Genomic DNA, 144,179 nt, shown 5'->3' with positions numbered 1-144,179 from the left:
CGTATATACCTTTAAAGTACTCTGGCATCCAATCCCTACATGGTAAGCATGTTGATTGCTCAGCCAACAAGTGCTTAGCTTGGGGAGCTTGTTTGCTACCACCAATGCTGCAGATTTGCATATGTTAAGTGGAGAAAGCATTGGATGATAAGTCTGATTAACTTTTAACACACAGTGAACAGTGTGTTGTATAGAGTGAGCAACATACAATAGCAAACAGCAGTGTGCAGATTTGATTTTCAGTAGTAACACTAGGGATCTTTTGATGCTCTGATGTGGCGACAATATAGGTCAATTGCCGGTGCTAAGCTAAATCACATATGGGAAATTTTGATAACCAAAGTATTGTACAATACGACTTTGGGCAACACCTAGGCTATGTACCTTTTCATGAGGGTGGATCATACTCCAATTGTTGAGATGACAAGCTCAACACATAGGGACATTGATGATGGACCGCCTGGTTAGATGGGTCCACACATCTACACTTAGCACGTCGGTGGTCATTATGACTCTCACATGGCCACTGACTCATTACTTATTATATTCAGGTTGTTACACCTATTATTATATTCAGGTTGTTACACCTATTTACAGCTGGCATAGTTATAGCGCCAGTCGGCTAATGTAGTCGATTATGCATTGTTTGACTTAGTAGGCCACTTTCCTTTATGTTGTATCTTATCTATACTTTGTGTACATTGTAAAAGAGTGTGTAAGAAGAAGAAGAAAACAGCAAGAAAACGTTTTGGTCTCCATCTCTCTTCTTGTCTCTTGAGTGAGCTTCTCCTTGTGCATTCAGTGTGTATTCGGCGCAGCATCTTGAGCAAGTCCCCCAACCATGCGATTCTTGACATTGTATCAGAGCCATGCTACTGAGAGAGGCTGATTTCGAAGGCTGAAGTGAAGGAGAAGAAGCAAGGTTCGAGCAAGCAAGCCACGGGTAAGAAGCTCTCCCATCCTTCCACTCTTTCTCTTGGATAGTGCTTGTGGAGGCACCGGAAGCAGGGCAGAGCAAAAATCTCAGATTGCAGTGAGATTTGGTGTGCACGAAGAGCGCTATGTATTCTGCAGATGAGCCATTTAGGGCTTTCTCGCAGTTATTTTGGGCATCTGAGGCCGTTTCAGGCCCCGTTTTAGAGCACCAAGGTTGCGGACAGCAGTTTCAGGGTACACTGTGATTTCAACTGTTTTGACCGAAAGTGGGTGCACAGGTTACAGATTGTGAATCTGTAATTCTTAAGGTGTTTGCAATAAGTAAACATAAGGTTTTTCTGCAAACAAGTTGCAGATTGCATGTATTGTTGAGCAGACAGTGAAAAAGGATGTCTCGTGTATTGCTGTGCACTATAGGTCGAGGATTGTAGAAGATTTGCTTGTTGTTTGGTATTAGTTTTGTGATAATGGCAGAGAACAGTGAAAGCCCCATCATTGAGAAGCTCGACAAGAACAACTACCCTTCATGGAAGTTCTGCGTCACGAACTTCCTTATTGGAAAAGGCCTCTACGAGTTTGTTTCAAGTGAAGAAAAGGAGCCGGAGGTGAGTGATCCTCCAACTGCAGAAGAGACAAAGGCACGGAAGGAATGGAATGCAAAAGACAAGAAGGTCATGTATTGGCTGTCTACAGTAATTGACAATAATATGCTGGGACATATTAGAAATGCAGAGAATTCATATGCAGCTTGGACCATACTTAAAAGTATGTTTTCCGTAAATACAAAGCCACGAAAGATTCAACTCAAGCAAGAGTTGAATACATTGAAGAAAGGGAAGATATCTATCAATGAGTATGCACTGAAGATAAGGAGCATTGCAGATGCATTGGCGGTGATTGATGCAATGCCCGATGATGATGATTTGATGTCGTCTACCTTGGGTGGACTTAACAATGAAAAGGCTTGGAAGTCTTTCGTAACTTCCGTATATGTCAGAAAGCCATTTTCAGATTTTGATGAGTTGGTCTCCATTATGATCACTCAAGAGATCAACATGCAGAGTGAGACATCTGAAAGAAGTGGTGAACAGGTCCAAGCTTTCTACTCTAGTTTAGGAAGGGGACATGGCAGGTTCTCTTCAAGAGGCCGTGGTACAGGACGTGGTAGTGACAATCAACAAAACAGAATGAATCAGCAATTTGGCGATATGCAGGTTTCAGGAGATCATGGTCACTTTAGAGGAAGGGGGAGCTTTAAAGGAAGAGGTGGATGGTAGAACAAAGGTTCTAACAACTCTGGTATTGTGTGCCACTACTGTGGCATAACAGGTCATATCGCAGCCCAATGTTATGCTAAGAAAGATGATATCCGCAGTGGTAAGTTGCAGCAAGGAAACTATGCATCGTCTTCACGACAGAATGAAGATAAAAATGAACGTCTGTTTGTTATGCAGCATATGCTGAATGCTGTTACAGGAAAGGGAACACATGATGATGTTTGGTGTGTTGATTCAGGTGCATCCAATCATATGACCAGCCATGCAGAATGGTTTGGAGAGATGCACGATTTGCAAAATGCAGGTTATGTGCAGATGGGTGATGATTCATGCCACCCGATTTCACACATTGGAAAAGCTCCCTTGTCCTTGCATGATGGTAAGACAAAGAGTCTTCTTTCAGATGTATTACATGTGCCATCTATTACAAAGAACTTGGTGTCAGTCGGTCAAATGGTAGAGCAAGGGCTGCAAGTCAGATTTAATGCAAAGGGCTGCTTTGTAGAAGACTTCAATGACAAGTGTAGGTTAGTTGCAAAGGGAAGTAGAGTTGGATGTATGTTTACTCTGGATGCTGGAATTCCTACTATGAATGATGCTATGTATGCTAAAAGAAAAGGTGTTGTTGCAGATATTGAAATTTGGCACAAACACATTGGACATGCAACTGTACAAAGGCTGAAATTAATGCAGTCCAAAGGGTTGGTTACAGGTTTGCCTACATTTAGAGTTGCACAATTTCATAAGGTATACGAAGCATGTCAGTTTGGTAAGCATGCAAGACAACCCTTTTCACATGACAGAGATGTAAGCAGAAATATCCTTGATGTTGTGCATACAGACATTTGGGGGCCTACACAAAATGTATCTCTTGGAGGCCGTTCATACTTTGTCACATTCATTGATGATTGTTCTAGAAAGTTGTGGGTATATTTTATGAAGGAAAAGAGTGAAGCATTTGAGCACTTTAGAACTTTCAAGGCTGCAGTTGAAAGAGAAATAGGCTTGAAAGTAAAGTGCTGGAGGTCAGATGGAGGGGGAGAGTACCTCTCGAATGAGTTCCGTGATTTTTTGAGGTCTCATGGGATAAAGAGACAATTCACATGTAGATATATCCCACAGCAAAATGGTGTTGCAGAAAGGTAAAACATGCATATTGCAGAAGTTGCACGTGCCTTGATAGCTGAAAAGAATATGCCTAAGCATTTTTTGTCTGACGTTGTTCATACTGTTGTATATATTATGAACAGAACTCCCACAGCTGCAGTTCATGGGATGGCTCCCGAAGAATGTTTTACAGGTAAGAACCCTGATGTCTCACACTTGAAACTGTTTGGCTACATTGCATATGTTCATGTGCCAGATGAGCTACAGAAAAAGCTTGATCCAAAGGCAGAAAAATGTGTCTTTATTGGATACTCTTTAGAGTAGAAAGGGTATCGCTATTATAACCCTGTCACATGTAAGTTCAGAGTGAGCAGGGATGTCATCTTTGATGAAATGAGCAGTTGGTATGCATCAAGTGGTGATGCATTAGATGATGATGATGATCATGACACTCATGTGCAAGCTAAAAAGCAAGAATCACGGACTCTTAGTGGACTAGAGACATCATCTGGTAGTCCATGGTCTGGGAGACTAAGGAGTAGCTCTACATCTTCAGGTGCATCTAGTAGCACTATAGGTAAAGACAAAGGAAAGAATAAAGTGTCAGATGGAATTGATGAAGTTCTTGATGGAGACTCCAACGGCTCAGAGATCTTGGATAATGAGCTTGGCATTCCTTCTATCAGGACACCAGGTGTACAGAGAGCTCATAGTAATGTAAAGGCTCCATTGAGTGATCCGGTGGTACGCAGATTTAGCAGGGTCAAATACCCTGTTAAAAGATTTGGTTTTGAAGGTTATGTAGCTCACCATTATGCTTATATGGTGAAACTAGTTGAGGATGTTAAGCCCACATGTTTTGAGGATGCTGTTGGTCATACTCATTGGGATGCAACAATGGATGAGCAGATGGCTGCATTAGAGGCCAATAAGACTTGGGATCTAGTATCATTGCCAAAGGGTAAGAAAGCTATTGGATGTAAGTGGGTTTATAAGATTAAGCACAATGCAGATGGTTCTATTAGTAGGTACAAAGCTAGGTTGGTTGCAAAAGGCTATGCCCAGACATATGGCATAGATTATGAAGAAACCTTAGTCTAGTTGCTAGGATGGCAACTGTGAGATGTGTGATTTCTTTGGCAATAGCCAAGGTTGGAGGTTGCAGCAAATGGATGTGAAGAATGCCTTCTTGCATGGTGATTTGCAGGAAGAAGTGTATATGGATCAACCAGCAGGTTATGAAGATTTAGAGCATCCCACGTATGTGTGCAAGTTGAAGAAGGCGCTCTATGGGCTCAAGCAAGCACCTAGAGCATGGTCTGCCAAGATCAAAGAGTATCTTGTCAATATTGGCTTTTATGTTTCTGATGCTGATCACTCACTTTATGTGAGAAAGGGAGATGCAGGTTTAGTCATCATAGTCATCTATGTGGATGACTTGATTATTACAGGTGATAGTGATAGTGGGATTGCTGAAGTCAAGGATTTTTTGAAGAAGAAGTTTGAGATGAAGGATTTAGGTGAGCTAAGGTACTTCCTTGGCATTGAGGTGATTAGATGTAATGATGGTATATGGCTGTCCCAAAGACAGTATGCTTGGTTATATTGTCCAAGTATGGTATGACAGCATGCAAACCACTTTCAGTCCCATTGGAGCAGAATGTAAAGTTGAGTGCTGATGTTGGGGATGAGATAGAAGACCCTACTATGTTCACGAGGATAGTGGGGAGTTTGATCTACATGACCATTACAAGGCCAGACTTGAGCTACGCTGTTGGTCTTGTGAGTCAGTTTATGCAAGTACCTAGAAAGCCACATTTGGATGCAGTTAGACGCATATTGAGATATGTGAAGTCCACACTACATGATGGACTTTTCTATGAGGCAGGTACAGATGTACAGGTGTTTGGATACACAAATGCAGATTGGGCTGGTAGTATGTCTGATAGAAGATCTACCAGCGGATACATGTTCTCTCTTGGTAGTGCAACAGTTGCTTGGAGCAGTAAAAAGCAATCTACAGTTGCTTTGTTAAGTACAGAGGCTGCGTATAGAGGTGCTACTGTTGCAGCATGTGAGATAGTATGGCTGCAAAAGTTATTGGTTGATTTAGATATGCAGGTGGAAGGTCCAGTTGTCATTTATTGTGACAACATGAGCAGTATACAGCTGGCTAGGAACCCTGTGTTCCATGCCAGGACAAAACATATTGAGGTACACTACCACTTTATGAGAGAGAATGTACTAGCTGGTGAGATTGACTTGGTGTATGTCAGCACATAGGATCAGATAGCTGACATCTTCACGAAGGCATTGGGTACAGAGAAGCTTCAAAAGTTTCGAAGCTTACTTGGAGTTGCAGAGATGCAGTTGAGCTTGAGGGGGAGTGTTGAGATAACAAGCTCAACACATGCGGACATTGATGATGGACCGCCTGGTTAGATGGGTCCACACATCTACACTTAGCACGTCGGTGGTCATTATGACTCTCACATGGCCACTGACTCATTACTTATTATATTCAGGTTGTTACACCTATTTACAACTGGCATAGTTATAGCGCCAGTCGACTAGTGTAGTCGATTATGCATTGTTTAACTTAGTAGGCCACTTTCCTTTATGTTGTATCTTATCTATACTTTGTGTACATTGTAAAAGGGTGTGTAAGAAGAAGAAGAAAACAGCAAGAAAACGTTTTGGCCTCCATCTCTCTTCTTGTCTCTTGAGTGAGCTTCTCCTTGTGCATTCTGTGTGTGTTCGGCGCAACATCTTGAGCAAGTCCCCCCACCATGCGATTCTTGACAGCAATGGATTTGATCAGTAGTATGGCTATCATGGGCTGCATGATTATGGCCATTATGGACAGCGTGATTACGCTTACAAGCACTCCTTTATGCAGCAACATAGTTCTTATGCAAGTCATGATCATGGACATGTATATGATAGCTCATACAGCATTGGTTAGCAACATGCATATGGAGATTCTTATGGAATGCAGGAGTAGCAAGCCAGTGATTATGACCAGCATCATGTCGATACCTATGCTCATGGACTTGCCACTCATCATATTTATGGTCAGCCTAGGATGCAAGGACACCATTGTAGTCATGTTGGACAGTCATCATGCAATCTTGGGCAGCATGTTTATGGGCAACAATATGGCCAAAGTTTTGGTAATAGTCAGCAGCAAATAGATGTATACATGAGCAGCAGGGCTATTATCACCATATGCAATTTGGACAGCATGAGTATCATTATGAGAAGCAGCCACATTGGTATGCCCCTCCATATGGACAACATGAGCATTATGGTTATGGGCCGCCATCTGTTGTACATGAGTAGCAAGATGACTATGAGCAGCATGTCAGAACTATTAGTGAGCTGACCCATGGTGATGAGCATGTGTGTAGATTGCTATCTGAGGCTAAACGCATTAGACACCTTACTAGTGATACGATACAGGGACTGCATGTTGCAGGCTTAAACTATCGATATGCTAAGCCGATATCTTGTGATCATCAAGACAAATGTAAAGCACAGAATACAAAACTCCTATTTGTATTCGAGTATCATTATGCTAAGGATAGGGCAGATCTTGCTGAAGACCATTTTGATGTGGGTCCAAAGCAAGACAAACTTTCATTCAAGAAAGAAGATCATGTAGATCTTAAAGATCATGCTCATATTACGGATCAAGAAAACATGTCCTTTCAGGAGACCCTTCATTCTATACACATGTCACATATAAGGGTTGATGCAGTACACTTTTCAACTTATGCAACCCCATGTGTTATTGACAATATCCAAGCACATATCGAGCTTAATCATATGATGCTTATGGCAGACTCGATGCAACAACTAGTGGTACTAACCATTCTAGCTTTACTTGTGGATGGTAACCCAATGCATGGAAAGGATAACCACTTTTCATTTGACCCTGATGGTAGTGCAAAGACACACGCTTGCATGGATGTCATGTATGCTAGTGATGATTACCATGCAGGTTATCCATTTGATCCCAAGGGTTGAAAAAAGCTCTATCTACATCAACACTCCCTCGGTGCAGTCCCCTCACCTTGAGGCAGCAACCTTGGCTGAAGAACAACTCAATTTGGGCATGTTTTGTAGTAGACAGCCATCTGTTTTTGAACAATTTTGGGCCTGCCTTAATTGCACCTATGCATGACCTACCTAGGCTGAAAGTACGCTCAACGAACTCTATTTTAACATGTGAAACATCTCGTGTGCAGTTGCCCATGGCAAGTTATGATCAGTTTTCCACTGTAGGCCTGTTTGGGACAGCATGTTGTCCAGTGTTGTCTAGTCCTTCTTGTTTGGAATTGGTGCCTATCCTTGTACTGAGTTACCTTCTTCCCTCATGCTCACACTACATACATGCTCATAGGCCACCATTCCACAAGATTTCACCCCCCTCCCCCCACCCAGCCATACCAATAACGTCCTCTTTTTATTTTTTAGGGCAAAAACCTTCCGGGTCGAGATGGAATGTAAAGAATGGGATTAGAGGGTCTTACACTGGGTTAACACAAGGTTAGCACATGCAAATACCCGGTTACACTGATGGGGTATTTAAGGTGTACAAGGACCTGATTAGGGTACCATTTGATAAATACAAATCTATCTCCTCACCTTCAACTTCAGCTCCCATGTGTTAACAGGTAGAGGAACAAGGTGGAAAATCTGGAAAAGCTAAAGCAAAAGACAAAGGCCAAGGCAAAGTGAAACTGAAGACAAAAGCACACAAGGAAAATCTAGAAACACAAGAAGCGCAGAAAAGTCCTAAATCAGGGAGAAAGGCACACAAGGAAAAGCACAAGTCAATACTTTTGTAAAAGAGCGCAAGCGCATCATGTTTTAATTTAAGGAGCGCAGGGCTCTCACCCATGCAATTTGTAAAGGTAGATGGGCGGTAGGAAGGAAGCTAGGAAGATAGGAGGACAATGGGAAAAAGGGCCTAGGCCATGGCCGGCCATGTAAAAAAGGGGATAAGGGGATGACCGCCCAAAAGGGATTTAGGGTTTTGTATATAAAGTTGAAAAGTGAATGAGAAGCTCATTCTTGTGTGTGGCCAAAGCTTCTTCTTCTTCTTCTCTTGTTTCTTGCCTTCTTGCTTGTGCTTGAGTGAGGGATTGAGGGAGTGTGAGGGAGTGAGGGAGTGAGTGTGTGAGAGTGAGGGATCGTGGAGAAGAAGCTCCCCATCTTCTCTCTTCATCTTCTCTTCTCCTCTCTTTTCTCGCGCGGCTATGGAGGATGGAGCTTGATGGAGAGGGCTTGAGGTTGCTTGAGCTTGCCGCAAGGATCGTGGAGCTACCGGAGTGCAAGAGAGAGGAGGGAACTCGATCGAGCATCAAGGTAAGCTCACTACACCTGTAAGGTAGGCATTGCACATCAGCTATGTGAGAGGTAGCCATGGCCCCTCGGCTTGAAACGCTTGATCAATCAGCGGTCCATAGGTCTCGGGGTAGAGCTCCGTAGCTTCCCTTCATTTTGGTTCCGTTGCCGAGACTGATGGAATCGAGCCTCGAACGCCGGCGCATCGAATCGAGCATAGAAGTATGGTTTGTAGCCCGAACTGGTGCTCGAGATAGTTAGGAGATTTAGGAGGTTTTAATCCTTGGAGCAAATAAGTATTTTGATTTGTTGTTGAATATTAGAGTAGGACCATCCATCTCCATCTTTGTTTTTTATTTTTGTTGCATTAGGTTTTAATCCTTGGTTTGATTTTGGGACTCGGACCACCCTATTTCTAGAGTTGGACCGTCCGACTACAAGAATCGGACCGCTCCATCCGATCCGATTCCAGCAGTCGGACCCAGTGCCAAAATCGGACCAGCCTGTTCGAGTCCCTGAATCAGACCAGCCCGTCCGAGTCCCAAAATCGGACCACCCTGTCTGAATCCCAGAATCAAACCAGCCCGTCCGAGTCTCAAAATCGGACCACCCTGTTTGAGTCTCAAAATCGGACCAGCCCGTCCGATTCTCAGAATCGGACCACTTCACCAGAACTTAAAATAGAGGGTTTTTGAACCTGCCTGACAATCCTGGCCACCCTGTTCACATCTCTAACCCCCCTAGAAACCCAATTTAGAACTTGACTTGACTTTCAGTAACCAACCAACCAATCCTGAAGCAGAATAGAGAATGCAACATGGACTTTCAATAAGACCTTAGATTAGCCAGAACCTGCGCTTAGAGCCATATCAGGCTACGAACGTCAGGGGAAGAGTGGAGTTTGCATTGAGTATTTCCTGCATCCGCACCTCAGTTTTGTCTTTATCACCAAAGGTGCACTACAAGAAAAGAAAAAGCCTATTTTCGCACTGAGCACTAGAAAGCACGAAGCACAACTTGTGAATAAGATTGACAACTGCTTTCAATAACAAGGAACTCATTAGGAGATATAATAACATCAAGGAACCCATTATTAGGAGAAGATCCCAAAACATAGTTGGGTGCATGAGAGCCCCATCAGTAGGACCTTAAGAGGACACGAAGATCCAGAAGGCGACAACATAGAGGATCCGACGCTGCCGGAGCTACTCAAATTGATCGACAACCTTGTGGAGCCGAAAGGGGGAGCAATGTCAGGATCACAAGGCGGACAAGGAGAGGACCGACTGGACTTGGGAGAATTCCTAATCTTAGTGCAGGATTTAGTCAATGAGTACGACTTGTTGACTAGGACAGTAGTTCAGGGTAGACCAGTAGAGGAAGTGGTAGCAAGCCTAGAAGTGGAAAGAAAGGCGATTAGACAGGCTATAGAGAGCATAATTGCCTATAACCATGAGCAGAAGGCTAGGAAACTCCAACAAGATGTAGACATGTACGAGCCCCGGCGTGTGCTAGCCTTGGCTGGTGCAGCCAAAGCAGGGCCAAATGCAAAGAGAGAACGAGCAGCAGACGCTGACTTATCGTTGAGTGAACTCGTAGCCAAGCGGCTCATGGACAATACGTCCATTGAGCAAAGCACAACAGCCTTAGCCACCGCATTACTCTCAGGATTAGGGGTCATGTCAAGATTGTGGGAGAGAAAGAAGGAGTCTCACTTGAAGCTTTCTTGCTTGCACAATGGGGGAATACACGCAAGGGTGGAGGCTGAAAACAGTTTTCCTCTTCTTAGTTGTGTAAGCCAAAAAACTCAAGTACAAAGAAATAGAAGAACCCTATATATGGGTTTCAAACCAAACTCAACTAACTAAGGTGGCATACTAACTGAGCCACGAACTAGAGTAGATAAGGATAGCTATCATGTAGCTATTATTCATGGGCGGTGTACCAACCGCCCAACTGACAAGTCGGTGACATAAATACACAACGGTCACCCTGGCGTATCACGAGTGGAGCTCGATATCTCAACACTCCCCCTCGAGCTCAATCCCAATTCCTGCACACCAAGCAGGTCTCTGAACTTGCGCAGCTTCTCTACGCCCAATGCCTTCGTGAATATGTCAGCTACCTGATCCTCTGTGCTGACATAAACTAGATCAATAGACCTAGTAAAACCCTCTCTCACACATAGTGATAATGCAGGTCAATGTGCTTTGTTCTAGCATGATAGACTGGGTTATTTGCCAAGTGTATACTACTCATGTTGTCACAATAAATGACAACTGGCCCATCTTAGACTGATGCATATCATAAAGTAGCTTATGCAACCAAGCTACCTCACATGCAGCCATTGCTGCACCCCTGTACTCAGCCTCTGTGCTCGACAAGGCAACTGTAGGCTGTTTCTTGCTGCTCCAAGTGACTGCAGCACTCCCAAAATAAAATACATATCCATTGGTAGATCGTCTATCAGAAATACTACCAGCCCAATCAGCATCAGTGTATCCATGCAACTGTATCTGAACCCCAGTCTCATAAAATAGTCCATACTGCAATGTGGACTTCACATACCTGAGTATGCGTCTAGCCGCATCCAAATGTGGTTTTCTTGGAGCCTGCATAAACTGACTTACCAATCCAACAGCATAGCTCAAATCTAGCCTGGTAATAGTCATATAAATCAAACTTCCTACTATGCGTCTGTACATAGTAGGGTCTTCTAGAAGCTCACCTGCATCTGTGCTCAGCTTCACATTCTGCTCCAAAGGAACTGAAATAGGCTTACAGCTTGTCATCCCATATTTGGACAGTGTGTCCAATCCATACTGCCTCTGCAAGAGCTGTATCCCACTTGGTGATCTAATCACCTCAATGCCCAAGAAATAACGCAGCTCTCCCAAATCCTTCATCTCAAACTTCTGCTTCAATAGCATTTTCACATGAAGGATATCTTCATCACTGTCACCTGTCATAATCAAATCATCAACATAAATGACAAGTAGCATAATACCTTTCTCTGTTTTTCTCACATAAAGTGAGAAATCTGCCTTGGAAATCTCAAGGCTTTCTTCAACCTGCAAACAAACTCAGGATAAATAGCATGCACATAACCTGGTGGCTGCTCCATATAGACCTCTTCTTGCAAATCACCATGCAAGAAGGCATTCTTTATATCCATCTGATGTAAAGACCATCCCTTTGATGCAGCCATAGCAATGACTGCTCTTACGATTGCCATCCTTGCAACCCGACTGAATGTTTCTTCATAGTCAATGCCATATGTTTGTGCATATCCCTTGACTACTAATCTTGCCTTGTATCTGTTCACAGAACCATCTGCATTGTGCTTCACCTTATAAACCCACTTACAGCTAATTGCATTTTTACCTTTAGGCAAAGGTACCAATTCCCATGTAGCATTTGCTTCCAAGGCATCCATTTCTTCATCCATGGCTTTCTCCCATTTTTTTTTTCCCATGGCTTGCTCAAAAGAAGTGGGTTCTGGTTCCTGTATCACTTTGACCATATATGCATAGTGAATGGCTGTAAATCCATCATATTTCAGTCTATCCACAGGATACCTAGCTCTCGTAGACCTGCGCAAAGTAGGTTCACTCCCAGGTGCTCTCAAAACATCCCTGGTCTTCCTTACTCCAGGTGTAACAATAGAAGGAATACCCAACCCATCATCAATGCTCTGTTCTGAGCCACTGGATTCACCATCCACATAAGAGTGACCTGCATTCACATCAAACATGGGCTGATCAACCTTCTCTTTTCCTTTTCGTGATACCTGCATACCACTATCTGCATTCCTTTGAGAAGATTCTCCTGATCTCAATCTGCCTGTCCATGGCGAAGAATGTGAACCACTGCTAGAGGATGCTCCAGGTCCACTAATATTTTGTGACTGCTGCTGTGAATTCTGTGCAGCATTACCATTTTGTGCATCTACATCATCAATCACATTTACTGGTTTATACCAGCTACTCGTCTCATCAAAAACAACATCTCTACTTACTGTAAACTTACGAGTAGAAGGGTTATAGCATCTATACCCTTTTTGCTGCAGAGAGTAACCAATAAAGATGCACTTCTCAGCTTTTGGATCCAACTTGGATCTCAACTCATCTGGCACATGTACATAGGCAATGCAACCAAAAATTTTCAAATGAGAAATATCTGGTTTCCTACCAGTATACCTCTCCTCTGGAGTCATTCCATGTATTGCTGCAGTGGGAGTCCTGTTCATTATGTAGACTGCTGTAGCAACTGCTTCAGCCCAATAAAAATCTGGCAAGTCTTTTTCATTGAGCATGGCATGAGATACCTCTCCAATATGCCTGTTTTTCCTTTCTGCAATTCCATTTTGTTGTGGGGTATGACTGCATGAATATTGCTGCTTTATGCCATGCTCCTGCAGGAACCTTGCAAACTCATTTGAGAGGTACTCTCCCCCTCCATCTGACCTTAGGCATTTTATTTGCAGGCCTGTTTCTTTTTCAACCATAGCTTTAAGGGTTTTGAAATGCCCAAAAACTTCACTTTTCTTTTTCATAAAATACACCCAAAATTTTTTGCTATAGTCATCAATAAAAGTGACAAAATAATGACAGCCTCCAAGAGATGCAGCTTTTGTAGTCCACACATCAGAGTGGATTAATTCCAATGGCTTCTCACTCTCTTGAACATGTCTAGGAAATGGTTTCCTTGCCTGTTTTCCAAACTGACAGGCTTCACACACCTTATGCATTTCTGCAACCTTGAATTTAGGCAAACCTGCAACAATATTTTGGGCCTGCATTGATTTAAGTCGCTGTACATTAACATGACCAATGCGTTTATGCCAGATATCAATATCTGCAACTACACCGGTCCCATGTGCAAACATTGCTGCACTCAATTCAGACATGTCTGCATCCAATGTAAACATTCTGCCCTTCTTCTTTCCTTTTGCTATCAAGCGACCTTTATTTTTCATATCCTCAACAAAGCATCCATGAGGATTAAATCTGACCTGCAAGCCCTGCTCAACCATTTGACCAACAGAAACCAGATTCTTGGTGATATTTGGGACATGAAATACATCGGACAGGTATTTTTTTTCCCCATCCTGCATAGACAAAGAAATTTTTCCAATCTGCACAATAGGATGTGCAGTATCATCACCAGTCTCCACAAATCCTGGTTTTTCCATTTTTCTTGCATCCTCCATCCATTCTGCATGACCTGTCATGTGGTTTGATGCACCTAAGTCAACATACCATACATCATTGCTTTCTTCTGCACTTGTCACAGAATTGTTCATGTGCTGCACCATAAAAAGATGCTCATTTCTGTCATCACCCTGTCTACTAGAAGATGCATAATTCCCTTGTTGCAATTTCCCATTCATGATGTCATTCTGCTATTTATAGCAGTCTTTAGCCATATGACCCATTTTACCACAGTAGTAGCATTCAACATTACTGTTTGCATTTTGGCCTCTTTGCCATCCACCACAACCTCTTTGGCTCCCCCTGCCTCTAGAGTTACCACGTCCTCCTCCATAGGACTGGATTTCTTGAGTTTGCTGCATATTTTGATTTCTACCACGGCCTCCAAATCGGCCTCCTCTACCTCTGCCTCTACCTCTTCCAGCATTTGAGTAGAAGACAGCTTCTTTTGAAGTTTCTCCTGAAGAAGATGCACCACCATTTCTTTGCTCCTCAGAAATTAGAAGAGCAATCAGCTCCTCAAAATCAGGAAATCTTTCACGAACTGAAATGGATGTCCGAAACTGTGCATAATCCTTTCCTAGACCATTCAAGGTCACAGAAACTAAATCATCATCTTCCACTGGCGACCCGATGAAAGCAAGTGCATCTGCAATCTTCTTCACCTTCATGTGGTAGTCATTGATGCTCATATTTTCTCTTTGCACATTATGCAACTCTTGCTTGAGCTGCATTTTCTTGGCTTGCGTATTTGTACTATACATTTTTGACAAAGTATCCCATGCCTCCTTTGGCGTACTTGCATCCTGAATATGCACAATCATAGAGTCTGAAATGCTGATAGACAGCCAGTACATAACTTTCCTGGCTCTCTCATGCCATGCTTTAAATGCCTGCATTTGCTTTTGATTGGGAACATCAGGAAGAACTGGTTCTTCTTCCTTTCCTGCAACAAATTCCCAATATCCTTTTCCCATAAGGAAATTCGTCATTCTAAAATTCCATGCTTGAAAGTTGTTCTTGTCAAGCTTTTCAGTGACAATCTGTGAAAGAGAATCAGACGCCATTACAGAACACTGCAAAAAATTCTGTCACTGCAAAAAACACAACTTCACCCTCACAAGGGCAAATCTGCAAAACTGGCGAAAGTGGTATTTGACCACACAGTCACTTCCTAGTGACGATTTTGCATAAACACAAACCAAGGATGATTCTGTAACTCCCAATGTCTCTGCAAATAAGCATACGATGCAATTTCTGTGGTAACTTTTCACTGACCTGTAGAACAGTGGTCGCACAGCATAAAACTGGGCCTTTTCCTGAGTGCGTGCAGAAAACTTCCGCCTCCAAAACAAGCCCCGAAATGGCCTCAAATCAAAAAAACAGGGTCGCCAAGGCCTAAAGCCCTTACCCGCAGCATATACTGCCCTCTTGCTTCATCGCGAAGGGCGTCTCAACCTGAGACAATGCACTCTTGCAATTTTCGGTTGTGCTACCTGCAGAGATCTGCTCCCAAAACAGAAAATGAAAGCAACACTACTCCTCTTACCAGAACACCGCGAGCTTGGCTTGCTTTCTTGAGCTCCTTACCACGAACAAGGCTCTGATACCATGTCAAGATTGTGGGAGAGAAAGAAGGAGTCTCACTTGAAGCTTTCTTGCTTGCACAATGGGGGAATACACACAAGGGTGGAGGCTGAAAACAGTTTTCCTCTTCTTAGTTGTGTAAGCCAAAAAACTCAAGTACAAAGAAATAGAAGAACCCTATATATGGGTCTCAAACCAAACTCAACTAACTAAGGTGGCATACTAACTGAGCCACGAACTAGAGTAGATAAGGATAGCTATCATGTAGCTATTATTCATGGGCGGTGTACCAACCGCGTCTGCAACTGACAAGTCGGTGACATAAATACACAACGGTCACCCTGGCGTATCACGAGTGGAGCTCGATATCTCAATAGGTCACGCAAGGGGCAAAGGGGCAATCTAGAATCCCTGTTGTAGCAAAGCAGCTAGACAAGTATGAACCTAGCAATGACCCATATAGCTTTATGGAGCAATTTGAACAAGTTTGCGAAGTAAACGGTCTCACGGACCTTGCACAACGCTCTCAAGCTTTCGGTCTATGCTTAGGTGATAAGGGGAGAATTTGGTACACTAGTCTAGATGCAGCTGAGCGCACAAACTTTGCCCGTCTTAAGGACCTCTTTATCAAGAGATTCTCTGAGGCAGGGTACTCTGACAATCTCACCGTCCGGTTGATGAATGTCAGTCAGAGGGAAAAGGAAGACATAAGGGACTATGTCACTCATGTGCATAGCCTCTTCAAGAGGATCCCTGCAAATGAGTGACCTAACGAGAAGGCTATGTCTATCGTATTTATAAATGGAATTCGAAGCGTGGAGCTCTACAAGGCTTTGGCTAGTAACTCCACTCTACATCGAGACATGTTAGCTAGAGTCTTTGAAGAGGCAATAAGGGTGGACGATCAGCTTAGGGAGCGAAGCATGAGGAACTCCAATCGGGAAAGTACAAGTCAAAGAGCTCCAGAGCGGTCAACAGTTTCAGGAGAGAGAGAGAACTCTAGCATATAGGATAAGGGAAAGAGTGTTGACCAAGGCCAGGAGCTGGCTGAGGTGAGAATGGAGCTTGCATGATTGCAAGACCAAATGAGGAAACATGTGAGGTCGTATGTGCAATATATACACTGTGGCGGTAACCACCTCTCAGTCAAGTGCCAAGATCCTAGATCTAGGCCATGCTTGAACTGTGGTAGGTTCAGTCATGACGCATTACATTGCAAACTACCAAGGAGATTCCCATATGCACAGCAGTACAACCCTCCATACTTAGGCAACAGGCCACCTAACCTCTTTGGCAGGGGAGCCCAGTTGACGCTTCCATCGAAGAACCTAGTGAAGAGGAGACCTACGTGAACCCATACATATCCTATGATGAGGAAGGCAATCCAATCCTAATGGACTACCGACCAGTATCGGTGATGGTGCTAGGTAGAGGAAGAGGCAAAGGCTTTGGAGGACCAAGCTAAGATCCAATGTCATGTTGGACTTGCAGTCATCCAGGCCATATTTCATCACACTACCCGGAAAGGGAACATGCAAACAAGGACAAAGCTGACCGTCCGATACACCAAGTGTGGAATCACACACCTATTTCCTGACTGTCCTAGATGGAAGCCATCAACTAGTTCTGCCAATGTGCCCTCAGTACCCTTGGGGTTGTTCGGTGTGGAGACCTTTGACAGTGAGGATACGCCCATCCCACTACATGTCATGATGCGAGCACAGACAAAACAAGCAGTCATCTCATTGCTTGGGCCAAGTAACCTGGATGCAGCCTCGTTGGGAAAGAAAAGCCAGAGGAGAAGGAGAAAGAGAACAGACGCAAAGATTACCCTTAAGACTGAGGAAGCTATAATGCTACTGACAGGAAAGAGGGTCACTAATGCAGAGACAAAGACCTCAGCTCCTAAGACAGCAGAACTAGGGAGTGCCAAGGTAGGGGAATACCCACACCCCAAACGGCAACTCGAGGCTGTAGCCAAAGTCAAGGAGTGGGTCAAGGATGCCCAGGAACACCTTAAGGACGTAGAGCCCATACTGGAAGACCAAATTGAAGACCTCTCTAGTGTGAGTACACCCGTTTCACCGTCGCAACCTCAATTGGGGAATGCACCCACACCACATGAGATGCCACAGAGGCAAGACCAGGAAGAAGCATGTTAGCAAGCTAATCAAGACATATGGCCAAAGAGTGCTGACCAAGGAGGAAGGCAACCACCTAGCAACCTCCTCACTACTTTAGTAACCACGCCAGTAACCTTGAGCCTAGGAGATCTGCTTCGGTAGCACCCTTCCTTATGGCAAGAATTAAAGCACTGGGTGGAGGGAAAAGAGGAGCACACTGCCGCTGACTTGCAAGAGTAGAACGTAGTCACGCAGATTCCAAGCCTAACGCTACACTCAGTTCCAAGGTCACTGCACGTCAATGCTTTCTGGGAAGACACTGAAATGCATGCAGTCTTACCTATCTTAGCCTTGGGGGATGTAACACGAAAAGGAATCGTAGACACAGGCACCAGCATCAGTGTCTTGAGCCACACAGTTCTATAGGCCTGGGGAAACCCACCCGTGGAAACGGCTAGGTTCAATGTCACATTGGCCAATGGAATGAAGGTCAGACCATTCGAGGTCCTAAAGAGCTGGCCAGTGAAGGTCACAGGGGTGCAGTTTTTCGTGAACAACATTGTCATGAAGGGAGTGGACTATGACATACTGCTAGGCCGACCCTGGATGAGGAACGCTCGAGTTATTGAAGATTGGGATAACAATTTCATCTTCTTGGGGAATAGAACAGAAGCGGTAAGGGTTGAGATAGATACTTAGAAGACTACCCCAGCCGACCTTGATGCTATCTCAACCATGCTAAAAGGTGATGCACAGGCAAGCAAACCCTATGGTTCATTCACCAAGTGCATCCCTTGCCCTGAGGACGAGCGGGATTGGATGCACGTCTTGACCTACCATTCTCAAATGAGAAAGAGCTATATAGGCAAGCTGCTAGATCCCCAAGCATGCCAGCAAGGAAGCCCATCGTGCCACTCTGCATGATGGTAGGAAGCTCACGTAACCCAAGGAAACCGGTCTCACTCCATATCCCCACCAACAAGCTCGAGCTTCAGGAAATCATAGAGTACCTGACTAATAAACTGAAGGGCAACATGGCTGCCAATCTAAAACCCCTAAGTGATCTTTTGGCTAAGCCTGAGTGGAAATGGACCAAAATTCATGATCTGAATCTATTATACAATTGGGCTTTAGTCACTGAAAAAAACGAGATTGGAGAGGAAAGCCTGGGGGATGATGAGAGCAGCCAGAGGGGCAAGACTCTGATGATGAGGAGTACAAGGACCACCGCTCTATTGGAGACGAGAGTGAATAAGAGTTAGGCACGATAGAATATGACACTGAAGGGAGAACGATCGAACAGATCAAGGCAGAATCTAGGCCTAAAAGGGAAAGGACAGGCTGGAATGAAAGAGGAGTCATGCGGATGGAGTGTGATAGATCTTGGTTGGAGCACATAGGAGCCATGGATTACGAGCAGGCAGGAATGGCACAACCATTGGTAGTTCCAGTGCTTAAGACGGATACACCTACTGAATTACAGCCCCCTAGCAAAACTCCTTCCTCAAGTGAGGAATGTGAGTTTAACTCGAATTCAGAAGTCAATACGGAGAGTGATCCTGAAATACCCCAACCCTCTAAGATCAGATGCACCAAAGGGAACTTGCCAGTCCACCTAAGGTGTAGACGGCTAAAGGAGAGGCCAGGAAGCGAACTAAGGACTTAGAAGCAGAGAGGAAAAAGAAGCCGTAGGATCTCCCCAAACGCTTCATAAAGTTTAAGAAGGGTGATAAAGTGGTGATTCTGCTAGGAGCAAAGAGACAAGGGCAAACCAGTGAGCCAATTGGGGGACCCGCCAAGGTCAAGGAAGTCAAGTTGGCAGGGGAAGGTGAGAAGCCTCGACCTGTGTTCATTGCTGACGACTTGACCAAGGATGAGGAGGCTAAACTTGTTGCTCTCCTATGAGAGTATGTCGACGTGTTTTCCTAGTCCTTGGAGGAACTTAAAGGAGTCCATCCTAGGGTTGTGACCCATAATATCCCAATGGTTCCAGATGCGGTGCCAACAAAGCAACGACCTTACCCTATGAATCCTAAACACGCCTATGCAGTGAAGGAGGAAATCGATAAGCTCTTGAAGGCAGAATTTATATATGAGATTGAGCACACGGATTGGTTATCACCTATAGTGATCATTATGAAAAAGAATGGTTAAATTCGAGTGTGCATGAATTACAAGAAAGTTAATGCCGCTACGAAGAGGGACAACTACCCCTTACCGTATACCGAGCACATGTTGGAGAGGGTAGCAAGCAAAGAAGCCCAAAGCTTCCTAGATGGCTTCTCTGGCTATAATCAAGTGCAACTGCACCCTAATGATAGGCACAAGATTGCCTTTGCCATGGAGTGGGGTGTATTGGCCTACATCATTATGCCCTTTGGGCTAATGAATGAGCCTGCGACCTTTCAATGATTAATGTGCACCATCTTCAAGGATATGCTTAGACGCAAGCTAAAGGTGTTCATAGACAACTTATGCATACACTCTAGTTGGGCCGAACACTTAGAAAAGTTGAGATTTGTCTTTGAACGGCGTCAGTTATAAAACCTCTCGTTAAACCCCTTAAAGTGCCAGTTCTGGGTGAAGCACGGATGTATCCTAGGGCATGTAGTGTCAAGGAACGGCATTGCCACTGACTTCTCAAAAGTCAGGGTCATTATCGACCTACCACCACCCATTAACTACAAGGGCGTTCAGTGTTTCTTAGGCTATACGGGATACTATCCACGCTTTGTACTGAAATCCTGCGGCATAGTACTCCCAGGCACACTACATCATTGTGGCAATTGATTACCTGACAAAGTGGGCAAAGGCAAGAGCCACTAGAAAGAACGACGCTAGAACCACTGCGAAGTTCTTGTGGGAGCAGGTCCTTTCATGTTTTGGTTGTCCAATTGAACTAGTAAGTGATCAGGGCACGCACTTCATTAATGAAATGATATCCTACCTGCTCTCGAACTTCCTAATCATTCATAGAAGGTCCTCGCCCTACTACCCTCAAGCAAATGGCCAAGCAGAATCCACGAATAAAATCCTAGTCAATGTGCTTATGAAGGTGGTATCCACATCACGAAGTGACTGGGATAACAAATTAATGGCGACCTTGTGGGCCTATCGTACAGCTTATAAGACGGTTGTAGGGCAAACGCCCTTTAGGCTAACTTATGGAACGGAGGCCATTCTACCCTTAGAGTTCTTTGTCCCTAGCTTAAGGATAGCAGCCCAGGAGCATTGGGAGGGAAGAGAGGCTTGGACCAACCGCTTAGTGGAGTTAGAGTGTCTCACGGAGACTCTCTGATTTGTGAGAAGGCACGAAGAAAGATGTGGTTTGACAAGCATGTCAAACAGTGCAACTTTGATCAGGGAGACCTTGTTCTACTATACTCTATGAAGGGTCACAAATAGAAAATGAAATTTCGAGGACTAGGACCTTTCCGAGTACGTACAATTAGTAGAACAGGCAATGTTAAATTGGAGACGCTTGAAGGTGAAGAAATAGGCTTTTTCAATGGCAGTCACATGAAAAAGTACTATCCTCCTTCCCATCAGTTGCACGAGCCACCTATGCTTGAAGCCCCCTGTCTCAACGTCTGGGTGGCCACTATTACCGAACTGACAGATCAAGAAATAAGAAGCAGTGGCACCCGCCTACCTACGAATCACGGTCACTGCAAAACGGACGTATTCTTTTGATGCCTTGATCGACAAAGGTGCTGACTATAATATCTTGACGCATGACCATTGGACACGCATTGGTCAACCTAAATTACAGCCCACAAATGCTAAACTCGGTCCATTTGGGGGCAACACTTACTCACTCTTAGGAAAATGCAAAGTGGTTGTCTCTATCGAGCCTGAAAGTATACCAGTCTTCTTTTATGTGTTGCCAAACACTAAAGGGGCCGGTAATAAGTCACTACTAGGTCACACTTTTGAAAAACAGATGAACTGCAATGTGGACTATAACCTAGATCGCATCCATCTTGCTATAGGCAATGTGCGCATAGTGACTACTTTTAGCAAGGGTTATCTTGATCCTTCTACAATTGCAAAGCCACCGATAGAGACCCCTACGACCACACCTATGAGCAAGCCTAGGGAGAAGGGCTGTGATATCTCACCCCACACTCAAATTGCTAGAACCAAGCCCACCAAGGCAATTCACAAGGCCAAGGATTCCATGCTCATATGGGTGCCAAAACGACAAGGGCCACCACCTTGTAAACCACAGAAACGTGCTTCTAAATGCAAAAACTATCAGTCACAGCCTAAGAGGCAGCTCAGACGCTATCGACCTAGGCGCATGACCATGCTGCAATGGATCCCCAAAGATCTATTGCAAGCACAAGGATACTATGAGGGAAACCCCTGGATATGGTTGCCTAAGAGTGGACATTCAAGAGGCCCAACTCTAAGCAACCTCACTCCAACTAGAGAGCCTTGCATATATAGAGCCCAGGCTGTGAAGCAAGCTGGACCAGCACTGGTTGTGATTAATGAATCCCGACACATTTATTGTCCAAAGCTAGATGCCCCAGAATTATCCAAGTCAGAGGAGCTGAGCATCCCCATGCCAGCTCAAATAGAATGCAACACACCTCCTATGCCATTGGAGCCCCCTGCAGCATCTCAAAGTGCTTCTGAGTGCAAAGTCCCATCTGTGATGCCATCAATGGAGTCACCACTATCCAGCCCAATTGCGCCATCACCACCAGCAGGTCTCAGGCCTTCGTATGAAAGACGATCTTTTCTTTCAGTGGCCAAGGATCTTGCTGAGACCTTGAGAGATGACGTACTGACATGCATCGTGTTAGATAACACCTTCACCACATTCGCTAGGAGCTATGAGAGGCTTGACCTAGGACTTCTTGATGAACCCCTTGCTTCTGAGGTTCGTGCATTGACATGCACTTGGGAAGACTACAAATTTATGACCGTCAAATTCCCTAAAATTACCACCGAATTAATCGCTAATGGAGAAATCTCAAAGGAGCAAGCCATTCTCAGAAGACTAATTACCTCATACCGCAAGCATGCTCTCTCTGCACTTGAACAAGAACTGGAGGAGCTCACGCAGCTTGCCAGCTCTGATTCTTCGTTCTTACAACTATGGTATGCCTTGCGACTCCAATGGGAGAAAAAAGTTACCGCATCATGACCAATGCCAAGCAAAGAATGGCAATCAAAACAATTGAACACGACCCTACTTATGTGACACCTCTTTCGTTTAGGGTTTTGGACATTACACGCAACATACACTTAGATGACCCTGCGTTAGCCCACCCTTGCATTGACAAATTCCTTACGGAAGAGGAACTGCACGTTGCTAGCCGCCTCAACTCTGGGAACATCTTTCATGATGTCTTGACCTATATCACCCAAGCTTCCATACGACCATGTGAACTTGATCGTCATGCCCAGCTTGAATATAACCCTAACCTCTATACTTGGTTGTTGGCCAAGTAACTCGCCCCACAAAGTCCATGTGAGTCCTCCTTCTTCCCTTGCTAATCCTAGGAAGGATTCCTTTAAAACTTAAGAAGGGGGGGAGGAGCAAAGTGAGAGCCAAGTGATGTAGCAAGGTGTAGTGATGGATGAAAATGATCAACTAAATTCAAATAGGAAAGAATGGAGGAAATAAATGTTGCTTTTGAATTATTTCCAAGTTTCATACCTCTGAAGCAGCACGGCAAATTGTCACACGCATTCTTTCTTGGGTTTTTGTTAGTGATGAGTCAATTCATAACGCTAATATTGGCATGGTGTAATGACAGGCACCTACCATGGTAGGACAAGAAAAGGGGGGTAAACTTCCATTCACTGAAGAGGAGCTGACAAAGTATGGGATCAGTGTTGAGACACATGGATTTAGCCAGTTCACGTTCAAACATACCCTGAATTTAGACGATGCCATCCTGGAAGAGCCAGCAGTGAAGGAGTTAGTGGATAAATGCAACCTCCAAAAGTATGTGGAAAAGGTCGGGACAGGCTGTAGATTACAACATGTGCACTGACTTTTTAAGAAGCTTTGATGAAGGTAGGAGATGTGGCACAGTCACAGTAAGGACTGGTGACCAGGAAAGAAGGGTGCAAGTGCCCCTTAACGCAGCTATCGTCAAGAAAGCCTTGGGACTTGTGTCCAAGAAGGAGAGGCATCCAAGAAGAGATGTATATACCATGATGGGAGTCAAAAAAGACGATGTGCACACAATGGATGGAATCAGTTTGGCTGATATTCCAGACCCCGCAACAAAGATGCAAGCTAAAATGGTCCACGCCCTTTTCTCAGGACAGAGATACAACACTTTAATGAACAGAATCCGGGTGCCATTACTAGAGAGCATCGCTGCAGGAGTTCTAGAGGAGGTGGATTGGAACGGTTTTGTGCAGAAAACTATCAAGAGTTCAGCCACACTCCTTGCTCCAACCGTAGCACCAGCTGCTACTGGTGGGGAGTCTCCTGCTTCTATTGCATGATCCGCAAGGAAAAAGCCTACCTCGAAAGCCTCCACAATCAGATATGGCGATGTCCTGATGGCAATCATCCATGAGGCTATCAAGGATGCTGGTGTAGATGAAGAGCAAGCTGTGCATCAAAGCTCACCTCACCGCGAGAAAGAAGGCTCGAGTGAAAGGATAATAAGCGACAAAGGAGAGCCAGAGGTACCACCTACTCAAGCGGCTAAACCATGGGAGGAAAAGAAGTGTGACAAGAGCCAGAAGGAGAAGAAAGAAAGACTGAGAAAAGAAGAGCGAGCCAAGATGAAGAGGGCTCAAAGTGAGTCAAGAAGGGTGGAGGAGGAACGAAGGAAATAAGAAGAGGAAGAACTTGAAAATTTTAGAGAAGAATCAAAGAGGGCAGAAGAAGAGAGGCAAAGAAGGGCAGAGGAGGAAGCCGAAGAACTAAGAATGAAAGAACTTGCTGAGTTGGCAGAGGCCACTCATAGATCTGTCGAAGAAACCCATGGGGGAGGAGAGATCGATCCTTTGAGTCCCCGCCATGAAGCTAAAGCAAGTGGCAGTGTGGAAACGGCCCCAGTAGTTGTAGGCAAGGGCAAGTCCCTGCTGCACCCCTTGCCTTCCTCCTTTGTGCCAATACCAACCGACACCACAACCACAACTACCCCACAACCCACGCCCTCTCTAGACACGGCCCAATTGATGAACGTGATGCAGCTACTTATCAGTAAAGTGGCTGAAATTGTACCAAAAGCCGGAGTAAAAAGGCCCGATGCTGCCACAGATGCCGAGTCTAGGCAAGATTCAAAACGACAGAAGCTAGAGGCATCAACCACTACAACCCCTACTCCCATGCCATCTAGTGCCGACTATGACGCTTATGTGGCTGAGCTTCTAGCACAATTGGACAAGGAAAAAGAAGAAAAGAAGATAGCCCTGGTGGAGTTAGAGAAAGAAAAGGAAACTTCGGTGGCCTTAAGGGTAGAAGTTTCAAAGCAAGAAGCCGACCGAAGAAGGGAAGTGAAAACTCTACAAGATCAGCTGGAAGCAAAGACCAAGGAAGCCCAGGACAATGAGAGCCACCTAAGACAAAGGCTGGAAGATGAAGAGCAAAACTTGGTGGCAAAACAGTGAAGCTTGAAGTTACTAGTGCAGCAGTATGCTGACTTGCAACAGAAAATTGACGAACTGGAAAGGTACAGACAGATAGAAGCTCAGGAGGGCGAGCCAAGTGAACAACAAGAAGATGCCATAGCTTTACGTCTATGGTATGAACTTGAAGAACAAGACAGATTGGAGAGGGAAATAGAGTTCCTAGAGCAGGAAAGGCCGGGAGTTCCCGAGCAGAAGCACAAAGGCTGTAGAATGAGGCACAACGACTGCAAGATGCATTGGAGATTACCAAGGGAGACATAGAGGCCCTCATGGCCATGGCCTTCACCCAAAGAAGATTGCACTTCGCAGAGATCCAAAGTCACGAGCAGCTTGTGCAAGAAAAGTTAGAGCTATTTGCTGAGACAGAAAAAAGATTCAACATTGCAAATCAGGCAAAAGAAATTGCTGAAGGACAGCTGGCTCGAAAATCTAGAGAGCCAGTGAGTGGGAAAGAAACAATTTTGAAAGAGTTAGGGATTTAACAGAATACTTGGTGATGGTCGAGTGCGAGAGAGTGCTTGCGGAGTCCGGGGCAGAAGCTGCTGATGTATGTGCCAACACAAAGGCAAGCCTTTCTCAACACAGTACTACATGTCACCCAGGCAGAGGGCAATGATTCAGCGGAGAAGGTAAGAAGGAAGCTAGAACTGACCACCCGAGCACTAAAGTATGGCCTTCAAGAACGGGAGCTTCCAACAGGCACATGAATCACAAAAGAGCAGTAATTTCACTATCTACGTCGTGCCGGCCTCTCCGCTGTTGAGCTTAAGAAACTTGGGTTTGAAGAGCATGAGCAGCCACCACCACCACCACAAGCGGTTCCATCAGTTGTCGAGCAAAATGTCGAAGAGGGTCTGGACTTTGAGCAAGATGCTGAAGAAGAGTAACAAAGAATGCCCAGTCCGCCTCTACCAAACCTCCCACGCCTGAAGAGCCAGAAGATGCCCATATGCCCGAGCGCATTGTGGCAACCAGAAGAAGAAGACAAGAACTAGCAGAGGAAGCCTAACGCAGAGCACGATCACTACCAAGACAATTCCCTGAAGAGCCTATGCCATTACGGGGTGATCCCCATCCTATCAATTGGCCTCAAGAATTTGTCATATGGCGTCAACGGGAGTTCCAAACAAGGCCGTTTGAACTTTCATTTGCTTATCCACGCTCTCTGGACCATGCTTTGCCTCTAGGTATTCTATCCAAGATCAAGGATCTGGCTACTAATGATCTTGCAAACAAGTGGATAGAGGAAAGAAGCCTCATAATAACCGGATGGAGGCAAGAGCCTGAAGACTACTGGCAAGACAAGGTAAACAAGGTTCCCAAAACTGTCCAAGGCTACGAGGCACAGCCGAAGTGGCGGAGGAGGATTTGGGATACCAATTTTGACGCCTGGACTGCCTTCTGTAGCTCGCTCCCTGAAGAACGCAACGACCCCATCTACATGCCCTACCCCCGTAGGCATGGAGTTGACTATGATCGAAATATTCATGGGGATTTTGACTTTCCTAAGATATATAATGTTAATGCCCGGAGCCCCGAGGAATGCCTAGTCTTTAGGTTAGAGGATCTCCTTCCATCTATCAACCGCTTCCTCGCAGATTTTTCTTCTTGCCCAGATCCAACCTTCTTAACTACCTGTAATTATCTTAGGCTTATCAAGTTCCTACTAATGCAGAGACCCACAGCCGAGGAAGCCCACCTCCCTCGACTCTTTTTGACATCAACCTAGGGATAAATAGTAGAGCCATGACTAGAGTAATGATGAGGACAACCCTACTTCCCTCCTTTTTTCTAGAAATCTTAGAGGATATGAGTGATACCCGCTTCACGAGGTGTAATCATCCTTTCTTGTCATCCACACCTCTGAAGGTCCGGGCCGGTATTAAAGAATATCTACAAAGTCGTGCATTCCTATCCCAATGCTTGTGACTGCCTCGTAATCCAGCTGAAGGTGATAGGCATTAGCCAGGACATCTTCCTTGTATGCAATTCTTCAAAAAAAAAAGAGAGAATCAAAAGAAAAAGAGAAAATAAAAAAGCACAAGGGCTCACTTCACTCACTATGCCTAGGATTTACACCTAGCCCCTCCCCCACTTCACGCTTAGGGCACATCAAGGTTAGGACTTCCAGACTTGTCACCCTAAGTTTTACACTGCACCTCCAACAACACACAAACTGGGTCCTCAAGTGTGGGACATTACCAAGGGCTTACCCAAGGTTAGACCCATCTCCCAATTCCACTACACATGCACTTACACCACACCGTGAGACAGACACACCCCTTAGGGAGTGCACAACTTTCTCTTGCAGGCTATGATTGTGACTCAGTGAATGGCTACCCAGCTAAAGAAGATCATCCACGACATTTGCTAATGACTCTCATACACCTTCACGTGTACTTCTTCTCAACATGGACAACTTTGCTTCATCCACACATTGTTACGAGAAACCAGCCCGCGGTCTTCTAAGTACATAATATCTAAGTATGCACGAGCACTCACATAATATCTGCACCGAGATATATACACAGTTTGGGTCCTTAAGTGCAGCACAATACTCTCAGCTTGCTTAGAATTCAACCTGTCTCCCCAACTAATTGAACTATGTCTTGTGCACGATAGAGAAGACTAGCACTATCCCAAGGGAGAGACCACCTATGAGAGGTTTTCAATTGCAGGTATTGAAGACTCCAACGAAAGTGTCGTTCGCTTTTCATCGACACCCAACTCTGAATTCTTATCCTTTATCATCCTGCAAGCCCGCCAAGAATCGTCATGTGCAGAATCCCCAACAAACTAACACTTGTGCTGGCCATCAGTGCAATCCCCAACAAAGAACAGCCCTACCACCAAATCCAACAACCCTACCACTAGCCACCTAGGCCACCAACGTGCCCCCAACGACCTTCCTCCACACCACCACCAATACTCCTCCACGGCAACCACCGATGTCCCTTCCACCCACGTCTTCAATGCATGCCAAACAAAGCCTGCTACCTATGACGATGAGTGCCATGGGACTGGCACTCGTCTAGGAGGGGGGTAATATTAACCGGTAGACAAACAATGTGGAAAATCTGGAAAAGCTAAAGCAGAAAACAAAGGCCAAGGCAAAGTGAAACTGAAGACAAAGGCGCACAAGGAAAATCTAGAAACACAAGAAGCGCAGAAAAGTCCTAAATAAGGAAGAAAGGTGCACAAGGAAAAGCGCAAGTCAATAATTTTGTAAAAGAGCGCAAGTGCATCATGATTTAATTTAAGGAGCGTCGGGCCCTCACCCGTGCAATTTGTAAAGGTAGATGGGCGGCAGGAAGGAAGCTAGGAAGATAGGAGGACAATGGAAAAAAGGGCCTAGGCCACAACTGGCCATGTAAAAAAGGGGATAAGGGGATCAGCGCCCAAAAGGGATTTAGGGTTTTGTATATAAAGTTGAAAAGTGAATGAGAAGCTCATTCTTGTGTGTGGCCAAAGCTTCTTATTCTTCTTCTCTTATGTCTTGCCTTCTTGCTTGTGCTTGAGTGAGGGATTGATGGAGTGTGAGGGAGTGAGGGAGTGAGTGTGTGAGAGTGAGGGATCGTGGAGAAGAAGCTCCCCATCTTCTCTCTTCATCTTCTCTTCTCCTCTCTTTTCTCGCTCGGCTATGGGGGATGGAGCTTGACGGAGAGGGCTTGAGGTTGCTTGAGCTTGCCGCAAGGATCGTGAAGCTACCGGAGTGCAAGAGAGAGGAGGGAACTCGATTGAGCATCAAGGTAAGCTCACTACACCTGTAAGGTAGGCATTGCGCGTCGGCTATGTGAGAGGTAGCCATGGCCGCTCGGCTTGAAACGCTTGATCAATAAGCGGTATGTAGGTCTCAGGGTAGAGCTCCATAGCTCCCCTTCACCTGGCTTCCTCTCTTTCTCTCCCCCCTCTTTCTCTCTCTTTCTCTCTCTCTTTTCTTGTCTTTCTCTCTCTTATCCTAGTCTGTATCTCTCCTCTGCTCTCTTCTTCTCTCTCTTCTGCAGTCTTCTTCCTTCTCTCTCTCTCTTTTAGGCCTCCTTCATGACAATTGGCCCTGACTTCAATCTTTAAACAAAACTTGGGGAGGATTTTAATTAAACCTTTATTAATATATGTAGGGATTTGCTAGTTTCTAAAGCAAATGCACAAATGTTAGGCTCACATGTCCCCCAAAGTGATTGATAAATTACAACTAGGAGACCATCTAGTCCAAGGAATTTCCCTATCTTCATTCCCTCATTTACATACTATCATTCACCTACACTAAGACTGGCCTCACGAACAAAAAGGAAATTTTATTATCTATCTCCTCCTCCAAAGGCTTCAACAACAACTTGAGATTTTCTCTATATTCCATATCTACCCACCAGGGGGGATTCAACAATGCTAGAGGTGTCTTACAAACACCCTGAAAATAAACACATCATGCTGAACCTTAATGCCATCCTCATTTTCTATCATTACAATTTCCTCTCTTCTTTGTTTAATTTATATAGCCTTAAAGTACACTGGTGTCTGGGCATCTCCCTCTACTAGGTTCAGGCCTTTTAACTATGTTTGGATAGCTGGAATTTTATGATTTTCCTCCATTTTGATAAAATGTTCAAATTCCTACAAAAGGCTAACAAGATAAACATCATTAGGGTAATTAGCAAGAGCAAGCATGACGGCTCGCTCGTCTGAATTTAGATGTGGCATCAAGCTTGCTTCTTCACATCTTTGCTTGCTTGCTTCCATGTGCTTTAGGTAAATCTATTAAACCACTAATCCCACTTCTAATTCTCTCAGTCGAGTTACTGGTTCCTTCAAAAGCTTTTATCCAACTTTCATGCATGGATTTGAGAAAACATTGTTTCTAATTCTCTTAGTTAAGTCGTTGATTTCTTTAGTAGCTTTTATCCCACTTTCATGCATGGATTTGAGAAAACATTGATCACTTAAGAAGGATCAATAAAATGTGAAGGGAGGAGGGGCCTAAATATATTGACCTAGGACAATAAGTCAAAAGTTGAGTTGGATGGGAGAGTGATCAAAATCCATGACATCAACTATTACTTGCAGTGACCTTTGCGGAGCCAGTTGGCTTCCCACCATCTTCCATCATATGAGCAATATATATTAGATCATGCTCTCTATAGAGATTCTCCCAACCTTCCTTTTTAGTTGTATTCATTATGCTCACCTTGTTTGATCTATCTTCTTCATTGGTTGTCATATTCCAATCCCCAATTAACATGGTGTATTGTTGATTGATCTACATGGCTAATCTTTCCCATATTTTTCCCCTAGTCATAGAAGAATTTGTGGACTAGATCTCCAAGCATGCACTGTCAATAAAGATCTCTACCACCACCATTGCTCCATGTTCATATCTCCCAATCAATCTAGGTCTCGATTCTTCCTTCACTACAATCACAATGCCACCTTTTCATTTGCCTACAAGAGCTAAGAAGAACTTGTAATTCATAAACTCAATGCTTTGCAAGTCATTATCACATATTTCATCTTCCTAGATAACTAGTTAACATAGTTCCCTCCTGGCCAAAAGTCTTCTACAAGCATACCTCCTACTCTTGGAGAAAAAGCCCTTCTTCCAAGCTTATGATCTTTAACTTCCTAGAGAGGTTAACCATAATATGTCTTTGAGTAGATCTCAACCACATCATCCTCTTTAGCTTTGAGAAGGGCATATATATTGCAGTCCAACAATGGTTGTTGGGCCATGCACTTGATTGGTATGATGCTCTTTTGCTTGGTATTTTTGCATTTTTCCATTTCTTTGAAGGGTTTAATATTTTCATTATCTTCTTTTTGCAAATTCTTTCCTTTATCTTGAGGAGACTCCTTGCTCTAAAGGGCCATGTCCTTACTAAATCCCACATTAACATGTACTGATTTGGAGTCCTTCCAATTACTTTGGCTTGCATACCGTGGTCCTGACTCTTACCCATATATTTGGGTGTTTCTTATTTGGTCTGTAGTACTACTACTTCATGCTTCTTCTAAGGTTAGTTAACATCCAATCTCATGTATAATGGCCAAGACATAGCATGAGTCTGGGAAGGGGATGAATGTGGCTTCAATCTATATTTCCAATCCATTAGGGTATACTTTGAGAAACTCAAGAGTCTCTTTATGTCACTGCCCTAGGATGCAAGCCATTTTTTCCGGCTTAAGCTAGCCATCCTAAGCCCCTAGAATGTAGAGCACTTTGCCCAACACTTCTATCAACACTCTAGCCTCTCCATCCATCCAATCTAGCATGCCAAGAAAAGTGATCCATACTAGACACTCATGAAGCAAAGAATCATCAAGACTAAAACTTGGGCTCCACGGCCTAGGCTCTAGGGCATAGGATAAACATAGTTTCCTCTAAAGCCAATTGCAAAGGCCACAATCCAATCACATTTTTGTTGAGAGCTAACAAGGGCAAAATAGAAACCATACCCAACAAACTTATATAGTAACCAAGAATAGCTCGTCCATGGTAGGTTTTAATGAACCATCTATATTAAATTCTTCCTCAACAAGGGATTCATCCCATGAAATAGAAATATAGCTTGCAACTTGTAAATTCAACGTACCTTTTTTTAGGCATCATAGCAAGAAGGCCACTAGGATTTCGAAGAATATAGTAATGTTATTAATAGCCTCTTGCTTTCTTTTGTTGCTAGATGAATTAAGATTATCTTAACTTGTTTCTCCACCACCCTTATATCCACTAAAGCCTACTTCATGGCTGCAAGGTAGTCAAGTTCCATTGCCTCCTCTCCCCATGGTGAGGGAACTTCCTGCTCATGCCCTCCACATCTGCATCTCCTACTTGGTGTTTCTCTCCGTATACATCTTGCATGGAGAATTGTGGACCTTGACTGGCATGGCTGCCACCTTCCTTAATGAGTGCTAGAACCTTAATGGCCCTTTATTGAGTCACTAAACGTGTTGGACACATTAGCTCTAAAATATACACTATTGGAGTTAGGTGTGTGCGTGCGTGCGTGCATGCGTGTGTGCGTGTGCGTGTACATGTGTGCGTGTGCGTGCGTGTGTGTGTGTGTGTGTGTGTGTGTGTGTGTGTGTGTGTGGGGGGGGGGGGGGGGGGGGTTTTGCGTGCGTGCATGCGTGCGCGTGCGCGTGGGCGTGGGCGTGTGCATGCGCGTGCGCGTGCGGGTGCGTGCGTGTGTGTGTGTGTGTGTGTGTGTGTGTGTGTGTGTGTGTGTGTGTGTGTGTGTGTGTGTGTGTGTGTGTGTGTGTGTGTGTGTGTGTGTGTGTGTGTGTGTGTGTGTGTGTGTGTGTGTGTGTGTGTGAAATTTAAGAAAATAAATCATGGAGTTGACAAGTCTTTAAGATCATCCTTACTCAATGTTTGATACTCTAGCCATTCAACAAATAGCATTTGTGAACATGTTCATTTTTCTTTTTCTAGAAAACCTTGCACTTAAAGAAGATTAGCAAGCTAAAACTAGAGATGAAAGAACAACCATACATAGCCATTGGCTTGTAAATTTGGTTATTTATACAAGAAAATGAAAAGCATAGTGACAGTACGTAAAGGGAATGTTATTCAAATTTAGAATGTCTCTCAAATAGGAATTTTGTTTATAATGTTTTCATAACAAACCACTTTCTTCCACTCAAAGCAAAGAGGGTTCCATTAGATTTAGTTGAAGAAATAAATCATAGTTGTAGCACAAAATTTATTGAATTCGACAATAGTAGAAATAGTATTGTAATAATATATGAATGAACTTATCTTTATTTTTTATAGAATCTATGTTCATAGTGTGGATTCTTTAAATGCATAGGCCAATACATCTCATGCAATCATTTACACTACTATATCAAAGCAATGGTTAGCATTTTATGTTGATTTGATGTCAAATTGTTATGTTACTATAAAGTTGTAGCATGGACAATGACTCCTAAAATAAATAGACTTCCAATTGTACGAGCCATATATGTTAAGTCCAAAATATACAATCCTAATATTTTATTTAGTAGACTTAACAAAAGAGGGTGAAAAATCAAATGTCTTCAACACGACTAGTTTTTCTTTTATCCAAGTACTATGAAGTGTGCATACTACATTTTGAGACTCGAATTCATTATGTTCAAATATTTGCTCTTTTACTCATCGTCGTTCACTCGATTGAAGCCAAAGCCATAAGCACACCTTTTACGAGTTCTACATCTATAGATTGTCTTCATCCCCATCGTAGACACATCAAACAATTGTCAGAAATAAACAAACTATAAGACTTTATCAAATCTAGTAGGGAGAATCAAAGAGCATTTGCACTAAATTAAAGTTGGATGTGGAAATTTTTGCTAATAATGGATGGTCTAATACTTATTTAAGTCAAACCACTTGCTTCACATTTAAACACTTCAGAGGTTAAGGACAATTGTGTAGAAAATATTATGTGACAAGACAGGTTCTTGCCAATACACATTTCTCTTTGTGCATGTTTATTTTGTGCTTTTTGTTATGAGTAATATATCCATTTGGCAAATCCAACTTTGAAGCTATCATTGTATGTTCATGAATTTGAAAGCTAGGCATATCTATCATTAGATTATTCATTGGAAAGTCCACCAAATCATTGAACATTTGATTTAAATATAGCTAGGTGGAACTACTGAATGAGGGAATTATGATTATTCTGACTTATAAGTCCATATTTTAGCAATCTTTTAATACAGTAAAGTGAAGAGGTTCAAGAGTTTCCGCCTATTGCTCCTAAATTTTGTTATTGGTAATGGCATGGGCTTGAAAAGCTTCATTTGATTGACATGTAGTCATCCTTGACCACTTTGCTCACATCAATTTGCTACATTCCCCTCCAATGCTCTTGCTCTCCCTTTGGCTTTAATTGTCCTTCTTATCACTTAGTTTGGCATTTTCAACACCTCAAGGTTCAATTGCTTTCTTGTTAATTCCAACCATTATTTCTTACCTACAAAAGGTTTGATTATGTTAATCGTTGGGACTCTCTTTGAACAATGGAAACACAAACATTTGATATATGCATGGAAGATCTAGTTCAACATGATCAAGCTTTTGTATGTGGATGATGATGAACTCAATTGCTACTTGAAATAATACATTTGCCAACCCATTGACCTTGTGCAATCACACAATACAAAGTATTAGAGACACTCCATCTACAACCTCAAACCAAACATGTCAACCGTATTTGTCTCCATGCAAGATTCCCAGGTTACCATAGCAACATAGAACTAGCAATCACCCAAAAATAGTAATTCACATGGAGTACCTCAAGTGTGGTATGATATTAATAAAGTCCACCTGAAAATGCCCATTAGACTCCACTTTATATATGAGTTTCTATCTTGGCCAATTGACTATTAAGAAAACTATTAAATCATTTGTTAGGGCGTACTTATAAGAAGAGCAAGGACAAGTCTTTTGAAACTTGAAAACTCCAATCAAACCACCTTGACATCACCCGGAGACTTAATATTTTCTATTTGAGACATTGTTTTTTGAATTGCACACCAAAGTGTGATATACATATGGGGTAAGGGTGTTTTTTTTTTTTAATAAGGAGAAACCGTCTTGATCCAACAATTGACATAGATCAAAGTATTAAATACAACAGGTAGGGGTAAATATTAGCTACAACAAACAAAAAAAACACACCCTGTTTACACTAATCGACCTTAATATCAAAGGCCATACACTAGAGAGAAGTACGGAGTTAGAAATGCGTGGTGTTTCCTTCATGAAGGAGCCCTAGAGAGAAGTACGGAGTTCGGAATGCGTGGTGTTTCCTTCATGAAGGAGCCCTAGGATGCCTTTCGACAAGAAGACTTAGAATGCATTGCATTCATTTCCTTGATCAAAAAGAAAAGCATTCTGCATAATGAGGGAGCACCATTAACTGCAGTCACCGGCCAATACCATCTGCCACTCGTGAGTTTAATTCCATCTGAAATGAAAACCATTGAGAATTTGTCTATCCAACACCTTGTGGCAAAGTTTTGGAGGTGAAGTTCTGTCATCCATCAATGGATGAAATAAAGCACCCCACACAAGAACCTTGCATTCTAGACACTTCTTGATCTTATGATCTATGGCAATGATATAAAACAGATAAATTCAAATTGTACAATAACAGCTTGGGACCGTAACCTTTGTCAGCCCAATGATATAGCCAGCAATTGTGCAAGCAGCCAATTCAAAGATGACGTTAGAAATCTAATCATCCATTCCAGTCTCTATATGAAGCAACTATCATATCTTCTCGCAAGAAGTAAATTCAGAGAACATGTAGGGTACAATTACAAATTCTTGATCTGTGTATAGCATCATAAGGCTTCCTAAACTGTTGTCTTATAACAACTACCAAAGGCAAGCTTTCTGCCGAACAATACTGACCCTAGCGCACTCTAACCAGATAGAGCAGGCAAAAAGCCCAAATCAAATATGAAGTCACCTTAACAGTTTCTTCAAAGACCCCTTGGAATATTCAAACACTGTTTTGATACCGTGCGATAGCCATACTTTTTGCAAGGAAAGGTACGAAAGAAGAAAAGGTCGCACATTTTACAAGGAAAAACTTAATTTGCATATACTCACAATCTGTCGAGCATTCTTCTACAATGTAGAGATGTGATTCATATTGCCATTTCCTGTAACTTACCTCTCTAAATTCATGCAAAACTGCTGGAAATGAAATGCATATACTGCATACATAAAGTCTGCATCACAGCACAACTGTTAGGATGTATACAGATCTGTCCAATCCATGTTCTCTTTATAAACAGCAGTCTCAATCTACACCACTAGTAGAAATGGGCCCAATGATAGAATCTGAAGCTTCAGAATGAACTCAAAAGTGAGCCTGGTGCTGCTATTTTGTGGCTTGAGCTATTATATTTGTGAGGGAATTGGCTTGCTCCTTTGCATTTTCCACAAGTGTATCCTGAAAGTCAACCCATTAACACAATAAGATAGAGAATCACCTGAGAGAGAAAACTCAAATCTTATCAAACAATACTAAAATATTAGGTATAAGTTCCCCGGTTTGGTACCTCCCATACCCAATGACTTGCCATTGAGGCCGACCAAAACCACCCGACACTTACAAACTTTTATTACATGTACAGTACTCAACTTTTAACATCCAACTTGCTCGCAGCTACTAAAACTTTCTACAATTGCAGAACAACAAAGAAAACTACAAAGCGTGTTTTAGAATTCATGCCCAGACACATTGTAATCATGCCATGTCCGTTCCTAGATATTTCCTCATCAAAAACACGTGGACACTTGTGAACTACTTTCAATACAAAGGCCTACATCTGCTGACTTTATCCAAACCAAAACAAGGAAGAAAAGGGAAAAGCCCTTTACTTGTGCTGCAATAACACGCGCTACAGACTTCTTGCTAGTTTCTTGGAGCTCTCCAGCAATCAACACCTCATCCAAAATATAGTATGCCTGAAAAACAGGTACCATGACTAGTAACTTGACTATGTTGGATTGATTCAAGCAGTTCAATTGCTATACTTTTGTGAAGTCAGATCTCACCTTGTGAAAATTGAAAATGAGATCCAGCTCACAGACCTGCAAATTTGCATCAATACAGTACAAAGGACTATCTCAAAAACTAGAAAAATATCGTGATTGTCACCCATGTTGCACTACTAAAGAAATCCATACAATCACAACCCATGGCTTGAAGACTGTTATCGCTTTCACGTGCTTCTACATTCACTTTACTTTTGTAATTTTTGAACACTGCATCGTAGTGCATCTTGTGTTCTTGTGTATGCTGTGAAGTTTAAGCACAGAAACCCTTCCACACTTGATTGTATTCATAAATATCTGAACATCCATTTCTAAAGGGACTCTAATGAGTCATACCAACATGCTTCTTCATTCACTTTACTTTTGTCATTTTTGAACACTGCATCATACTGCACAATCTTGTGTTCTTGTGTATGCTGTGAAGTTAAGCACAGAAACCCTCACGCACTTGTTTGTATTCATAGATATCTGAACATCCAAAAGGGACTCTAATGTGTCATACCAACTGCAAATACAATTGGCATTTAATACTCCCCTCAGTCCAACAACTGTCTTCTATTACTAGCATCACTTAATGGTGTAACAGGATTTCAAATACAATTAGTACATTCAGACAAGTGCTCCACAGTCTCATTCCAAAGTCATACCAACTGCAAATACAATTGGCATTTAATACTCCCCTCAGTCCAACAACTGTCTTCTACTACTAGCATCACTTGATGGTGTAACAGGATTTCAAATACAATTAGTAAATTCAGGCAAGTGCTCCACGGTCGCATTCCAAAGTAGCAAAATGATGAATAATGGCAAAGCACGCAAATTAATTATATTCACACAACCACCCCACACTCACATTTCCAAAATATCGATCCAAGATCTCAACAAAATGGTGAATAATCTCAAGGCACTCCAATTCATTATCCTCCGCATCAATACACATGCAAAAATATAAGCTTGCATATCTGTGACAAAAGAACAAATATAATGTTAAGCCACTTGGAAATGTCTATAATGCCTACTCTTTTTGACCAAATACTCCTTTCAACAAAGTACACTTGCTGTCAATCTGATAAGATGACACTACTCTTAAATGAATAAGCCATAACCCACAGCTTTCTTTGGTGAAGATAATTTTCTACCTAAGCATGAATAATTAATATTATCTCGTGCTGGTCGATTTACATAAAGCTCTGGAATCTCCACATATAAATAGGTAGAACCAGAATGGTGACTTAGATGTGAAAATAAAACTACTTTCATCTTTCTTGTGTAAAGACATACCCTAAAGTGAGTATCTTGTCAAACAGATATAGGTAATGATTACAGTTCAGACCTTGTTCATGAAAACTGGGAGTAATACATATGAGAAAGTAGGTGAAAAGTTAGTGGTGCATGTATCAATAGATGATACCATCTAATCAATTTATTGGTTAGAAACTCATGTCCTGCTATATAGTACTATCTAGCCAACAAAGATATACATTGTATACCAAAGAAGAACAAGATTGTATGTGCAGGCAGTCATGATCACACTACACAGCCACGTGGGTAGTGCCCATGGACAATGCAGTGGGTGGCCAGCCTAGTGCAATCATAAGAGCAGGCAGCCAGTAAAGGTCCCCAAGGACACTGATGACTGATGCAAGGTGCTTTGGGTAGTAACCTTAGTAACCTATAGGTAGGTAATAACTCTGGGTTGTGCCCAGCCCATAGGTAATGACTGAGTGCGTAGTTTGCCCCATGGGTGGTGCCTGTTGTACCTCAGTTGTGAGATCCTGGATACTTGCAAGGGTAGCCTTTGTCAAAAAAATGATAAAGAGACCAGAGAGGCAATAGGGTTTGCGGGGAGAAACACAGTGTGTGTACGACAAACACTAACAGAGAAGAGAAACTTAGAAACACAAGAAGAACAGTGATCATACACTAAATCATGCTATGAGAAGAAAAGCTGATACAACGGAACCAAAGATCAAAAGATAGCTGCACTCTGTTTGAATCAGGTGGCAGCACCTGTGGGAATTTGCTCGTCAGGTAGGATGCATAAGGAGTGACAATGGGGGAGAGTCATAGTAACATGGGACAGGTACCTAAAGCTGATGCCAATGACAAATGTTCTTCAATACTCCACCTAGAAACTCATTCTACCCCTATTCTCTCTATCAAGGCTACCAATCCACAAATGGCAATTATGGCACTACCTATTCGAATGCTCATTCTACCCTATCTCCCTGCTTCTAAAAAGTTGAATATGGAACCAATTACTCACTTTGGTCATGCAAAGTCAAGTGCATCCTCTACACTTTTGACCTATGGAAATTTGTCGCCTGTTAACCCCAGCTCGAGACGGAAGTAAAAGAAGTGAAATGCAGATGAAGTGGAAGAAGCAGGACGGAAAACAAGCAAAGAGGCAAGGGCAGCCTCTAAAATCAAGTTAAAGGCAAAAGCACATTTTTAAGTGAAAGGCACCCCAAAACTTTTGTAAAAGAGCGCCAAGCTCCCTTCTGTGCAAATTGTAAAAGGGTAGACGGGCATAGGCCAAAGAAATAGACCGAGAATGTAAAAAAAGGGATGGGTGTCCATGGGATTTTAGGGCATGTATATAAAGTTCAAAAAGTGAATGAGAGCTCATTCTTTGGTGTGTGGCAACAAGAGACTCTTCTTCTTCTCTCCTCCTCCTCTTTGCTTGCTTGTGTGTGCTTGAGAGAGGGAGTGTGAGAGTGTGAGAGGGAGAGAGTGTGAAGGTGAGGGATCAAGGAGGTGAAGCTCTCCCCATCTCCTCTCTTCTTCTTCTCTTCTCTTCTCTTATCTCGTGCGCCGCTATGGAGGATGGAGCTTTGAGGTGGAGCCTTGAGGATGCTTGAGCTTGCATCAAGAATCGTAAAGCTACCGGTGTACTTGAGGGAGGAGGCAACTCATTCAGGCATCGAGGTAAGCTCACTACACCCTGGTAGGATCGAAGGCACGTCAGGTAAGAGATAGCCATAGGTGCTCTCTTGAAATGCTTGAAAGAATAAGCGGTCCATGGGTCTTGGAGGTTAAGCATAAGCTCCCTTTACATTTTGGTTCCATTGCCGGAACCAACAGATTCAAGCTTGAGCACTTGCGCGCCTCAAATTGAGCATCGAAGTAAGGGTTTCATCCCTGAATTGGAGCTTGAGATAGGTAGGAAGTTTTGGGTTTTTTAATCTTTACAACAAGTATGTATTTTGGTTATTTTGGTGGTTTGATAATTAGGAGAGTAGGAGAAATGATTTTGAGTACTTTGCTTTCGATTTTTGTTGCATTTAGAGTAGGTTAGGATTAAAAAATCAGATTGGAAAAGCGCAGGGTTTGCTGCTGTAAAACAAGCCTAAACAAAGCACAAATCAAGAAAAACGGAGAAAAAAGAGTACTCAAGGGGATTAAGGTCGACAAGTGAGTGATTAGGAGTAACAAGACCTTTGTCGGGAAAGGGTTTAATAGCCAAGAGACCAAGGGAGAGCTCATTTGAAACCCTCATTCTGTGTGTGTGTGAGAGAGAGAGAGAGCTCCATTGCATGGATTCGCTTCGATCTTGCCGCCAACGAGTTTGTTGCCCGCTACAAGTATATCTAACCCTTCTTCTTAATCCATAGATATGATCTGAAAGTGCTCAATGAGTTTCTTGCCCTGAATCTATCACTTCATAGCATTTTTCGTCATTTCGACAAGAAACGTGCCGCGTTCGGCCCGTCTGAGCGGCTTAATTCTGGGACAAGTCCCGGAATCGGCCCTCGACCACTTGTCTTTGGTCTACTCGGCCCGGCCAACTCGGCCTTACACACTTGGACACACAGCCACTTAGTCCACTTGGATTCGGCCCACAGCTGAGTTGCACATTTAGACACACCAGGTACTCGGCCCATCCAATTTGGCCTAGGCCCACTTGTGTCACATGTCATTCGAACATCCCAATTTGGCCCAGTTCCACTCGGCCCTCAGCCATTCGGCCTGTCCGAATTATACACCCCGCCTCACCAATTTGGACTTGTTGGGCTAAATTTGATTTTTCTCAATTTTTTTAAATTTTGAACCAGACCCACCTAGACACCAGCTGTACGAACTTCCAAAGGCCATACAGACACTTGAAACACCTTTCTGGCGCAAGGAATAGAAGAATCAGTGAGACGCAGACATAGAGGCGATGCCAGTCGACTATCTAGCGATCCAGCCTGTTAGCGGCATCAAACTAAGTCGTAAACCCCCAAACGAATCTTAACTGAGCGGAAGGCACAACGAAAACCCTATAAACCAACGAGGACGGGAACATACAAGCCTATCAAGCCAAACCCATAAACGAGAGTGCAAGAGCCGCTTAGACACCTTGTTTTCTCACTCACTCTGATTTTCAGCACTCGGAACACACTTAAGAAAAGCTAAAAGCCTGATTGCACACAGGGCACGAAAAAGAGCACACACACAGTGAAGGTAAGTTGAGGACTATTTGTAATTAATAAGGAACTCACTCTAACATAAAAACTTAAAAGAAACCACCAGTAAGAGAAGATCCCAAGACATAGACAGGTGATCAAATCTCTCCAAGTATAGGACCAAGCGAAGAACGCTACTGAAAAGCCAAACGCAGCAAGGACCGACACTATTGGAAAAGTGGATCTACCCGACCTCATCAACCTGATCGACAACTTAGCAAAACAGAAAATCTTAGACATGGTAGAGAGCAGCTCAGATTGTAAAAGCAACAAAGAACTAAACCTAGAAGACTTTCCTGAGGCAATCCAGCAATTAGTGAGCAAATATGACGCTCAAACCCGGTTAGAACATCGCGGCAGACCTGCCGAGGACATCATAGCGAACCTTGAGGAGGAGAGGGATCTGGCACGCAAAGCTCTGCAAGGCATAGTCCCTTACAACCAGGATCAGTAGACTAGGATCTTACATCAAAGCATGGAAATGCGAGAGATCCAGAGAGTGCTAGCCCTAGCAGGCACAAATCAAACAGAGAACGAGAGAGCATTTGAAGAAGAGCTCATGCTGAGTGAGCTTCTAACGAAGCGGTTGCTAGATAACACGGCAACGGAGCAGAGTGCTAGAGCATTAGCAACATTGCTACCAATGCATGTATTGTGGCAGAAACCACCTGCCAACCAAGTGTCACGACCCAAGGTCACGACCTTGCGCTAATCGCGATAGGTTCGGCCATGACACCATACATTGTTTACCTCAGAGACTTCCATACTCGCACCCTTACGGTCAACCCTACCTTGTGAATAGGCTGCCGAACTTCTTTAGAAGGGGAGTCCCATTGGCCCTCCCAACACCTAATGACACTAAGCCGGCCATCCCTAGGATGGAGATAAACCCTACAGGTATCCCTAGGCCACCTGGACCCTACGTAACCCATCCAACGAGTGATACTCCAATCCACTATCTGGAGAAGCCAAATAGCAAAGAGCCTTATATACACCTTATGTATCGTACAACGAAGAAGGCAATGGAGTCCTTATGGACTACTGACCAGTACTGGTGAAACCAACCTTCCTTCCATGGATGGGTGGTAGATCCCTAATTACAACTTAATAACAACAACAGACAATTAATGCAAATCTGAAAATACAAATTTACCTACTGATCTTGGACAATGCACACCCGATTGGCCCCAAAATTGACGCCCCTTTCGGTATTTCTTCAACTTTACTGAAGAAGAAGGATTTACAATGGGATTCTCCCAATCCCTATCGGTATTCCAATCCCTTGCTGTACCAGCAAGTCTTCAATCTATTTTGCCCCTTGATTCCGGCACTTAATTGGCCTTCACCCACTTCATAGAAATTTTTGCTGTAAATTAGGGTTTACAACAGAGAAATTTGCAATTTCTCAACCTCCAAGGGTCCAAATGCTGAGATCTTCGAAGCAAGGCTGTGAAATGGCTGGGAGATGAGAGGGAAAGCTATAGAGAGAGAAAATTCAAAGTTTTGTCACGAAGAATGACTGAAAATCAGTCAAATGCAGCTCCTGCCCTGCCACAACAGCATGTAGATGCAAAAAACTGAAGAAAATCAGTCAATTACTACTGCTGCCCTACCTCAACAACCTGTAGATGCTGTCTCCTCCTGTTGATTGGTCTTCTTTTGTCCCTGGCTGCCTCAAAAGGTCCTCCAATGGCTGCAAATCAAACCAACAGCGTTTTTCAGTCTTGCATGGGCATTTTTGACAAGTGGCAGCTTTCCCAAATGGTTTTTCCAGTATTTTCATAATTAAATATTAACTTTCAGTCTTTAAATATTAAAAATTAATCTAATGATTATTTTGGTGCCCTAAAAAATAATCTGACTGGTCAATAATTAAATTGGCTAGGCAACTTCCATTCCCGAGTGTCTGCGCCATCTTTGACCATCAGATTGGCGTCAGGTATCATTAAACACCACTTCTCTAGTATCACCAACTGACACTTATGGCCAAATGGATGACCTAGGCCAATAACTGGCACCAGATACCAGTAAGTACACGTGAGGTATAACTTATAGCAACTTTTGCCTTTGACATCCTGTGATTTCCTCGAGTCTCGGGCTCGTAAATTTACTTTAACCCCAGTTGCACCTCACATGTGCATCATTTACTTAATCATGTGATTAAAAATTAATCCATATGTTAAGTGAGATTTCAAAAATACATGTCCTCATGACAACCCTCCCCCTTGAAATCCTTGCAATTGTCCTTAATTCCACTACCAAATGCATCAAAAGCAAAGTACTACTGCCACAACTCTATAGAAACAGAATTTGTATCCTTTTTCATTAATTTGTCTATATAATGATTTATTAAATTTGTTTCCTTTGCACTAATTAGATATAAAGAAAAGTGCATTGGAGCTGGCCACTGATGAGTGGTCACAGGTTATAGTGGACCCACGTGGTAGGTTAGAGAAAAGATAGTTCACACTTCCACCTATATGGCCCGAATGGGCGCCTGTGACCAGAACTCACACAGAGAGGATTGATGCCTTGAAGTGTGGGCTAGATCCGCCAGAACAGACAGTTACAATCAACAAGATGGCATGATCATGAAACGCTTGTACAATGTGCATGTGTGAGCTGAAAGCTTGAAACGCACATTTCTTTGCATACGAAAGTCACATGAAGATTCTGATACCGTTTTTGCGATGTACACGGAAAAAGCTTTCATATGACACCCAAATTGGGGGGGTCCCTAAATTTTAGGAGCCTCAAATTAGCCTAAAAATGCTAGTCCTAAAAAATAGGGATGTCATTCTAAAAATAGTAGATTCTATACTCTGACTGTGCTTACTAAATTTGGTTGTTTCTATTCTTGACAATATTCAGCCCAAAAAGGAAGGCCATAGAGAAGAGACAAGTGTCAAGACACTTGACACACAAGTTTCCAAGTGTTCCACCACTTGTCACATCTCATGACATGTGGCTGGACACTTGTCTTGTGCTACTCCACTTTCCCCTTTTGTACTAGCTCTTCCCTTTTCTATAAATAAGAGCTCGTTTTTCTTCATTCAGCATCATTTTTCAGTGAGTAATTTTCATTTTCAGCTTTAAGTGTTCATTCTCTTTTATATTAAATCTCGAAAACAAGCGAATATCATAATTGTTAAGCATACTTCGTTGTTCAAGGCGTTTACAGTGGTATCAGAGCTTTGGCTCGGTCCTCACCCCAACACTGGTAGTGCTTACAATTATAAGTTTGTTTGTTTTCAGCCCTTGCATTGAGTGCTTGAGCATATTTTTCTTAGAGTCTCAATGGATCAGTCGAGTGCTATCCTTCAAGCCATTCAAAGTCTTAGAGAGGAGAATCAGCAAATTCGTGAGCAACTTCTCAAACTAGAAAAAGTTGAGAATCCCAAAGAATTCAAGGAAAGAAGCCCATCTGCTTCAAGGAGACAAAGCCATACCAATGAAAGAAGCCGATCAAGAAGTCCAACTACTTCTAAGAGGCAGTCCCATTCTACTTCAAGACAAAGAAAGAGATCACGTCGACGCTCATCCTCTTCTTCAAAGTCATCTGGCACCTACTCTGATGGACCCTCTTCTAGTGACGAAGAGTCACACCCTCCTCGTGGAAGATCTCATCATCGTCAAAGGCGTCGACATTCTTCACCCTCGTCTCCATCTTCATCCCCATCAAGCACTTCATCATCTTCAACCTCAAGATCCGGACATGGACGAAGGCATAAGAAGAAGAAGAAGACTAAGTCACTATCTCAATTTGAAAAGAAGATCAAGTTCAGTATGTATGATGTTTCCTGAAATCCTAATCTTCTTCCTAAGTTTATTCGTCAATTTCAAATTTTGTATGGTCGTGACAAGTATAAAGAAAAAGAAAAGATTAAGTTTGCAGCTTTACATTTGACCGGCTTAGCCCATACTCGGTGGACGGGGTTGGAATATGATCATGTTGCCCCAAAATCATGGCGGTCCTTTGTTCGCATGATACAAAGCCAATTTCTTCCTGTTCATTTCAAAAGAAATGTAAAAATGGAATGGGATCGGCTTTGGCAAAGGAAAAATGAGTCACTTGGTGACTATACCAAGAGATTTTGGGAGCTACTTTTGAAGATCCAACATTTCAAGAAGATCAGCAGTTCGAAAAAGCTTAGGAAGTTTCAAGGAGGTTTGCATTTTAAACTTCGTACTGCTCTTAATCATTATCATCAAGGAACACATTGACCATGCTAAGACATGGGAAATGAAGCACAATGGCAATAAATCATTCCAAAAGAATGATAAGAAGAGAGTAGCTGATGATGAGGAGTATTCAGCCCCAAATGAAGGACAGAAACAGCGGCAAAAGCAACCATCAAATCAAAAGAAGATGAAGCCCTATGCACCTCCTAATGCTCCTTAATTTCGCTCCAATCTATACCCACAAGCAAAGCAACTTTCCGAAGAAGAAAAGCAGCGCTTCATGAAAGAAGGAAAGTGCTTTAAATGTGGACAAACAGACCACATAGCGAAGCAATGTCCAAACAAAGGACAAAGCAAGATTTCTGACAACAAGCCTAAGTCGCCAATGAAAATCAATGCTATCAGTGATGTAGTTGCAAACACAACTCACACTCCAGAGATGCACAAATTATTAAAAGCTTGGGGACAATTGCAAGGTAAGCAAGCACTATTCTTGATAGATCTTGGGGCGAATGAAAATGTCATTTGCTTGCAATTAGCTAAAGAGCTTGGATTAAAGAATGAAGAGATGGACACTCCTGCAGAAGTTCACCAAGCTTTAAGTGCCGATGAAGGTGACACAGTGAAGACTGTGATACTCTACATTCGCAAGCTCAAGTTTCAAATTCAAGGCTACAGTGACGAAGATACCTTCTGTATCGGAGACCTTGATGGTTGCGATGTGATTCTTGGCATGCTCTAGAATCATAAAGTAGATTCAACCATCTTCTCTCAGAAAAAGAGGGTATAACTCACCAACAAAGGCAAGAAGTATGAGATCCAAGCTGGAGTTTCTGGAGACACCATACCTATGGTAAGCCATATGCAAGTCTCTAGAGCAATTAAGGATTGTGTTCAATGTTGTTTGCTTTATGTCACTGATGTAAAAGATATAATATGAATGCTTAAAACCAAGAGCGACTTCAGCTCTTGGAAAAGTATTAAGATTGTTTTTCGGAATATCTTCCTTATCAGCTTCCCCCAGAAAGGCCAGAAGACCATCATATTGATATTATTCCAAGCAGTTCTCCTCCTAATATAGCACCATACCGTGTGAGCCGTCCTCAACAAGAAGAAATCAGAAAGCACGTCGAAGACCTACTCAACCGTGGGCTAATTCCGCCAAGTAGCTCACCATTTTGTTCACCGGTTCTTCTTGTTCAAAAGAAAGATGGCACATTCAGGATGTGCATTGATTATCGAGCCCTCAACAAAATCACTGTGAAGAATCGGTTTCCTATTTCCAGAATTGACGACATTTTGGATTGTCTAAGAGGCTCAAAGGTTTTCAGCCGCATTGATCTAAATAGTGGTTATCATCAAATTAGGGTAATACCACAAGATGTACACAAAACTGCTTTCCGCACTTCATACGGTCTTTATGAATTCTTGGTGGTTCCTTTCGGATTAACCAATGCACCAGCCACCTTTAATCGAATGATGAAGCGCATCTTTAGAGAGCATCGACAATATATCGGTACTCTCTTTGATGATATTCTTGTCTTTAGCAAGAATTAAGAGGAGCATCATCAGCACTTGGAGATTGTTCTACAATTACTTCAACAAAATCAACTCTTGGTAAATGGTAAAAAGAGTGAATTTTTCATGCATAAAATAAATTACCTTGGGCATGTCATCTCTTCTGAAGGGATTCAGATGGATCTTGAAAAGATCAAGATAATCCAAGAATGGCCTCATCTTCATGATGTACATGAGGTGCGATCGTTTCTTGGTTTATGCTCTTATTACCGCCGCTTCATCAAGCATTTTGCACATATGGCTTCTCCACTTCATGACCTTACAAAGAAGAAGACCTCTTTCCAATGGAAGAAAAAAGAGAAGGCAGCCTTCACAAGGCTGAAAACAGCTCTTACTTTTGGACCTGTTCTTATCATTCCAAATTTGGTAAAACCATTTGTAGTGGAAGCAGATGCTTGAAGTGATTGTATTGGTACAGTGCTAAATCAAGAAGGCCATGCCATAGCCTTTGAAAGCCGCCGTCTAAATGATGTAGAGAAAAGGTATGATATTTATGAAAAGGAGCTCTTAGCAGTGGTTCATGCTTTGAAGATATGGAAACATTATCTTTTAGGCAATAAATTCCTTATTAAAACTGATCATCAGAGCTTGAAGTATTTCAAGACTCAAAAGCATTTGCAAGAGAAACATGCAAGATGGAAAAATTTCTTGTCTATGTTTCATTTTCAAATTATGTACACTCCAGGGAAACAAAATGTAGTTGTTGATGCACTTTCTAGAGTGCCTCACATTGCAACTATTACAGTGGCTCATCATGAAGATTTTCAAACGATGAAGAATACTTATGATGAAGATACTGATTTTGCAGCAATTTGGTCAAATTTACAGCAAGGAGGTTCTCATCCAGATTATTCCATCAAAGACGGTTACCTTCTCATGAACAATCGTCTTTGCGTCACTCTTCCTGTTCGACAAAAGGTGCTTAAAGAAAGTCATGAACCCCCTTATGCAAGGCATAGAGGGAGGGCAACCACTCTAAGTGCAATTGAGCGCTACTTTTATTGGCCAACATTACGAAGAGATACACATAACTTCATTGAGGCTTGTCTAGTATGCCAAAAATCCAAGTATGATAGGCAGAAGACTCCAGGATTGTTGCAACCTCTTCCAGTGCCCAAAGATCCATGGAAATCTATCACAATGGATTTCATCTCAAGTATTCCAAGAACACCTCAAGGTCATGATATGATTTGGGTCATAATTAATCGATTCAACAAGCAATCACATTTTATTTCATGTCATAAAACATTGAAATCCACACAAGCTGCAAGACTTTTCATTCAACATATCTTCAGATTACATGGTATGCCTTCTGAGATCATTTCAAATAGAGACTCCAAATTCACAAGTAACTTTTGGCGTGCTTTATTTGAGAATTTGGAAACCACTTTAAAGTTCTCCTCAGCTTTTCATCCTCAAACTGACGGCCAAACAAAGGTGATGAATCTCACTCTTTTGGATATGTTGAAAGCTTATGTTAGTGAACATAAGTCACAATGGGATAAATATCTTCCATTATTGGAGTTTGCTTACAACAATACAGTGCACTCATCCACAGGGAAAGCTCCAAATGAAATAGTACAGGATAAAGTGATTCCTCCTCCAATTATTCGCACTAAAGATAAGATTTTTGCTGCTGATAAGTTTGCTTCAGATTTAAAAACAGCAATGGATCAAGTTCGAGCCACTATCAAAGTTTGCCAAGAGCGACAAAAGAAGCAAGCAGATAAACGAAGAAGACCTTTGGCTTTTGAAAAAGGTCAATATGTCTTGCTAAAGTTTGATAAAAGCAGGCTCAAACAAGGTTCCGATCAAAATTCATCTTTTCCAAAGCTCTCCAGTAGATACTTTGGACCCTTCAAAGTGATTGAGAAAATAAATGAAGTTTCTTATCGACTTGAGCTTCCTGCTCATTGGAAAATACACAATGCTTTTCATGTAAGTTTGCTAAAACCTTACATAGGACCAGAACCAAAGGAACCCATTACTGAAGATCCCCCAGAAGTTGAAGAAACAGAGCAACTCTTGGCACCTAAACAGATTTTATTTCACAAGGATCGAACCACGAGAAGTGGCCTTGTGACACGAAAATTTTTACTAAAATTCAAGAATCTATCCACAACAGATGCACAGTGGGTAAATGAAAAATTCATGAAGGATTACCCAGACATTCTTCAACCATATCAAGAAGCTTTTCAGCTGAGGACAACTGAATAAAAGCCAGAGGGCTATCACAACTCTATAGAAACAGAATTTGTATCCTTTTTCATTAATTTGTCTATATAATGATTTATTAAATTTGTTTCCTTTACACTAATTAGATATAAAGAAAAGTGCATTGGAGCTGGTCACAGGTTATGGTGGACCCACGCGGTAGGTTAGAGAAAAGATAGTTCACACTTCCACCTATATGGCCCGAATGGGCGCCTGTGACCAGAACTCACGCATATCAGGGTTAGACTCGCATACAGAAAGGATTGATGCCTTGAAGTGTGGGTTAGATCTGCCAAAACAGACAATTACAATCAACAAGATGGCATGATCATGAAACACTTGTACAATGTGCATGTGTAGGCTGAAAGCTTGAAATGCACATTTCTTTGCATACGAAAGTCACATGAAGATTCTGATACCGTTTTTGCGATGTACACGGAAAAAGCTTTCATATGACACCCATATTGGGGGGGTCCCTAAATTTTAGGAGCCTCGAATTAGCCTAAAAATGCTAGTCCTAAAAAATAGGGATGTCATTCTAAAAATAGTAAATTCTGTACTCTGACTGTGCTTACTAAATTTGGTTGTTTCTATTCTTGATAATATTCGGCCCAAAAAGGAAGGCCATAGAGAAGAGACAAGTGTCAAGACACTTGACACACAAGTTTCCAAGTGTCCCACCACTTGTCACATCTCATGACATGTGGCTGGACACTTGTCTTGTGCCACTCCACTTTCCCCTTTTGTACTAGCTCTTCCCTCTCCTATAAATAAGAGCTCGTTTTTCTTCATTCAGCATCATTTTTCTTTGTTGTAAACTCATGTACAGCACCCATAGATAGCCAGAAACTGGCCCCATCCATCCCCATCATCATCCCCCACTTCTCCATTATCAAATTCCTCCATATTTCCTCTTCTATCACTGCTGTTTTACAGGACAGCAAGCCTGCAAATTCATTACAGCACCTCTTTCTCGAGCTCTTTTTTCCATTTTAGCAACAAGAAGCAAGCCCTATCCATGTACTGCTGATCAACGATAAAGAAAGGCTGATTTCCCCTCTTTCTTCTCTCATACTGTAAAGAAATCAGTTCTTATCATTGCATAATAGATAATGCATGTGTGTTTGTACATCTTTGCATGATCTTGTGAGAGTGAGAATTACTTCTCCTCACTCTCAGGTTGATTGTAACTAAGCTCTTCCCTAAGGGACTTGGTTGAGCAGAAATACATTCCTTCGGGGAGGGTTGCCCATCTTCAACCCTCAATCTTGTCTCCATTACTTTTACATTTTCATAGCTGTAATTTTGTGAGTAATTTTCATTTTCAGCTTTAAGTATTCATTCTCTTTTATATTAAATCTCGAAAACAAGCGAATATCATAATTGTTAAGCATACTTCGTTGTTCGGGGTGTTTACAACTACATTGAAATTTCCATAGGGCATCATAGTCAACACAACATTGCACACTGTTGTTCAACCATTCCATATGCCCAACATATGCTGAAAATTACTAGCCAACATAACATAGCATAAGACTCACAAAGAATCTCAAAAACATTGCCAGATTATCATGTGACATATCCATTTCTCATGAGCTCAACTCATCTAGCAAAACCAAACCATAGCATACCATAACCAAGCATAAACCATGGCTAAAACATCAATGGCATAATAACCATAGTAACAGGGGACAGAGGGGACGGCAGCGTGGGACGGGGGGATGCAGTCCCAAGGACGGGACCGGGCGGGGACGTTCCGGAATGGACGGACGTCCCATTTCCGAGTGGGGATGCCGATGAGCTAAGCAGGGACGCGTTCCCGAAACGTGTGTGTCAAGGATGGCCCAAGGAGCCGTTGGGCCATTTTTGAAGAAAAAAAATTTGATTGTTTGGCTGCCAATGGCCATTTCCACCATGCTCTTGCCAATGTTTCCTATATAATGCTCCACTCTCAAGCTACACTCACACTCCAAGGCCAAGAGTCTCAACTTCTCAAGGCTCTCTCTCTCCCTCTCAAGTCTCAAGTCTCAAGGTTGAAGGCCGGCGTGCTCAAGGCTCTTCCTCTCCCTCTCAAGTCTCAAGTCTCCACTCTCTCCTCCCTTGGGCCTCAAGCCTCAAGGCTCAAGGCTACCCTCTACATTGTACAAGCTCTCTCTCTCTCTCTCTCTCTCTCTCTCTCTCTCTCTCCCTTGGGCCTCAAGCCTCAAGGCTACCCTCTAAGACTTAAGCTCTACTATCTACATACACTGTACAATGTACATGTATTATGTTACATGTTCATTGTTACTAAATACTACATAGTACATAAACTATACTACTTAGTACTATAGTCTATAGTACATACTACATGCTCATTGCTCTACTATCTACTCTCCCTCTCAAGTCTCTAGAGTCTAGACTCTACTCTCCCTCCCTTGGGCCTCATAATTCATTGCTCAAGCCTCAACTTTCAAGGCTCAAGGAGTCAAGCCTCAAGGGCAAACTTCAAAGGCTACTTCTTATCAAACTTTCAAAGTTTCTATCATCTATGGCATCTTCATCGGCTTCCCCATCTACAAACCAACCCACATCTACCACGGCATCCACCTCTTCACAAAATGATAATCATGAAGGAACCACCGGCCCAACTCGAAGGAGAAGACCCACGATACATCGATGGTCATGGTGGGATGAGGTCCATTGCCCTATGTATGGTTCGTGAGGCGAAGCTAGAGCATGGACATGCAAACTTTGTGGATACAAACGTAGTGGTGGTGCCAACAAGGTGCAAGCTCATCTCTTGAGCAAACCCGGGAATGAGGTGAGATATTGCACAAAGGTGACCCCGGAGAAAAGACGAGCTTCTTGATAAGCTCACAATCTATGAGGTGGCCAAACCAGCAAGGCGATCTCCACAAGTGGCCATTGATCCCAATCTCATGGTGGGGTCACGAGGACGTCCTATGGAGGCTAGCGGTAACTTGGGTAGAGGTGTGTCATCACATACCTTCCCATCGATACCTTTTGCATGTGGTCCATCCATATCGACCACCCCATCTTCTCGTCCTCGCCATGTTGGGTGTAAAGTCCCTTCGTCTCCGTGTAAATAGACTTACGGGTGTGAACATACCCTTAATGTACCCTAACATATAAATACATTCTTTTTATTCTTTGTGTACCATCACATCGGTACACCTATCTCTGCATTCACTCTTCCTCTAACTCTCAGCTCATCTTTGCTCTTTAGCTAACGCTTTGACCTTGCACGCCATTGCGCACTCTCACACCCTTCAAACTAGTATCAAAGCTTCGGTGAAGGTGTGCACGCTTCCCGAAGTCAAGGCGAGTCAATTTCAACTCGCGCATGTGAAGAAAACAGCAGGTCGTTTTTCAGCAGACGGCTGCGCACGCATCGAGGTGACACATTTCAACAAGTTGTCACCTTCCACAAGTCAGGTCGTCAGTTTTCTGGTCTGCGTTAACAGGCGATAGGCAGGCGACAACCTGCACAAGTCAAACGACTACAAACAACAGTTCCCAAGCAGGCGATAGTCAGGCAACAGCAAACGACTGCAGACAGCTCCCAAGCAGGCGACAGCAAACGATAGACAGGCGATAGCTCATGAGGACAGGCGCAGGCAGATTTGTCAGGCGACAGGCACGCGGGACAGGCGGCTAGTCAACGGCTGATGTTTTCGTCACGATATCAACAATTCACATCAATTTATTATTAATTTTGCAAGGAGACCCCTTGCTTACTGACCGGGGTTCGCGTGCTCAAGCACAGTTCGCAAGTTTATGCAGATTTAGGCACAGAAATTTGGGGCTTTTTCAGATTGAGTACTGCTCATGCAAGATTAAGGCATCTGCGTCAAAAATTGCAAACATTGCGTGCTTTTGAATTGGGGATTTCGTCAAATTTACTGAAATTTTGCTCAGCCAAGTGAAATTTCTCAATGTTGGACCCATAAAATTTGGGGCTTTTGTTGTATTGGCAAAATTTTGGTCAGCTGAGTCAGATTGGCTAACATTGGTGCACAATTGGACCTGAGAAATTTGGGGCTTTTGCAAAATTTTGTGAAATTTTGCTAGATTTGCCCGTTTTATGCTTTCGGGAACATATATTAATGCAATCGGGCAGATTGGTCAGTGAAATTTTGGGTTTTTTACTGAAATCTATGGATTTTGGCAAAGTTTATGCGTGAAATGCACTTTGGGATTATTTCTGAAGCAATCTTGTTGCCATAAGCAGAGTGATTTGAGCATTTTTATCTCCTGCTTGTGCGATTTTGGAGAAATTGCAGAGAATTCTTGGTGTTTTGGGGTATCATAAGTTGATACGAGCACATATGTATGCAGTACACATGTTGGGCAGCTCCCATTGAGTTGATGTATTGCTGATTATTCATGTTGCAGCAGTCTTAGTGATCATTTGCAGATCTGGGATTGGTGCAGATGTATTTATGGTGATATTGCTGAAGTGGGAGTTATCTGGCAGTGATGTATGCATTTATTGTATGCTGAAATTACAATCATACTACTGAAAGTCGTTCATTCTACTGCTGTACATATACTTGGACTGAATCTTGCTATTATTTGCTGAAAAATTGGGCTGAGATCAGCTGAATATTCAGCTCATTTTTGCTGACACAAATTGCAGCATTGAATTTCTGGTGTATTGCTGAAAAATGGCTGCAAATGCTTCTAGCAGCAGTGACACAAAATCCCTCTTTGAAATCAAGAGGTTTGATGGCACTGGCTTTGACTTGTGGAAGGATGGGATGCAAGGCATTTTGTTTCTCAAGGACTGTGAAGATGCTCTCTTGGAGACTAAGCCTACAACTATGATAGATGTGGATTGGGCTAGACTTAATAAGAAGGCCATTGCATACATTAAGATGGCAGTGTCTGATGATGTACTTACAGACATCAAGTGTCTTGATACAGGTTATGCTATATGGAAAAAGCTTAAGGATACTTATGAAAATACAACTCCTGTTAATCAAATGCATCTTATGCGTAACTTGTGAACATGGAATTGGATGAGTCTAAGCTAGCATCTCAGCATTTGAGTGCTTTCACAGGGGTTTTGAGTCAGTTGCAGGACTCTGGTTTGATTGCTTTCGATGATAAATTGAAAGCTATTTTCTTATTGATGACTTTGCCTGACAGCTGGGAATCCTTGGTTGTGTCACTTAGCAACAACCCCGCTTTGACTTTTGATGGTGTTAGAGGTTCAATCCTCAATGAAGAAATCAGAAGAAAGTCTAGTGGTGAAAGCAGTGGCTCAGCTTACCATGTAAGAGGCAGGTCTGAAAAGCGGGGTAATGCAACCAATAAAGGAAAAAGCAGAAGCAAAAGCAAGGGCAAACAGCACATAGTTGCCAGGAGTTTCCGAAACGGCGAAACGGAAACGGGCGAGAAATGGTAGAAACGGAGTTCCGGTCCCAACAAGAAACAAGAAACGGCGAAAACAATTTAATGGGAAAAACATGTAAAATATAACAAACTAAACAGTTTCATTAACCATTGTATACGATTGACCTGTCAGAGTGCAGCGGTGCGGAAGCGTAGGACTGAGAGAGAGAGAACGCAGAGAGAGAAGGGAGAGAAAGAGACAGTGTACACTGAAGATCTGCTGTATAAAGAATGCTGAATACAAAGATATACACGGGCGCAGTGCGCTGGACTGCGTGTCTCCACCTCGACGATGCGACCTGCTGTCCACCTCGAAGTCTGCTGCAGTCTGCACTGTCTGCTGTCTGAAATCTGCGAACAGAGACAGAGATCTGCACGGCACCGGTCTGTAATCTGCGACAGAGAATGAATGGACAGACTGCTGAAAACGTCAGCAATAAATAGGCGAAAATCTGCCTAGAATGGGGCGCCAAAATAGGGCGCAGCCTGATAAAAAACAGCTGCAGGCAGTCGGACTGCCACGTGGCAGTCCGACTGTGCAGCTGGACTGTGCAGCTGCTGCCTGCCTGAAAACAGGCTATGATCTCTGACACCCCCTCTCAGAGCCTGGACAGGGCAGAAGCCTGAGGGATCTGGAATGTTGCCGAAGTAGAGCCTGAGGAAGCGCCTTCGTAAACAAATCCGCAAGATTATCCTCCGTCTTGCAATACTCCACAGTGATGGTCTCATCCAAAAGCTTTTCTCGGATGAAGTGGTACTGGATCTCAATGTGCTTCGTCCGGGCATGAAAAACAGGATTCCTTGCCAAGGCAATGCAACTCTCATTGTCACATCGCAGCAATGTAGGACGAGTCTGGGGGCACCCAAGCTCCTCCAACAATCTCCGAAGCCACACAACCTCGCATGTGGTGGAAGACGCGGCCCGATACTCCGCCTCAGTAGACGAAAGGGCTACCGTGGGCTGCTTCTTGCTACTCCAAGAAATAACACCTGCACCCAAAGTAAAGCAGTAACCTGTTGTAGACCGCCTGTGGTCCACGTCACCGGCCCAATCCGAGTCGCTCCAACCTGCAAGTACAAGATCGGACCCATATGTCCCTGCGGGGTAATGAATCCCCAAATCAGACGTCCCCCTCAAATACCGAAGTATCCTCTGAGCAGCCTGCCAATGCACCGTCTGAGGTTCACCCATGAACCCTGCCAAGAGCCCAACAGCAAAACATAGATCAACCCTGGTGTTGAGAAGCCAAATCAAAGACCCTATCAACTGTCGATAGCGGGAAGCATCCGCCAAAGGAGAAGCTGAGTGGGAAGTGGCCTTCCAGTTCGGATCCATAGGAGTAGAGAGGGCCCGACAATCTTCCATCTCAAAAGTCACCAAGAGCTCCTGTACATATCTCTGTTGGGAGAGAAAGATCCCCCTCTGAGACTGAAAAATCTCATGTCCTAAAAAGAAATGGAGTAGCCCCAAATCCGTCATCTCGAACGTCCGATGTAAAGCTGACTTTGTCTCCTGGACCTGCTATGCATCATCACCTGTGACAATCAAATCATCAACATATAATACAAACAGCACACAACCATCCTCGGAAGTGTGAACATACAGCTGCGGATCGGCCTTGGTCCGCCGATATCCCAACTGAGTCTGGAGGAACGAATCAATCTTCTCGTTCCAAGCTCGCGGGGCCTGCTTGAGACCATACAGGGCCTTCTTCAACCTGTAGACTTTCCCATCCGAAGAACCAAAGCCAGGAGGCTGCTCAACGTAGATCTCCTCCTTCAAATCACCATTCAGGAAGGCCGACTTCACATCCAGCTGATAAACAGGCCATCTCCTATGGCCAGCCAAAGCAAGAACAGCTCTAATGGTTGCCATACGAGCGGTAGGAGCAAAGGTGTCATGACAGTCAATCCCTGGGCGCTGGGCAAAACCCTTAGCAACAAGGCGAGCCTTGTGCTTATCCAAAGTACCATCACTGAGATATTTGGTCTTGAAGACCCACTTGACTCCAATCACCTTCTTCTTCGGGGGGCGTGGCACAAGTGACCAAGTGCCATTCCTCTCAATAGCCTCCAACTCAGCTTCCATAGCTTTCTTCCATGGGGCGGACTGTAAAGCCTCCTTCACGGAGGTGGGCTCTCGATCCTGCAGAACTCGGGACATCAAACAATAATTGGAGCACACAAGCTCCGAAGAATGCGCCTGGTGCCTCCGTGACCGCCGCGGACCATCCTGCGGTCCCCACTCCTCAGGAACCCCCTCGATCCCTGAATCACGGAGTGTGTCACGGGCCCAACGAGGAGGAGGCCGAACCTCCCCTCGTCGTTCTCCATCAGTAGAAGACTCTGGAATGTCCACCGGTGGTAACTCCTCAGAAGGATCCGGTGGAACAGTAGACTCTGTGTCAGAAACAGAATCATAATCAAACGGCACAGGCTCCAGTGGAACTGTAGAAGGAGCCAAACTCTCCCCTGGATCTCCAAGAACGGGATGCTCCTCACCCGTTGAAGAAGCCGGAACCTCCACAAACCGCACATCACGGCTAGTATATACATCCCGCTTGACGGGATCATAGAGTCGGTAGCCTTGGGACTGGGAGCTGTAGCCAACAAATACCTGTTTGCGGGAAGCCGCTTCGAATTTGTCACGGTGAGCTTTGGGAATGTGAACATAGGCATCACACCCAAAGACCCGAAAGTAAGAAACATCTGGCTTCGACCCAAAATACGCCTCAAATGGAGTCATCCCTTCCACGGCCGAAGTAGGAGATCGGTTAAGGATGTGGACTGCAGTAGCCACAGCCTCGGCCCACAGAACCTGGGGGGTCTGTCGGTGCTCCATCATGGTGCGCGCCATCTCGATCACACTGCGGTTCTTCCGTTCGAGAATACCATTTTCTTGTGGAGTATTCGTATTGGCAAACTCCTGGTGAATTCCTCTATCTGCACAAAACCAAGCAAATTCATTAGAGACAAATTCACCTCCCTTGTCGGATAGCAAGGTCTTCAACTTCCGGCCTGATCGGTTCTCCTCAAAGAGAAGCCAATCCTTGAAGTGCGAGAAAGCTTCTGATTTTAGTGCCAAAAAGTAGGCCCATGTCATCCTGCTATAGTCATCCACGATCAGCATGAAGTACGAGCTCCCACACAGGGACTCATTCCTCATAGGGCCACATAGATCCGTAGATACTAACTCCATCGGTGAAGTAGACCGCCGCGAAGCGGTGTGGGGAATGGCATCCCTATACTGCTTCCCCCTTATGCAGGAGACACATGGCTGCTGGCTCACCACTATATCCGGCAACCCTCGAACAAGCTGTCCCCGTGACGCCTTCCGAAGATGGTCATAGTTCAGGTGACCAAACCTAGCATGCCATAATTCAGACTGTGACTGTGAGGTAAGAAGAAGAGTAGAGAGGGCAGTGGAAGACTTCAGTTTGTAAATGCCGTTCTCCTCATATCCAGATGATAGAACCTTCCTCGATTCACGATCAAGGACTCGCACTGTAGAACTGTCAAACTCCACTAGAAGACCAAGGGAGCAAATCTTATGGACTGAAAGGAGATGGTACCCCAATCCTGGTACATGCAAAACCTCTGAGGTATGGGTGCCACCTCGTCCATCCGGAATAAGCTGCATCTTACCCCGACCTGCAATAGAGACTGAAGAGCTGTCTCCAATGAGAACCTGCCCACGCGAAGGTCGCATCTGGGCAAGACCATCTGATGAAGGAGTCATGTGCCGTGAGGCACCACTATCAACAATCCACTCTCGAGCCTGGGGGGCCGTCATCGCAGCATCAGAAGCATTCGGTAAAGCGTCCTCAATGACAGCTAGATGAAGAAATGCAGCTGATGAGGGTGCAGCCACTGCTCCAGAATCCTTGGTTTCCTTCTTCTTGGTGTCCTTCGTGTCTTTGTCAGGGCAATCCTTCTTCCAATGGCCAGTCTTTCCACAAATATGGCATGTGGAGTCTTTGTCCTTGTCCTTCTCCTTGTCCTTCTTGGACTTGTTATCCCCCTTCTTCTTCTTTTGGTCCTTCCCCTTCTTCTGAGAGGCTTGACCTGTCAACGCCTCCGACTTGGAAGCATTCTGTCCCTTTAACTGTTCCTCTTGGTCCAAGACCATAGGAACCAACTCTTCCCACCGAAGAGTAGACTCTCGCCCAGAAGCAATGAGGGCAGAGTAAAATGTACCGAATCGTGGCGGCAACTGGGACAGTAGTGTGATCGCCATGTCTTCGAAGGAGATCGGCTTCCCCGCATTCTGAACCTGCATCTGTAGCTGCCTTAGCTTGTTAATGTGCTCCCGTAGCGAAGAAGACTTATTTGCGGACAAAGTCCGCATCTGTACCTCCAAAGAAACCCTCTTCATTAAGGTCATCCGATTGTACATTTGATCAAGCTCCAGCCATATCTCACGAGCCACCGTCAAGTGCTCGATGTGAGCGATCACGGCTGTAGTGCATGATAGAAAGAGAAAGGATCGAATCCTGGCATTCAGTTTGTCCCAATGAGACTGGGCCTTGGCCAACTCCGCACGAGCTTCGGAAGAGAGTTTGAACTCATCTCTTACCGAGGGCCGGTCAATCTCCTCCTGTACCAACTCCGCCAAATCATAGGACTCTAGAATGGCCAACATCATAACGCGCCAAATGCGGTAGTTGTCGCCGTCGAGCTTCTGATCTGTAGGAAGAGCCGGTAAGACAGGCACCTTCCGGTCCATAATCACCTGGAACTCCAAGTCCATCTCTGTAGACATCTACACCTGCAATGCCTTCTCAAACGCAAAAAGCAGCCCCCTCTGACTGGGTAAACTCAGCCTGCTAAGGCTCTTCTGCGTCCCGAAGCTTCTTCACCCGCCGGAGGCGATGAAAAAGCAAAACCTGCACTTTTAGGTTGAAAACTCAAACTTTCTCCGCGACAAACAGCAGTAAGCAGCAGCAAATCCACCACCTGTACTCCGTTCCTGTGCGCCCACACTCGTTTCAGCCTTGTTCCAAGGCGCAGCCCTCCTGTCTGCCCTTAAACGCAAAAAACGCAAATTTGTGTCGCGATGGAAACTCCTCTTCAGGTTGATTCTGCGCTCAGTCAGCCCTCAAACACTGCTCTGATACCATGTCAGAGTGCAGCGGTGCGGAAGCGTAGGACTGAGAGAGAGAGAACGCAGAGAGAGAAGGGAGAGAAAGAGACAGTGTACACTGAAGATCTGCTGTATAAAGAATGCTGAATACAAAGATATACACGGGCGCAGTGCGCTGGACTGCGTGTCTCCACCTCGACGATGCGACCTGCTGTCCACCTCGAAGTCTGCTGCAGTCTGCACTGTCTGCTGTCTGAAATCTGCGAACAGAGACAGAGATCTGCACGGCACCGGTCTGTAATCTGCGACAGAGAATGAATGGACAGACTGCTGAAAACGTCAGCAATAAATAGGCGAAAATCTGCTTAGAATGGGGCGCCAAAATAGGGCGCAGCCTGATAAAAAACAGCTGCAGGCAGTCGGACTGCCACGTGGCAGTCCGACTGCACAGTCCGACTGTGCAGCTGGACTGTGCAGCTGCTGCCTGCCTGAAAACAGGCTATGATCTCTGACATGACCATCCAAATCCAAAGCAAAGATGAATCTCATTTGATTTCTCCCACGGGCCACTCAGCCCTCTAGAGTCTTCATAAGTTCATAGACTCTTAACTATAGTCCACAACAATCAATTATTAGAGAACACTAATCAAATTAAAGTTCAAGAGAGATTACATAGTACACATGCACTTGCCACCATCCATGTGTGTCTATATCATTTCAAAAAGAAGAGTACAAGATACTGTGAACATGTGCAATCATGCATGGATAGTGGATCATCAAAGCAAAATACCAAAAAGATAAAGAGTTACGGCTCAAGCCTCGATACAATCATACATAGCTGAAATGTTTGAAACGTGTTTGGAATCTATGTGAGAGTGCGCAACAGAAGAACACGAACACAGAGGAGGAGAGAGAGACAGCAGAAAATAAAGGAAGAAAATCTGCACTGACTGTAATGAATGCTGAATACAAAACTGTGGACTGATCAGCCCCTGCACGCAGCCCGAAGCGTCAGTGAGGGCACCAGATCAGGCTGATGATGACGGCAGCACCAAAGACGGAGGAAGATGACGGAGTCAGAGTGTGCACCTGCCAAAGGAGGGAAGATGATAATACAACTGACTGGCAAGTGGGAAATGGCTATAAATAGCCAAAAAACCCAAAAACTGGCCGACCTGAAATTTGAGGCCATAAATATGTCCGACCAGCATTTAATGCTGATCCGACCAGCATTTAATGCTGGTAAAAATGCCAGGAATGCTCAGAAAAATCCCGGAAAGGGTGGACAATGTCCGGCAGGTGAGGCAAGCCGAAGAATGCAGAAACTGCCCCGGGAAATGCAAATAAAATCCCGACTAGAGGAGAAAATGCACTGAAATGCAATAAACTGAGTGCTCTAGAATGAGCTACCTCCTCCGTCAAAACAAGTGATAGACAAGTCAGAGCTCCTAAAGTCCTCGTCTGACTCAGACTGAGGTTCACAGGCAGGAGATGACAAGGCATGACAAACATGACTGCTAACACCCCCTCTCAGATCCTGGATGTGGCTGAAGACCAAGGGAGAAACGGATCCTGGGGTGGCAAGAGGAATGCCAAGCTCGATGAAGTCCGTCAATGTAGACTGCTGCTGAAGGAGCTCCTCACGATCCTGGGAATCCCCCTCTAAAACACTAGGGGCCAGGGAATCCACAGCCGCATCACCGAGATCGTCCCCCTCTGAAAGGGATGGGGGGTATGAGGGAACCACCGGAGGAGAAGGTGGGGGATGGGAAGAAACCTGTGGAATAGAAGGTGCACAAGCGGGAACGGGTGTAGCAATAAACTGCCTCGGAGGACCCTGCATCAAAGAAGGGGGAGCCTGTAAAGCCCGCTCTCCTGCCAACCTGTAGATAAGACAGCTCCTGTCAGAGAATCCTCAATAACAACGGCATGCTCGGTGAAGATCACTCCTGTGCCAAGCCTCGTAAGGCCATAAACTGAGAGGAGGGGAAGGCCCAAAACCGGAACATGTAGGGCCTGTGAAAAGGAGCTCGAAGGTCGGTCGGTGAACAAAGGCAATGTGCCAACACCACTAATAGGCACCGATAAAATGTCACCAACAGTGACTGAACCCTCCGATGGACAGAGATCCTATAACAAATCACCTCGGGGAGTCATATGACTCGAAGCACCACTGTCCACTAACCAAGGCTGCGCAGAAGACACTGCAGCCACGGAAGAAGAATCCTCCTCCAAAGCATGGATATGACGGAACACTGACTCATGGGTAACAGCTGGTGTAGAGGTAGAAGAAGGCTCCGATGTAGATCCACCCGTCGCTCCCGGACGAAGGTGAGGGTACTTCTTCCAGCATTTCTCCTCGGGATGTGTCCCTTTCCCATAGTGGGGGCACTTCGGTCTCTCTGAATCTGAGTTAGAGCCTGAAGAACTGTCCTTCTTCGTAGCCTTTGACTTCTTCTTCTTCTGCTTCTGTCCTCCCGGACCTGCAACAAAGGCTCGAGTGGAGTCGGATCCACTAGCACTGACCTCTCTGAGTCGCTCGTCATGCTCCAAGACAAGCGGGGATAGCTCCTCCCATAGAAGCTTCTCACGGGTCCTCGATGTAAGAAGGTTGGTGTAGAAGACATCAAACCGAGGCGATAGCAGCTGAGTCAAAAGAATCATAGCCATGTCTTCAGAAGATATCGTCCGACTGAGGGATGCAAGCTCATCCCTCATATCCTGTAATCTGTTGATGTGGTCCTTCATGGAAGGACTATCATCAATAGCGAGCATCCGCAACTTCTTTTCGAGAGATATCCGGTGGGCAAACGTCTTCTGTTGATAGAGAGACGCGAGCTTTCTCCACATGTCTGCTACAGTCTTCAACCTGTGAACATGAATAAGGACAGAATCCTGCAAACTCAGAAAGAGGAAAGATCTGGCTCTAGAATTAAGCCGATCCCATAAGGCTGCACGATCCATAGATGTCCCATCTGCGGGATCCACCTTAGGCCGGGGAATAGGAACAGAAACAAGCTCCCAAAGATCGAAGGAGTCCAAGATACACTCCACCTTGCAGGACCATAGAGAAAAGTTGGAGCCATCCAACCGGTCCTCTTTGGGCAGCTGAGGAAGTACGGATACCTGTACAGGGGGTACCAAAGGCTGCATCTTCGGCCCACTGGAAGGGACTCGCCGAGATACATGAATAGAAGGGGGACGGGAGAGAGGAATAGACTCCGGACGACGATCCTCGTGATAGAAATCACGCCTCCGTTCAGATGAGTGTCGAGACAAAAGCTCGTCATCTGAGTCATCAAAGCCAGTAAACTGATGAGAAGACATCTTCCAATCTGCAAAACACCAAACACCAAAGAAAACTGTGCCGAAGCCGAAGTAGGACCAGCAGTCTGGTCACCAACCACCAAAACACAGGCTGTGATAGCCTACAAACACCTGGAGCTGCAAAATGGAAGGATATCTGATGAAGATCACCAGAACAGAAGCCGCCAGTACCAAAACGCAGCCTGGGAGTGGGTCGCCAACAGGAGATGAGCCGCCAAGAGTGGAAACGACCACCAAATCAGGAAAACGCAGCCTGATGATGTGTCGCCCAGCTGAAAGAGGGGCCGCCTGATGGAAAACGCAAGCAGGAGGAGTCGTTTGATGACGTGGCAGCCTCGGGAGTAGTCGTCTGCAGCAAACACAGGAAGAAGGGCCACCTAGAGGGGCCGCCAGGGCAGTTGAAGATGGAATGACAGCAGCAGAAGATGGGTGAGGTATCTCTCCATAAGGTTAGGTCCTCCGTGCTCTCAGTCAGGTTCTGATACCATGTGAGAGTGCGCAACGGAAGAACACGAACACAGAGGAGGAGAGAGAGACAACAGAAAATGAAGGAAGAAAATCTGCACTGACTGTAATGAATGCTGAATACAAAACTGTGGACTGATCAGCCCCTGCACGCAGCCCGAAGCGTCAGTGAGGGCACCAGATCAGGCTGATGATGACGGCAGCACCGAAGACGGAGAAAGATGACGGAGGAAGAGTGTGCACCTGCCAAAGAAGGAGGGAAGATGATAATACAACTTACTGGCAAGTGGGAAATGGCTATAAATAGCCAAAAAACCCAAAAACTGGCTGACCTGAAATTTGAGGCCATAAATATGTCCGACCAGCATTTAATGCTAATCCGACCAGCATTTAATGCTGGTAAAAATGCCAAGAATGCTCAGAAAAATCCCGGAAAGGGTGGACAATGTCCGGCAGGTGAGGCAAGCTGAAGAATGCAAAAACTGCCCCGGGAAATGCACATAAAATCCCGACTAGAGGAGAAAATGCACTGAAATGCAATAAACTGAGTGCTCTAGAATGAGCTACCTCCTCCGTCAAAACAAGTGATAGACAAGTCAGAGCTCCTAAAGTCCTCGTCTGACTCAGACTGAGGCTCACAGGCAAGAGATGACAAGGCATGACAAACATGACTGCTAACAATCTAGACTCTAGAGTAACTACTCATCATCCTAATCCTCGGCCTCTGCATCACTAGCAGATGCACTAGAAGAAGTAGAATCTAACTCAGAATGAGAGCTAGTAGAAGAGGGTGAGGCTGCAACTGCTGAAGTGCTAGTGCCATCCCGTCGCGAAGTGGCCCTCCGTGAAGCTCATGTGCAATGGGCAGGAGCTGACATCTCCTCATACAACATGGTGTAGATGTCCAACTCCTCACTAGGAATATTTGGTATGTCTTTCACCTTCTCTATGTCTACCTTGTCGACATTCACCTAGCGAGGTTCAGGAGAGGTAGAGGTGTGCTCAAGAAGGCGAAGGTTGCAGTGACAAAAGACCAGCCTCTCCAACTGAGCTATGCTTAAACGATTCCTCTTCTTTGTATGGAAGAGGGCCCAAGTGCTCCAATTTCTTTCACATGGGCCTGAGCTGCAATCCTGTGAAAGAACTCGAATAGCAAGGCGTTTCTGTCACAATCCACAAGAAAAGAAATTTTAGATTGCACAACATTTCTAATGCGCAATGTATGAATACTAAGTACTTAAAAGCTAGAGCCTCAGCCTAGAACTTACTAGGGTAGGTGCAGATGCCCCATATTTCTCCCACCAAGACACAGGCTGCAACTGTCTCTCGAAGCTGGGCTGTCGAGCGACCAAAGGAGAGGCTATGGTTACGAAACAGGAGAAGCTCATCCTCAAGCCTCGTGACCATCTGCAAATCTCCGTCTGCCCACTTCTCAAAGTACTCCTGAATACCGTTCTCTAGCTCATCATCAGCAGACTGATCCTCACTACGCCATAGGGGATGCAATACATGTGCAACTGCATGGATTGATCTATGAAACCAATTCCATCGTGTTTACCATACACATCGAAGCTCCTCGATCTTGGATTCAAGATGGGCAATTGAAGCTATGGTGGATAAACATATATTTTCAAACCATAAATGATAATACATATTTGCATAAACCATAAAAATCACTTACTTTCTACAATGAAGACAGGTATTGTTATCCAAGGCCTCTCCAATCTTATCCATGTACTCATAGAGTAGCCCCATGGTGCTCCCCTCCATATCAGTAATGCACAATACAAAATAGATGGGCTAGATTGATTTCACTAAGGCTTCAGCCTCCTCCCACCATCCTTGATCCATTACCATCCGTGAGAAAGATATGTGTTTTGCATCTTGGCTATCCTCCAAAGCACACCACTCTCGGGACACCACTGTGCGTATCAAGTCCTTGCGCACTCGCACAAGCCTCTCCACAACAATAAACATATATGCAAACCTTGTGCTTGAGGGCTTGAGTAGCTCTAACTCACTGTGTGAACGGTAGATACTTTGCACCTTAGACCGCTTTGTGACAAAATGCACCATGGACTTGGCTGTTGAAAAAATCATGTCAACCCAATCTAACTTTTCCAAGTCCTCCATAAGCAAGTCCAAAGAATGAGAAGCACATGGGGTCCACCTTATCTTCGGAAACTCGGCCTCAAGCATGCAACCCATGGAAACACAATTGGACCCATTGTCTGTGACTACTTGAACCACATTATCTGCCCCTATCTAAATGATTGCCTTGTGTATATGCTGCCAAATATATGAGCCAGTGACCACTGTGCCAACCGCCGAAGCATCAATGGCCCTCAAGAACATTGTCCCCTTGCAAGAGGAGACTAGAATGTTATAGACACTTCGTCTACATACATCAGACTACCCATCACACAAGATCGTGCAACCATACTTCACCCAAGTGGCCTTCAATGGCTGCAACTGAACCTCTATGCGGGCTTTCTCATTTTTAAGCTCTCTTGTCCGAATACCCTCATACGATGGCCCTTCCCACTCACATCCAATGCGGCTGACAGTCCTCATGGCTGATTTTCATCTCGGCGTGCGCAAGACATGGAAAGGAATGGCACACTGAATGAATAATCAAGTGAGCTCTCTAGTGGGCTCTGCAATGGCTTGCTTTTGAATACCTGCTTTGATACTAGCACCCTGCAATGAACCTTTTGTTGCCCGAGGTGTCCCGCGTGCTCCACCAGTAGAACCCCCTGTATGTGCACCACTCATTGTGTCATACTCTGAAGCTCCTCTACTCCTCTTTATAGGACCTCCTGTTGTTGAAATTTCATCATCTCCATGGTTTCTCTCTCCTGTACTAGATGCACCGGTAAGAGCCAAGCGGCTGAGCCTCCAATGCTCCATGGAAGCCTTAACATCAGCAGGCACATGTTCACATGGACTTATGTCTTTATTGGACACATGGGCAAGATGATCTTTGATCCTTGTGGCTGCCCCTCCTCTTTGAATGCCGCAATAATTGCATTGCCACCTCTTGGAGCCACCACCACCTCCGTAAGCTTGAAGCACTGTGACATGACTCCATGCTTGATCCTTTGGCATGTTGATTATTCCCGAATCCTGAGTTTGCTGCGTCACGCACGCGCGTGAGAGAGAGAGAGAGAGAGCAACTTGCAAGTGCCAAGGCCCAAACTCCAATGCCCATGATTGTGTGTGCATTGTGTGTATGTGAGCCTAGATAGAGAGAGACAGAGGCTAGAGCTCGGGAGGGACTCAAGAGAGAGAGAGCACGCCAAAACGCAGGTGTGTGCAAAGTCCATGGCTGCCGGCAGCATTCAAGAAACGAGCATGCGCAGGCTGCAGCAATTTTCAAATTGGGGCTCTCGTTTTTTCACGTGGGGGCTCCCAGCTCAAAAACGTAGGGCAAAATCGCCTAAAAATGCCTAAAAAGAATGCATTGAAAAGTTTAAAAAAAGCGGGCAGGTCAGAAACGGTGTTTCTGCGTAGCAAAAACGGTACGCCGTTTCTGAGGGCCAGAAACGACGTTTCATGCAACTATGAAACAACAGGATGTCAAATGCTATCAGTGTGGGCGTAAAGGGCATAAAAAGCCCAATTGCCGGTACTTCAAGAAAGAGCAAGAAAGAAAGAAACAGTAGGGTAAGAAAAAGAAAGATGATAAGAAAGATGATGACAACTCTTCCTCAAAAGAAGTTGCAAAGGCAAATGTTGCATCCAGTGTGGTAATTGAAGTGTGGTCAAATTTCAGTATGAACAGCCAGCCATTCAGCAGCCATTAGCTGAAAATTCTGTCCCCTTTGATGCTGAAAATGAGCAGCAACCTATTGTGCTACAGCCAGAAGATCATGGACAGCAAATAGATGCACACAATGAAATAGGACAGCAAGAAGAACATGCTGAAAACAGATTACAGCAGCAAGAAAATGCTGAAAATCAGCCACCTAGTGATGGTGTGCACATTCCTCAGGATGTAGGTCCACTGCCTAATAATACAGATCATTGGGTAAGACGGTCTACACGTGTCAAAAGGCAGCCACAGAGGTTTCGGCCATCTTTGGATTGCATTTTGTTGACTGATGAGGGTGAGCCTTTGACATTTAAAGAGGCACAGTCATGTGAAAGCAAGAGAAAGTGGGAGCTTGCTATGCAAGAAGAGATGAAGTCTCTATATGCAAATAATGTTAGCAGTCATGTTTGTCATGCCTTGTCATCTCCTGCCTGTGAGCCTCAGTCTGAGTCAGACGAGGACTTTAGGAGCTCTGACTTGTCTATCACTTGTTTTGACGGAGGAGGTAGCTCATTCTAGAGCACTCAGTTTATTCCATTTCAGTGCATTTTCTCCTCCAGTCGGGATTTTATGTGCATTTCCCGGGGCAGTTTCTGCATTCTTCAGCTTGCCTCACCTGCCGGACATTGTCCACCCTTTCCGGGATTTTTCTGAGCATTCCTGGCATTTTTACCAGCATTAAATGCTGGTCGGATCAGCATTAAATGCTGGTCGGACATATTTATGGCCTCAAATTTCAGGTCGGCCAGTTTTTGGATTTTTTGGCTATTTATAGCCATTTCCCACTTGCCAGTCAGTTGTATTATCATCTTCCCTCCTTCTTTGGCAGGTGCACACTCTGACTCCGTCATCTTCCTCCGTCTTCGGTGCTGCCGTCATCATCAGCCTGATCTGGTGCCCTCACTGACGCTTCGGGCTGCGTGCACGGACTGATCAGTCCACAGTTTTGTATTCAGCATTCATTACAGTCAGTGCAGATTTTCTTCCTTCATTTTCTGCTGTCTCTCTCTCCTCCTCTGTGTTCGTGTTCTTCTTCCGTTGCGCACTCTCACATGGTATCATCGCCTGACTGAGAGCACGGAGGACCTAACCTTGTGGAGAGATACCTCACCCCTCTTCTGCTGCTGTCGCCTCATGCCCAAGCAACCCCACCAGGTGGCCATTCTTCTTGCGTTTGCCGCAGACGACTACTCCCGAGGCTCCCACGTCATCAAACGATCCCTCCTGCCTGCGTTTACCATCAGGCGGCCCCTCCTTCAGCTGGGCGACACATCATCAGGCTGCGTTTTCCTGATCTGGTGGTCGTTTCCACTCTTGGCGGCTCATCTCCTGCTGGCAACCCACTCCCAGGCTGCGTTTTGGTGCTGGCGGCTTCTGTTCTGGTGATCTTCATCAGCTACCTTTGCGTTTTGCAGCTCCACGTGTTTGTAGGCTATTACAGCCTGTGTTTTGGTGGTTGGTGACCAAACTGCTGGTCCTACTTCGGCTTCGGCACAGTTTTCTTTAGTGTTTGGTGTTTTGCAGATTGGAAGATGTCTTCTCATCAGTTTACAGGCTTTGATGACTCAGATGACGAGCTTTTGTCTCGACACTCATCTGAACGGAGGCGTGATTTTTATCACGAGGACCGTCGTCCGGAGTCTATTCCTCTCTCCCGTCCCCCTTCTATTCATGTATCTCGGCGACCCCCTTCCAGTGGGCCGAAGATGCAGCCTTTGGTACCCCCTGTGCAGGTACCCGTACTTCCTCAGCTGCCCAAAGAGGACCGGTTGGATGGCTTCAACTTTTCTCTATGGTCCTGCAAGGTGGAGTGTATCTTGGACTCCTTCAATCTTTGGGAGCTTGTTTATGTTCCTATTCCCCGGCCTAAGGTGGATCCCGCAGATGGGACATCTATGGATCGTGCAGCCTTATGGGATCGGCTTAATTCTAGAGTCAGATCTTTCCTCTTTCTGAGTTTGCAGGATTTTGTCCTTGTTCATGTTCATAGGTTGAAGACTGCAGCAAACGTATGGAGAAAGCTCGCGTCTCTCTATCAACAGAAGACGTTTGCCCACCGGATATCTCTCGAAAAGAAGTTGTGGATGCTCGCTATTGATGATAGTCCTTCCATGAAGGACCACATCAACAGATTACAGGATATGAGGGATGAGCTTGCATCCCTCGGTCAAACGATATCTTCTGAAGACATGGCTATGATTCTTTTGACTCAGCTGCCATCGCCTCGGTTTGATGTCTTCTACACCAGCCTTCTTACATCGAGGACCCGTGAGAAGCTTCTATGGGAGGAGCTATCCCCGCTTGTCTTGGAGCATGACGAGCGACTCAGAGAGGTCAGTGCTAGTGGATCCGACTCCACTAGATTCTTTGTTGCAGGTTCGGGAGGACAGAAGAAGAAGAAGACGAAGTCAAAGGCTAAGCAGAAGGACAGTTCTTCAGGCTCTGACTTAGATTCAGAGAGACCGAAGTGCCCACACTGTGGGAAAGGGACACATCCCGAGGAGAAATGCTGGAAGAAGTACCCTCACCTTCGTCCGGGAGCGAAGGGTGGATCTACATCGGAGCCTTCTTCTACCTCTACACCAGCTGTTACCCATGAGTCAGTGTTCCTTCATATCCATGCTTTGGAGGAGGATCCTTCTTCCGTGGCTGCAGTGTCTTCTGCGCAGCCTTGGTTAGTGGACAGTGGTGCTTCGAGTCATATGACTCCCCGAGGTGATTTGTTACAAGATCTCCGTCCATCAGAGGGTTCAGTCACTGTTAGTGACATTTTATCGGTGCCTATTAGTGGTGTTGGCACATTGCCTTTGTTCACCGACCGACCTTCGAGCTCCTTTTCACAAGCCCTACATGTTCCAGATTTGGGCCTTCCCCTCCTCTCAGTTTATGGTCTTACGAGGCTTGGCACACGAGTGATCTTCACCGAGCATGCCGTTGTTATTGAGGATTCTTTTACAGGAGCTGTCTTATCTACACGTTGGCAGGAGCGCGGGCTTTACAGGCTCCATTCCCCTTCTTTGATGCAGGGTCCTCCGAGGCATTCTATTGCTACACCTGTTCCCGCTTGTGCACCTTCTATTCCACAGGTTTCTTCCCATCCCCCACCTTCTCCTCCGTTGGTTCCCTCGTACCCCCCATCCCTTTCCGAGGGGGACGATCTCGGTGATGCGGCTGTGGATTCCCTGGCCCCTAGTGTTTTAGAGGGGGATTCCCAGGATCGTGAGGAGCTTCTTCAGCCGCAGTCTACATCGACGGACTTCATCGACCTTGGCATTCCTCTTGCCACCCCAAGATCCATTTCTCCCTTGGCCTTCAGCCACATCCAGGATCTGAGAGGGGGTGTTAGCAGTCATGTTTGTCATGCCTTGTCATCTCCTACCTGTGAGCCTCAGTCTGAGTCAGACGAGAACTTTAGGAGCTCTGACTTGTCTATCACTTGTTTTGACGGAGGAGGTAGCTCATTCTAGAGCACTCAGTTTATTGCATTTCAGTGCATTTTCTCCTCCAGTCGGGATTTTATGTGCATTTCCTGGGGCAGTTTCTGCATTCTTCAGCCTGCCTCACCTGCCGGACATTGTCCACCCTTTCCGGGATTTTTCTGAGCATTCCTGGCATTTTTACCAGCATTAAATGCTGGTCGGATCAGCATTAAATGCTGGTCGGACATATTTATGGCCTCAAATTTCAGGTCGTCCAGTTTTTGGGTTTTTTGGCTATTTATAGCCATTTCCCACTTGCCAGTCAGTTGTATTATCATCTTCCCTCCTTCTTTGGCAGGTGTACACTCCGACTCCGTCATCTTCCTCTGTCTTTGGTGCTGCCGTCATCATCAGCCTGATCTGGTGCCCTCACTGACGCTTCGGGCTGCGTGCAGGGACTGATCAGTCCACAGTTTTGTATTCAGCATTCATTACAGTCAGTGCAGATTTTCTTCCTTCATTTTCTGTTGTCTCTCTCCTCCTCTGTGTTCGTGTTCTTCTTCCATTGCGCACTCTCACAAATAACACATGGGAGCTTGTACCTTTACCCAAGGATAGGAAAGCTATTCCTAATAAATGGGTTTACAAAGTGAAATGTATTGATGGGAAGCCCAAGTATAAGGCACGGCTGGTTGCTAAGGGCTATACACAAAAGGAAGGCATCGACTTCCAGGAGGTCTTTTCACCAGTGGTGAAGATGACTACGCTCCGTGTTTTGTTTGCTCTCATTTCATCCTTGGATTTAGAGTTGGATCAGATGGATGTGAAGACTGCTTTTCTTCGTGGTAACTTGGATAAAGAGCTGTACATGAAACAGCCAGAATGATTTGCTATTCCAAGAAAAGAGCATTTGGTTTATAAGCTGAAATGCAGCTTATATGGGCTGAAACAAGCCCCTAGACAATGGTACAAAAAATTTGATACCTTTATGCTCAGCCATGGATTTAAACGCAGTCATGCAGATCACTCCTTATACACTAAAAAAGCTAATGATGGCAGCCTTATTGTGCTGGTTTTATATGTGGATGACATGCTGATTGCAGGACAGCATAAGAGTATTTTGAATGCTCTTAAAAGGCAGCTAAGTTCAGCCTTCTCTATGAAAGATTTGGGAGCAGCTGAACACATTTTGGGCATACACATTAAAAGAGACTGAGGGCAGCATTTGTTGTTTCTCTCACAGGACAAGTACATCAGCAAAGTACTTGACAGGTTTAATATGGCAGATGCTAAGCCTCTTGGTGTGCCTTTACCGCCACATACAAAGCTTAGCAAAGCTGATTGCCCTAAGGATGATGCAGCTGCTAGTGCCATTAAGGGTATACCTTATGTATCAGCTTGTGGATCTTTGATGTATGCCATGGTCGCAACTCGCCCTGACATTGCTCATGTAGTGGGAGTTGTTAGCAAATTTATGTCTAACCTTGGCAAGCCACATTGGGAAGCTGTGAAATGTATCTTCAAATACTTGAAAGGTACACAAGAAAAGTGTATATGCTATGGAAAGGGTACACTAGAGTTGTAGGGATTTTGTGATTCAGACATGGCAGGGGATCTTGACGGAAATCTACCAGTGGGTATGTTTTTACTTTGGCTGGTGGGGCTATCTCTTGGTGTTCACGATTGCAAAAAATTGTGGCACTAAGTACTACAGAGGCTGAATATATTTCAGCCACAGAAGCTTCTAAGGAAGCTATTTGGCTTAGCTGTCTAGTCAACAATTTTGGTCTTTCTTCACGTACACCAGTGCTTGGTTGTGATAGCCAGAGTGCAGTATGTCTAGCTAAGAATGCCATGTTCCATGCACGTACCAAACACATAGATGTTCAGTATCACTTTATTCGACAGGTCTTGGATGATGGTATTGTTACACTGACTAAGGTCAAAACCCAAGATAACCCTGGAGATGTTCTCACTAAGTCTCTTGCAAAGGCTCAACATACGCATTGCATTTGTTTAGTGGGAGTTGGTTAGCTTAAACGTACCACTTCGGGGCTTTAAGTGGAAGGTTGTTGGGTGTAAAGTCCCTTCGTCTCCGTGTAAAAAGACTTACGGGTGTGAACACACCCTTAATGTACCCTAACATATAAATACATTCTTTTTATTCTTTGTGTACCATCACATCGGTACACCTATCTCTGCGTTCACTCTTCCTCTAACTCTCAGCTCATCTTTGCTCTTTAGCTAATGCTTTGACCTTGCACGCCATTGCGCACTCTCACACCCTTCACACCAAAGTACCCTCGAGGAAAATTGGAATCCTCGCTTGAAAGAAGAGACGGACATGGCCATGGCTCGTTTCTTCTTTCATGATCACATTGTCAGAAGTGGAGCAGCGGTGGAAGCATAAACATGTGCTGAAATAAACTGCTGAAACACAAGACAAAAAGAGAAAAGAAAAGAACATGATATAGATGAGAACTCAGATGTATGCACGGGAAATGGAATCCATATATCTGAACACGAGACAGTCGCATATAACAGTGAGTCACTGGCTGCGTGGGCACTGGCACTGGCTCCTCTCTCCACAGAGTCTGCAGATGGTGAAGTGAAGTGACTGACTGAGGAGGAGCCACTGAGTATAAATAGGCTGAAAAAGTGGGGAACAATAATGCTGGTCGGACAGCATTAATGCTGGCCGACTGGTGCATAAAATGCTCCACTGGCATAAAATGCCACACCAGGAAAATACCTAAAATACCTAATAAAAATGCCCAGCCCAGATCAAGCTCAGACTCACACATGAGCTGACAAATACTCTGCTAACACCCTCTCTCAAATCATGGGTGATCTGATACAATACAATAGGACAATGAAAAGGGATCAGAAACTATACAACATAGAACCACCAAGTAGAACCATGGATACCCAAGCAGTGGGTGATCAAGCCACCACCAAGGTGCCTCGGAGAGAACCTAATGTCGATGTCGATCGTACCAAACACCTGAAAATAGAGAAAATCATAGAATGTCTCTGTGTCCTTCATCAATGTCTCGCAGGAGCATACAAGACCATCCTGTCAAAAATGCCCCTGAACATAGGTGACCATGGATTCCCCGCCTTTGGCCAGACCGCCAAAGTGTCCCCTCATGTGAGCTCCAGACGAAAGCCTACCGCTCTCTGTCAGATAACCAACTCATCATGAACCTGGATGCCAATCCCAGCTCCAGGATTTGATTCCGCCAGACTGAAGTCGATGCGTCAGGGACGTCCCTCTCTGGAACCTGTGCATCTGTATAAAAGTATAGATGAGGCGCGGCTGCCCCATCTGAACACCCGCTCACACTCCCTCTCTGGCACAAGAGAGTCGTGAGGGATGACCTCATCACCACCACTAGAAAGCAGCCGAGGAAGGGGCCACCAAGCCCTTCCCGCGATCCGAAGAAGAGGATCCCTTCCGCGCCTTGGACTTCACCTTGGTCGGAGGATCGGAGTCGGAGTTTGATGAAGGAGAGGACTCATCGGTAGAGTCAACATCCCGCTTCATCTTCTGCTCCTCCTTCCTGGAAGCCGCTAACGTCTTACAGTCCTTCCGCAAATGTCCCTTCTTGCCACAGTGGTAACACTGGGCCTTCGACTTCTTCTTCCCGTCACCCCTCTCTGAAGCTACATAAGCCTCGCCTCCATAATGTGCCGGAAGCCGCCCCTGTAATCTCAAGGATGTCTCATGCTCAAGAAGCATCGAGGTCATATGTGTAAAACTGACAGGAGTCGATCATGTCTGCGCCCGCAAAGCATTGGCCACTCCATCAAACTCCGGGGGGCTTGTAGAGGACCGTCCCGACGAGATGCACCTCGGGAAGAGCAGATTGCATGTGCCGAAGCTGGTCCTGTACCTGCGTAACACGAAGAAGAAAAGACTGAATAGTATCTTTCGGCTCAAACTTCATCTGCTGGAGCTGGCCATAAAGTGTGACTGCCTGCATGGTGGAAGGTGCCTCGTACATCTGCTGCAACTTCTGGCATACTTCAGGAGATGTCCTACAGGAGGTAACCGCCGGTAAGACCGCTTTAGAAATACACCGAAGCAACGCCGAGTAAGCACAGGCATCGTCCGAGTCCCATGTGAGCACCGCTTCCTCATGGTTGTCCTCATCAAAGTCTTCAGGAAGAGGAAAAGGACGGAGAGGTCGAGCAATAGCTCCACAGACGATGTACCATAACCGCTTCTGCACAAACCAAGCTTTCATGATAGCACTCCATGTGAGATAATCAGGTCCATGTAACTTATCATCAGTGGAAGTGCACGGAGGGGCCATATGGAGAGGATAAGAAGAGAAGTAGAAAAGAGATGGAATTTAGAGAGGAAACACAGCCAAAACACAAGCACAAACTGCAGAAAATGAGAGTTCACATGCAATATAACCCAAAATTTGATCAATAGAAGACAAAATCTGCGGTAGAAAGTCAAAAAATCAGTCAAAAACTGCCAAAAACAGCAAAAACGGCCTGAATTAACAGTCACCCAGCCACGAGAGATGCTGAATCAGCAAAACGCAGACTGTAAACTGGAGAAAAACAGGTAGAAAACTGTCGCCAGCAGCTGCAGATGAAAAACGCAGGCAGTAGAGGGTGCATAGGCAGCAGGCGATGGCAAAACTGCAAAAAACGCAGGCTGAAAACAGCCCCAAAACAGGTCGCCTGGCTGCGACAGCAGTCGTCTGATCAGCAGGGGTACAAAACAGTCCTGAAATCAGCAATAAAACACAGCAGAAACACACATCCTAAAAACTGATACCATGTCAGAAGTGGAGTAGCGGTGGAAGCATAAACATGTGCTGAAATAAACTGCTGAAACACAAGACAAAAAGAGAAAAGAAAAGAACACGATACAGATGAGAACTCAGATGTATGCACGGGAAATGGAATCCATATATCTGAACACGAGACAGTCGCATACAATAGTGAGTCACTAGCTGCGTGGGCACTGGCACTGGCTCCTCTCTCCACAAAGTCTGCAGATGGTGAAGTGAAGTGACTGACTGAGGAGGAGCCACTGAGTATAAATAGGCTGAAAAAGAGGGGAGCAATAATGCTGGTCGGACAGCATTAATGCTGGCCGACTGGTGCATAAAATGCTCCACTGGCATAAAATGCCACACCAGGAAAATACCTAAAATACCTAATAAAAATGCCCAGCCCAGATCAAGCTCAGACTCACACATGAGCTGACAAATACTCTGCTAACACACATTGCTTTCCGTGCAGCTCAATGAGTTTCTAGTGTCAAGTGAGAAATGATAAATTGTTATGTTCATTTAACATTATTATTTATCATCATATTGATTCTTAACATGCTCTCTTTGATTTATGAACATTGAATAGGTCTCCATACTTTAGAGCCATAGTTACGAAGATTGGGGAATATGGTTCTTCCTATGTTCCCCCCTCTTCGGAAACCCTTCGCACCACCCTTCTCGAAAAGGAGAAGAGAAGTGTTGAGGCTGTTGCGGCAAATATGAAGGAGCTATGGGCCAATAATGGTGTCACACTTCTAGTGGATGGATGGAGTGACACCCGCAAGCGGTCTATTCATGGAGTGGTGGCCTACTCTCGTGGAGAGATGTATTTTGTCGACTCACATGACGCCTCCGGCTCTCCGGGAAGTCCGCCAATGTGCTTGCTGCAGAGTGGGCAACAGCTTTAGAAACCATGGGAGCAGAGAATGTGGTGACCATTTGTGCAGATGGCGAACTGGCAAATCGAGCAGCAGGGAATATACTTCAAGCCACATATCCTCAAATCACCGTCTCTTTTTGCATGGCCCATTGTCTTAACAATCTCATCAAAGAGGGCCCTACCATGGATAGCTCTTGTCATGGATGAAGCCAACAAAATTGTCACCTTTATCCTCAATCATGGGAGGATTTGTCATGACTTTACCAAGAGGTCAAACCTCTCCCTCCTCAAATATTCAGAGACACGGTTTGCTTTCAACTTTCTCATGTTAGGCCGCTTGTCCACATGTAGCGGGGCATTACGGGGACTCTTCCTTAGTGATGAGTTTTCTAGCATGCCAAAGGCTTCCACAGCAAGGGGGCAAGAGTACAAAGCACGAGCAAATGACACGGCATGATGGAAAAGTGTAAAGCGCATTGACACCATGATCAAACCAATCATGGACCTCTTGAGGGTTGTCGATGGCATGTTGCCATGCATCGACAAGGTATATGAGGCCATGGATTGGATGATAGAGCACCTCAAGGTTTATGTTCCTGATGAGGACTACGATGAGATCAAATCCATGTGTGTGACAAGGTGGGATGCCTACTACTCCCCTCTCCATGCAGCAGCCTACATGGTGGATTCCGAATTTCAAGGTTGCAAGCAGGAAAAGGACAGAGAGGTTAAGCAATGGCTTCAGGATTATCTTGGATCGTCTAGTGCCAGACGCAGGTATCAAGCGCAAAATCAGAGATCAATTGCAATTATATCGTGAGAAGAGGGGTAGTTATGGATTGCCAGATGCACAGACGAATCACTTCAAGATCGGATCAGCACTTTGGTGGGAGGATTATGGTGCAGATGGTCCAGAGTTGCAACGATTTGCCATCCGCATTCTCTCACAGTGTTGTAGCTCCAGTTGCTTGGAGCAACTTTGGTTAGTGTATAGCCACATCGCCTCTAAGAAGAGGAACTGCCTTGGAGTGCATCGTGCCAATGATTTGGTCTTTGTGAGTTCCAACTTGCGAATGCTTTGCAAAGGCATGGTGAAGAAAGCAGATTCATTCACCAAATGGGACAGGCACAACAATATCTAGAGATTGACCCACTTCACACAGCTGAGATTTTGGAGGACCTTGAGGGCATAGGTGAGGAGGAGCCACAGGCTATCGAGGACTTCACAGAGTCCGTGGAGATTCTGCTTCATCCCACTGTCCGACCCACTACTTAGTCTCGACTCTCGACTCTCTAGAGCACTCTAGACTCTTGAGTCTTACGATTTACCCTCATACTTAGCATTTGCCATTATGTCATGTGGCATTTTGACATTTTGCATTTATTTTTGGCTTTAGTATTTACACTCTCCTCCCATCTTCTATGTACATTTGTCATTGTAGTTTGAGCCTCGGCTCTTGACTCTTGAGTGACGAGTGGTCATGAGTCGTTTGGATTTCCTAATATGATGCTCTATTTTCTTCTATTTGATGATCATAACATATGCTGTTGTCCATGGAACTAGATGTAAACCATTGAAAACTAAGCATAATCTGATCATACACTAATCACTTGCTGATCTGAGAACTGATCACAAACTGCGGCAAATGTGACCCCAAGCTGATCACAAACTCATTGCAAAACCTGACCAGCAATCAATGCTAAAACTGATCCAAAAAGTGACCATAAACGGTTCTCAAGCTGATCAAAAACTGAGCTGAATACCACTGAATATTAATGATCATACGCTGAAAACCAACATTCGATAATCAGCCCTTGATGATCATTAACTGATGCTACATCAAGCATAACCAATGCCATACCAAGCATAACTGATTACACATCGAGCATAACGGATGCAAATGTACAGTTTCAAAGCTGCAGTGAAAACCATACCGATTTGCATACCAAACATAGTGACTAGTACACTCAATAGTGATCTCCTCGCAAACATATTGTTCAACTACAGTACCCTGAATGTATGCTGAATACATCCGAGATCCACTACATACGAGAGCTGTCCATAACTGGAGGAGTGGAAGTACTATCTCCCCCTTGGCCATCAGGCAATACTCCGAACCCTTGCTCTACTGAACCTGACCGGAGCCCGAACTAAAGTCGGCTCTAACTGAAAGGCATATAGGTAAAGCTGCAACAACTGAGGATGGTCTGCCAAGTCATCCTCTTCCATCCATTTGGCATCCATTGGTGAATAATTCTAAAACTTCACCACGTACCTCTTGGAAACTTTACCTTTGACCTTTCTTTCCTTGTGTGCTAAATCTACTCAGGTACCAAAATCTCATCTAGCTCCTTAACCTCAAGTTGAATTTCAGCAGATACATCCTCTGGCACATCTCCATGAAAAGGTCCAAGCAAGCTCACACAAAAGGCATTGTGTATCCGCCAATATGGAGGTAATTTCAGCCGATATGCCACATCGCTGATCTTCTCCAATATCACAGTCTAGAAGCCGAAACCATAACTAGCATTAACTTGTTCTTCACACCCTTCGGTAGAGAGTTTTACCCTGAGAGGGGTGGACAATATTGGTTACATGTCTTGAATGTAGCATGCTAGGGACCAAATGAGAATGTACATGCCTATGCCAAGAAACTAAAGCAAGTTCTTCACAAACTTGATACTTATATTCCCATTCCACTAGTTGCATAGTTGCAATATTTCCTACATGGATTAGATTTCAACATCCACGTGCAGCAGTTGAGTAGTGTCGCTTTGGTCGAATTGACACTGTTATTACCCAAGCAGAAGGAGTAGAGTCACGCTTGCAAGCAGCTTATGTAGCAAGGGTAAATTGGAATGGCAAAAATTTGGCACTGACCAACGGGAGTCAAGGGGCCACCCCATGTCAAATTTCTCTCTTTCTCTCACCCTCTCCCTCTCCCTCTCATTTTCATTCTCTCCCTCTCTCATTTCCTTCCCCTCCCTCTCCCTCTCCCTCTCTTTCTCTTTTTCTCCCTCTCCCTCTCTATCTCTCTTTCTCTCTCATTTCCTAAACAAGCAAAAAATAAAGTGATTTAAACATCCTCCAAGCAAAAGGGAGAGGGAGAGATACAATGCACTCTCCCTCTCTTTCTCTTTCACCTGGAAGGGCCCATAGTATCTCATACTCAACATTGGATACAATCTTTCTCTTCCTTTCATCTTTTTCAGCCTTGCCTTTTCAAAATGCAGCAATACATAATCACCCTCTACAAACTGCAAAAGCATGTCTGTGGCGATCAGCTGCCCTCTTTTGCTTATCCTATGATCTTTGAAGTGCATACTTAACCTTCTGATAAGCTACATCCATGCTTTCCACAGAGCGATCAAACTCAAAGATCGTATCTTTTATGTACAAAATAGGGGGGTACTTTCTTACCATCCTCTACTACCTCAAAAGATCTAACACTATGGAATTTGCTTCCTCAAACTGACCATCTGTTTGTGGATGGAAGGATGATGAGAATTTCAGCGTGGTACCCATATTCTCAAACAAGCCCTTCCAAAATAAACTAGTCATCCGGGAGTCTCAATCACTAATGATCGACTCTGGCATACCATAATACTTAAAGATGTGCTGCAAAAACAATCCTGCCATATGATCAACCTTAATTTTCTTTCTCACTGGAATGAAATGGGCTTGTTTGCTAAACTTGCAAATGATAGTCCATATCCCATCATTCCCTGTAGGTGTCTTAGGAAGCTCAAAAATAAAGTCCATTGCAATGCTTTGCCAAGGCCGATCTAGAATAGGCAAGGGCTATAATAAACCCGGCAACTTTTGCCTATCATGCTTTTTCTTCTGGCATACGATGCATGTCTTAACAAACTGTTCTACATCATATCCAAAGCTGGCCAACAAAAGAAATGCTCCACTGCCTTGACACTGGCATCAATACCTCTATGTTCTGCATACGGAGGAGCATGACTTTCAATGATAACTCTAGGCCTTAACTGCTTTGTAACACACAGTCATCCATGCATCATCAGAAATCTATCTCTTACACAAAGTGTCCATGCCTTTGGCCATTGCAAAGCTAATCATAAACATTAGCAAAGTTCGAATCAGCAACATATTGCTCTTTCATGGCATCCAACTCAATGTGATAAACTATATTGACAGTCGATAACTGAGGTTTACGTGACAGTGCATCACTTTTTCCACTCTTGCTCTGCGATGTGTTCCTCTTTCCAACCCTATTTTTCAGATCTGCCCCAATTTTCAGCTTTATTTTCAGATTTACCCTTTTTCTCAGTCTTCGCCTCTTTGACATGTGACTTGGCATCATCATCGTGGAATCCTGCATCCTTCCACGCAGCAATGTGTCAACTGTAGTAGCATTTTCTATAAGCTGCGACATGTTGGAAACGGTGGACTTAATGCAAAAATCCTTGATTTCTTTGGCAAACCACAAATATACTTCTCAAACTGCTCATGGAGGGATACTATGTGATAAGAAGTAACTAGCAACAATGCATCCCAAAACTTCTTATTATATTGATCCAAGTTCTTGCAATCTTTGGAATTCAATTGATTTCAAGTTGACATAATGTCTACTTCAAAGGTACTTGTCGACCAATTTGAAATAAACATTTGCTTGAACTGGACCCAAGTGGTAGGTGACTTCCCTTGAATAAGGAGTGTAGACCACCACTGCAATGCATTTCCCGTCAAAAATGTGGTTGCCTTATGTATCTTAGATGCCTCTGTGAAGTTGCCTTCAAAATAGACTACATCAAACTGCTGAATAAAAACAAGTGCTTTCAACCTATCTTGTGCACCACTGAAAGACTCAAACTTCACACTTTTGCCACCTTCATCATAGTCCTTCAACGGACCTATGGGAGTCAAGTTATATCATAAATGGACTACTACAAAAAGGGTGCATTGGCTGTATTTGCATAAAAACCAGCACTCTCTAAAGCATCTACATGACCAGCACCAAATCCTTGTGCTCCAACAGTCCCTAGGGGTGCCGATACATATCCATATGGCCCGCTTTGTGCCCCAAGCATCATACTTATGCTACCATACATGGGATTAGGCATTCCACTTGCATTACCCAGATACATTGGGTGTTGTGAGCCATGCATTGACTGCTGTATACCATAGGGATTTGTGCCATACATTCCCGTATGCGGTTCCAACCATACCATGAAAAATGGTACCACCACCAAAGTATCCTTGCCATCCCATGCTTGCATGTGCATGATTGCCTTGCTGCCCATGTTCCCATGGATTGGCACTACCAAGTTGGCCATGCATTTACACTTGCTGCCCCATGGATACCAACTGTTTGTGCTCTTTAGGCATTTTGGGCTCTTCTAAAGAACGCTTAGGCATTTCTTTCCGTTCTTGTAGCTGTCCCGAAGCTGTGGAAGGTGTCTTCTTCTCTTTGCCTTTGCTATCCTTCTTTGGGGCGTTCAAGAATCGAGTAAACCGGGGATTCTTTGCCAATTCAGTAAAAAGATTTGTTATTGTATGCATTCGATCCTTGAAGCTATCATCAAATTCTTCAGCCCCTTGCTAGTCATCAGCCTCTCAATGCATTGAAGTACCAACATTTGGGTCATTTCCCATATTTTCAGCATGCTGTCCATGCTAAGAACCATACCCAACATCAATCATTGCATTTCCCCCTTCACCATGTGATTGACCAAGGAGTGATGCATCCTCTCCACTTGATCCCGTACCACCATCTGAAGACATGCTTGCTGTAATTCACTGCTGAGAACAATTACAGCAATAATGCAATAGTCCCAAGTCGCAACCAAGTACCACGGGCCCACCAATTCAAAGGATTTCATGATATCCCGTCGATGGAGCCATGAAACCAGCCTTCCTTCCATGGATGGGTGGTAAATCCCTGATTACAACTTAATTACAACAGCAAATAATTAATGCACATCTGAAAATACAAATTTACCTACTGATCTTGGAAAATGCACACCCGATTGGCCCCAAAATTGGCGCCGCTTTGGTATTTCTTTGGCTTTATTGAAAAAGAAGAGGATTTACAATGGGATTCTCCCAATCCCTTTCGGTATTTCAACTCCCCTTGCTATCCAAAGTGACCAACAAGTCTTCAATCTATTTTGCCCCTTGATTCCGGCACTTAATTGGCCTTCACCCACTTCATAGACGATGGAAATGCCCCGAATTCAATGGCTGGCTAGTCCTCCACCTGAATTCAGCTGAAATTCACCTTCAGCCTTGTTGAATCCAAGTCTTGGAGCTTCCAATTTCTAGCTCACTTCCCAATGCTGCTACTAAACCCTAATTTCTACTATAAATTAGGGTTTACAACAGAGAAATTTGCAATTTCTCAACCTCCAAGGGTCCAAATGCTGAGATCTAAGCAAGGCTGTGAAATGGTTGGGAGATGAGAGGGAAAGCTGTAGAGAGAGAAAATTCAGAGTTTTGTCACGAAAAATGACTGAAAATCAGTCAAGTGCAGCTCCTGCCCTGCCACAACAGCATGTAGATGCAAAAAACTGAAGAAAATCAGTCATTTACTGCTGCTGCCCTGCCTCAACAACCTGTAGATGCTGTCTCCTCCTGTTGATTGGTCTTCTTTTGTCCCTGGCTACCTCAAAAGGTCCTCCAATGGCTGCAAATCAAACCAGCAGCCTCTCCTCCCTCTCTCTTCTTTTGTCCCTGGCTACCTCAAAAGGTCCTCCAATGGCTGCAAATTAAACCAGCAGCCTCTCCTCCCTCTCTCTTGCAGGCTGAATTTATAAAAATGCCTCTCCAACCTCTAAAGACGTTTTTCAGTCTTGCATGGGCATTTTTGACAAGTGGCAACCTTCCCAAATGGTTTTTCTAGCATTTTCTATAATTAAATATTAATTTTCAATCTTTAAATACTGAAAATTAATCTAATGATTATTTTGGTGCCCTAAAAAATAATTTAACTGGCCAATAATTAAATTCATAGGCAACTTCCATTCCCGAGTATCTCTGCGCTATCTTTAACCATCAGGTTGGTGTTAGGTACCATTAAACACCACTTCTCTAGTGTCACCAACAACTGACACTTATGGCCAAATGGATGACCTAGGTCAACAACTGGCACTAGTTACCACTAAGTACCTGTGCGGCATAACTTATAGCAACTTTTACCTTCGACATTCCGTGATGTCCTGGAGTCCCGAACTCATAAATTTACTTTAACCCCAATTGCACCTCACATATGCATCATTTACTTAATCATGTGATAAAAATTAATCCACATATTAAGTGAGGTTTCAAAAATACATGTTCTCATGACAGCCCTCCCCCTTGAAATCCTTGCAATCGTCCTCAATTACACTACCAAATGAATCAAAAGCAAAGTACTACATTGGAATTTTCATAGGGCATCATAGTCAACACAACATTGTACATTGTTGTTCAACCATTCCATACGCCCAACATATGCTGAAAATTACTAGCCAACATAACATAACATAAGACTCACAAAGAATCTCAAAAACATTGCGAGATTATCATGTGACATGTCCATTTCTCATGAGCTCAACTCATCTAGCAAAACCAAACCATAGCATAGCATAACCAAGCACCAACATCGAAGGCCCTGCCATCCACTCAATATACCCTCGGTCTCCAACAACGCAATCATTGTCAAGCTCCTCAACCACTACCAATCAACACAAGTCCCCATCATCCACTTAGGCAACCACCGTTCGAAGCACCAAACCCTCAACAACAAAGCCCCCCAAGTGCCATGGGACTAACACTCGCTTAGGAGGGAGGTAATGTTAACCCCAACTCGAGATGGAAGCAAAAGAAGTGAAAAGCGGATGAAGTGAAAGAAGCAAGATGGAGAACAAGCAAAGGCGCAAGGGGGCCTCTAAAATCAAGTTAAAGACAAAAGCGCATTTTTAAATGAAAGGCGTCCCAAAACTTTTGTAAAAGAGCGCCAGGCTTCCTCTTGTGCGAATTATAAAAGGATAGACGAGCATAGGCTAAAGAAATAGACCAAGTAGAAGGGAATGGAAAAGGGGACCTTGCCACAATGGCCGGTCACGTAAAAAAAGGGATGGGTATCCATGGGATTTTAGGGCATATATATGAAGTTCAAAAAGTAAATGAGAGCTCATTCTTTGGTGTATAGCAACAAGAGACTCTTCTTCTTCTCTCCTCTTCTTTTTACTTGCTTGTGTATATTTAAGAGAGTGTGTGAGTGTAAGGAAGTGAGCTTGTGTGTGCTTGAGAGAGAGAGTGTGAGAGTGTGAGGGTGAGGAATCAAGGAGGTGAAGCTCTCCCCATCTCCTCTCTTCTTCTTCTCTTCTATTCTCTTCTCTTCTCTCATACGCGGCTATGGAAGATGGAGCTTGGAGATGGAGGCTTGAGGATGCTTGAGCTTGCATCAAGAATCGTGGAGCTACCGGTGTGCTTGAGGGAGGAGGTAACTCATTCAGGCATCAAGGTAAGCTCACTACACCCCGATAGGATCAAAGGCGCGTCAACTAGGAGAGAGATAGTCATAGATGCTCACTTGAAACGCTTGAAAGAATAAGTGGTCCATGGGTCTTGGCGGTTGAGCGTGAGCTCCCTCTACATTGTCATTTCCTCATTACTTACCTACTGTGAATCCCCTATTGTAGAGACTGTGGATTCAACAACTTTATGAAATTGGCTCAATGACTAGAACTTGCTCTTTTCTCTTCTTGAGTTGTACAAATTATGTTGGTATGACTACAAGGATTAACCTTGCTAGTACTATCTATCCCTTTCAGCTTCTGAATACCCCTTCTCCTAAGACTCTGATCTACACTTAATAGTAAATAGTGTTGGAAAAAATCCACCCTTGCTAGGAGTTTACCCATCATAGTGTTCCCTGATCTCTCACACACACTCTTTGACCAAAAATCCCACACACATGCATCAAAGCTTATTAATCTGAAAAGGTTGACATAAGGATGCCAAATCTTGACTTTACCTTCTACCAATGCACACAATAAACAACTTTAGGGACTTTAAGTTTATAATGGTCATCTAATGATGTTAATCTCACAGTCTTCATAAACAAGGAATCAGAAACTTTCTACCTTTTGTAAACAACCTTAAAGCCTCGCCATTCTACAAAGTTGCAAAGCTTTGGTCCCCTTGTTAAAATCAATCCACTTAGCTCACGAATGATCTACAGCGCAAAACCAAGTTTTCGATCATCGAGCTAAGGCACATGAAGGTTCATATCAAACGATGTAAATCAAGGAATATCACAGCAGAATGACATCTTGTTGCACAGAACTTACCTTTGTTCTTTCCTTTTGACTATAAGGAGAATACCACTTCGTGAGGCGTACTTTGCCTTGACGACTGATCAGCACTACAAAGTGAATCTGCATGTAGAACATTAATCTATGATGGAATAAATTGAGTGTTCAGATGGACAAAGGCTGTCCAGTTATAGAGACAAGCACGATAAGTCGTAAACATGTTTTAGCATGCAAATCTTAGATATTCCTAACATCACTAAGGATTGAGCAAACAAAATCTAAGCAGATCAGTGGAGCATTGGCCGTTAGGCTTCACAAACATAGAACTCCTTTACAATGGTTAAAGTAATGCAGTAAGCTTCGAAGCCACTCTTGAACTACAAAAGCCATATGCTGCAACTTGCGGTGGACAAAGTGAATGCCTACAACCTTCAGGCTTGCTAACCAAATACAATGCAGTACTCAGAATCGCAAGCACGACAGTCCACATGAAACATTGAAAGCGAGGCAATTACGTCAGTGTTCACAGAAACTTTTGGTTGAGGTTTCTGTTCGGGAGATCACGAAGCATTCGCACACATTCAAACCGCCTGAGGGAAAAAATCAGCCTGCGCATGTTTCAATAAGCAGAAGCAGGAGAAAACTGGACATGCTGAAACGCCAGATACGCGATCAGAAATGGTACGCATCCACCATAGATTCGCACCTAATCCTGACCTAATTGACGGATCCTCCAGGTCCTTAAACAACAAAAACGCAACTGGCTCTGGGGGAAAGGGGGGGAACCACAGAGATCGCATAGAAGACATAGATTCAGAAGATCCGCCGAAGAAAAACAGACATAGATTGCGATCAATGCAGAGAGTGCTAACCATGGTGAGGAGCCCCGAACGTCCTGTCCTCCTTGCTGGTCTTCTACAAGACCAGAATGAAAAGTCGCCCAAGCAAAGAAAGACAGAAGCTTCCGCCACGTCGGATAACACGTGGCTCCAGACAGATGTGAGGGTCAGTTAGAACCCCGACAATGTGATGCTGGGCGCTCCGGCGTCTGAAAACCCGCCGACCCCTCGCCCTTGCCCGTTCACACAGCCCCGAACCTCCAAATGGTTTCCAAACTTATCCCCTCTATCTTTTTCCTTTTTTCCTCCTCCTTAATTAAATATTTTTTAAGGTTTTTTTTTACTTTTACTTTTATTAAATATTTTTAAGCTATTTTTTAATTTTAATATGTTTGATATGGTTTTTCACATACTTTGAGAGAGAAGGGAGAATAGAGAGAGGAAATATAAAATTTAAAAGAGAGAGAAAGAGAGAATTAAAAAGATAGAAAAGCAAAAGAGGAAGAGAGGGGGGAGAAGAAAATGAGATAGAGAGGGAAGAATAAGCAGGAAAAAATGAGAAAAGAGGAGAGGGAGAGAGAGAGAGAAAAAAGAAAGAGAGGGGGAGAAGAAAAGGGGAGAGAGAGAGAATTTTATGTTTCATGTGGGAGAGAGAATCAAGAGAAAATAATCTAAAATGAGAGAAGAAAAAGAAGAGAGGGGAGTAATAAAGAGTTCTAGAGAGAGGAAAGATCAAATTTAAAAGAAATAGAGAAATTAAAAATGAAAAAGAGAAGAGATAGAAAAAAATTAAAAGAGAGAGAGAGAGGATCTCTCTCTCTCTATTAGATTAAACATTTTAATTCTTTTCTCATTTTTTAATTAAATATTTTAAAAGCCTTTTTAATTTTTTCTTTCTCTTTTGATTCAATATTTTTAACAACTTTCTTTAATTTAAATTTTTTTAAACATAGTTTTTCACATACTTTGAGAGAGAGGGGGGAAGGAGAAAGGAGAGGAAGAAAAAGAAAAAGGACTAAGAGAGAGAGGGAGGGAGACAAGGAGGGAGGGAGGGAGAAGGAAAAGAGAGGAGAGAGAGGGGAGAAGAAAAGAGAAGAGAGAGAATATGAACACAAAGAGAGAACTATAAGCAAAGGAAATATAAAATCTTAAAGAGAGAGAAAAATCTAAAGAGAAAGTGAAGAGAGAGAAAAAAGGAAAAAAGAGGAGAGGGAGAGAGAAGGAAAAGGCATGTGAGAGGGGAGAGAGAGAGAGAGAGAGAGAAGAAAAGCAGGGAGAAAGAGCGGAGAGAAGAAAATGAGAGAGAGAAAAAATTTACAATATTTGATGAGAGAGAGAGAGAGAGAACAAGGAGATAAAATAAAATGTAAAAAAAGAGGGGAGGAAGGGAGAGAGACATAAACACAAAGAGAAAATATAAAATTTAAAAGAGAGACAGAGAGAATTAAAAGAAAAAAAACAAGGGAGAGAGAGAGAAGGAAAGCAAGGAGAGAAGAAAAGAAAGCGAGAGAGAAGAATTAAACCCCCCCTCCCTCTCACGTATAGACTCTCTCTCTCTCTCTCTCTCTCTCTCTCTCTCAATTAAATTAAACTTTTCATAAACGTATTTTTCTCCCCTTTTTTAAATCAAAATTCTCTCTCTCATTCTCTCTCTCTCTCTCTCTCTCTCTCTCTCTCTCTCTCTCTCTCTCTCTCTCTATTTAAAGTTTTTAATTCAAACTTTTCTCTCTTTTTTTCTCTTTTAATTAAATATTTTTAAAAGCTTTTATAATTTAAATTTATTGACATAGTTTTTCACATACTTTGAGAGAGAGGGGACGAAGGGAGAGAGATGAAGAAGAAGAGAGAGGGGGGAGGGAGAGAGATGATAAATAAGAGAGAGGAATGAATAATAGAGAGAGAATTATACATATAGAAAAAATAAAATTTATGAGAGAGAGAGAGAGAGAGAGAAAGAAAGAGTTAGAGAAGGAAAAGAGACAAAGAGAGGGGGAGAAGAAAAGGACAGAGAGAGAAGAAGAAAAAGAAGAGAGAGAATATGAACACAAAAAATTATAGAGGAAAGATAAAACTTAAAAGAGAGAGAGAGAGAGAAAGAGAGAGATGAAGGGGAAAAAATGAAAAAAGAGGAAAGGGAGAGAGAACGAAAAGAGAGCGAGAGAGAGAGAGAAGATGAGAGAAAATAAACTAAAATAGAAGGTAGAGAGAGAAGGGGGGAAGGGAGAGAGAGATATAAGAAGAACAAGAAGAAAGAGAGAGAGAATGATAGAGATGAAAGATAAAATTTAAAAGAAAGAGAATTAAAAATGAAAAAAGAGGAGTGAGAGAAAGAGAAGGAAAAGAGAGGGGGGGGAGAAGAAAAGGAGAAAGAGAGAGAATATGACAATTTATTTACATTGTGTAATATAAGATTACATAGAGAGAAAATATAAAAATTAAGAGAGAGAGAGAGAGAGGAATAATAAGAAAATAAAAAGAGGAGAGAAAAAGACAGAAGAGATATATTTATTTATTTATTTATTTATATGGAATTGGAGGGAGAGAGAGAGATAATAAAAAAAATTAAAAATAGAGGGGGAAATATAGGAGAGAGAAAGAGAAGAAATGGAATGTTAAGCGAAGCTACCATGAAGCAGCTTAGCGTTCTGTGCACACGAAGTACGCGCGGAACGCCAGTATGCATTAATGCATTCACATGTGTGTTTTTCAATGTGTGTGCATACGTGAGTGTGCTCTTCGCTACTAACTAGACTACCTTAGCATTGTGCCCATTGTTGTGATATATATGAGGAGGGGAGGCGTGTATGTGTGTGCAAAGAGAGAGAGAGAGAGAGAGAGAGAGAGAGAGAGTGTGTGTGTGTGTGTGTGTGTGTGTGTGTGATCTTGATTCACTCATATAGTAGATTCAATCTTTGCATATGTAGGTCTAGGAGAGAGAGCACTTGTGTGCATAATGCACATGTGAAGAGCTTCTCTCTCTCTCTCTCTCTCTCTCTCTCTCTATATATATATATATATATATATATATATATATATATATATATATATATATATATATATATATATATATATATATATATATATATATAATTACATGTGCACCTCTTTATGTGCATTTTAATGCATCTCTCCTCTCTCTTTTGTTTTTGGGTAACAAAAAGGTACATCACTATGCAATCTTAGTGGGGTGTGTGTGTGTGTGTATGTGTGCACGCGCGCATGTGTGAAATATATTTTGGTAGACTTGGGATCACCCTACAAAAGTCATGTAGGTTTGGATTTAGATTAGTGCTTCATCAAGTAGAATAGTTGAGACCACCTAGGAAAACCAAATTTTAGGGCCCAACCATGTAGCTTAAAGGCATGGGGGTGTTGTTTTGTGAAGCAATATGGTAAGAGAGAGATGCCTATTCTGAAGAGGAAAACTCATTTCACCTATCTAATAGATTCGATTGTTTACATGCATAAAAGTTTGGTTTCAATTGATTTGTGAATAGTTCAATTAGGTTTAGGGCTCCTAAAATAGATATTGCATATACTCTACTTTACTCTAGTCTACAACGTTCCCACTATTCATGCATATGTATGATCACATGTTTGCACGCACATGCATAAATTAAGCAATTAAGAAAGTGAGTTCTTGCAAATGCATATAGGTTAAGACAACTTCTTCGTCCAATTTTATGCATTTTGTAATACTTAACTCTCATACACAGATAATTGTATTCATACATATTCAAAATAGCAAGTTGTCATGCATGCAATGCTCCCTACAATTCTACCCCTTTCATAATCTCTCTCACATTCTCAAAAATGCATATAGATTAAGACTACTTCTTCATCCAATTCTATCCATTTTGTAATACGTATCTCTCTCATACACACATAATTGCACTAATACATATTGAATAGCAATTCATCATGTATGGCAATGCTTCCTATAATTTTATTGCTTTGATAATCTCTCTCTCTCTCTCTCTCTCTCTCTCTCTCTCTCTCTCTCTCTCTCTCTCTCTCACAGTTTTGTCCATCATTTTAAAGACATGATTTACTAATGGACTCTGTGTGTGTGTGTGTGTGTGTGTGTGTGTGTGTGTGTGTGTTTAGGTACCCATAGCTTCTCATCCTAGGTTTTATGGTACATTTAAAATTAGTAACCTTGAAACGGTAAAAGAGAGAAAGTAAGATACACTCAAGTGGAATCAAACCACAAAGATATTAGGTCCCCTTCTTTGGAGGCCCTCCAATGCTCTCTCAAATCCTCCTTAATAGTCATCTTCCCCATGGCTCTTCTAGATCTTCATTTGAGAGGCCATTAGGGATGGCAAAAAAGGAGTTCTAGCATTGAAGCCAATAGCATAGGTAAGGGCAAGTATGATTGCCATGGGGCTCCATTATTATAAGGGCTACACGTAAGGAAGGGGAAGCAAAGTGCATCATGAGGGGGCTCCATTGTTAATACATCCAGCCATATGTAGGGGAGATAAGAACAAAGTGAGTGTTGTTGCATAGGGAGGGAAGACCAGCTCCTCATGGGAGCTATGCACAATGACACCACCTCAAAATAAGGGCACTCCATGGATGCCTCCAGCACTTGCCACACCAAGACAAGGCCTCATAGCTACCCCTAGAGAGGGCATTAAGAGTAGTCCTCATGATATATATATATATATATATATATATATAGAAGAGACACATTAAGAGTGGCCTTGAGTATAGAGACAAGGAGGAAGGAGATAAAAAATAGCATAGGAGGCTTGGAGTTAGCTCAATAACTGCAAAGTAGGTTTAGAGGTTTAGAAAGAGAAATGATATTTATTCCAATAATAAGATATAATAATTACCTATTAGATATAGCATAGACCCTAAACTTATTTAATGAGGCCACAAAATAACACCATCCTCTATTTTTTTTTCATAACAACACAATGCATGTTTGCAATAGAGCTTTGAAAACATGAAAAAAATCTCAAATTTGATTGTTTGCACATAAAATACATAAAAGCAACATATTACAAATATCCAAACTATCATTTAGACTTCAAGTAACTTTTTTTCTTGAACATTGCTACCAATGATAGCAAGTGTCCTATCCACATGCACAAGTGATGATAAAAGGTAGAGCCCAAGTGGAAGCACATGAGCAAAAGTAAGAGCTATGGCGGATGGAGCAAGAGAGAGAGACACCATATGTGGGAACTCTAATAGCCACAATAAGTGACTAGCCTTCCCTTATTCAATAGTCATTGAAAGAATAAAGTGACAATGATGGGTGCCTACCACCAATGCAATGTATATGTGTGTGAGTGCAATGCATAGTTAGTAAGTGTGGGCATGTAGGCGTACAAGCTCCTTTGTCACCAATTGTTGAGAATCAAGCTCGTGATCAGTATCACCGACATGACCGACCTTATCTAGACAGCTTTCATCTTAGATGTCACTTTACATGTGCGTTGTAATAACTGAGTTGGTCAGACTCAACTACAGTTAGTAGTATGGTTAGTTAGTGATCTAGTGTGTTTATCAGTTATGTGTGATTAAACTTTAGTAAGCATTATGGAAGAATGAGAAGAAGAGAACAAGAGAGTTCATTACTCTCTATTTCATCTATTGTTAGTCCTTGGATAGGACGACTCCTCAGTCATGCTACTGCATCCACTGACACGGATATGTTAGTGAGGGGGAGAAAAGGAAAAGTAAAGATGTTTGATGATGTGACTGGCCCGCTTACATCTAGATATGAATCACCTGGCAGTGATAGTCTTGATAGTGAATTGGGCATACCATCAGTTATGACGCCTAGTGCGAGGCAAAGCAGGTATGTGCCGCCTCATGAAAGGCAAGCCCAGAGTGCACCGCAGTTGAGGAGGTCTGAAAGGGTCAGAAAACCAATTGATAGACTGACATACAGTGGGTATTCAGCTAGACATTATGCATATATGACTAAAGTGTTAGGCTACAAAGAATCTAGAAGTTCAGTGAGGTAGTTACAAATGAGAATTGGTGTGCCGCCATGGATGAAGAATACCCAGCATTGGCTGAAAATGAGACATTGGAATTGGTATGTTTGGCTGAAGGCAAAGCATCCATTGGCTACAAATGGGTTTATAAAGTGAAATGCAAGTCGAATGGTTCATTGGAAAGGTATGAAACCCCGGTTGGTTGCAAAGGGATATGCATAGCAGTATGGCCTAGATTACGAGGAGACTTTCAGCCCGGTTACCAAGATGGCAACCGTGAGAATAGTTATTGCATTAGCGGCTTCTAAGGGCCAGAAATTATGGCAGATGGATGTCAAAAATGCATTCTTGAATGGTGACTTGCTTGAAGAGGTGTATATGGAGTAACTTGAAGGTTATGTACACCATGACTATCCGATAGACTGCTTATTGTTCAAGCATTTCAAGCGAGCACTAATGGCTACCTCTCACATAGCCGACGCGCTATCCTTCTCTACGAGTGTAGTGAGATTACCTTGATGCCCGATCGAGTTTCTTTCTCTCCCAAGATTTAGTGGTGGGAGATTCTCCTCCAGTAGGTTGTCCTCTCATTGCCAAGGCTTTTGTTGAGGTCTCAATGGTCTTCCTCACAAACCCGTTGAGCTTCACCTCATCCAGAAACCTTGCTGTGACACTCTCTAGCAGGGGAACGTTGATGTAGCTCATTATGGTGTTGTATCTTTGGTAGATAACAATGCGTGCACCATCTTGGGTTGGAGTTGGATTTCGGGGTCAAGAATATCCGCCAAGCTGATGCCATCGTTGGTGTGGATCTTTACCTTGTCCATCCCTAGCAAGGCATATACATCTCTTTTTGGCTTTCTTTCTACTTTGTTTGCCAAGCTCAATGCCTTTTCCACAAGCTCCGGGGTCAATTCAATCTGCACTTGGCGAGTTTCCTCTCCCTCATGCACAGTTATGGTGCTGCAGTTTCTCTGGAAAGACCTCAGGAACTCTCCACAGTGGAAGTAGTCTACTCCCTAGCTCACTGCTTCCAGTATTTTTGTATATTGCATTGCTCGATGATTTGCCTCACCGCCCATTCTTCAATGGCCATGTCCTCTAGGTTGAAGATATGCCGAAATTTGAACTGGTTTAAGGCTCGTGTTTCCACCAAAAGCCCGTATTTTGCTTGTTCTTCCTTTGAAAAAGGCAGCTTGCCAGCCTTTTCTTGACCTACCATGATGGATGCCTGTCATGAAGCCATATTCACCATTATTATTTTTCAAAATAATTACAAGCAACGAGAAACAACTACATACTGGCCAAACTGAAATGTTTGAGTGCAGAAGTAGACTTTTTCCTCTCTATGGTCTATTGCTTTCACTTTTATTGATATTTTTCTCAACCACAAGTTGTTCCTACTTTTGCAATGTGTGCTTTTCCTTTATTGTTTTCCTTATGTATTTGGTTTGATTCACCTTATCTTTTCCCCCTGAAATGAGAAGAATCCTTCGTAGGATTAAAGGGTTAGAGGATGAAGGGCCTTCAGCAAATCGTCTTAGTGTTCTACTTCTGTATAAGCTAGGCATAGAAATTCTGATTATATCCTAAATTAGCATAGTCATCTAAATCGAAAGGGCAGATGTCCACATGCGTAATGTAAGTGAGGATGTCAAGTAAGAAGTCATCGGAGTCCAATCGGCTAGCAACATGCAACTCCTCCTCAATGAGGATGCGATCTAAATGAGGATGTCCCGCAATGTGTTCCTCGAGGGGTCGATTATGGAGGGTAGTCAATACCCTATATGAAGTTGGGGCTACATAGGTGGGATCGTACTTCGATGCCTTAATTGCACATCGTTGGTCATTATTTGGCATCCCTCTAGCTCCCATCGCAGTCATAGAGCATACTATTTCTGTAAGAAGGAGGAGTTGTTATCAGTAAGCTGTTGTAAGTTCTCAATTTCTTGGTTTGTGGTCTTGATTGTATTCCTACTATATGATGTAATGAGATGTTGTTTGATTGCTTGTTCCTTGGATAACTCGGTTGCAATTAACTCCTTAGCTGCTTTCAGAAGCTTTAACGAATACAAATTTCGACTCCTCCCAGGAGCAAGGTAGTGTTCGTATTTTCATTGCTATAGGCTCTTCCAAGAGACCTTAGTATTTTCAGCTAACTCCGTATCCAAGGTTAGAATTGATCGCCACTCATAAGAGGGTCTAAGCTCGGCAGGTGCTTGAGGTTTGATAGCGCTAGAGAGGTCAGCAGCTAATGGGTGTCGCTTGGTTTGCTCATGTGTAGGTTGGCCTTATGTTCGATGGGCACGGTTGTGACTGCGGTTGACGTGCTATTTGGTGTGTTTGAGAGTTGAGGAGGGGCATCACCGGGACTAGATATGGTTGGTTTGTTAGTAACAGGTTGCGGTTTTGGGCGATATATTGGCTTATGTCCTGCTGAGCTAGGCTTTAGAGGTTCCATGGATTTAACGGCTTGAGTTGCTTATGGTTTGAGTGGTTATGACAAGACGTTTCATGTGGTCAAGCTTGAAGATGGTGTTTGAGTAGTGCCTTTGGATATTTGGGCTTTAAGTAGCCAAATCCATGTGTTACCCGTATAGTAGCCTTTGCGCTTGCAATAAGGTCTTGGGGACCCATCGTGGCTTGACCGTGCATCGATGTTTATGGCTCGACCTTGGCTTCCTAGATTTTGGGTGCGAATGGTTAGCTTGGCAATGCCATGGGTTTCTATTCCTAGGTGGCGCTCCATGTTTTGGTACCCATTTAAGCTTGGGTTCATGGGCTTCAGTGTTGGTTCCAGTGGGTTGCTGGCCTTGAGGCTGGATGGGTTGTGACAAGTCACAATCCTCCTCCTTAGACTTAGTGGTGGGTTTCTCTACCAGTGCATTTGTGGACTTGGAAAGAGTCACACCACCCTTGTTGAAAGCTATAACTATGCAGACGTTGCCCATGGCTAGGTGGATACACTGCAAATGATAGTCGACATTGCAACGAGTTTGCTTCCTGAAAGTTCGTCCTAATAACAATTCCGTGCCTGCATTCTTAGTGTTGGGCAACACATAGAAGATTATCGGCATGCTTTCAGACTCGATAGTAACTACAACCTTGCACTTTCCTAACAACGTGTAGGGTTGGCCTTCATAAGGGGTGAGATTAGTGTTAGTGGGTTGGAACTACGATTTGCCAATTTGGGTCCAATGGTTACGAGTCAAGATATTAAAATCATCTCCCTCATTGATCAATGCATTGATGGTGTATGTGTGTTTAGCAGTGACTGACATGCGTAGGTAAGCTAGTGGTACTGCTTTCTTATCCTCGCCGTCCACCTCAGTGAGAGTGGCTACTCGTATGTGGACAGGGGGTGCTAGCATTGGGGGCTCATGCAATGGGTGCATGGGAGAAAAGTACTTCTTTATGCAGCTGCCATTAAAGAAGCCTATGCCCTCACCCTTTAGGGTTTCTAGTTTGACGTTGCCAGTTCGGTCGATGATTCGAACCTTAAAAGGTCCTAGCCCTCGAAACTTCAACTTTTGCTTATGTCTCTTGACTGAGTATAGTAGTATTAAGTCATCCTGTTCGAAGTTGCATTGCTTGACATGCTTGTCAAACCAACTTTTGCACCTTGCCTTCTCGCATATGAGCGCATGGGTTGCTAGAAGCCGGGTTTTTGTTAAGCGTTCGAGTTCAATCAAGTGTTCCATCCATCCCCCCTTCCCATCCCATCTTTCTTGAAGGGCAATCTTGAGGCTTGGTACGAACAATTCCAAGGGAAGGATTGCCTTTGTACCATATGTCAATCAAAAGGGAGTCTGCCCTATAGCCTTGTAAGCCGTGTGGTAGGCCCACAAGGCCGCCATCAATTTGTTATCCCAATCACTGTGTGAAGCAGAGACGACCTTGGTCAGAACATTTACTAGGATTTTATTTGTCGATTCAGCTTGACCGTTTGCCTGTGGGTAATAAGGTGAGGATTTTTGATTGATGATTAGGAAGGAGGACAGGAGGTGAGCTATTACTTCGTTGATGAAGTGTGCGCCTTGGTCATTGACTAGTTCGATGGGGCAACTGAATTGTGAGATCACTTGCTCCCATAGGAACTTAGCGGTGGTCCTAGCATCATTCTTTCTCGTAGCTCGTGCTTCTGTCCATTTGGTTGGCCACAACGATGTATTTAGCTTGTGAATATTGTGCCGCGGGACTAATGGGTCCGATGAAGTCAATCCCCCATTTCTCAAAAGGTTGTTGTGCAATAATTGGGGTTAGCTCCATGCGATCTTTATGAACAGGGACTTTAGTTCGTTGGCACTCATCATAATGCTTCACAAATCGCGTCGCATCTCAGAAGAGGGTAGGCCACCATAGCTAGGACTGCAGCACTTTGCGAGTTATTATGTCCCTATTGAAATGTCCTCTTGCGACTCTGCTGTGTGCCTCTGTCAGCAAGTCATGCATCTCATACTCACACACACATTTGCATAGTAACCCGTATTGTCCCAGCCTATAAAGTTGGCTAGCTATCAACTGATAGGGTTGGATTTTCTGGATAAGCCACCTAAGTTGGGCCTTTTCTATTAGTCGTTCTAGTGGTCCATGTTCTAGCACTTGAACTATGTCATCTGCCCAATATGGCGTCATGTCAGCTTTAATTAAATCTTTTTTGTTGGATAAGCGGAACAGATGCGCGTCTAGTAGTTCATCCACAATGGCTTGTCCATCCGCTTCTCCCATGGGGATGCAAGATAGATAGTTAGCCATGTAATGCTATTTTCACTTACACACTATCACAGAGAAATCAAACTCCAAAAGCAGAAGAAGCCACCTAGCAATGCATCCTATGGTGCATGGTTTGTTAACCAGGTGCAACAAGGCTTGATGGTCAACAAAGAAAGTAAAAGGTGTAGCTAGAAGATAATGTCGAATTTTCTTTAGGGAAAACACCATGGCCAAGCCCTCTCTCTCCGTTGTCGAGTAATTCATTTTGGTCTTAGTGAGTTATCTGCTAGCAAAGCTTACCAGGTAGTCTAGATTGTGTTCATCAGGTTGGCACAACACAGCTCCTACTACAAATTTCAAAGCATCAATGTGCACGTGGAACATGAGTGTCCAATCTGGGGCCCTTAGTATTGGTGTGGTGGTTAGAGCCTTTTTTAATTCCTCATACGCACGTTGGCATTCTGTGGTCCATTCAAATACAATCAACAGCTTGTATAGAGGTTTAGCAATCAATGGTAGTTTAACGCAAACCGTCGATAGTACCCAGTATGTCCTAAGAAGCACTGAACACCCTTGTAATCAACTGGGGGTGGAAGATCGACAATGACCTCAATCTTGGAGAAATTTGTGGCAATGCCATTCTTTGACACCACGTGTCCTAGGATACATCCATGCTTCACCCAGAACTGGCATTTCAAAGGGTTCAATGAGAGGCGGTATAGCCGTCATTATTCAAAGACCGCTCGGAGCCTGCTTAAGTGTTCTTGCCAAGCACAGTGAACACATAAGTTGTCCACGAAGACTTCTGACTCCTTCCTTAGCATGTCTTTGGATATTGTACACATTAGTCGTTGGAAAGTGGTTGGTGCATTAGTCAGTCTAAAAGGCATGACTATGTAGGCAAAGGCTCTCCATTCAATGGTGAATGCCGTCTTATGCCTATTGTTAGGATGCACTTGCACTTGATTGTACCTAGAGAACTCGTCTAGGAAATTGTAGGCCTCCTTGCAAGCCACTCTCTTGAGCATGTGCTCGGTGTACGGCAATGGGGTAATTATCTCTCTTCATAGCTGCGTTTACCTTCTTGTAATTGACGCACACTCGAATCTTCCCATTTTTCTTGAGGACGATGACTATGGGTGAGACCCAATCCATGTGTTCAATTTCGTAGATAAATCCTGCTCTCATCAGTTTGTCAATTTCTTCCTTAACAACATGAACGTGCTTTGGATTCATGGGATACGGTCACTGCTTGGCAAGCGTTGCGTCAGGTGTCATGGGTATGTTGTGAGTCACCACACTCGAGTCTACCTCTTTAAGTTCTTCTAGGGACCATGCAAAGACATCTATATACTCTCGTAGGAGGGTAAGGAGACTTGCTTCATCTTGCTCGGCCAAGTCATCTACTATAAAGACAAGTCATGGGGTCTCCCCTTCCTTAGCTAAATTGACCTCTTTAACCTTGGCGGGTCCCTCGATTGGTTTGCTTGCTTGCCCCCATCATTTGGCTTCTAGCAAGATCACCACCCTATCTCCCTTTTTGAACCTTGTGAATCGTTTTGGCAAGTCTTGCGATTTTCATTGTTCGTGTGACCATGTTTCTTTGCTCTATGTTTGTAGTTCCTCCTTTAACCGTCTACATCATAGGTGGATGGGTAGGTCCCCCTTAGTGCGTCTGATCTTCAAGGGCCGAGGTATTTTTGGGTCACTATTTGAGCTAACTTCCAATTTGTGTCTTTGCTAGAAGAGGGGCTCTCTCCTGGTGGTCGTAGCTCAGAAGGTGAGTCCGTTTGCAGCAGTGGTGCATCACTTGGTTGGGCTAGGCTTGCCTGCTCATAGTCAATTGCACCCGTGTACTCCAACCAAGTTTGATCGCAGTCCTTATGTTTGACTGCCTTCTTCACTCTTAGTATGCTCCGCTTGTGCGGTCTGGGGTCTACTTGTATTTATTCGATTATATGTCCCCCAGTGTCATACTCTAGGGTATCGATTTCCCTTTCGCTCTCATCACTGAAAGAACAAAAATCCTCATATTCGTCGTTGGATCTGTCTTTGTCTGGTTGCTCTTGATTCTCCTGGTTCTTAGAATTCCCTTGTTGGTCGAGGAGTAAGGTCCAGTTGTATTTCAAGTTCAAATTGTGTACCTTGGACCATCGCCATTTAGGCTCATCCAAGAGATCTTGGAGTGGCTTTAAGGTTTGTCGGTGGATTGCCAGTTAACTTATTGGTTAAGTGCCCTAGGATCTCCTGGAGCTCGCGTTTATTGTTTGGGACTTTGAATGCAACGTGAGTGGGTCCTCCACGTAGACTCTGGTCATCATGCAGACTGGCACTAAAGGTGTGTCCTTGAACTTATCAGTTGCCTTGATGGCTTGTTCGTATGCCTCAATATCTGAGAACAGTAGGCCGATGGTAGTAAGAACGTGCATCCAGTCTCGCTCGTCCTCAGGGCATGAGATATACTTGGTATGAGCCCCATAGGATCCCCTAGGCTATCTGTCGCCCTTCAGTATGGTGGAGATGGCGTTGAGGTCGATTGGTTGATATACTCGGTATGAGCCCCATAGGATCCCCTAGGCTATCCGTCGCCCTTCAGCATGGTGGAGATGGCATCGAGGTCGATTAGTGTAGTCTTCCACATGTCCATCTCTACTCTCACAGATTCTGCTCGATTGCCTAAGAAGATAATACCCTTGCCCCAGTCTTCTACGACTCTTGCATTGCACATCCAGGGTCGGCCTCGCAGGATGTCATAGTCCATTCGCTTCATGACTATGAAGTCAATAGAGAATTGGATCCCTACGATGTTTACTGGCCAATTTTTCATCAACACTCCGAACGGCTTCATCTTCATTCCATTTGCCAGTGTGACATTAAACCTAGCAATCTCGACTGGTGGGTTGCCCCAAGTTTGGAGTGCCACATGGCTTAGTACACTCACTCTTGCCCTTGTGTCCACGATCCCCTTTCTGGTGACGTCTCCTAGTGCTAGGACTGGTAGGACTACATGCATTTTTGTGCCTTTCCAAAAGGCGTTGACGTGCAGGGATTTAGGTATGGAGTGCAGCATCAGGCTCGGTATTTGAGTTTTTGCATCATGCTCAAGCAAGTCTGTGGCAATCGACTCATTTGGTTCTTCAACCCACTACTTAAGCTCCCGTCATAGTGTTGGGTGCTGGCTAAGTAGGTTGCCTAAGCTCAAAGTTACAGGGGTGGTCACCAATGTATCAAGGAGATTGCTAGTCACTCATCTATCTTCTAGGTTTCTGGTTCTTGGAGAATGGCCTTGGTTATTTTGCTAGCTTGAAGCATTTAGACTTTGTCCAGGAAACCCAGCTTGTGGTTCCACCACCTCCCTTGATTTTGGTTGTGGGAGAGATATTGGGGTGCCTATGCTTGAGAGATTGTTGATCTCATCCTCCAGTATGGGCTCAGCATCCTTTAGGTGCTCTTGGGCCTCCCTCACCCATTCTTTCACCTTCTTGATGGCTTCGAGTTGGTGCTTTGGGTTGGGGTACTCCCCGACCTTAGCACTTCCCTTTTCAGCCACTTGAGGTGCCGACGTCCCTTCTTCTACATAAATGATTTTCCCTCCAACCGGCAGTGTTGTGGCACTTTCATTTTTGAGGGTGACCTTGGCATCTGGTCTCTTCCTCCTTTGTCTTCAACTCTTCTTTCCAACTAAGGTTGCATCAAGGTTGTTAGGCCCTGGCAATGATATGCCAGCTTGCTTTGTTTGCGCACAGGTCATGACATGCAACGGGATAGGTGTGGCTTTCCCGTCGAGTGTCTCGACACCAAACAACCCCAATGGAATCGATGGCTCAGCTGTCGAACTAGAGAATGGCCTCCACCTAGGGCAATCGACAAAGAGATGGGTGGTTCCACCTCAGCACATCATCGCAAGTCAGCCTTATCTCTATTTTCTTGCTCCCTTTTGGGGCAGCCCGAAGAAATGTGTCCTAGGTGACTGCAACTCCAACACATGATTGGTTCTTGGGTTTGCGCTCCTAGACCTTTGCCTTTCCCTCTGCCCAACACCATCACTGGTACTGGGGTCGATAGTCCATGAGGATAGCGTTATCTTCCTCATGTTGAGATATTTGCAATCACACCTACTTTAGTCCCTTTGTAAGGAGCAGTGAGGGCTCATGACCAAAATCCCATCTACACAGTAGGGAAGTGCTACCATTCAATTTCTTATAAAGCGTTGTACTTGCACTCTTTTTTCAATGCAATGATAGTACTCTTTTCTTTCCAGTAAAGTGTCTATGTCACTGTCCACACACAAGATTGTGTTTATGAGTCCAAGTCTCAATCTTGGAACCTAATTCACTTGTGTGACAATTTATCTTGTTAGTGTCAATATCTTCATGAGTTTCTACTTTCCATTTCAACCTCCATAGCTTTCGTATCTGCCATGCTCTAGATCCCGTATATTTAACATGGTATTAGAGCCCAGTCGGGCATGGCCTAGTTTCCTCTCTGCTCTTCTAGCTTCTCTTTGTCTTTTCCTAGCTCAGCTTGAGTTCATGACCTCATCTCCCACTCCTTCTCCATTTGACCTTGTGGCAGCCATAGCCACCTTGCACCTATCCTGCTTCAAGCTCTTAGATCTCTTCAATCAGACAAGATCTTGTCAAGATTTCTTCTGGAGAAGTGTAGCCCTGCTCCTGAAGCTCCTCTTTGTCATCTTAGAGCTCAACATTAGGCCATTTCAAGCTTAGCGTTGTGATTCTTCATAAATGCTATCCTGTGTGTCTACCATAGCTAGCATGACCCAGTCACATTAGATCCTTTGGATCTCTTCAATCAGACCTTCTTAGCTGAAGCCTCCTTCTTGGCATATCTTCATGGCCTCTATCTTAGCACTTCAAAGCTTGACATTGGGTCCTCTATGTCCCAACATTGAAGAAAATGTTGAAAACTGTCAAAAAATGTGCCTACTGCTGTTGTCCACCCTGCATGCTTAAATCCGCCAGCAATCACGTCCATCATCATGGGGCTTTGATAGAGCATGAAGAGAGCTTCATTTCCATAAAAAAGTTTCTAAAATGATCCACTGTAGCTCCCACAATCAGCAAAAAACCAGGGCTGGGTCAAAACCCTAATCCAGGAAGCCATAGCCAAACTTCACCAAAGCTCAAAAATCTCACCATTTTCTATCTCTTGCCTAGAACAACCCATTGCCACTCCGATCTACTGTTCCAACATCAAATCAAGGAGGGGAAGAACTTGGATTAATTGACGGGAATACCGAACTAAGAAGATTCGAGTTCCGACTTACATAGTGTGTTTTCACACTGTCATTACTTGTGTCTCTTGACATACTATAATTTGCTCTTCCAGTGATAAAATCTGAGAATTCTGAAGTTGTTTGTTGCTACTCCAATAATGTGGGCAAAGAATCTCCAACTGCTTACTTCAAAGGAGTCGGGTTTCACACTTGGCAAACCTGCATCAAACTCATCCTGATGAAGAAGGGCCTCTGGGCCATTACCACTGGAAAAGAAAAGAAGCCTCCTGATATGAACCTTGCATTCACTTGGCATAAGAATGATGATAAAGCTCAGTCCATTATCAAACTGGAGCTAGACGACAGCTATATCCACCATGTGGATAACTGTGATACTTCACAGGATACATGGAAGAGACTTGACACTTTGTTTGGTGCACAGTCTAAGTCATCAAAGTATGGTCTCTTGATTTAGTTTTTTAGGCTTGAAATGAAGTCCAACATATCACTTGCCACACATCTAAATTACATGGAAGGACTTCTAACCCAACTTGCATGAATCAACATTAAAATGGAAGAAGATGTTTGCATCGGTGTTCTACTTAAAAGTTTGCCTTCTGAATATAATAATGTATCAACAACTCTAATCAACATGCCAAACCCTGAACTTGTTGATATCCAGGCATCACGGTTAGAGGAAGAAAAGAAGCTAAAAACTAAGGAAGAACCAAGCACCTCTAGAGATGAACATGCATTGTATGTTGGCAATAGGTACAAAGACAAGAAGGACCAGCTATTCTGTGACTTCTGCAAAAGGACTGGACACACTGAGAAGTTCTGCCATGCCAAAAAGATGTCCCAAAAGGGCTATCTAATTGCACTCAAAGAAGAAGAAGAAAATGGAGCAAAAGAAGAAGGAGACCACCAGGAGAAGGACAAACCTCATCGGTCCTTCTATTCTGATAGACTTTTTTAGCCTTGTATTTCATAGCCCTAATACTTTAGACATAAACTTATAAACTCCTCATGTAGCCTTGTACTACAACATGTGTACACTTTGTGAGGCCCCTGCTACAGCCTCTGAATGTCCATCATGTTTGTGATACCCACACTTAGCTTTTCTGCAACAACCTTTAGAGTTTTTACCATGTTTATGGTGTGCCCACACTTTGCATGAGTTGCTCTCACTAAAGCCTCTACACACTTTGTACTTCTGGTTGTGATTGAGGAGGGGCGTTGAGATATTTGCAATCACACCTACTTCAGTCCCTTTGTGAGGAGCACTGAGGGCTCATGACCAGAATCCCATATGCACAGTAGGGAAGTGCTACTATTTAGTTTCCTATAAAGCATTGTACTTGCACTCTTTTTTCAATGCAATGATAATACTCTTTTCTTTCCAGTGAAGTGTCTATGTCACTGTCCACACACAAGATTATGTTTATGAGTTCAAGTCTCAATCTTGGAACCTAACTCACTTGTGTGACAATTTGTCTTGTCAGGGTCAATGTCTTCATGAGTTTCTACTTTCCACTTCAACCTCCATAGCTTCCGCATCTGCCATGTTCTAGATCCCATATATTTAACAACTCATCATATGACACATATAGGTTTACATAAGGCTCATCGTTGCTAGGCTCATTCACATAGTGAACTGGAGCATCACTCGGTGGATGGGTCATGTAGGGACCAGGCAGTCTAGGGATACCTGTGGGATTAAATTCCATCCTAGGGATGGTCGGTTTAGTGTCATTTGGTGCCATGAGAGCCAATGGGGATCCCCTTCCAAAGAAGTTTGGTGGCTTGTTGATAAGGTGGGGTTGATCGTAAGGCTGTGTGTATGGTAGCCTCCGAGATAATCGATAATGCATGATATCATGGCCAAACCTATCACAATTTGCACAAGGTCATGACCTAGGGTCTTGACACTCAGTTGGCAAGTGATTTTCACCACAATGCACACATTGGACATGTGGGTGCATTGGTCATCTCATCATCTCCTGTAGTTTAGCTATGTCCATCCTAATCTCTGCTAGCTCTTATCCCGACTTAGTGCCCTTCCCTTTGTCCTGAGTGGTTGAGTGTGCTCTCTTACTCGGCGTTAAGGCTCTCTCGGGACTCGTGGCACTGGACTCTTCCTAATTCCCTTCTCTGAAGCCTCTTTCCTTGAGTTGGTTATCCACTATAATAGCTTCTTCAAAAACCCTTGCCAGTGTGTCTCTCTGCAAGCTTGAGTTGTCGGCCAAGGCTTTGTAGAGCGCTTCGCTTCGTATTTCGTTGATGAATAGCATGGATACCACCTTTTAGTTGGTCTCTCACCCATGGGAATTCTCTTGAAGAGGCTCCTCACGTGGGTCACATAGCCTCGAATATCATCTCTCTCTTTCTACTTGACGTTCATAAGCCGCACCAACAGGTTATCAAAGTATCTGGGTTCGGAAAATCTCTTAACGAAGAGATTTTTCAAGCCATTGAAATTGGTACACTCCATAGCATCTAGACTTGTGTACTAGGTCCAACCCTTGTCACCTAAGCACAGTCTGAAGGCTTGGGAGCATTGAGTAGGAACAGTGAGGCCGTTGGCCTCGCATACCTACTTAAATTGTTCCACAAAGCTGTATGGGTTATCGGTTGCTTGGTATTTATCCAACTACTTTGCTACCACTGGGATTTTTGATTGGCTCCTAGAGCCTTGGTTGACTCCCAACCCTATCAGTAGCGATGTTGCCAGAGTTGTGGCACTTTGCTCTACAATCGTGTTATCCAGTAGCTGCTTTGTTAGGAGCTCGCTCAACGTGAGGTCTCCTTCTAGCGCTCTCTTGCTTTTTGATCGGTTTTGGCTTGCTAGGGCTAGCATTCTCTAGATTTCTCGCATTTCTAAACTCGGGCATAAGTTCCTAGTTTGCTAATCCTGGTTGTATGCAGTTAGGCCTTGCAAAGCTTTGCGGGCCAATTTTCTTTCCTCCTCTAGGTTTGCTATGATGTCCTTGATTGGTCTACCACAGTGTTCTACCAGGTTTGAGCATCGTATTTGTACACTAACTGTTGGACAACCGCAGAAAAGTCTCCTAGGTTAAGCTCCTCGTTGCTTCTACAGCATGAGCTGCCCTCTTTCATGTCCATAGCTTCCTGTTTTGCCAAGTTGTCAATCAAGTTGATAAGGCCGGGTAGATCCACTTCCACGATAGTGCATGTTCTTGCTGCGCCCAGTTTTTTGGCTGTGGTCTTCGCTTGGGTCTACTTTTGGGGATTTGATCAGCCGTCTATGTCTTTGGGTCTTCTCTTACTGGTGGGTTCCTTCAAGTTCTTAAGTTTGGGTGGATTCCTTGTTGATTACAACTAGTGCTCAACTTACCCTCACTCTGTGCATGTGTGTGTGTTCTTTTCCGTACACTATGCGAAATTAGGCTTTTAGCTCTTTCCAAGTGTGCTTTGAGTGATGGAAATCAGAGTGAGTGAGAAACAAGGCGTGTGCAGCTCCGGCGTTCATGTCTATGGGTTGGCTTGATAGGGTCGTGTGTCTGATTCCTAGCTATTCTAGCCGGCTTCTAGGGTTTTCTATTGCAATATCATGTTTGGCTCATTCAGGGTCAAGTTGGGGTCTTAGAATCAGCCCACAACACCAGACACCATTCTAGACTATTCGGCCACAATTTCTAGGTCTATAGCCATCTGTGAGGTCATGCTTCTCGTTAGCCGAGATTTGTCAAATACCTAGATTTTTTTTTCTTAGGTTGTGTCTGATTTACTAGTGTCTGATTTTGGGGATTGGATAGGGTTAGGTCCGATTATCACAATCAGACAGGTGTGTATTCGATCGAATAGCTCGAGTTGGTCCGATTCTTGGAGTCTAATCCTAGGGATCAAATGTTCGAAGCATGTTTGATTCAGGATGGTCCGATTGCGGCGATTCGATGGGTCCGATCGAATGGAAGTGGTGTATTTGATTGTCGTGACGATCGGATGGGTTGAGCATCCAATCAGACAGATTGTTTGTCCGATTTTCAAATTGGAAAACTGTGTCCGATTGGACCAGGTAGGTTTGTCCAAGTCTGATTTTGGGAATCGGATTGGTTGCTTGGTTCGATTCTGGGAATCAGACACTTTGGAAGGCATTTGATTCTACTTGTTGAAGTGCGTGTCGATCACGTTTTTGCCCCAAATCCTCACCTAAATGTCACTAGCACCTATAAAGACTTTAAGGAATCAAGAAGGAGTGTAGGCTAGGGCCATCCTATACTTGGATCTCACTGGAAGCCCCGATATGATTCGATTGATATGACATAGGCCTAGACTTGCAAGCTCTCTCTCTCTCTCTCTCTCTCTCTCTCACAAAGCTAGAATTGTAAATGAGGTTTTCCCTGGTCACCCAGGATCTTAAACCCTAGCTGGTCAACACCTCAGTCCTTCCAATCACTCCATCTACGACTCCAAGACAACTGAGCCCTCTTTTTTCCCCCTTTTTCTCTGTTATTTTAGGACTGCTTTATAGAAATGAACTTGAAGCTTTCCACTCTAATTTCTCCTTCCTATCCTACTCCAAATGCGACAAAAATCAAAAGCAAAGTACTGAATCGATTTCTCTTGCTCAACTAATCATTAAAAACCAGAAATACTTAGTTGTAGCATGGATTAAAGCCCAAAACTTCCTATCTACCTCAAGCTTTGGTTTACTTCGATGCTCGACTTGAAGCGTGCAAGCACTCAAGATTGAATCCGTTGGTCTCAGCAACGAAAGCAAAATGTAGAGGCGAGCTCAAGCTCAATCACCAAGACCCATGGACTACTTATTGTTCAAGCATTTCAAGCAAGCACTAATGGCTACCTCTCACATAGCCGACGTACTATCCTTCTCTACGAGTGTAATAAGATTACCTTGATGCCTGATCAAGTTGCTTCCTCTCCCAAGCACTCTGATAGCTCCATGATTCTTGATGCAAGCTCAAGCATCATCAAGCCTCCATCTCCAAGCTTCATCCTCCATAACCGCATGCGAGACAAGAGAAGAGAAGAGAAGAGGAGAGAAGAAGAAGAGAGGAGGGGATGGAAGCTTCACCTCCTCGATTCCTCATTCTCACACACTCACTCCCTCCCTCAAGCACACACAAGCAAGCAATAGAAGAGAAGAAGAGAAGAAGGTGAGTCTATTGTTGCCACACACCAAAAGAATGAGCTCTCATTCATCTTTTGAACTTTATATACAAAGCCCTAAATCCCATTTGGGCGGACATCCCCTTTTTACATGCCCGACCATAGCCTAGGCCATTTTGTCCATTGTTCTCCTATCTTTCCTAGCTTTCTTCCTACCGCCCATCTACATTTACAATTTGCACAGGTCAGGAGCCCGGTGCTCTTAAAATAAATCATGGTGCGCCTTGTGCTCTTTTACAAAAGTATTGACTTGTGCTTTTTCTTGAGTGCCTCTCCTTGATTTAGGAAATTTCCACACTTCTTGTGTTTCTCGATTTTTCTTGGTGTGCCTTCGTTCTCCATTCCGCTTTTGCCTTGGCCCTGTCTTTTACTTTAGATATTTTGGAATTTTCACCTTGTTCTTTTGAGGGTTAACAGTGTGTAAGCTGAAAAAGGCCTTGTATGGGCTAAAACAAACACTGAGAGCATGGAATGCTCGTATAAGCACTTATTTGCAGCAAGTTGGTTTTCAGATAGGTCATGTAGATCACGGCTTGTTTACAAAGAAGACAGAGCATGGTTATGTTTTTCTGGTGGTTTATGTCGATGATTTGATCAGGAGATGATGATCATGGGATTGCTAAAATTAAAGCAATGTTACAAGTTGAATTCAAAGTCAAGGATCTTGGTGAGTTGAAGTACTTTCTCGATTGAGGTTGTGTTTACACCTCAAGGCATATGGCTATTATAAAAATAGTATGCTCATTATATGTTGTTGAAATATGGCATGATGGAGTGTAAAGCCATGGAAACACCATTGGATCAGAATGTCAAACTTGTAGTTGATATTGGGACTAAGATTGAGAATGTCACTATGTACAGACATATGGTGGGTAGCTTGATTTACCTTACTATTATCTGTCCTGACTTGAGTTATGCAGTGGGGTTGATTAGCCAGTTTATGGAAAAACCTCGTAAGCCATGCTTAGATGCAGTCAAGAGGATTATGCGGTACGTGAAGGGTACTATTGATTATGGGTTGTTTTATGAGCATGGGAAATCATTCGACTTGACAGGTTATACGGATGTTGATTGGGCTAGTTGTCAAGAGGTCAACCAATGGTTATGCTTTTAGTTTGGGCAGTAGTATGATCAGTTGGAGTAGTAAGAAGTAGCCGACAGTTGCTTTATTTAGTACAGAGGCAGAATACAAGGGTGCAGCCTTAGCGGCATGCGAAGTAGTTTGGCTTGTGAAATTGCTACATGACTTGGGTATATAGTTAGATAGAAAAGTCACATTGCATTGTGACAATCTCAGTAGTGTGATGCTGGCTAGCAACCCCGCCTATCATGCTATATCCAAACACATAGAAGTTCATTACCATTTTATTAGGGAGATGGTACTTGCTGGAAATATTGATATGCTCCATGTGAAGATAGAAGACTAGATAGGAGATATATTTACCATATCACTTGGTAAAGAGAAGTTTGTGCATTTCAGGGAGCTACTTAGAGTACAACAGTTAGCTTGAGCTTGAGGGGGAGTGTTGAGAATCAAGCTCATGATCAGTATCACCGACATGACTGACCTTATCTAGACAGTTGTCGTCTTAGCTGTCACTCTACATGTGCGTTGTAATAACTGAGTCAGTCAGACTCAACTATAGCTAGTAGTACGGTCAGTTAGTGACCTAGTGCGTTTATCAGTTATGTGTGATTAGACTTTAGTAAGCTTATGGATGAATGAGAAGAAGAGAACAAGAGAGTTCACTATTCTTTGTTACAGCTCCATGTCTCTCTCTCTCTCTCTCTCTCTCTCTCTCTCTCTCTCTCTCTCTCTCTCTCTCTCTCTCTCCCTCTGAATCTTGAACACCAAAACCCCCCCACTTAAAAGCGAATATGCCTTAGTGAGGAATAAATGAAAAAGAGAAAAGTGTAACATGTACATAGAGTAAAACAGGACGAGGAAAGACATCATCTCATCCTATGGCCATCAACCTCCTAAAGAAGGTGAAACATTTCTCAGAGAGACTTTTAATGAGTAGATTTGTAGGATTCTCGTCAAGCGAATCAATGGACTTGTATTCTACCACCTCATTGATGAAGTAATATTACACTTCAATGTGCTTTGTCTTTGCATGGAAAATTGGAATCTTGGCCAACTGAATAGCGCTTGTAGAATCTGAATGCAATGTAGGAATAACAGGATGAGGAAAGACATCATCTCATCCTATGGCCATACCTCCTAAGAAAGGTGAAACATTTCACTAAGAGACTTTTAGTGAGTAGATCTGTAGGATTCTCGTCAATCAACTCAATGGACTTGTCTTCTACCACGTCCCTGATGAAGTAATAGTGCACCTCAATGTACTTTTTCTTCACATGGAAGATTGGAATATTGGCTAAGTGAATAGCGCTTATAGAATCTAAATGCAATGTAGGAATAACAGTAATATCAAGGTCTACCACTAAACGGCCTAACCATAGGGTCTCCTTACAAGCCTTAGTGGTTGCAATATAATTTGCTTCGGTAGTAGATAAAGCCGTGCATTTCTACATCCTAGACATCCAAGAAACAACACCTCTTGCAAAAGTAAAGACATACCCAGAGGTGGACTTCCTACTATCTTCATATCCTGCATAGTCGAAGATTGTGTAATCCACAACTATAGTAACATGGTTGCCATAGCGAATGCATATATCTGATACTCTTTCAAGTATCTCATGATACCCTTCACAAAATCCGAATGTCACTTGCTAGATGTAGCCATATAGCGTGCCCAACTCCCATCACAAATGCTATGTTAGGATGAGTGGATATTATGGCATATATAAAACAACCCATTACAGATACATATGCAACCTTGGCCATCTCGGTCCTTTCATCATATGACTATGGAGTATTGGTATTACCTCCTTCACATGAGAAGGTAAAGGACAACCAATAAGCTTACCATCCTACACATGAAACCACTAAAGTACTTTGTGTATATGCTCTTTTTGAGACAAGTAGAGAAGTCCCTTTGGGCAATTGCATGTAATGCATATACCAAGTATATGTGAGGCCTATCCTATGTCCTTTATCTCAAAGCAATTCTTGAGTTGAGTCTTTAAAGCATCTAGCTCAACATGAGCACTCCTACCTATAAGCATATCATCAACATAAAGAACCAAAATAATAAGGCTACCATCATGGGCCTTCTTTGTGTATAAACACAGATCCATATAATTGCGAGAATGCCCCTGTGAATTCATGAAAGCATCAAACTTACGATACCGCTCCCTAGGTGCCTGCTTAAGCCAATAAAGACTTTTCTTTAATTTGCACACTAGGTGTTTCCTACCTTTCTTTGAAAAGGCCTTAGACTGTTGCATATAAATTTCATCATGCAAGTCCCTATGTAAGAAAGTTATCTTAACATCCATCCGATAAAGCTCCAAATACAATTGAGCAACCAAGGCCAAGACCAAGTGTAGGATAGTCATCTTGACTATAGGAAAAGAGACTTCATTGAAGTCAACATGTAAATAGCAATATTGGCTAAAGAACCTGCCATAATGACTACAAATGACAAGAGTATAGGCTACTGTAAATCCAATAAAACAACCCCAAACTAATCCAAAAGGGAAAACCAAAGGTAGAAGCAAATGAGGGTATAGTTGTCCACAAATTGCAATCAATAGAGTACCAAACAAACTCTTGCTCTCCAAAAGAATGCTAAAAACTATAATTACAACAATGCTAAAATAAAGATAATAATAAATGTCAATCATACTGTGGGCAAATAGCCAACAAAACAAGCTCCCATTACACACCATGGGGATATTCGAGTAGCAATCTAAGATACAAAGAATGCAACTAGCAGTGAATTGAGTATAGACCACCAGTATCAAAGACTATTACAAACAAATTGTCAGTAAAACATACATCCCATAAGCATATACATCATGCATGTGGAAGATCTCAAGAGCAACTGTAGAGATCAATCAAATGCATAAATGACTAAGCAAAGAGCAATGGTGCTTAGTCCATAATCAATATGCATGTATACATCACTAAAAAACTAATAATAGAGGCAAGTGTCGATGTCTAAAGCATATGAAAACAAACTAGCCCACAAGCAGAGGCATTTGCATTCACACCAATAGCATATAAGCGAGCATGTACACAAACCAAGAGTCTCATTGTCTCAAAGAACCAAGCTTTGCTAAGTAAGTATAAGCATATCCCACTAAAAGAAAATTTAGAATCCAAAGTGAGCAAGCAAAGCTCAAGACATATACATCAAAGCATTCAAGAAGCCCAAGTGCATCATAAATACATTCGAGAGCACAAGTGTTCAATGAAGCTTTAACAATCATAATTAAATAAGTATGTAAAATCAAAGCAACCGATCAAAGCCCAAGTATATCAAATGTAGCCAAAATCCAAGTGCCAAAGCATATCATAACCATATCTGACCTCATACATCAATGTTAGACATCACCATAAAAATGTAGTATACCCAAAATACCATATAAGCACAATAGGCATTCAAAGTACGAAGCTCATTGTTGTATGCTTGCTGTCCAAATTGTTATTATAGCAATAAACACTTCAATGATTGATTTAATCAAGCTCTAATAACTCCAAAAGCCTTGCATCAATGCATCATATGGGCATTGCAAACATTCACCATAAGCATTTAATAGAACATAAACTGATCAAACGCTTACTATCCAAACCAAAACTTATTTGTTTTGTGTAAAAGAAAGAAGTGAAAACTACATAGAATCAACTCTACGAGTACTTATATCTATAGCTTTCATCACGCTCATACTTTATAGCTATAGAACACATGAATCTGATATCATATGCAAAAGTTATGGCCAAAATACGAAAGTGCTATCAAGCTTCCATAGTTGTCGACAGCTTCTACAGCATGCTCTGTGTCCATTCAAAATGGATTGAATGGCTACTTCTTAGCTCAATAAGCACTTAACAAGACTCAACTAAGCCTTGGAAAGCTCCTCAACGAGCTAGGAGCAAGCTAGAACATGTTGGGAGAAGGGAAGACTCAATGCATACCTTGGAAGGAAGAAACAATGATTGCCATGAAATTTTGAGCTTAAGCTTTTTCACAAGTTGAAGCAAATGGTTATTGGTGAATCTCCTTGAGTCCAAGCTCTAATACCAGTTGAAAGGTATAGCCTGAGTGGAAGTACACAACTGAAAGGAAGAGCAAATAAGAGTTATCGTGGATGGAGCAAGAGAGCAAGAGAGAGACATTGTATGTGAGAACTCCAATAGTCATAATGTGTAACCGGCCTTCCCTTCTTCAGTAGTCACTAAAAGAATAAAGAATAAAGTGACAACGATGGGTGCTCGTCATTTGCAGTGTGTACAGGTGTACGGGTACAGTGTATAATGAGTAAATGTGGGTAGCTAGGCACATGCGCCTTTATCCCCATAGATAAACCCTCAACTGAAGCATTGTTATTAGATTCCATATCCTCACAAAATATGTTATGGGCTACAAGATTACAAAACAACAATAGGTAAATACTATTTATTGTAGACATCAAAGAATAAAAGTATTTGTACAATGAAGGTAAAGGCAGATGTAGATGTATATCCATGTTCAACTGATGTAGCATAACCAAGCACAAGTCATGACATTCCCATCAACACAAGTGAGGAGGATTTCTCATTGAGTGTGACAACGACATAACGGTCTCGAAGATAGGAGGTGCCACATAGTAATATTGTGTGTATCACTTGTAAATAATCTCAAAAAAGAGGCATTCAAATCTCTAAATAAATGAAATGTTGGGGGTAAAGGCGCCTCCACCTAGCCGCCCGTGTATTACTTCACTGTGACAGTACCCACACGTGCACACTGCAGGCGATGAGCACCCATCACCGTCACTTCATTATTTTTTCTTTCAGTGACATTTGAATAAAGGGAAGGCCGGTCACACATTGTGACTATTGGAGTTTCCACATTTGAGTCTCTCTCTTTCTTGCTCTTGCTCCATCTACCATAGCTCTCATCTCCATGCTCTCTTGCTCGATCCTTCTCACCTTTCAACTGGTATCAGAGCTTGGATCTTTGAGGTCTTGAATGTGGTTGGGCACTCCTTCAGCATTCATTCCGAATACCTACACTCTTGTCTTCACTCTTGGTAGCCATAGCCACACCTTTTGAGCTTCTGATCGGGGTCTCATCCTTCTCGCGCAAGCATTGTGTCTTCTTGGGCAATGTCAGGGCATTCATGTACATGTATTGGAGCTCTCATTCCACTCTTTATTTCAGTCCATAGGGTTTGAAGAACAAGGCAGCCATGGCTTAGCCCATGAAGGTTTGGAACTAAGCTCTCTCTCTTCTTTGCCTATTGAGGCCTCTTAGGAAGCTTCTTTGGGAGCTAAAGAAGCTCCTTGACATCAAGTAGTGCCCAACTCCCTCAGCAACATAAAAAATGTGATTTTAGTAGGTTTTTCCATTTTCTTAGCCTGTCAAAAATGTGGCCTTCATCTCCAAGACCTCTTCAGGCCATTAGCACTACACAAAGGTCTCATTTGAGGCATAAGAGCATGCTTCAACCATGGCATTGAAGGCTTGAGCTTGGCATACAAGGACAAGGGAACCTTTCCAATGTGTGAAATTGGGTGGCATGAATCATCACCTGTCTACACATAACCTAGATTTTGTAAGTCCTGCATCTCTCCAAACCATTCAACATGATTGGTCATATGATTAGATGCACTTGAATTGACATACCATACATCATCATGTGTCCCCTTTCCTGTAACTATATTCATCATATGCTGCATAACAAACAGTCGCGCATTTTGTCTTCATTCTGTTGTGAAGACGATATAGTTTCCTTGCTGCAATTTACCATTGCGAATATCATCCTTCTTAGCATAGCAATGGGCTACAATATGGCCTGTTTTTCCACAATAATGGCAAACAATAGTAGAATTTCCAAAACCTCTATTTTGCCATCCACCTCTTTCTCTAGAGCTCCCCCTGCCTCTAAAGTTTCCTCAACCTCATGAAACCTGCATTTCACCAAATTGTTGATTGAACCTGTTTTGCTGGATATCGCCAGCATGTCCCATACCACGGCCTCTCGAAGAGGATCTACCACGTCCCATTCCTGAACTTGAGTAAAAGGCTTGAACCTGTTCACCATTTTTTTCAGATGAGTCACCTTGCATATTGATCTCTTCGGTAATCATGAGAGATCAACTCATCAAAATCTGGAAATGGCTTCTGTACATATACTGAAGTAACGAATGATTTTCATGCCTTCTCATTGTTAAGGCCACTAAAAGTGGATGAAACTAAATCATCATCATCAGGCATTGCATCAATCGCTGCTAAAGCATATGCAATGCTCCTTACCTTCAGCACATACTCATTGGCAGACATTTTTCCTTTCTTCAAGGCATTCAACTCTTGCTTGAGTTGAATCTTTCGTGCCTTTGTATTCACTAAAAACATGTTCTCAAAAAGTGTCCAAGTTGCATGTGAAGTTTTTGCATTCCTGATATGTCCCAACATCGTATTATCAATGACTGAGATAACTGGTACATCACCTTTTTGTCTTTCGCATTCCATTCTTTTCATGCTTTTAATTCATCTACAGTCGGCTTTGGCTCCTTTTCTTCACCTGAAACAAACTCATAAAGACCCTTTCCAATGAGGAAGTTCATCACATGGAACTTCCATGAAGGGTAGTTATTCTTGTTGAGCTTCTCAATAATGGGATTTCCACTGTTCTCTGCCATTATCACAAACAAGGATACAACACATCAAGCTAGTCTTTTGCAATCTTTCACAACACGTGCACAACACTATACCAAGCAACCTTTTTCACAGACTGCTCAATAGTACATGTAATCTGCAACCTGTTTGTAGATAAACCTTATGTTTGCTTCCTGCAAACACCTCAAAAATTACAGATTCGCAATCTGTAACCTGTGCACCCACTTTCGGTCAATACAACCAAAATCACAGTGTACCCTGAAACTGCTGTCCACAATCTTGCAGCTCTAAAACGGGGCCTGAAATGGCCTTAGACACCAAACCTCATAGCAATCTGAGATTTTTGCTCTACCCTGCTTCCAGTGCCTCCACAGGCACTATCCAAGAGAGAGAGTGGAAGAATGGGAGAGCTTCTTACCCGTTGCTTGCTTGCTTGAACCTTGCTTCTTCTCCTTCACTTCAGCCTTCAAAATCAGCCCCTCTCAGTGGCATGGCTCTGATACCATGTCAAGAATCACGTGATAGGGGGATTTGCTTGAGTTGCTGCGCCAAACACACATTGTATGCACAAGAGGAAGCTCACTCAAGAACACAAGAAGAGAGATGGAGGCCAAAACATTTTCTTGCTGATTTTTTTCTTCTTCTTCCATACCCTATACAATATACACAAAGTATAGATAAGATACAACATAAAGAAAAGTGGCCTTCTAAGTCAAATTGTGCATAATCGACTACATTAATCGACTGACGTTATATCTTTGCCAGCTATAGGTAGGTGTAATAAATTAAATATAATAAGTGATAAGTTCGCTGTAATGCGTTAGAGAATAAGCATTAAAAGCTTGGTTGTGCACAAAGCACGTTGTTGATTTAAAAATGATGTTTGAGCACTTTAAAATCATTCGCTTTGCATGTGCATGATCATGGTATCAAAGAATATAAACCCTGGATGCATAGCACCTGCTTTCAATGACAATGACCCACGTTTGAGTGTGGTGAGGCATCCTTAGCTGTAGGATAGAGAGTCGGTTTCCTAAGGGACTGTTAAGTAAGGACACATGGTATATCTCCTAGATTTGAAATGAAAAGTGGAGTGTGTTCGTTTGTTTTATATGTTGAGCAGCACATCAAGGGGCTAATCCCTGTAATGTAGAAGAGTTGCAGTGGGGCCGTGGTGTTTCTACCGAGAGGTTGCCTCCATGTATGTGATTATCGTGGTATTTATTGCCAATGTGTATGGGTGGAGTTTATAGAAAGAGAAACGTTGGACTACAAAACTGTAAAACTATAAACGCATAGATTAGGCTTTAGGGCAGTTCGTCCTTTAGTAGTAGATAGACGCTCCTAGTCCGCGAGGTCGTGAGGGTGTGTTTGTCTGTTATGAGCATGAGGTCCGGCTAGTGCCATAGCCAGTGCCGGCCCATTTCAGGTCCCATCAGTAGTGTTAGTTTGGAAGACCTTATTGCACTAGTATTCTACCTAATGTGTATATTCTTAGCATTAAGACTTAACAATCTATATTGTTTATTATTTTTTTCTTATTAAAAATGATATGTTAACCTTATTGCTCAATATGTCACATGATGAAGTAGTTTAGGAAGTTTTAATTGGAAGAAGAATTCTTGTATCGGCAAGATTATATAAATCCTAATTAATGAGTGTTTGTATCCCTTTCCTTATTAAATAAGTGAATTCATAAAGTCGTAAGTTGGAAATAATAATCTTTTATATGTTTAATTACTTGAGTTATTTAGCTACTCCCTCTCCCTTATGAAAACTCTAAGTTGATCTTTGTGGATTGCAAGATTTTAAAGATGTGTGTGTGTGTGTGTGTGTGTGTGTGTGCGTGTGTTTTTTTTTTTGCAATGTGGAATGAGGATGGCCTATGATAGAACGTGGTTATATATATATACCCTCATGTACTTAGTTGAAGATCCTATGTATTGATCCATCAACAGTTTCTAGCTCATATAATATTTGAAAATTCACTAAATTTTTTGATAGGTATGGATCTCGAATGTAGTGTATAACCTTCATATATCCAATTTCTTATTGTTTTCTAACTAGCATAAATCCAAGTTTTTAAATATGCTATAATGCTCTAGTTCTATATAGTTTAAATATCTAATTTGTGATTTCTCCTTTATTCTTATAAACCAATAAAATTATGTTACATGATAATTTTGTTGTTTATTTAAATTTATATCAACACCCTACTCTCTTAAAGTTAGTATGTAGATTGTCTTACATGTTAATTTGATTCTACTCTTAACCAAAATTAAGAAAAAGAGTCTATTAAATTGGGTTACATTGTTTAAGAATAATGTATAAGTAAGTCACCTAAAGTTTCGTTTTGGGAGTTCCTGTGACATTAGGATCAAACAATATTTTTAAAAAGCAATTTTGTTAATCCCTCGATTAAGAAAAGAGCCAAAGAGAATTTGCCACATCTACAAGCTTGTATGGTATTCTTATCTCCTTTGCTTTGGTGATAGTAGAGTCCATCTCATGGCTCTCTCCTACTTATTATCCAAAATCTCCAAAGCTCGACATCTTTTGGTTTGTCCCAAAGGTCCTATTAATTGGCAAAAATATGGTAACTATGGGATGAAGTTAATGCTGCTCTCGTATCATCTATAATGAAAGTGTAGGTGAATTTAAGAGCCCAAAATCTTTAGCATAAATGATTGGGTTAGCATATTGCCATCTTGCAAGGGCTCCCACAATGTTAAAAAACAAAATGAGAGGACATAAAATGTCATTGAAAGGGATATATTATTTCTTTCAAATCCACATCTTAAGGATGGTTTATTCAAATTCAACATATCTACATGGCTAGGGATATCTACTAGCCTCGAAATGAACATATTTTTGTTTCATTAAGGCAAGTAGAAAACATTGGATTGTTGGCTATAGACATCTTCGCATTGACAAGTTTTAAGTGGCAGCTTTCCTCAATGGTACATTCCATGCCATTCATAAAGAATTTGTAGAGACTATTTATGCTAATTAGATTGTGGGTTTTCTAGTGAAATTAGATATTCATATATTCTACACAATTTTTGTTCTCTTAAGACCAAGTGCGTATGGATTTTACCAGTGCAAGCCTTTGATCTCTAACTTGTAAGATTCCTAATGAAGCAATGATACAAAGCTTGAAACTTAAAATATCCTAGAACATCTAAAATGCCATGATTCTTCAAATGATCTCAAGAAGGATATGCTTATCATGGCCTATACCGTTACATGTCTATGTAACTCACTTCAAAATAACAAATGTTCTTCTCACTAACATTGTTGCCAAAAACATTAATATTTAATCTACACTCATAAGCAAAGTATTTTATTCACATATCCAATATCCAATAGGACTTCATCATGTCATATGGGATTCTAATGTAAATTATATAATTTTTAATCTTCAAATACAAGGCACCTTGGAGTTTCTAAACAAAACACAACTCTTGAATACACAAGTTCAAAGGTCAATAATTAAGATAATTAGAAGATGAGAGCTATATGCTCTTTGTTGTAATATTTAGCAATTGGAAATATACAACCACTTTTGTCTTGCTCATTGGCAATTGTGAAGAAATATTCGGGAAAAATTTTACACTTTAATATGATTTTGTAAACCAAAATGTATTTCATTTACATGTGAGAAGGATTTCATTACAACATAAGTTACAAAATTGCAGTACAAATGTAAAAAGAGATAATACTACTACTCTTAAACTTCTTTTTGCATTTCAAATTTTCCTCCCTTTGAGGCCTTTCCCTTATTTGGCATAGTAGCTTCTTCATTAGTTTTATCATAGATCATGAGTTCCCTTGTAATATGTGGTTTCTTTGGTTGGTTGAAGATTTTGATTTTCAAGGGTGCCCTCTTTTCTTTAGACTTTGTACAAGATGGATCAAACTTCAAAGGAGAAATCTTGGGGAGTCCCTTTTTTTCTAAGTATATGGTCTTCTTCTTTGTGGTTGACTTGCCCTTGCCCTTGTCCTTGCTTGTTGCCTCTACTTGACCCTTGGTAGTTTTAGGTGGAAGAGGGGAGTCAAGGTTCATTAGTGTAATCACCTTGTCCAAACACAACTCAATGCACCTCTCCCTTATCCACCACATATATTGTTTAGTCAATCTTTACACTACAAGAAATCATACAACAAGTCAATTGAATAATCAAGGCATTTTGAAAGATTTAGCAAAAGACAAGGAGGCTCACATTCACATTCAATAACTTTACATCTACTATCCTACAAACATTTGAAATCACTCTCCATTCACAAATGCATGTATCATTCTACATTGATACCTCCTAAAGGAGAAACTCAAGACGTTTATTAGGTTTAAAAATGTCTTCATAGGTCATGTCTAATGACGTTGTACTAAGTCTACCAACAATGAAAATAAGAATCTATTCACAAAAATAATAAGGCACCAATCTTCAACAAAAATAGAAAACAAGGGATATCCATTCACAATGTGTTTTTGCGTAGCCATGAATTCTAGGAAGAGAATTCATACAGATGATCTCTCTAGCAAGATCAATGTAGATCATGCTCTAGTGTCCTTTGGAAAGCAAAACATTTGTTAATGATGAATTAAAAAATAAATCACCAAAAAGTAATACTCATAAGAAATATATACATTTCAACATAAATAAAAAAGATGTGGGAGTTTGTGAGGCTATCAAGACATTTGAAAAACCATGTAATATTTGAACCATATTTGGAAACATCCATGAGAGAAGTGGATTAACAACAAACGTACTCTTAGAGATATCATTACCTAGAGAAGCAATCTATGCCCTATGCACAAAATAAAGGAAAAATAAGAGAATGAGTTGAAAGAAATACAACAATCTATCATTAGGAAAAAAACGAACATACAAATGGGCCTTTCAGTCCCCCCTCCTTAAAACAAGGAAAAGAGGAAATAAAAATAGTAAAATAATCCTATTTCCTCTCGACATTTGCAATCTTATTTTGCCTTTTTTATATTATCTATAAAGAACTCAGATTTCTTCTCTCTTCTCATTCAAGAAGTCTTTTTCAACCAAAATTTTATATTAAAAAAGGAGTTAGTTATGGGAGTGTGGTGCTTCGTTTTTAATGCAAAATGATTAGTAGATACAAGATAATTGATTTTTTAATCGAGAACAAGGAAAATATTATTTCAAAAGTTCCTTTTAAGATATTTTGGGAATTTTTTATATTCTAGCTTTTGGTTTAAAAAAAAACCACCACTCAAATTTCGTGTTTTTTGAAAATGTTTTTGGAGGTAAAATAGAAATTTCTAAAACATGAAAAGTTTTGGACACACCTACTCTCCAAGCTATTTTTCCCCATATCTATACTCTCTCATGGCTCTATTGTGACCTCTCCTCTATGTTTATGCAACCTTCATTAACATAGTGAATTACTTACACCCTCATTTCCCTTGGCACCTTTGCATGCCTCTCTGTGCATCTCCACTCTACCTCCTGTGACAACCAAGTAGACTCTCCATTTCTACTAATAAGTAAAATGAATACAGGTAAGAAGGAGCTGCATATAGAGGTAGATATTGAATACTCCCCATTATTCAAAAGGACCCATCATACCAGTGTCAACCCTCAGGTTCTACATAGTTACAGGTAAATGGGATTGAAACATGTGGACCTGTGGGTTGATGTGGGGGAATCTATCCAATTGATCCCTTACACAATAGACCTTCAACTTTCTCAGGAATCGCAAATTTGCTGAAGTATGTGTGCAAGGACAAAAATGGGTTGCTTGGTTACACTAGGCGGCTCAATGATCATGCGTTCAAAGTATTTACAACTTGCCACGCAACCATAAAGATTTGTCATGATGTGATAGTTGCACATCAACTTCATGTACAACAGCTCATAGGATAAGTGGTACAATTGAATGACACTATAATTCAACAAAACAATCAAATTATTACAATGAAAGACACTATCCATGACATTGATATCTCATATGAGGAGGCAAAGCCACAATTGGACGACTTGAGAAAGATCAATGACAAGCTAATACAAGAGCGCAAACGAGAGAAGAAGCCAATCAATGAGTTAATTGTGAATAGCGGCCAGTGGAAGCGACGTATTAAAGGATGCAATGTAGCTCAGAATGAGAACTTAGATGAGGGTGAGGTCAGATCATGTACTAGTAGATTGCTGAAGGCAAGTACGTTGGAAAACGCTTTGAGCAATCCTAAGGTTAAGGCTATGAAGGAAAAGGTGATTAAGTGCACATTAAAAGATGTGTCAAATGAGTTCTTAGCTGTGGATGCACAATCCATTTGTGGTGACAGCAACCCTCCCACAAATATAATCAACCACAAAACCAGGGACAAAGCACACAAAATCTATGTGTATGGCTCTGCCATTAATCTCAAAACTGAAAAGAAACCATAAATTTCTCCTTTAATAATAAAAAAATTTGTCATCTTCATCATCTTCATCCATAGCTTCAATCATTATGCAAGAGCAAAAGGGAAAAGAGGAATTTCTGCACAAAAGGAAGAGGAGAGAGAACAAATTTTTGTACCACCAAAAGGGAGAATATGTGATTGGAGAAGAGAGGGAAGGGAAAGAGGCACCATAACCACTCGTGCACTCCACCCCACCTCTTTCCCAAAAAGCACACCCCTTCGTATTTTATTATTTCTTTGAAACTTTGATACATTTGATATTATAAGGCATTTAGCCTTTAATTTTGAGTATTCCTACCCTTTATAAATGCATGTACGTAACACTTGAAAGCATACCATTGACTTTAATAGATGTAGCCCCCCTCCCCTTTATGTGGGATATTAATTTAGTGATTTTGTAACAATTTAGTATTATTTTCTTGACAAAACATAAAAATATGATGCATGCTTGGATTATTTTGTACCTTGTTTTTATACTTCTTTTGAGTGTCATCATATTCCTCCCACACTGAAACATGAAGCGTCCTCACGAACCTTGTCAAAAAAGAACCACTGTCTAACATAAACAACTTCCAAAATTGTTAGAAAACAACTTCGATCATGAGGCCTAGCCATGGTAAGGTATAGGGACTCCAAATCCATGACCACTAGAGTAAGGTAACTCCTGCCTTCATTTCCTCCCACACTGAAAAACTTGCATACTTGTTGAAGGATAGGGTTCAATCTTTCACATGGATCATGAGCACAACTCCTCCATTCCCAATAGAGTAAAGAATGATGATTCCCTTCATCATGTAGCTCTAAAGGGCACCTCATTAAAATAAAGCTCTCACTTGTATATGGAAAAAGAGGAGAGCATGGGAATATGCTCTTGAATTTTCTATAGGATATGTTCCTATGGTAATTGGTGTAAGATTGATTTAAAAGGTCAATGTGTTTGTATGTTCATAATGATTAAGGAAGATGGGAAAAACAAGAGGGGATCTCATAAACAATTAATGGTGCTGATAAGGGGGTGAATGGGAGACTTAGGTGAGGCTAATGGGGAAGTTATGTAGGGAGAGAGGATAGAGCATAGGAATAACCACTTTAATTGTACATTTTTAATGTATTGCTTTTAACTTTTCATATCTTAATTGTTCGATTGAATAATTTTTCTTTTAAATATTTTAGAAAAGTACTTATCTATCCTTTGTGATCTCCGTTGTGACTTGCCACCCTCAGATGAAATAAGGTTGAATTGGAATTGGAGGACCAAAAATGATATTGAAGGGGTAAATGGGGTGTATAAGAGGGGCTAATGAAGAACCTATTGAGAAAGGGGTTTATGGAATTCAATGAATGTGGAAAATGCTGAAGTGGACAAGGGATAGGGAGGGATGGCAAAGGAGAAGAGACCCGTGGGACAAAGGCAAGGGCCAAGAGAAGGGCCTACAGAAATTAGGGAGACCACCTCTCTCACTTTCTATTGCCTCATGTTGGGCTCCATCTTTTCTCTTCTTCTTCTTCTACCTTGTCTTATCCCTATCCTCTCAACAAGAACCTCTCTTCTTCTTGTTCCTCTCACTTTCGTTCTTCTGCCTCTGGCCTTTATCCTACCAGGTTGTTGTGCATCTTGTGAAATCGATACAAAGGGAATGGCATCCTGGTAGGCCTAGAAGATGGTGTTGGAGGCTGCATCACTAACAATGATGCTGATGTCAATTGCATGTTGAAGTGCACTTATATTTAGCCCTTTTGATGCTACATGGTGAAAGGGCAACCCTGCATGAGCTGCTCCATTGGACCGGTTGCTGGAATCCACGACCGCTTGTGCTATGGCAAATGCAATCACAAGCCTGGGTGCCTCCATCACCGCACATATTATTTTCTTCCAATCCTCTGTGGGGGTGGGCATCCTACTGTCTCTCTCTGTCAGATTGGAAGAGGGAAGGAAGCACTCTTTGAAAGGGGATAAGGGTTTGAAAATCCGAGAAGGGGGAAGAAGGTGTCTCTACTGCTGCAGTCGCCTCCTCCTCTTCTTCTTCTCCTTTGAATTATTCTCCTTCAATGACTCTTGCTATGCCACCATCTCCAATAGTACTGGGACCAAAGGTTCATGGTGGCAGTGATGCTGAAGAAACCAAAATTTTTCGCACAAAAGTTTAGGCTTTCTTGTCCATATTACGCCTCTCATGTGCCATGGCAAGGGAGAGGGGGAGGAGGGAAAATGGACTAGAGGCAATAAGGAGGAAGGATGATGAAGGGGCATGGGATAGCACAAACACGGCCTCTTTAAATAAGTAGTTGAATTCACATTTTGGTGAAGGGGATTGCGAGGTAGGGGTTTCTAGGAGGGGGCACGGTCCTCTGCTTGGCCTTGTCCTTCTTTTGGGGTTTTCGATTTTATCTTCTTCTTTGTCTTCTCTTTGTGTTTGTTTTTTTCTATTTCGCTACATTTGTATTCTTTAGTTGCTCTCCCTTTCTCTCTCGTTGCTGGAGATTTGGTTAAGAGGGGTCTGTCGGGGGAGAGTGTTGTGGTCAAGTGAGTTCCCTATGATAAGTTCTCTCCATGCATCAATTTTCTCCTGCACATGTCCCTGCACGTGTGTGCCTAATTGTAGCACTCTTGTTGAGCAGTCTGAATGGCGCTCTATCTCTCCCTTGCTCTTTCTTTGCCTCCTTTCTTTCTCTTCTCGAACTACCTTCTTTGCAATACTTTAATCCTTCCTCTTCACAGCATGTACACCATACTACTACATCCTCCTCTTCTATTTCTTTGCCCTCGAGAAATGCAAACTTCCATCGTTGACATGTAGTTTTTTCAATGCTCTACATGAGATCTTCAAGTCTCCTCATTTTCTTTTCCTTTGGTATTTTGACATCATCTTTTTCCCCGGATGTGCACCAAAATGACAGCAACCCTCCCACAAACACAATCAACCACAAAACCAAGGACAAAGCATACAAAATCTATGTGTATGGCTCTGCCATTAATCTCAAAATTGAAAAGAAACCATAAATCTCTCTTTTAATAATAAACAAATTTTTCATCTTCATCATCTTCATCCATAGCTTCAATCATTATGCAAGAGCAAAAGGGAAAAGAGGAATTTCTACACAAAAGGCAGAGGAGAGAGAACAAATTTTTGCACCACCAAAGAAGAGAATATGCAATTGGAGAAGAGAGGGAAGGGAAAGAGGCACATAACCACTCATGCACTCCACCCCACCTCTTCCCCAAAAAGCACACCCCTTCATATTTTATTATTTCTTTGAAACTTTGATACATTTGATATTATAAGGCCTTTTGGCCTTTAATTTTGAGTATTCCTACCCTTTACAAATGCATGCACGTAACACTTGAAAGCATACCATTGACTTTAATAGATGTAGTCACCCTCCCCTTTATGTGGGATATTAATTTAGTGATTTTGTAACAATTTAGTATTATTCTCTTGACAAAACATAAAAATATGATGCATGCTTGGATTCTTTTGTGCCTTGTTTTTATACTTCTTTTGAGTATCATCATGTGGCAAGGCCAGTATTAGCACAACAAATTACTCATAGATATTCAAAGGTGTGAAGGCTGGGTTTGGTCATATGATGAAGAGAAATAGAATCATGCATCTTCTTCAACCTTCAAAGTTAATAGAGGCCCGACGACAACTTAATGCAAAGGATTTGGAGTTGATAGGAGATCCCATGCATGCTCAATGCATGGAAACACTAAAGGTTGGGACCAAAAATGCATATGAGGTGAAGTTCACCAAACTCAACAATTACTATTTAGATTTGTACAAGGTACAATCGGCATTGGTAATGTACTACAATATGTCTATTGAGGAATGTAATGGGATGAATAGAGCTTTATAACTCAATAAGAACAACCCAATGAACTTTAGTGCTTAATTCGAGCACGGTATATGGTGGCTCGCCACATTTGAAGTTCCTAAGGAAACATTTGAGGTGTTGTAGCTGTTCTTTATGCACACAAGCATTCCAAATATCATCGATTGTTAAGCGTTCCTAAGGAAACATTTGAGGTGTTGTAGCTGTTCTTTATGCACACAAGCATTCCAAATATCATCGATTGTTAGGAACATGGTGAGATGCTCCCAATTGAAGGGTAAAGTCAATACTTGGTTGAATGGCATCTTGCAGGAGACTTGAAAACTTTAAAATGCATGTATTTAATCTCCAATAGTGCAAATACAAAGAATCCATGCCTATATTACTTGACGAAGAGGGTGGAAGGAAAGGATAGAAAGAAGAATTGGCAAAGGATGACAAGTGTTGCATTGATGCACAATAGAGAAGATCCCACTTGGAAGCCCATCTTCAACATTCCATTGGATCGTATTCACATTTTTTCATTGCATGCTTTTATCAAAATCATTGAGAAACTTGTATACGAATACATTTGCTTTGCTTATAGGATGCAACCAGAAAAAAAAGTCATTGCAACGTGTAGGAATGTGGAGCAAGTGCTATTAAAAATTGGGCTACACAAGCATCAAAAGCGACGATTGAAAAAGATGAGAAGAGATCAAGAAAATATGGTAATTTGCAAAAAAAGCCTTGCTTTGGAGGAGAAAAGGCTAGGAAGTTTCTCTCATCACCCATCAATGAGGAAGGGAATGCCATGGTTCATAGGTTGTAGGACTATGATGGGTGGAAAAAGTTGCATTTTGCAATTCCTGATCAAAGTAATGGAGGAAAAACAAAGTTGGCCAAAGCTAAGGTTTGGATTAGTCTTAACAAATTGGCTCCCTTACTTCGCAAGATGGTGTTTAACAATGAAGATAAGCAAGAATTTATCAATGTTGTGCATAGCTTCTATGAAAACATGGTGGAAGTGTGGGGAAAAAGCTCTATCACACATTACATGATGCGTACTAAGGAAATATTTTAAAATTGTATGAATTGTATAAATTATTGAGCATAGTTTTACTCATGTATGATATATGTCTTTGTAGCATATCCTTGAGGCACATGGGCCATACTTTGTAGAAAAGAGAAGCATCAGAGTTTGGTCCACACAAGGGATGGAAAATTCACATTGGATAACTCGTGGTGCATACCAAAGAAAAATCGATCATGGTGGAGGGGTGAATGGCAGCAATAATCCAATGATCCAATTCATATCTTGGTGGTATAGGATTATAGTAGCAGATGAAGCTAAACTCTTGCAAAAGAGAGCAAATGAATCGGTTGCAAACATGATGGAATCGCGTCGTGTCACTAAAAGAGTGCGTTATGAAGCCTCAAGTGCCAAAGAAAACCATGCGAAGTGGCTAGAAATAAGGCTTCGAGAAGGCAGCAAATGGATTCGAAGAGAACCAAGATAGTAAGATAAACAATGTGTTAGTGTGAATGCAATTCATTGTTTAAGAGAGAAAGAGAGAGTGTGCATCTATGTGAATGAGTCTTATAGTTTAGGGTTATATAAAAGAGGATTTCACTTTCTATCTTATTCATTGAGTTCTCACATCTCTTGTGCAAGAAAGATGGATAGGCCAAGGTAGTTGCAAATAAGCTTTTGCTTAGAGCCCCATATCGTGTTCAACCCCTTGGAGCATCTACTAGCTCAGATGCACCCCCTTCTCAAAATAACCTAGCTTCCTCAAGCCACCCTCACAAGGGTCCTCCTCAGCATCCCCACAAGAAATGCAAGTGGAAGCCAGGTACAACGGCCCTGAGAGAAATCAGGAGGTATCAGCGCTCTTCTGATCTCATCATTCCGAAGGCGAACTTCTCGAGACTTGTTCGCAAGATTGTGCAAAACCTTTATCGCATAGAAAGTAGGAGGTGGTTTTTGGCACAAGGTCAAGATAGATCTGATCGCTTCACAAAAGAATGTCTTCATGCTCTACAATGTGCTATAGAGGCCTTTTTGGTTGACTTAATAACTGATGCTCAACGTTGTGCAATACATGCAAAGGGCAACATTGTAACTCCCAAGGACTTCCAACTGTAAGAAATCTTCAAGTAGTGAAGGATACATTCGTTCCAATGGAATGAACATAGTTTATAATGTTATCTTTTTTGGCATAGTGTTCTCATCATGCATGGGACATTTAACTATGTCCAGTGAAAAAACTATTGTGTGTGCCCTTAAAATATGAATGAAATTTCTACTATTGTCCTTCTCTCTCAACTTTGATTGTGCATATTTGCTATATTTTCAACTCTTACTTATATTTTTTGCTAGCACTGTCAGTTTCAATAGGAAAAACATGTAAAAATTTGTCATTTCTTGTTGCAGACCTTACTCCTGATGCCTTTGTATAGTCTATGTGGTGTGAAGTTTCTAAGGGCCAGTAGTCACAATGGCAGGAATTTGACTCCAGATGCCAAACTTTGGACTAGGGGTCTACGTGCATTTTTTTTTCCAAAAAAAATAATTTGGGCTCTTGGCCACCTAACGAGTGTGCATATGAAGTTTCGTTGCATTCCGATAAAAGGTTATGGATTTACGATCACACAATGGACAATGCGTATGAAGCTGCATTAACCCTATTTTGGGGTTTAAATGGGTTAAAAGTTCATTATTCTTCCCATTTTCACATCTTGCTTCCTTCATTCTCACACCCGCAACCTCTGTCTCTTCTCCATCTTGCCCTCCTCGAGCTTGCATGGCACACACCAAGCAAGCATGTCACTGTTTTAGCAAGGGAAAGGCCTCACGTTGTCATGATATTATGCAGACGCAATGTGAAAAAACATGAAATGCATCATCATCCAACTTTCTTATCGGTCAAGTCAATGTGATCTGAGTCATTAGTACTAGTGTGAGTGGCATGGATTATCCAAAAATACTAGATTTCTTGATAATTTTAACCTATTTTTGATATTATTTATTGTAAAAATTCTAAAAAAGTTAGAAAAGCTTCCAGATTAGGATGGCATGCAAAAATCAAGTTGCTTTTTTAGCCAGTTATTGGATTTTTAATTAAAAAAGACAAATTGACGAAATCGTGTGCATCGCGATTGTTGTTGACAGGCTGAAAATTGCACTTTGAACTGTAAGAAGAAGGAGTGATCTGGGAGATCCGTGAGCAAGTGTCATGTGGTTTTTGTCGGGGGTAAAGGCGCCTCCGCCTAGCCACCTGTGTATTACTACACTGATAGTCACCGCCACTGCACATTGCAGGTGGCGGGCGCTCGTCACTCTCACTTTATTCTTTATTCTTTTAGTGGCAGTTTGAATAAAGGAAGGCCCTGTCACACATTGTGACTGTTGGAGTTCCCATTTCTTGTCTCTCTCTTTCTTGCTCTTGCTCTCCCACCATAGCTCTCGATTGCAAGCTTCGATCCTTCTCACCTTTCAACTGGTATCAGAGCTCGGCTTCCCGACACTTGAGCTTGGCTCGTGGCATTCTCAGCTTCCCATCGATTCCCCACTCGCGTCTCCTTCCCATCGACTCCCCACTCGCGTCTCCTTCTCGGCAGCCATAGCTCATTCTCTTGAGCTCTCGTCACTCCCCGGCTTCCCGAGCTTCTTCCCGGCCTATTGAGGCACCATCAGGGCATTGACATTGAGGTATTGCTTCATTATTTTAGAGACTTATTTCAGTCCACAGGTCTAGGTAAACAGGGCAATCACCATTGAAGCTTCCAACCTTCATATCTCCTTGCCACTGGTTGTGGGTTGCTAGAGGCTTGTTCCAAGGCCTCTTTGACTCATGTTTGAGCCCTTCAACCTCTCCAGACCTGCCACGTGGACCAGCAGGAGTAGTAGCAACATTACACAAATCTGCGCCTATTTTTTGGACAGCCACCATGTAGCCACTTCAGCTCCAGCTCCAGCTTGGCATTAAGCACTTGTTCGGGCTCCATTTCGGGCTTCTTGCACATGTAGTGATACTTGGCATTGATCCTTTGAGATTAGGAATTGGTTTGGTGAGACTGAAAACAATGTTTCAGGACTGTTATAAACAATCCACATACATTTGATGCTAATGCTACATTCACAGTTTATGCCTATGCTTGTTTGGGCATGACTACATAACCGGTTTGATGCCTATTGCATCCCGATTGATTGGGGGATTGAAGCTACATGTAATGCTATGATTTTGGCCTAATTGTGGGGTTGGAAATACACAGTTTATAACAGTAAATGCATGCTGAATACTCTTGGGATGAAGCTATCTTTCATGCTTTGACATATGCCTATTGGTTCCATGTATATGTCTTGGGTTATGCTATGATGTATTGATCATCGAGGGACGACTTCAAGCTTGTTATTGGATCCCAATGCTTTTGGAAGCTTGAGCTTATTTCAGCCCGCACTTGTTGACACCGGTCTATGCTTGACAGTGGTTAATGCTTTGACATCTATATGTTCTTTGGGTACATGCTTACCCGACGCCTACGACTTTATGCATTTGTCTTGGCACAGTGTACCATGTATTTGTTGAGCTTTAGTGCTCTTTGAAGACTTGGCTTGGATTCTCATTTGCTATTCCAAACTTTTGTAATGGATGTCATTTTGGTTGTCAGAGATCTTTATTGGGATGTATGTCTTGCTCATGGATGCTACCTATAGTTGCTTTTTGTAGCCATCATGCTCTTGGGATGCTATTGAGGCATTGTCTTGGTTACTTGTCTTTGGTACTTTGACTTGGTTTGATTGAGCTGTTGAGCTCGTTTATCTGCCTTTTGTTCTAGTGGGAGCATCTTGTATGCTTGACTGATATTGAGCAGGAGGTTTATGCTATTTGAGCATTTTGCAGATACTTGAGACTTTGGGATCTCTTACACTTGTTGCATGGTTCATGCACTGATATCTTGGAGTTTCTTTTGACCTGAGCTTGGGCTTTGCACTCTTGTGAGCATATACCTACTAGTGTCAAGTCTTGCCATTGTTATGTATACTTTGCCCTATTGTCCCCAGGGGGTATGCCTACTCACTGACGGATGCTTTAGTGACATGTTTGGGTGTTTGCTCAGGGTCTTGATGACTGTTTGGTGCTGATTTATGCCCGTTTATGGCTAATCATGTCTTGGCTATCATTTATTGACTTGGTACAGTGATTTAGTCAACAATTGACTCTCACAGTACCCTGGTGTCATTTATTATAGCAAGCATATAACTCCGGAATGACATGGATTTTTCATGCTGAAATATTCTAAAATGATGTACTTTCACTAGTACTTGGTGGGCAGCAGCTTTGATTACACTTTTCTTGCCATTTTCTCTAGATTTTGGTGATTTTTTGGTCATTTTCTGCAGAGTAAATAGCAAGCAGTTTTGAACCGTCTACAGTCTTCCAGCCTGCATTATGGCGAGTTCATGACTGATCATGCTATTTTCAACATCACTAAGCTTGATGGTACGAATTACTCTTATTGGAAGAGCCAGATTTGGTAGGTGTTGGTGCAAAAATGCAGATCAAACCATTGAGGTTGAGCGGGCATCCGCTTGCAACTATGCTAGATGAGGAAAGGCTTGAGCTTGATGAGTTATGCAAGTCCACTATTGTATTCTCTCTCATAGAACAGGTTCATTACAATGTATTTGAGGAAGAACAGAGTGCATGGTAGTTGTGGGATAAAATCAAGAATCTCTATGACAAGAAAAGTCCAGCGAGTCAGATGTATTGGCTGAAGCAGCTTATGGATCTGCGCGCATGAAGGAGAATGTGACTATGTCTACCCACTTGAGCCAGTTCCATGCTATACTCAAGAACTTGACTTCACAGAACATCACTTTTGTAGAGGATGTCACTCCTCTTTTCTTGCTTGGTACTCTTAATGAGTCATGGGATGTATTCCACACTGCATTATGTGCCTCTACTGCTACCTTGAAATTATCTGATGTTGAGAGTGCCCTTCTGCAGGAAGAGGTTAACTGTAAGAATTTGGATGCCTCTCGTGTGTCGCATGCTATGACAGTTAGAGGCAAGAATAATGGATATGGAAAGCATGGCAGTGGTAGTGGCCGTGGATGGGATTCTCAAAAATCTCGGTCCAAGTCTTGTGGGAAGTCACGTAACAAATCCCGTGGTAGGAATGCAGATGTTACTTGTCACATTGTGGGAAAAAGGGCCATATTGGGCCACAATGCCATGACTTGCGCAATGAGAGGCGCAAAGATAAGGGGAAAGACAAAGTGCATGATAAGTCTTCTGATCGCAGCATAGTGCCTGCAAAGTCCAGCGTTAAAATTGAAGAGATCAATGTTATGCAGCCTGAGGATGTTGATGATGATTATAACCTTGTAGCTTCTTCTAGTGCTTTGCAGATGATGGAGATACACTCTATGTATGCACAGTGTTGGCTCTTGAACTCAGGTGCATCCTTTCATGCGACACCTTGCCGAGAGTGGTTTCATTCATACCGTACTGTTTCGGGTTCTGTGCGCTTGGGTGATGACAGCTCTCTTGATATTGTGTTCATTGCTGATGTTAGGCTGTAGTTTTCTTCTAGCAGCAGTTTTGTTATTCAGGATGTACGTCATGTACCTGCTTTGACATGCAGTCTCATGTTAGCTGGATAGCTTGATGACGCAGGTTATTATGTATCTTTTGGAGAATTTGCATGGAAGATCACTCGTGGCAAACTTGTGATTGCGAGAGGTGCCAAGGCTAGCAGCCTCTATCCCTTGATTGTATCTGCTTCTTCCCTTGATCATGTTTTGTTTGTAGGTTCTATCCCACATGTATATCTTTGGCATGCCCATTTGAGCCATATGTCTTTGAAGGGAATGAAATGCTTTCTGGTTTGCAGTACTTACCGCCCCTTGATTATGCATGTTTTGATTCATGTGAGCATTGTCTTTACGACAGGCAGACTAGGTCTACACATAAGAAGTCTGGTAGGCCACGCATGAGTGAGCCCTTGGCATTGGTACGTTCGGATGTCTGTGGGTCCATGCCTTGTCACTCTATGGGTGGTGCAAAATATTTTGTTACTTTCATAGATGATTTTTCATGGAAAGTTTGGGCTTATCCCATTAAGCTGAAATCCGATGTCTTGGCTGTGTTTCAGATATGGCTTGCATTGGTTGAGAACCAGTCTGGGTATAGGCTAAAATGCCTAAGGACAGATAATGGGGGTGAGTATGTCTTATGTGCTTTTGAGCAGTTATGTGATGAGAGGGGTATTAAGTGTCAGTTGACCGCCCCCTATACCCCCCAGAATGGTTTGGCTGAGCAGATGAATAGAACCATCCAGGAGCGTGTACGCAGTATGCTTAGCCATGCAGGCCTACCACAGAGCTTTTGGGCTGAGGCAATTAGTACAGTTGTGCATATCATAAACAAATCACCTTCTAGTGGTTTGCATTTTTCCATGTGCCCAGGGACAAGAGAAGTAAGCTAGATCCTAAGAGTGTCAAATGCATTTTTCTTGGTTATGGGGATGCAGGCGAGTTGGGTTACCATATTTGGGATCCACAAGCGTGGAAAGTCATTCGCAGTCATGATGTAGTCTTCCATGAAGACAAGATGCATAGGCAGCCTAAGAGAGTTTTTGAGATCCGCAGGGTCATATTTCATGAGGAGCCGAGGGCTCCCGCACAGCCAGTTGGACAACCTACAGTTGTAGTAGATGCTCCTGGTCAGGGTGTTGGACAGGCAGCTGCAGAGCCTGCCGTGAGACGGTCTGCTAGAGACAAACATCCACCTGATAGATTTTAGCCCTTGATGCATTATGTCTTGGTTACAGATGCAGGAGAGCCTTTCACTTATGATGAGGCTATGTGTAGGGGTGACAGTCACTCCTAGGAGAGGGCTATGTAGCCTGAGATAGACTCCTTGCATAAGAATGAGACTTGGGATTTGGTTTTCTTGCCTACGAGCAAGAAGGCTTTGCCATGCAAGTGGGTATACAAGTTGAAAAGTACCCCTGGATACCCCAAGCCGGCATACAAGGCTAGATTGGTAGCAAAGGGTTTTAAGCAGGAGCATGGTGTGGACTTTGATGAGGTATTTTCTCCTGTGGTTAAAATGACCACCTTGCGCTTAGTCTTGGCTTTGGTTGCTCAGCTTGACTTGGATTTATACCAGATGGATGTCAAGATGGCTTTTTTACATGGGGACTTGCATGATGAGATTTATATGGAGCAGCCTAAGGGCTTTGCAAAACCTGGCAGGAAGCACCTAGTGTGCAAATTGAAGAAAAGTATTTATGGCTTGAAGCAGACACCTAGGGAGTTGTATCATAATTTTGATGCCTTTATGTAGTCACAAGGCTATAGCAGGAGTGCTATGGATCCGTGTCTTTATACGAAGAAAGCCCGTGATGGTTCTTTATTGATTTTGGTACTCTATGTGGATGATATACTGATAGTAGCAGGGAAAGCTCATGATGAGGTAGATGCTCTTAAGGCTCAACTCAAGAAGAGCTTTGAGATGAAAGATCTGGGACAGGCCTCTCACATACTTGGTATGCGCATTAGATGTGACAGGCATCAGGGACTCCTCTACTTGTCACAGAGGGAGTACATTCATAAAGTCCTTGATGAGCGCTTTCGCATGTAGGACATAAAGCCTATTGGCTGTCCATTACCTTCTTATGTGAAGGTATCACAGGCTAATTGTTCGCAGACAGATGAGCAGAGGGCCGAGATGGCCAAGATTCCCTATGCATCTGCAGTGGGCAGTCTTATGTATTCCATGATAGCCACTCGTCCGGATATTGCCTTTGCAGTTGGTGTTGTGGCACGCTATATGACTACACCTGGAAAGAAGCATTGGGATGCCATGAAGGGTATCATGAGGTACCTAAAGGACACTGCAGATATGTGCATATGCTATGGCATCCAGGATATAGGAGTCGTGGGGTACATTGACTCTGATTATGCAGGACATGCAAATAATAGGAAGTCCACTTCCAGCTATGTATTCACCTATGCTGGAGGTGTCGTTTCTTGGATATCCAGGGTGCAGAAATGCACATCCCTTTCTACTACAGAGGCCAAGTATATTGCAGCCATTGACGCTTGTAAGGAGGCCATTTGGTTGGGTCGTTTGGTTGATGACCTTAGTTTTGATTCTATCCCTACACTAGATTCGGATTCTGTGAGTGCTATTCAGTTAGACAAGAATCCGGTCTTCCATGCGAAGACAAAACACATTGAGGTGAGGTATCACTTTATACGTGGGGTCGTTGAGGACAAGTCTGTTGACCTTGTCAAGATCTCGACTGACCAGAATCCTGCAGATCTGCACACGAAAAGCCTCTCTACAGAGCGCTTTGCCTTCCTCAGGAAATTGATGGGCATGGGATGAGATGACGTCTTTCCTCATCCTGTTGTACATGTGTACATGTTGTACTGTCTCTTTTATTTTTTCTTTTCACTCCTCACTAGGGCAGATTCTCCTTTAAGTGGGAGGTTGTTGGGGGTAAAGGTACCTCCGCCTAGCTTTCCATGTATTATTATACTAACAGTCATCGCCACTGCACACTGCAAGTGGCGAGCGCCTATCACCGTCACTTTATTCTTTATTCTTTTAGTGACAGTTTGAATAAAGGAAGGCCCGGTCACACATTGTGACTGTTGGAGTTCCCATTTCTTGTCTCTCTCTTTCTTGCTCTTGCTCTCCCGCCAGAGCTCTCGAGTGCAAGCTTCGATCCTTCTCACCTTTCAGTTTTGCCCCCCTTCGGAAGCCAACAGAGCCATCAAATTTGGAGACACTCTAGGAGATCTAATGCCGGGAGACATGTCAAGGAAGCTATAACTGCACTTGTGAAAAAGCATAGAAGAAGAGAAAGATTGCATGCCTCTAGCTTGCCCACTGTTACGGGCAAAACAGGTGAAGTATCCAGTAAGCCACCCGCTTCTATGGGCTAACCCTATGGTTGTACTTGCTATTGCTCCCTCTTTTAGGGAAGATGTCTTAGATAAATTGGTCAAAGGAATGCGGGATCTTCAACTGAAGGCTGCAAAATTGGATGAAAAAGGACAAGAGGAAAGGGGACGGGCAGTAGCCCCTAAGACAGGAAAAAGATGTATGTGGTGTGATAGTTTACAGCATGAGAGAAAGGATTGTGTTGCCTATTAGGAGGCCTTGGCCCGACAGCTCATCTTTTGGAAAGATGACAAGATCCATGCATAAGAAACAGGATTGTCTCTTGCTTTGAATTTTGGAAAGGGAGGTATTCAAAAGTTGTTGGAAGACTTGGCTGTTCGAAATGCTTATGTGGCGGTATATGCTTCTACTTTTGGTCTATAGTTGGATAGAATGCATGGCCAAGTGATGGTTGGTCCAAAGGCTGAAATATGGACACATGCTTTACATGCAATTGAAAAGAGAAAGGTTACTGATTGTGAAATGTCTCATGCAAGGCAAGACATTCCTGACATAACTGGTTGGGAATCACTGGTAGATGCATATTCAGTGTATGCATATTTAGCAAAGGTACAAAACATGGATGTACTTGTGGAAGATAAATGAAGATAATGCAGGGATATCTAAAAGAATGACAAGAAGAAGTGTGGATCAGCCTAAAGCTACAAATCAGCCACCTCCCAAGCATGTTATGGAAGAGGTCAGTCAGAGCAAAAACATGATAGCAAACAAGAAGGCAAAAAGAAGGGCAAGCAGCCACGGTATAAGTTGCAGTCTGACATTGAGACAGCCACAGATCTTAAGAAGGTTCTTGAAGAATGGATCTTAAACAGTCGGGTGGAATTCACCTTGGGAGAGGTGCTTGACATCGCCAAGCGAGAATTTCATGATGAGATCATTGACATAATTAAGAGGAAGCATCAATTTCTTGGTGATACCACTAGTGCATTGTTGCAATTTGAAGAGGAAAGTGGTTCGTTGGGTATTTGGGCTGAATATGAGCATGAAGTAAGTACTGGATTATCTATGCAGGATGCTACTAATCAGTGGACAGCATGTGGAAAAGAGAAGAAAGTGGCTGAAAATGCATTGTCTTGTAGCAATATGCATGGTAGAGTAAGGCAGATTCAACAATATGGGGAAGAGACTCTAGGATTTATTCCTCGAAGTCATTACATAAGGAATCATTGGGCCAAGGCTACCATTGAAACGGTAGTGAAAATAGGGGAACGTGAAACTCCTTGTGTTGCTTTACTTGACCATGGGTCTGAGATAAATGCCATTGAGCATGGATTGTATAAAAATGGTGCATGGCTTGAAGACACTGATCATGGTTGGCATATAAGGGTTGCAAATAATTCTTCGGGAGAGCTTTATGCTACATGTTCTAATGTGAAAGTGATGATTGGTGATGTACAAGAAGAGCAACACTTCTTTGTGCAAGATAATTCCTCATATGCAGTGATTTTGGAACATCCTATATTACAGGAGTGTGTATGGAAACAAAGGTGCTTGATGATGGTTTTGCTTATGCAAGAGTCAGAAGCAAGGATGGGAAGAAAGCAGTCCAATTTCTTACTGTTTGTGTTAATCATCCTAGAAATCGAGAGTCTCCATTGGCTCCAAATGCAAGGGAATTCAAAGACCGGGATTTTCATCAAGCGCTTCTGTAATGCGGGGCTACAGTAGTGCTGTTCAAAGGATTTACTCGCCTCTTGATGGAATGAAGCATGTATTTACTAGTGGTTATTCTCAGTTTACAGCAAGCAGTTCATGTTGGTTTAAGCCTATGGAAGCTATGTGCAAGGCTGAACATATATCTATGAAACAGGCTACTAAGGAACTGAAAGCATTGGGATTATTAGCTGAAAATGAAGGCATTTCAGGCATCTTTTATGGGCTAAATATTAATGACACTATGATTGAAATTTTAGTAACTATACATGTAGAAAATGAGGCTGAAAATAGAGTGTTGTCAGTATGTTCTTCGGACATGTATGATGTTATAGCATTGTTTGCTCAGCAGGAAGGATTACAATGGGCTGAAGCACTTGTGGAGACAAAGTATAAGATAGTTGACAAAAAGATGAAACCAATTGATTTTCCACTTCCACCAGAGAGTGAGGGTTTGTAGGAAAAAGTGTCAAGGCAGCCAAGCTTACGGGATCATAAAGATATAGGTCATCAGTTTACATCTGAAACATTACAGTAATTAAGGCATTTGCATTTCCACCAAGTGAAATAGGTTGTGTGGATCCAGATGTTGTCTCTCCTATGGTAATATTTACTGTGCCACATGTACCATGGAACTTGAGGCCTATTCTAGTGCCTAAAGCTTACTTACCAAAGCTGATGGATTTGCTAAATGAAAAGATTCGCATGAAGATCTTGGAGCCCTCTTGAGCTCCATACTCAAATCGTTGGTTTACTGTGCCAAAAAAGAATGGGGCTTTGAGATTTATTCAAGACATGCAATCGGTCAATAAAGTGTCCATAAGAAATGTGGGTGCAGGTCTTGTGATTGATGAATTTGCAGAGGCTTTTGCAGGCAGAGCGATCTATTCTTTGGGTGATCTTTACGTGGGGTATGATTAGTTTCATCTTGCAATTGAAAGCAAGGATATCATAACCATGAAGACTCCCTTGGGGTTAGTATGGATGTGTACTCTCCCGCAGGGTGCAACAAACTCAGTGGCACACATGACAAATGCTATGAATAGGGTACTCGGGGATTTTATACCACAATTGACAATGCCCTTCTTGGATGATGTTCCAATCAAAGGGTGTGCAATGGATGAAAAGAATGAAGAGATGGATGCGAATGGATGCAGATAGTTTGTTGCAGACCATATTGTGGATTGTGAGAGGATTTTGATGCGTCTAACAGGGTGCATTTAACTCTTTCTAGTGTCTTTGGAGTTGAAGAGGTTTTGATTGTTAGGCATATGTGTGGGCCCTATGGGCAAAGACCATCACCAGCAAAAATAGATGGGATTGATAGAATGCAAGATGTATATACAAATGTATTAGGGGTGCGTAGATTCTTGGGAGCATGTGTGTTCTATTTGATATGGATTCCTCACTTTGTACATGTAGCCGATGCTCTATATTAGCTTCTGAGGAAAGGCCATAGATTTCATTAGGAAAGGAAGCATCAGAAAGCAATGAAAAAATTGAAGCAACTCTTAAAACCTGCTCCTACATTGAGAAATGTTGACTATTCATATGGAAAGCCTATCATTATTGTTGTTGATACAAGCCCAATTGGGATTGGATGGGCAATCGGGCAAGATGGTGAGGAAGGGCAAAGATATGCAATATGCTTTGGTGCTAAAGTATTGACTGAACGATAGAGAAGGTATCCATAGGTTAAAAGAGAATTATGGAGAATTGTGATAGCCCTTAAATGTGATAAGGAGAATTTTATGGGTGCTCATGTAGTCATTGAAACCAATTGTTTATCAGTATTGGGTATGATTACTAGTTGTGCTACTTCGGACATTGCTATGCTCCGGTGGATTGCATACATCAAATCTTTGAACCTTGAATTTTAGCATATTGCAGGAAGAGATAACTCGGTGGCAGACATGTTATCTCAAGCAAGCTATGAGAACAAAGATGGGATGATAGATGAGGAGGAAGAATATGACTTTCTTGCGGCTAAAAATGATGTTTTAAGAGTGAATTTAGCAATGCAAGGTGTTGCTACAGCATTAACAAAAGCTTGGACAACAAAGAGAAGACACTTTAGATTTTTGGCATCTTGTGCAGAAATGTTTCTGGAAGACAAATATGCAGGAGAGTGGTTGAGAATTGGTCAATACCTCAATCCATTAACAAAGAGAAATGAATGGTCAGAGGAGTTTAAGAAGATCAAGAAGAAAGCCTATGGGTTTTTCTAAAAAGATGGATACTTATGGAAACATGCCAAAAAGAAATAGGGTATGCCATTGCAAGTTTTGGGTGACAGAGCTTCACAAGTAAATATTATGCAAGAATTTCATGAAAGCTTATGGGCTAGCCATAGAGGTGTTTGGGGTACTTTTGCAAAAAGAAAGATATTGGTGGTAGGGTATGCATAAAGATGTTGCTCACTTTGTGGAAACATGTACGACATGTCAAATGTATTCATTTGTGGGACATCGAGATGGATTGCAGCCCACATATCCATTGTCTCTTCATTTTCAGTGGGTGGTGGATTTGGTCACGATGCCTACAAGTCTTTGGCAAATGAGGTATCTTGTGCTTGCCTGTGAAGACTTGACTAATCAAGTGGAAGGGAGAGCTCTAGGTACTAAGACAACAAATGCTGTGTGTACTTTTCTCTTAGAAGAGATCTTTTGTTGGTATGGATGTGTGGGAAAAATTACTATAGATAGGGGTGAGTTGGATGTAGATGAGGCTCATGATTTCTTTGCATGGTTGGGGATAAAGATTGCTTTAACTTCATCCGATAACCCTGAAGGAAATGGAAAAAGTCAAAGAGTTGATCCACCTATTGTGAAGGCATTGGCAAAAGCATGTGGAGAGAAGGTAAAAGAGTGGCTATGATTGCTTCCTTATGCCTTGTGGGCTGACAAAACAACTCATAGTGTTGTTACAGGATATATGACTGTAGAATTGATGTATGGTCAAAAACCTATCATGCCGATAGAATAGATGACAGTCACATGGAGTGTTCTACCTTGGGAGGAGGAGTTGAATCGAGAGGAGTTGTTGGCCTTGCGCATTAAACAGTTGGAAAGAAAGTCAAAAGACATAGAGGAAACAATTGCAAAATTAAGGGAAACAAGGATACAAAATAAGAAACGGTTTGACATAAGACATAGATTGAGACCAAGAACAATACAAGATGGGGATTGGGTATTGGTTTATGATAGCAGTTTAGACAACCAGCATAGTGCCATGCGTAAAGTTTCCAAAAGATGGTTTGGACCCTATGTGGTAAGACATGTGTTTGATAATGCTACTTATGCATTAAATAAATTGGATGGAACAGCCATAAAACTTCTGATAGCAGGGAAAAGAATCAAATTATTCAAGATGAGAGAGTCTACTACCTATGAGTTGCCAGAATTGGAAGAAAATAGTGGCCATGATATAGGGGCTAGCCAAGAAGATATGGAAGATGAAGAAGCAAAGGATATGGTTGTAGAGGATGAGGAGGACTCAAAATCTAGTGACAACCAGGATTTTGGCACATCCGGAGGATGTGCAGGTTCAGAGGGGGTGGATGTCATGATACTATGTCGACACAGTGTGAAAAAGCATGGAATGCATCATCATCCGACTTTCTTATTGATCAAGAGAGTCAACGTGATCTGAGTCATTAGTACTAGTGTGAGTGGCATAGATTATCCAAAAATACTAGATTATTGGATAATTTTAGCCTATTTTTTATATTATTTATTGTAAAAATTTTAAAAAAGTTAGAAAAGCTTCTAGATTAGGATAGTATGCAAAAAACAAGTTGCTTTTTCAAGTAGTTATTGGATTTTTCATAAAAAAGACAGATTGATGAAATTGTGCGCGTTGCGATCGCTGTTGATAGGTTGAAAACTGCACTTTGAACTGGAAGAATTTGTGATCAGGTGTCTTGGGGTTTTACCCCCTTCAGAAGCCAACGGAGCCATCAGATTTGGGTTTTGAGAAGCAAAGAAGGAGTTGTTATTTCTTATCCATGTTTTTGTTCTACGAAGAAGCTCTAAGAGATCTAATGCATGGACAATACTTCTGAGTAGTGCCAAATAAAGAATTTCAAGTTTTGTCAATACATATTGATTTGATTCATTATGCTTTGCCATTATTTTGTTTACCTCTGTTATCGTGTTTTCGACCGTGGTTCCGCAGCACAAAGGAGCGGAAAATGGAAAGAAGAGAAAATAGCAAAAAGGCGCAGGATAAAAGCAGAAAAAGATAAAAACAGAAAAAGGCGCCGTGATCGACAACCAATCCCTAAAAAATTCAAATGATCGGACACAACCCGCAAGAAGCGTCGGTGTCGGGCCAAGGCAACGAAAGAGGAAAAAGGCGCACCATTAAAATGCGGAAGCACCCTCGAATCTGTGTAAAAGAGTGCCAGGCTCGCTCCTGTGCAAAGTGTAGGCATTAGTTGGGAATAGGATAAATTAGAATGGTGGGAAATGAGAAAAAGGGCCTAGGCTACGGCCGGCCATGTAAAAGAGGAATGACCGCCCAAAAAGGATTTAGGGCTTTGTATATAAAGTTGAAAAAGAGAATGAGAAGCTGATTCTTTTGGTGTGTGGCAAAAAGAGTCTTCTTCTTCCTCTCTTCTTCTCTCCTCCTTGCTTGTGTGTGCTCTTGAGAGAGGGAGTGTGAGAGTGTGTGTGAGAGTGAGGGATCAAGAGGGTGAAGCTCTTCACCATCTCCTCTCCTCTTCTTCTCTTCTCTTCTCTCTTCTTCTCTTGCATGCGCGGCTATGGAGGATGGAGCTTGGAGATGGAGGAGGCTTAAGGATGCTTGAGCTAGCATCAAGGATCGTGGAGCTACCGGAGTGCAAGAGAGAGGAGGTACTTGATCGGGCATCAAGGTAAGCTCATAACACTTGTAGGATTGACGGCGCGTCGGCTAGGTGAGAGATAGCCATTAGAGCTCGCTTGGAACGCTTGAACAATAAGCGGTCCGTGGGTCTTGGCGGTTGAGCAAAAGCTCCCACATTTTGGTTCCAACGGATTCAAGCTTGAGCACTTGTGCGCCTCATATCGAGCATCGAAGTAGGGTATTCATCCTTGAAACGGAGCTTGAGATAGGTAGGAAGTTGGGTGTTTTCGATCTTCAGAACAGGTAAGTATTTTGGGATATTCTGGTTGTTTGATGATTGGAAAACATGGAGAAATTAGTTCAGTGTTTTGCTTTTGATTTATGTTGTGTTTAGGATAGGTTAATAGTAGGAAATCACACCCGAGAGGCAGAGGATTGCTGTTGTGAAACAGGGAGAAAATCGGGGAAAACAGGGGGAAAATGGAGGAAATGCGCATATAAATGTGTAGGAAACGCTAGGAGAGTGATCTGTAGTGTTCAGGGAATGACCAACAGGGTATAAGTTCTGGAAGGGCAAGGGAATCCTCATTTGCAACCAGCTGAGAGAGAGAGAGAGAGAGAGAGAGAGAGAGAGAGAGAGAGAGAGAGAGAGAGAGAGAGCTTGGGCGACCGTTCAATCGACCAGGGCACGGAGTGACATTGCATTCGGTGATCCCTAGGTATATAGATCTCTCCCTCACCACTTCAATCCCATTACTGGTGAATTTCGTGGTCAATAGTAATAGATATCTGGAGATCTTTGGGTGAATCCGTGCTCGCAACTTTGTCGGGCCGGCGGAATCAGACGCCCGGCTCAGTGTCCGATTCCCAGAATCGGACACTCGGACAACCGTCCGATCGGACCACCCTGTCTCCGGACACTCGGATAACATGTCCAATTCGGACACTCGGATAGCCCGTCCGATCGGACCACTCCGTCCAATTCGGATGCTCGGAGACTCGGACGCTCAGACTCGGACCCACCCTGTCCGATTGGATGAATTAGGACACATCAACACTCGGACCACCTGCTCGGTCCGAGTCCCAGAATCGGACCCACCCATAATCGAACCACCAGAATCGGACACTCGGACCAGCCCATCCGATTTTAGAAATCGGACCACCCTGTCCGATCGGACCATTCGGACGAATCGGACCACCCAAAATCGGACTAGCCCAGAATTGGACCACCCTGGTCCGATTCATTGAACACCTGCCCGTCCGATTTTTTGAAAATCGGACACTCGGACTCTGAGACTACCACTCAACTCTAACACACTTGGTCCGATTCCCAGAATCGGACCACTGGTAAATCGGACGTCCGATTCCCAGAGTCGAACAAAAAAAAAGGGAAAAAAACATCAAAACTTGACCCCCACGAGCGACTGGAAGCGCAACCTGCTCCAGGATGATGTGGTGAATGTCTTGTAGGTAGTCTCTGACGTAGGAGTCAAGACCAAGGGACACACTGGCAGCGACCCCCCCCTAGTGAACAACGAGAAGCAACGCAGACCCTAGAACCCATTAGAATGGCCAGGACTTGAGTAACAAAGCCTATTTGACTCGAAACGAGCGGGAGTGAGTAAGACGCCGGGAAATTACTTGCAGCACTCACGTTGAATTTCCGACTTGAAGTACACTTAGGAAAGCTGAAAGCCTGATTGAGCACAAGTGCATGAGGAATAACACACTCACGAGTGACCATAAGTTGAGAATTGTATTCAGTAATTAAAGGAACTCACTCAGATAAATAGCTCAAAAAATCCACCAATAGGAGAGGACCCAAGACATAGACAAACGCGCAAAGCGCAGGGTAGAACCAAGCAAGGAGCACCAACAACAAGGATCTGTCACGATTAGTCAACCTGATCGACAGCAGCACGAGGCGCAAGAATTCGACCATGACGGAAGAAAGCTCAGACCATCGGTCTACCAAGGAGCTCGATGTGAGTGTATTCCCAGACACTATACAGCAGATGGTGAGCAGTTACGATGCACACGCCCGGTACGAGCACCGTGGCAGGATGGCAGATGCAATCATTGCAGACCTAGAGGAGGAGAGAAGGCTAGCCCATAAGGCATTGCAAGGCATAGCTGAGTATAATAGGGATCAACAAGCTAGGAGCCAAAGGCAAAGCATGGAGCTGC

General features: G+C 43.0%; 1 protein-coding gene and 2 pseudogenes across 2 annotated transcripts; 1 reads left to right on the top strand and 2 right to left on the bottom strand.

Moving 5' to 3' along the window:
- Nucleotides 1-35,781: 35,781 nt before the first annotated feature.
- Nucleotides 35,782-86,674, bottom strand: LOC148010044 (AP-1 complex subunit sigma-1). Of its 2 annotated transcripts, XM_087673148.1 has the most exons (7): nt 86,512-86,674; nt 85,676-85,762; nt 85,469-85,560; nt 37,620-37,728; nt 36,767-36,802; nt 36,590-36,676; nt 35,782-36,158 (listed from the first exon to the last, which is right to left on the bottom strand). In XM_087673148.1, the coding sequence occupies exons 1-7, from the start codon at nt 86,512-86,514 to the stop codon at nt 36,087-36,089; spliced, it is 486 nt and encodes a 161-aa protein (XP_087529274.1). In that variant the 5' UTR covers nt 86,515-86,674; the 3' UTR covers nt 35,782-36,086. The 2 variants fall into 2 exon arrangements, with proteins under 2 accessions (XP_087529274.1, XP_087529273.1); XM_087673147.1 differs by lacking the exon at nt 86,512-86,674 and having other exon boundaries at nt 85,676-85,792.
- On the bottom strand, nt 64,312-66,034 carry LOC148010046 (uncharacterized; annotated as a pseudogene).
- LOC148010045 (uncharacterized) lies at nt 66,785-77,648 on the top strand (annotated as a pseudogene).
- Nucleotides 86,675-144,179: the final 57,505 nt, after the last annotated feature.

This window comes from Lygodium microphyllum, chromosome 30, assembly GCF_053477565.2.
Source record: "Lygodium microphyllum isolate KBCC chromosome 30, Lygodium_microphyllum_v1.1.10, whole genome shotgun sequence".
Classification (NCBI taxonomy): Eukaryota; Viridiplantae; Streptophyta; class Polypodiopsida; order Schizaeales; family Lygodiaceae; genus Lygodium; species Lygodium microphyllum.
This window is presented reverse-complemented; position numbering and strand designations above follow the sequence as displayed.

Bases quoted from the DNA above. Each gene is read 5' to 3' on its own strand.
- LOC148010044 (XM_087673147.1), bottom strand. From the start codon at position 85,777: ATGTTCTACATGCAGATTCACTTTGTAGTGCTGATCAGTCGTCAAGGC. The intron at 85,561-85,675 runs GTAAGTTCTGTG...TTTGCGCTGTAG, and splicing joins GTCAAAAGGAAAGAACAAAG to ATCATTCGTGAGCTAAGTGG. The intron at 37,729-85,468 runs GTAGAAAGTTTC...CTTTTGTCACAG, and splicing joins TTTAAGGTTGTTTACAAAAG to ATATGCAAGCTTATATTTTT.